This window comes from Archocentrus centrarchus, chromosome 21 (genome assembly GCF_007364275.1).
Source record: "Archocentrus centrarchus isolate MPI-CPG fArcCen1 chromosome 21, fArcCen1, whole genome shotgun sequence".
NCBI lineage: Eukaryota > Metazoa > Chordata > Actinopteri > Cichliformes > Cichlidae > Archocentrus > Archocentrus centrarchus.
Window position 1 is genome coordinate 475,992 of NC_044366.1, and position 144,179 is coordinate 620,170.

Consider the following 144,179-nt stretch of genomic DNA (forward strand, 5'->3'; position numbering starts at 1 on the left):
CGTGCAGTCACTCAGTGGTCAGATGTTTCTGAAGGACACCTCCCTGGGATGGAGGGATACACTTTGGAAACTTCTCCAGTTCCTGATGCCTCCAATATCAGAGGCTAGAGAGGACACACCCGCACAGCTGCGACTGTGAGGTCTGAGCCTAGCAGCGAGTTCAAACTCGTCCTGCTACGAGGTGATGCATTCTCCTCACCTCAGAGAGTTCTGGGTTACCATGGGCGATGGCGCTGACCTCACAGGGTTAAACATGAAGAACAGGAAGTACTTCAGAGGTCATTTCCTTTACGGCCCGACACACAGAGTCAGGACGTGCAGTGAAACCCCGGCCCTTATTTCCCATCATGTCTCTGATGGACTGTGTAATGCTGATGGCTGCTTTGTGTTACTCATTGTAACCTTTGACCTTTAGTGAGCTGCCTGTGTGTGAGGAGGTTCATGTTTAGAAATGAGGAATTCTGGGATATCAGGAAGTTTGACTTCACTTGCAGGCCAAATGAAACCTCACTGAGGGCTTCCAGGGGCCCGCGGCCTCACTTTAAGAACCCTGAGTTTAAATGAAGCTGCAAACACAGCCCTGACCCCTTAAAAGGTTACCTGATGTTCACCTGTGCAGCGCTGCACAGCTGCAAGCAATAACTGAAGCCAGATGTTGCCCCCCCAAACACTTACACTGTGATTAGTGTAACTCCCCCATAATACCCCCACCCCACTACTGACTGACAGCAAGGTGATCCAGATGTCTCATCACAGATTATCATTCACCTGTGTGCCATCACATGACTGCCTGAGACTCAAAAGGTCAAAGGGCATCCCATCTACAGGAAGAGGCAGACAGATCAGCCTGAGACCAAAGAGAGGGGGCGTGTGTATGTGTGTGTGTGTGTGTGTGTATGTGTGTGTGTGTGTCTGTGTGCACACGTGTGTGTGTGTCTTTGTGTCTGTGCGTGTGTGTGTGTAAGTGTGTGTCTGTGTGCACACGTGTGTGTGTCGTTGTGCGTGCGTGTGTGTGTGTGGGCGTGTGTGTGTGAGTGTCTGTGTGTGTCTGTGTGCGTACATTTGTATGGGTGTGTGTGTGAGTGTGCGTGTGTCTGTATGTGCACGTGTGTGTCTGTGTGTGCACGTGTGTGTGAGTGTGTGTCTTTGTGCGTGCGTGTGTATGGGTGTGAATGTGTCTGTGTGAGTGTGTTTGTGTCTGTGTGCACACGTACGTGTCTGTCTGTGAGTGTGTGTGTGCACATGTGTGTGTGTGTGTGTGTGTGTGTGTGTGTGTGTGTGTGTGTGTGTGTGTGTGTGTGTGCGCGTCTGTGAGTGTGCGTGTGTCTGTGTGCGCACGTGTGTGAGTGTGTGTGCACGTGTATGTGTGCATGTGCGTGTGTGTCCATGTGTCTGTATGTGTCTGCTGAGCGCCTCCTCTGAACTTTCTGATCACTTTTCAAACATCGATGGATTTCCTGCAGTTCTGTTTTTATTTATTTTCTATTTTTGTGTTTATTTTTTTATTGATTTGTTGTATTTTATTACTGTTGTGAAATAAATATGATGACTTTAACAGTGATCAACATGAGTATTTATTGTTTTTATTTAGAATCTGCTCACCTTTTAAATTTGTATTTGACCTTTTAGAATAAAGTTATTAATGTGTTTGTACTTTAGTAACAAAAATATTTTAAATTAGGAATTTTAATTATTATTATTATTATTGTTATTATTGTTTATTATTGTTTGAATTTAAAAATGTGTCTACAAATGATTTTATTTGTAAATGTTTTTATTCTTCAAGATTTTTATATTTTGTCATAAATATTTGAGTCATAATAACCTGTAATTATTATAAATATTTTTAAGTCATTTAAATTAAAATAAATTCTCTGAAATTTTTATCATTTGATAGATAGATCTCTTTATTGTCATTGTTACAAGATTTACTTGTGTTTCATTTTCAATATTTTTAAACATGTTTTACTTTTTCATCATGGTTAGCGACGTCATTTCTTTCACCTGTCACTCGAACTGAAAAAAGTAACGTGACCTCTGTGACAGGTGAGAAACACGTGTAATCACCTGCGGCGCTCAAAGCAGTCTGCGCATGCTTGTGATGTGCAGCGATCGGAGCACAGCGCGTGCCTCCGCTCAGAGGTTTCACCTGCTCAGGTAATTTACCTGTGAGCCAATCAGGTACAGTGTCAGGTGAGCGCGTGAGTCGGCAGGACCCTCCGAATTAGGGGGGGGGGGGGCATTATCCCGCCTCATGCAGATAGGTGGCGCGTGCTGCTGAGCCTCTCGCGCCTGTTTATGATGCAGAAAGGAAAAAAAAACGGTGACAGGCGGCGGGAGGCGGCACACACACACCGGATCAGCCCGACCTGCATCCCGGACCGACGCTTTGCTCTCGGATTGTCTGCTGCTCCGACACACCGGAAACCACCGGAACCGACCTGGACTCACCGGGACCGAGAGTCCGCGGCCTCCGGGGCCCTTAAGCATTTCTGGGGGAGTTTTCTCTCTGATCGCTGCTTCTCCTCCAGCAGGAGGCACGAAGCCTCCCGGTAGGTACCCTCTCCTCCTCCTCTCCTTCTCCTCTCCGCCACCTCTCCTCCAATTAAAGCGCGCCGCTTACCTGCCTGCACTACCTGCGCGGACAGGTGAGCGGAGAGAGATGCGCGCTCCCGCCTCCAGGTGTTGGATAGATGAATGTTGGTGTTTAGTTTTTTCTCCGGGTCTGATGGCGGGTGGATGGAGGCAGACTGGCCGGGGAGGGGGAGGTCTGTCCCGCATGCCTGCGCTCCGCTGCCCGCTTTTTCTCTGCGGAGCCTCGCGCAGGAGCGCAGCGGGGCTGCGGCACCGGCAGCGGGCAGGCTGCGGACACGCGCCGCCGGATCCCCCTTTAGATGGGTAATGTTGACCTGCGCGCGCACGCTTATACAACTACAGGCCTGAATGTTGAGCTTATATAAGCGCGCTCCCGATCTGATATTCTGATTTTGATGTATTGATGAGTGATTGGTGATTTTTTTTTTTGTTTGTTTGGTTGCTTTTTTTACAGCCAAAAATCAACAAGTTTACTGACGACGAGGAGGAGGAACAGTGTGTGTGTGTGTGTGTGTGTGTGTGTGTGTGTGTGTGTGTGTGTGTGTCCCTCCTCCTCCCTTGTCACAGCAGCACACACTCCTCTCAGATCAGGCGGACGGGCACGCGGGGCGGAGGTGCGCTCGGTGCACAAACTCCCTGAAAGTGAGCGCAAAGTGTGCACACTTTTGTCTGCGCGCAGGTCTGAGTGCGGGGGTCCGGCGGAGGAGTTGCTGGCTCCGGGATTTACTGAGTGTGTGTGCTGCCTGTTAGGGAGGAGCAGGAGGAACCGCGGAGCGAGGAGCCCATGCGGACCGGAGTGACTTATCAATGAAGCAGGAGATCATGGCGGAGGGTCCCCGCTGCAAGAGGCGAAAACAGGCCAACCCCCGGAGGAAGAACGGTAATAGCACACACATACACACCGACACTCACACCGACCCACGGCCCTAGACAAAGTGTGCGCGCCGCGGAGTCTCAAACTTTTATAACGGGACTGTGAGGCGCTCTGAAGGGTGGGGGGAGCGAGAGGAGGCCGGTGTGTGATGGAGCGGAGCCGGGACCCGCCGGGCCCCATCGGGCGGAGGTCTGAGCTCAGTGAGGAGGGGAGAAGGGCCGTTATCCGCACGTAGACCTGTGGATCCGCGCGGGGCCGGAGGAGCAGCGGGGCGGCGGAGCCTCAGTGTCCGAACAAAGTGACACTAACCCGCTGGGAGAAAATAGAAACACGCCGTTAAACGGAGCCGAACCAGCTTCAGACTTCCTAAACTCTAAATTCTATTTAAATGATTTTTTTTCGGCCGCCCACAAACAAACATGAGCTCTGCTTTTAATTTAAAGTTTAAAATGATCCAGTTTCAGCAGCTCTGACTCGTTTGTCTTCATTTTCATTTTTCTGTATTAGAATAAAAATGTGAAGGTCTCATTTAAAACCGTGTTAAAGGCACAATTCATCATTTAAACTCTGAGCTTTAATATTTTCTCATCAATAAAAATCATTTAAAATTTTTTTACTTCAGAAACAGGAAAATATTTTTAATTTGAATTAAATGCAAATAAATTTGTAGCTAAAAATCTTCAAACTGTAATTTCTGCGACGTGTTTGTGTTGTTCCCGTGAGTCTTCACATCACCAGTTTTTCCTCGTCTCAGGATGCAGCTCCGTCTCCTCCTCTGAGGTCCTGGGGGGGGGGGGGGTCCTTAATGGGTGGAGGTCGTGGCGGTGGTTCAGGGTGGGGGGGTGTAACAAGATCTGAACAGCCTCCTCCACCTCTGGCAGTCCCGTCCAGCTGTGAGGCTGCAGCTGTTTTCTTAAAATCAGTTTGTCCTGTTGGTTTTTGTCTGGTGGCTTTTTCGTGGAGTCGCCGTGGTTTCTTCTTCTTCTTTGGGTTTAGGAGGCGGTCACGTCATAAAACTACAGCTTTGTGTAGACGGGTTTGTTTCTGGGACACATTTAAATTTAAACAAAGCTGATGTGGTGAATAAATCACAGGTTTGAGTCTTTGAATCAGTTTGTGTCTGAGTCGAGGATCAGGATTCCTGCAGTTTCTTCCTGCTCGCAGAGGCAGCTCTGTCTGTAGCTCTGTCTGCGTGTGTGTCTGTAGCTCTGTCTGTGTGTGTCAGTGTGCTGGTGCAGAGCACCCCCCACCCCACCCCCCACAGCCGTGTCAGGATGCCTGCTGCACCATTCATGCCACATGTCTCACAGCCGTGTCATTGTCCCTGGATGGTGCAGGACTGCTTTAAAGCAGCATCTGTGACCTCTGAGTCACAAAACAGAGTCTGGACCAGAACCAGCACCAGGCTCTGAAATTTATGTGAAACGGGCCCGGGCCGAGTGGAGCTCAGGCCCTCCTGGGTCTGAGAAAAATGATGATCCTGTTGTGAGATTCAGGCTTGTGAAGCTGTGTCTTGTTTTTAGGTTTGTTTCTGTGTTGTATTCACGGCCTGGCTCACACAGATGTGGACGCCCCGCTGGAGGTTGTGTGTCGTCTGTGATGGTGTTCAGTGTTGGGCTCGGTGCACGGGCAGCAGCGGTCTGAGGTTCACGGCTGATGGAGGTTTTTGAGGATTGTGTAGTGCCTGAAAGCTCAGGGACTCCGAACGCTCTGCAGATCTCTGCTCTGATAAAGCTCGCCTCCACGTGTGGAACATCAGCAGAGTTCATATAAGATAAACCTGCTTTATGTCACGTTACAGTGATGAAGAGGCTTCCTCTCATGGTTCTCTGGCTGCTGAAAGCTTCAAACATCATTTTAAGGAGTTTGTTCGGCCTTAAAGGCAGAATCAACCCGTTTGAGTCTGCAGCCTCCACCGCAGCAGATCTCAGGGCTTTCACTCTTTGTCTGGGGTGCAGTTTGGGATTTTTATATTTGATCAAGGTTTTAATTTACAGGCTGAAAGTGTGATGGAAGCACAGAGGCACCGAGAGCTGCCTGATCAGGCTGAAACTCGGGAAAATGTGGAACGTCTCCTTTCTAATGAACGTCTGTAGAGCTGCTTTGTGCCGGCACAAACAGGAAGCTCACCTCTGCGATTGTTTCTGATGCTGTCACCAGAAGAGCTTTTAAAATCCATGAAACTGAGTCACAGTCACACAATAAAAACACACTATCAGCACAGACACTGCAGGTTGGCTTCACCTGTATCACCTGGACTCTGATTATTCCAGCATTTACAGGCTGATCATAAATCAGCTGCTCATCCACCTGAGAGCAGGTGACTCCTGACAGGTGTTTGATCTGTTGCCCTGCAGCAGTCGGACATGTAGTGTGTGTGTGTGTGTGTGTGTGTGTGTGTGTTTGTGTGTGTGTGCGTGCGCGTGTGTGTATGTGTGTGTGTGCGCATGTGTGTGTGCACGCGCGCGTGTGTGTGGGTCCTGCAGCACTTTGATGATCTGCTGTTTGTTTGCTCTCTCCTCCATCATCACTGAGCGCGCTCAGTATAACATCTGCGTGACTCGACACTTTGGGGGGATTTTACTGTGGGCTCTGATTTTTGTAGCTTCATCATCTTCATCATCCTCCTGGTCCAGATGTGGCTGTGAGAATTTTATGATTGTTAGATCAAGTCTTGCATTTAAAGTGTTTTACAGGTGTGTGTGTGTGTGTGTGTGTGTGTGTGTGGTCTTTTTCAGATGTAAACTTTCTCATGTAACCCCCCACCCCCACCCCCCACCCTGTGAGGACCTGCTGTGCCCGTCTGTTGGTGATGGTCCAGGTTTATGTCCCCGTAATGCTCCCTGGGCCCTCGCCGCGCCACCACTGTCCTCCTCCTCCTCCTCCTCCTCCTCCTCCTCTCTGACCTGAATGTCTTTCATATCTGCCCCCTCCTTAGTAAACACCCCCCTGGGGGCAGAACAAAGAAAGCAGCTCCTCTCTTCGTCCTTAATCACCATTCAGAGGCTCTCAGTGCCGCGGGAGATGCTCGCTACGCCGCCGTCCCACATGAAAAGAAAGATGGAGGCAGGGAAAAGGAGTGAGGTTAATGAAAGAAAGGAGGAAGGTGGAGGAAGGTGGATGGAGGTGCGCAGCCTGCATTAAGTCCGTCCCCCACTGACTCACACTCGGCTTCCTCTTCCTCGCCCTGACTCATCCTCTGAACTTTGTGGCAACCTTTAAAGCAAAAAGTCATCAGCTGACTAGAAACATTTGTTTCTCTGAACTTTTTCAATAAAGATTTTTAGGCCTGATGTCAGAGCTGTTGGAGTTTTAGCTTCGTTGTTTTCTCTATGCTACAAAATTTATTTCTTTTTAAAATAAATCTTGTTTGAATCTTTAATTTTTTTTTTTTTTTTTTGGTTTTCTCAATTGAATCAGGTGGTTTTTAATTTTTTTCTAATGTTCTGGATTTACATTTTTATCAGATTTGAATGATTTCAGGAGTTTTTGTTCAGTAATTTTTCAGGTTATAATTTAATTTTGAGACAGCTCTCAGGGTTTAGAGATCATTTCCTGAATGTTCTGTGGGAGTTTGAGTCTGGAGGTTTTTGTGGATGTAAGCAGGGTCCTTTATTATTTATTTTATAGCATTTGTGGTTCAGCTTGGTTCTCTTCAGCTGGGACTGAAACAATTTCTGCTCTTTACCGATGAACCCGAGTCTCTTAAAGCTGTTGGAAAACTCGTTTTAACAAACTTTCAAGAATAAACTGTTGTTCTCTGGGGGCTTGTAGGGGCCCATCAGCCCTCCGTCAGCTCCTCCTGTTGTACCATCAGCAGCTTTGTGTGGAGCTCAGCTGCTTCCTCACAGGTCAGGAATCAAGTTTAAAATGCAGCATGTGATATGAATTCCTAATTTTTGAGCCCCTGCCCTCCCAGTGCGCTTTTATTGTGAAGGAAAGCAGATTACCCCCCCCCCCCCCCCCCCCCCCAACCCTCCTCACCCCCCTGCAGGATTTAGGCAGATTTACTTCAGCAAACACCTCTGGTGGGACAGAGAGGAGGAGTCCGGCCCCGCTCGCCCAAGAACGGGCCCTTTGTTCACTTTGTATTAATAACAGGAAGTCTGCATAATGCTATCCTACCAAAATAAAGCTTCACATCACAGTGACATCACAGTGCAATTACAGTCATGTGACCAGCAGAAACTGAGTCCAGATTTCTGTGTTGATCATGGTGGTCAATCAGATTAGTGATCAAAGTCCAGTAAAAATAGAAAGCAGCTGATTTCTGTTTCTGTTGCTTCTGCTGTTTCACATTTTCATTTTCTAGATTTTTATTCTATTTCGGATTCTACTATTTTTCCAGACATGCTTTCAGCATCATTTCTGCTCATCGTGTGTTTGTAGCTGGACATCAGGAACAGGAGCTTTTTTCTCCTGACCCTGGATCAGCCGGTCGGGTTTTAAAGGCCGTTTCTGTGTGACGAGCTGCACTCTGAGCAGCTTATTCCCGTCTGCGGTCGAATGAAATCATTTCTCATTCTCAGTTTCTGAGATTTTCTTTTATTTCTATGAAGTTTGGTGTTGCTGTTTTGAAGCTGATTTCTAGAAAAGGAACAAGTGGGCAGAGCTGTGACTCGGGGTGAGTTTGGTGCTGGATGGAAACGATTCGGGGATCAGAGGAAACATTCGGTTTGTTTCTCGTCTTCTTCAGAAGTTTCAGTTTTTCTGTACCGAACAGTCGTGATGTCACGTCGCTCTCACTGTTTTCCTTCTCACAACCCCCCTGGCCCCCGTGTATAATAAACCTACTCCCCCACCCCATCCCCGTCCCCTCCACCTCCACAGCTTTATTCCTCTAATATCATCTCTGACCGGGGGGTCACTCTTCTTCTGCTCACACAAAGATGGTCTCTGTACTGCCTCCTACACCTCCCATCATGCATCTGTGCAGTGGAATGGTGTTGGTGGAAAACTCCTCCGGTATTTGTTGTGTTTCAAGGTGACTACACACGTGTATTATCTCACACACACAGAGTTCTCACACACAGAGTGCCAGAGTTCCAGAACAAACACACACACACACACACACACACACACACACACACACACACACACACACACACACACACATCCATGTGTAGCCATGTGCACATTTTCTTCATGAGTGAGCGACGTTCTGTCGCCGTTAGCCTAAACACACGATTCACCGTCAAGGTCACAGCCTAGGTCACTGCGCAGACAACACACACACACACACACACACACACACACTATGCAATAATATAAATACAAATGAAAGCTGATAAAAATTAATTTTCATATTTGTAACATATGAAGACAAAAATCTGTTCACAAAAACTTTATTAAACTTTATTATTCTAGTAATGCTGTGTGTGAGAGTGTGTGTGAGTGTGTGTGTATGAATGTGTGTGTGAGTGTGTGTGAGTGTGTGTGTATGAATGTGTGTGTGAGTGTGTGTGAATGTGTGTGTATGAATGTGTGTGTGAGTGTGTGTGAGTGTGTGTGAATATGTGTGTGTGTGAGTGTGTGTGAGTGTATATTATTTGAAAAATTATAAATCTTTTTCTAAAACTGTAATTTGTATTATTTATAAATAACATGTTTACTAAACTCTACATTGAAATTTTAGTTTAAATATTATATTTTTACATTTCACTGCTTTTGGTATTTTCTTGACTTTTTTTCTGGATGTAATTATTTATTTATTTATTTATTTGCTTGGATTTTTTTACTCCTATTACCATTTTTTCTAATTTTACAGTAATGTTACAGTTATGTATCCAACATTTGTAGTTGAAAAATATATTTTTACATTTCTTTTTTACCTTTTTGTATTTCCCAGTTTGTATTTTTCATTTTTTTTCTTCATCTCGTTGTTTTAAACCTGTTCGCTCTGCTGCACTCACACTCGCTGTCATTGGCCCCTCCCTCCCAGCAAAGGTTTGTTTGATTGGCTGAGCTCCTGCGGCAAGGTCACACACACACACACACACACACACACACACACACACACACACACACACACACACACACAGAGGGAACAATCAATAACGGATGGCTGGATTAAGGTGTCAGGACATCTGTGTGTCCAGCCAGACCGCCAGCATATGGCTGAATAACCCCCCGCCACACACACACGCACACACACACACACCTCTGTCCATCTTTTGGCCCCACCCACCTCTGCAGGGCAGTTGCTAGTTTCAGCTCAGAGTCCTGAGTCAGCCAGAACCCCTCAGCTCGGGCTGATCCGGGGCCATTCTGTGTGAAGATTGAGCTGGTTCAGACTGACTGAAGCTGAAGTGAGTTCATTCTGGGCCACACTGATGCTGATCTTTAGCCCACTGAGACAGAAGCATCGATGTGCAGACTGCCGGCCCTTTAGAGCCTCAATCAGAGAGAGAGGAGAGTCAGAAGAAGCGTGCTCTTGTTAAAGATGATGATCTGTCATTCCTGAGAAACACTGAAATATCTTCAAACTGACTGTAAATATGAACCAGCTGATCCTGACATAACTTACAGGGCACACCTTTTTGCACCTGTATTGATGAAAACAGGGAATGACTTTATTTTTCTTCACTGACCCTGATGGCACATTTTTGAGTCATCAAAGAAACATGAAGTTTGTTGTAAAGTGGCCGATAAAGGCCCTGAGCTTGCTCTCCTGTCTGTCTCTCTGAGTTTGCATCTCACTCACTTTCACCTCCAGAGTTCAGGAGGATTTTCCGTCCACTCGGACAAACCTCCTCAGGCCAGAGCGATCAGCAGGGACTTTTTGTCCTGGTCACTGATCTGCCAATTAAAGTAATGAGGCAGAGGAGCGTTGCTCGGTGCGACCCGGCCGCCTCGGGCCGAGTCCTGCCGGACTGACCTCAGAGTCTGAGGTATTGGAGCTGACACTCCTGTCAAAGCTGCTTGCAGAATCTGGTCTGAAGGAAACTTCTCCACCTCCGCAGCCTCGGTGAGACCGCGACACTGTGAAGACCCTGAAAGCAGCGAGTCACGAGAGGCGAGACCACTCATTTAGAAATGACGTGAGGAACTCCGAGCCCAAAGTCAGCGAAACAAATTGATAGATGATTCTGCAGGTTCATTTCAAACCCTCCGAACGAGCTTCCAGCTGTCCCTGAGAGTCTTCCTCAGACTGGAGGACGAGATGAAGGTTATCTTCTAAAGCAGAATAATAATTATCTGAGATTCTACAGGAAACACAATAATTCAGCCTAACCATGAAAAGAATTACAGTGATAAATATGTAGTCTCTAATAAAAACTAAATAATGTTTTAGAAATGCTTTGAAAACCTTGAGTTTTGCATTAAACATAAAACATCAAATGCACAAAAAAGTCACAATTTTAAGTCTTTAAACAGCTGAGTCCTTACAGTTCTCACCATCATGAGATCTTAAAGTTTGCCTCCTCTGCTGACCCCATACTATGACTGGCTGCACGAGGGGGTGTGGCAGTATGTGTAGGCGGAGCCCCGAATGGGGTGTGTGTGTGTGTGTGTGTGTGTGTGTGTGTGTGTGTGTGTGTGTGTGTGTGTGTGTGTGTGTGTGTGTGTGTGTCTCATTGTCCCACTGTGACAGCTGGAGGCTGATGAAGGCTTCTTCGTCCTTTGTGGAGCTAAGCGGGCGTGACGGTGAGTTTTGTTAAACTGAGAATAAAGAAGACGACGACACGGAGGGTGTCTGAGTTCATACCGCCACAGGTCACTCTGACGCTCACCGAGCTAACATTCATCATCGCCATCACCGCCTAAACAGGCTGAATTTCAGGTTTTATTGAACCAATCAGAAGCAGTGATCAGAGTGAGATCAGCAACTTCCTGTTTAAATAAAGTTTAAAACAGAAACTCATCATCCGACACGTATTTGACTTTTTTAAAAGTTCAGGTTGGTTTTTCTCTGAGCGTTAGCCGACTTCACGCCACCTCTCCTCTGCACCTTCAGACCAATCCCACAATCCCTCGGTTCCCACGGTGACGGGCTTCATCAGTCGTCCACCTTTGAGCCGAGCGGCTGTGAGAAGTCTCGTGCACGGCCTCTGTTTGCTGTGGGATTACCAGACTTTGGTGTGGGTGGGGGGCGTAAAGGTAGCCATGGGGAGGACCCCCTGTTGGCCAGGAATGCTGGGCAGGTCAAGGGAGGAGAGGCGGGGGAGGCGGGGGACACTCGGGGATGGGGCAGGTGCCTTTGTGAGTCCGTCAGCCATCAAAGGAGCAGGCAGAGCTGAAAAGGTTAGCAGAGGAGAATAATCCCCCCCCCCCCCCCCCCCCCCCTGCCTAAACCAGCACCCCCCCCAGCTGTGAAAGTCCTCCAGCCTGACAGACGCTTCATTCTCCTTCAGCCTTTGTCCACGCCGCTTCATCACAGTTCAACACCGATGAGTCAGAATGCACCGCGAGATACACAGCGGACTCAAAGTCATCGGGACGACTCAACATGCAAAGTCCCAAAGAATCAAACAGACTGAGTCTGAGTTTAAAACGCTCAAACAGCCTCTGAAGGAGTCATTATGTTCTAAAAGGACTCCACGTGTTCCTCTCTGGTCCTGATGAACCCTGAGCTGTCTGTCTCCTGGATAAGGTTAATATATCTCAGCCCAAACACGCTGCAGCCAGCAGCAGACTGAGGCTCGCTGATCCTGAGCAGCAGAGTGGATCTCTGAGGTCTGTTGGTCTCCAATATCTGCAGTTTCTAGAAAATCCAGATCAGCACCTTTAATGAGAGAAACAAACAGTTCAGCAGGAAGTTTGGCTGCTGATGATGGAGGGGTACCTCTCTAGGATGGGGCGGGGGGTTACAGGTTGCGTCATGGGACCCGAGGTGTCCCCTTTTGTGCAGCCTGTCAAACGTGGTTAACATGCAGCCATTTATCTCCTGAATCCCACCACCAAACACACACACACACACACACACACACACACACACTGTGTGTACAATGGTCAGGGTGAGCCGGGGCCGCTGGCGGGGGAGGAGGGTGAATCAGGGGCTGTACATGTCCCCTCCTCTTCTGTCCCCCCCCCGGTTGCACACAACCTCTCTGTCATTGTTGGGTTCAGTTTTGCACCCCCCTCCCCACAAACACACACACACACACACACACACACACACACACACACACCCCACTGTGGTTCAGGCGTTTTCCAACAAGGTGCTTCAGAATGTCGCCCGCTGCTGCCAGACATGTTGGACCTTGTGAATGTGTCGGCGCTGAACACGCCCGGGAGCGCCGTCTCCCAAACAATGAGATGGATTGTTGCCCCCCCCCTCCCCGCAAACTACAGGCTCCCCTCTGAACCCTCACCCCTCTGCTGCTCTGTGTCCTCCATCAGTGGTACCTGACAATGAGAAGTCTCAGTGATGCTTTTCAAGTCCAAAATCTGCAGTTTAAAGTTAAAAAGCTGTCCTAAAACTCATCAATCAATACATCAATAATCAGGCTGACGAATGTAACCACAGACCAAAACTGAAATATGAGTTTTTTGTTTTACTTGGAAAAATGACTGAGGCATGAAAATGATCTGATTTCATGTAAAAAGTCACAATCAGCTGGTCCTTTATTAATGTATGTTCATTTTAGTATACTTAATGAAGAGGTATGAGTGCAGAAGGAAATTTGAAATTTAGTTCTTAATTCCAGCATTTTGATTACTCATAACTGCTGAAGTCCAGCAGATCTCCACTTGAAACTTTCAGGGCTGAAAAGCACATTTAAGCTCCTGATGTGTTTCACACACTGCAGGAGTCACAGTCTCTGAGCAGCTGTGATCCATCAGGCTGAATGACCTGCAGCAGTTTGATGTCTGTGACAGAGCAGGAACCAGCGGTGGGACCTGCATCATTCACTGCAGGAAACCTCACAAAGTGCATTCTGGGTAAACTCACCCTTTGGGACAGGTGTCTGCTAGAACAAGTGAGAGCATCTCATGTTTTGCCTACATGTGACACATATTCTAGCCCTGAATTCTTCATGGCTTCATTACAGAAAGTTATTGCATGTGTGAAAATCAGCTGATTCTGAGGTCACTGGGAATTTTGTGGAATATTTTTACTCTCTCATCTGAAACAAACCTCAGGAACAATTCAGAAAGCTTGAATTCTGATTTTCTGATTATTTACTTTGATATTTGAGACTTATTCCTGAGTAAAGAATGACCCGCGTGCTGTAAGCCGAGCTCGCAGCAGCAGGTTCAGGCTGTAGTCCTGCTTCAGTCATGTGCAGATTCTCTGCAGCAGGAAGAAGACCTGAAGATGGATGGATGAGTGAGAGGAAAACTGACGAGCCACCTTCACATCAACACTTGAACCCTGTTTGTTTGGAAGGTTTGGGACAGTGTCTCATTGTGTCGGCGCTGAGCGCAGGCGCGGCGGTCGTCCTCAGCGGCTCGCCGTGGATCTAATGTGGCAGATAAACCCCCAGCTTTGATATCGCCTGCTCCAATAAGCCCCTTCAGCCTGCCAGCACCTGCCAGCGGGGAGGTATGCATTCATCCCCCCTAACAGGATTATGCTGCTCTGTAATTGATTCATTTGCAGTGAGGGGAGGTGACAGCGCTTTGGAAAGGAGAGTTTAGGTAACAGGCGCCCCAGAATTCAGCCGACTCCATGTGTCAATTTTATTACATCAGTCCAGATGAACTTGAAAGGCCGGCTTTGTGCGCACTCATTGGCTGTTTGTGCCTGGCTCAGTCAATAGAGGTCATTGATGTGAGCGCGCCTCTTTCTTCTCTCGCTGCTCGCTGTGTGTCGGTGTTTGTGATCGATCGCTGTGACACACATGAAGCATGTTATGGGCTGGATCGCTTCACACATGGATGGAGGTGCAACAGCGATGATGTGACAGGACGACAGGCGTAACCGGGTCAATCGATGAGGGGCTGTGATAGCGCCCAGATCCGGTCACACATGTAGGTTAAAGCAACACGCTGTGACAAACATCTTCATACAGACAGAGCACGCTCAGGTCCCGCCCACACTGCACAGAAGGCGTTCACAACGCTATGATGACTCTGAAGTCACCTGGTCATCAGTGCGTCTGCTGAAACATGACTGACACGTCAGCGTGGTGGGAGGAGCTCCAATCAGCACGCAGGTGTTGAAGGCCAAACACCTGAGTTGAGCTGAAGGAAACACATAAAGCTTCTCACAGCATAGCAAACTAGCACGCAGCTACCTTTGACATGATGAAGTCGAATGATTTTAGCCAGCTAAGGCGTTTCGTTATCCTGGTGCTGCAGCACCATCGCCATCCCCCCTCTGGGCGTGGTTTCAGACTAAGACGCAGTTTGTCTCTGACGTGTGTTTGCAGACATGTTTCAGCTGGATCTGCGACAGGAAGCAGTTTAACAGAAACTTGGTGCAGTGATGGAACACTGACACCAAAGAGTGGCACCATCGAGTATCAGTGACCTTCACCCAAATAACCACTGGGAACAGGAAGTGGGCATGTCCCAAGTTACGTGAGGGTTTAAAGAGAAGGATTGATACATCAGTGGGTGGTAAATACATTATAGAGGGTTACCTAGGCAACCGAAACCTGACTAACCCTTAACAGTCATCCGTGAGCCAGGAAGCGTCGCATGGTGTGTCTCACGTTACATGTGGACAGATGTTCAGCCTGTTATATGTATATATGTATTTTTAACTTTTATATTTATAGGTGTGTGAGTGTGCTTTAAGCGCCTTGATGTTGTGATCTGGTGCTATATGAAAAAAACTGAAGTGAAATTTGCGTATGAGTCTATTAAAATTGTGTATAATTTTACAGTTGGCATATATGTATATGGCATACTTTTATACAGGTGTCGGCACTGCTTTATCCCAGAGGGACAGTAAAGAAAGCTCCAACCTGATCCTACCAGCTCTGCAGGGACCGTCCTGGACTGATGTGAGCCAGATGCTGAGCCGGTCGTGGTGCTCAGCTTCAGCTCTGATGTTGGAGGTATTCAGGACCTGCATCTGGAAGCAGCTGGATCTGGTAGAAGGCGTGTAGCTCTTAGTTGTTATACCGGGAGACTGTCCAGTCGTTGTGTAAACCAGTTCACCTGAAATGAATGGTCCCACCAGGCTGGCCTCCCCCCACTCTCCTACTCCTCTCCTCCACCACCCTAATGAGCCTGGGAAAAGAGCCCCCACCCCCCCATGGGGCAGAACTAGGTGACCCAGTGGACACAGGCTGCCCCGGGGTATCGGTGGTTGGTGGTGGGGGGGTTGTCCCAGGAGCCTCTTTTGTCCTGGACGTCTGGCCCGTTGAATGTGAAGACAGTGATTTATGTCTGAGCTGAATGGAGCTGCAGCTGAGCTGAAACCAGCAGAGATGAAGCGGGGACAAAGACGGCGATAAGACAGCTTCCTGTCCCCGTTTCTCTGCCGTCTCCCGGCGGCTTGACGCGCCACAATCCTCTTTGGTCCCAAAATCTGGGTTAAATGCAAATTGATCCAAGCGATAGCAGACAATAATTACCATCGGACTTATGTATCCGTGCAGCAGACCAGAAGAGAATTCAATGAGAGCTGGATGTGTGTGGTGCAGCCCCCGCTCGAGTCAATCAGCTGCAGCCAACAGCAACACAAACAAAGGATGGCGAGTCGGTGTATAACCTCTCCAAAGCCTTCCTCGGAGCAGCCTGGGAGCTTTCTGCTGCGACGAGTAAGATGAGGAGGATGGTGCTGAATTCTTCATGGAGTAGTGAACATGAGGGACGCTGCCTGTGTTTGAACCTGCTTTCAGACAGAATCACAGATGGTTCTGTTTCAGCCTCGTGTCGAGTCACCGCAGCATTAACCAGTTAGCACAGCTGGGCCTAATCTGGGCTAATGTTGGCTCAGTTATGGCACATGTTGTGTGGTCCAGAAGTCCAGAGGTGGGCAGTGAGGAGGGTGTTTGTGAGCTAGGAGTCGTAAAGCAGGCTCAACAGACGTTCTAGCGTTTACTGAGCTTGCCCTAAAAGTCAGGGCACATCTGACTTTTGGTCTGTTAAAGGTGAACCTGTGGCTGAGCTGAGTCACCCTGAGTCATGCCTGCACTCACGTCTGTCTGGGTATAAAGTCACTGCGATGCTGTCTGCAAGAAAGGGAACTCCTATTCATTTTCTTAGCTCGTAACCTGTGCAGGCTCTGGTTCAGAGCCCGTTTAATCAGCAGAGAGATGGAAAGAGCTGTAACTCTGATGTGGTGCAAACATTTTATATCAGGGTCCATAAAAACAGTCATGCAGAGAAATGTCAGACTCAAAACTTGAATAAATAAAATGTAATTTTTAAATTCTGAGGAGAGTGAAAGGCTCGGTGGCAGCTTTCAGTCTGCTTGGCGACTCCTTCAGTTTGAGACTTTGTCACTGAGCAGGAGGTTTGAGGGTGCAGGTGTGCTGGAGACAGCAGGTATCTTCCACCTGAAGTATGTCAGAAACCACTTCGACCAGGAGACATCACTGATTTACCGTCTGTGTTTAAAAGCAGGAATCAGGAGCGGTTTGAATGCTTTTATTCTGAAAGAGCCCTGCACACAGGAAATAAAAACTTGTCACATCCTAATATCCTCATGAACTCCCATCAACTCGTTACAGCTGAAATCAATTCATGAATATTTGTTCTATTGCTGCATATTTGCAGTATTTTTAAAAGTATTTCTGAATTTTGCAGTATTTCTAAAAGTATCTCTGCTTATCTGCAGTAGTTTTGAAGTATTTCTGGATATTTAACCTCTAATATATTTGCAGTTAGCAGTCTGTGGGTATTTGCCATATCTCTGAATATTTGTTGGAGCCACATGTTTGAAATATTTAGATGTTTGCTGGATCTTTTAAATATATTAGGAAATCCATGCAGTACTGTTGGAGGTATCTCTGGATATTTGCAGTACTGTTGGAGGTATCTCTGGGTATTTGCAGTACTCTTGGAGGTATCTCTGGATATTTGCAGTACTGTTGGAGGTATCTCTGGGTATTTGCAGTACTGTTGGAGGTATCTCTGGATATTTGCAGTACTGTTGGAGGTATCTCTGGGTATTTGCAGTACTGTTGGAGGTATCTCTGGGTATTTGCAGTACTGTTTGGGGTATCTCTGGGTATTTGCAGTACTGTTGGAGGTATCTCTGGGTATTTGCAGTACTGTTGGAGGTATCTCTGGGTATTTGCAGTACTGTTGGGGGTATCTCTGGGTATTTGCAGTACTGTTGGAGGTATCTCTGGGTATTTGCAGTACTGTTGGAGGTATCTCTGGGTATTTGCAGTACTGTTGGAGGTATCTCTGGGTATTTGCAGTACTGTTTGGGGTATCTCTGGGTATTTGCAGTACTGTTGGGGTATCTCTGGGTATTTGCAGTACTGTTGGAGGTATCTCTGGGTATTTGCAGTACTGTTGGAGGTATCTCTGGGTATTTGCAGTACTGTTTGGGGTATCTCTGGGTATTTGCAGTACTGTTGGAGGTATCTCTGGGTATTTGCAGTACTGTTTGAGGTATCTCTGGGTATTTGCAGTACTGTTGGAGGTATCTCTGGGTATTTGCAGTACTGTTGGGGGTATCTCTCTGTATTTGCAGTACTGTTGGAGGTATCTCTGGGTATTTGCAGTACTGTTTGGGGTATCTCTGGGTATTTGCAGTACTGTTGGAGGTATCTCTGGGTATTTGCAGTACTGTTGGAGGTATCTCTGGGTATTTGCAGTACTGTTGGAGGTATGTCTGGGTATTTGCAGTACTGTTTGGGGTATCTCTGGGATTTGGGATGTTTTGAGGTTATTTGCTGGTCTGAGCTCAGCCTGCATTGGTGTTTTCAGTGTTATTCTCTGCTGAAAGTCTAATTCTGCTCCTTCTTCTTCTGCTTTTGTTTTTCCGGTGCGTTAGCGGCGCGCGGACGTGTGAAAGCAGGTAAAGAACGAGTGCAGATGAAACAGTCACACAGCCAGCTTCCTCTTTTTCGTGTCGACACTCGGCTCGCCGTCCCTCACTTCCCTTTGCTGCGATGTGCTGACACGTCGTTTCTCTGGGCTACGGCGACCTCGTCACCGCACTGTTGCTTCTTCTATTTCTGAGAACACACTCTTTAAACACACGCACACACACCTTCCCGTTATGCCCTTCACACTCTTCTGTTTCCTTTTCTTCTTTCGCACTTCCCACTTTTGCACCGCCGTCGCCGTTCACCTCCACCCTGATGCTGAGGGTTCAGCTGTTTGAGCTGGTTCGAAGCTCCAGTGTTGAGCAGACACTGAAGGCTGTTTCTTAGAGAGCGCGCTCAGTGGAATATTACAGAGAACAGTTTAGCTAAAACAGACTGATCTGATTGATACAGAAGCTGGAGAAACATCTGGTTTGAAGTTTCTGCTCAGTGATCAGAAGCCTCGCTTTGGTTCCTCACTTTGGTTCCTCGGTGGTGTCGGCTGTGATTCAGACCTCAGTGTGTCCCTGCCTGTTTTCTCTGGTTTGCTGCAGCCAGTTTTCAGACAATAGTGTTCCTCCAGCTCTGAATCAACAGTTCGTGTTTGTCTCTTTCCTGTTTTAACAGGACAATGAAGTCCTGACCTCAGCTCCATCCAGCAGCAGCCAGACCACTGAGCTGGGCTCACGTCCCTGAAATCAGGGTTCAGAAAGAGGGACGGTCAGATTTTGTGAAGGACGTTCAGGTGTTTGCAGCCCAGGAACACGTGGCAGCTCACACACACACACAGAAACACACCAAACATCATGTGTGCTCTCAGACAAAGAAATTAGCCTTCAGTCTGCGAGTGTCTGTTTAATGAGAAAACTCATTTAAACACAAGATTTCAGAAAAGTAGCTGAAGTCTGTGTGTGAGTAACTGAAGAAGTCTGTGAGTTTAAAGTTTCACTGAGGAAAAGTTCAAGTTTCAGAGTCTCAGTAAAATGTAAAAGGCTGGATATTTAATAAAGATCTGAAAGCTTAATGAGAGACTGCATCTGAAGTAGCTCTGCACAAGAAAACGAGTCAGGCAGCGGTTTGGAGACAACGTCTTCGCCTTCCTCTCCTGTTTAGACTAAATGGTGATGTAAACAAAGGCCATTGTAGTCAATAAGAAAAAGGTTTGTTAGAGAAGGCTGAGCGAGAATAACATTAATATTTGCAGAAGAGGACGTTCAGCAGTGTCAAATCCATGTGAGACGAAGACGTGAAAACAGTGTAGTTCTGGTGTGGGATGAAGATCGCTGTTTCCTGCACACAATAAATATCAATGACTCTGATGGAACTGCGAGCGCCACAAACATCATTAGAGCCATGAAATATGTCTTTAATCCTTTTATACATGTTTATAAAATGTATTTTACTGCAGCACGAGGAAACAGGAGTTGTCAGAGTTTAGCTTTGAGCATAAAGGCGTCTGCACAGATCAGCTGACTGTGTTTTCTTTTGCTGTCTGACCTCCAAACTTTATTGTCACATGCTGCATTCAGCAGCATGAACAGCTGTGAGGCTAAACTATCAGTCAGCTGGTTAATAAAGGCACATTTCATTTTTCTGACTTTAAACTCAGAGGTGTGGAGACATTTTGCCAGCGTGGAATCTGCTTTACTTTTTTGATTTTTGTTGTCTGTGTTGGTTTCGGTTGCCGCGTCCTGTCACCAACAGTGTGAGGATCAGACTCTACGTGAGCTCCAGGTCTGGCTGTGATTGGTCAGCTGTATCAGGTAGACAGTGTTTACAGTTGTTGACATACAGGACAGTGAAGTTATCACATGAAGTGTCATATGGAGCTCATAAACAGTGAGAAAAGGGAAGTTAATGAACTGTACCTGAGAGGCCCCAGAATAGAGCTCTGTGGGACACCACCACAAACTTTACACATTCAGATGAAGCGCTCGCACTTCGGCTGACTTCCTGTAAATTAGCTCAGTGGTTCTCATCAGGAGAAGAGCTGGAAATAGATCAGTGATATTAATATTAGAGTTTCAGTGACAGGCTCAGGGTTTCCCCTGCTGTCAGAGAGCTGAGGTGGTTTCTGGGCTCGGAAAGAAAATTTTCAGTTATTTTAAGTTTTGTTGACATTTGTCTTTCTCATATTCAGGCTCAGAGTTTCTGTTCTTCATGGTGCAGTGTGAACTCTGTACTAAATCACTGCATCAGACACAGGGACCAGCTTACCTGTGTGAGATGAACCCACCTGTCTGCAACCTGTTTTTTCTGTGTTCTGGAAGAACACCACTGAGCAAACAGGAAGTGAGTGCGAACACAAAGACTACTGCAGCATTAGTGAGTCAAGCTGTTTGGATCTCATTTTAAATGCCTGCTGTGTCCCTGCTCGTGATTGGTGGGTTTCCTGAGGACTGATCAGATTCAGGTTCTCCTGAGAGGATCCTCTCTGTGTTTGGGAACTGTTTTCGGTGAACAGAGCTCCTTTTGTGTGTGAACGACCTCTCAGAGCCTCTTCGCCTTGTTGACGCAGACAGAACCCTCCTCTTCTTCTGCCTCCTCTCTTTTAGCATGGCTCGCTCTCTCAGGAGGCAGAATTGAGCCTGATGATGCTCAACAAACGAGGCCGCTTTGCTTAAACGCTTTAATTGGTTGAGAGGCAGGAGGATAAAGAGCTTTTATTTTGAAGAGTAGTGAGAGCGTGGCTGGAGAGGATTAGAAATGTCCCCTTGCTCTGACTGTAGCGGGACGGGTTTGGTTTCAAAGTGTTTGCCCCTCCTCGCCTGAATGGACGGCAGGAGGAGCGTTCGATGTAATCTGCTCCTAATAGAAGCATTTATTGGCCTCCGACAGGCCGAGCGTTATCTGACACTGATGAAGGCTGCAGCCTCTCAGCCTCTCAGGCTTTGGAGATGTTTCACAGGCTGAGGGATCTCACAATGGTCTCTGCAGAGGCAGCTGGGATGTTTTCATGAAGTTGCTTCATGTGCTGCTGTTGGAGGAAGATGTTTCAGCCTCGGGTTGTTCAGTCATGGTCTTCACCTGTATGATATCAGTTCTAGATAATGTCTCATGTCCTTCTTCATCTCTGATTTGGCTGCCACTTTCTGTCCAGTCAGAGAAAAACTCAGCCAGTGTGGGTCTGCTTCATTAGCTCTCTGAGCTACAATGCTGCTTCCTGTTTTCCCCTTTTCCTCTTCTTGTCCAGCTGCTGTTAAGCACCAGGTGTAACCAGGTGTTTGAGTAGTTGAGTCAGAAGCTTCAGCACGTTTTCCCTCAGCAGAGGTCAAACAGGTGGAACGATAAGGACAGGAACAGAGAAATGTGTCAAACAGAGAGTTTCAGGACACAATAAAAACCTGCTGAATGTGCTGTGACTGCTGAAACTCAGACCGAAGCTTTGTTTCGATTAGGAGGACCTCTACTTTGCTGCTACTCTGCTCACCTCTGACAGGTTCATATGAAATGTTTACAGGAAGTGAGGCTTGTCTCAAGTGATGAAGAATGTCCCAGCTTTTAGGATAAATGACGTATATTGTATTCTTAGATTCATTTGGTGTCATATCTTCACAAATAAGTATCAAACTAAGGTTATAAAGATTTGGAAACATCAATGTCCTCAAGAAAAGCTGAGAAACGAATCCAGAAGTTTCTGGGTGCAGGCCGGGCTGTGGATCAGAGTTCATGGGTCACATCCAGCCCAGACTGATGTCACATGGGTCGGATCAGTGAAACCATCATAGCCTAAAAATAAGCCATCAGATCTTTTCTGTGCCTTCAGTGTGAAACTTGTTTGCCTCAGAGAAAAACAAGCGTCTCAGAGCAGCGTCTTTACCGCCGAACTGTCCACCGTAAATCATAGAATTGCTGCTCGATTTAACCTCCTGACTTCAGTGTGGTGTGGCAGACTGTGGGGAATGTCTTTGTAAGCGAAGAGGCTGTAAATCTGAAGATGAGTCAGACCTCTTCTTCACATTAAAGTCACAGTTTGGACAATGATGGGATCTCTTCTCAGAGTCTCACAGCACAGAGCAGCAAACTGAGAGATTACAGCCTCACTGTGAGCCCACCTTCAGCTCTGATCGTTTAAATGCTGCTGCTGTGACCACACGTATCAGCAGCTCGGTCACATTCCTGCTTCCTGTAGGGAGGGGCTGCTGTGTGTGTGTGTGTGTGTGTGTGTGTGTGTGTGTGTGTGTGTGTGGTGCAGTCTAAAGCTGGAGCGATGGCACCATGAGTCAAGAATGAATGGAGACAGAGACGAACTTCTATTTCAGTACACACACACACACACACACACACACACACACACACACAAAACTGAATGTTTGTTTTAAAGATTTTAAATAAAGTTTGTTGGTTTGATCTTCATCAGTTTGTACTCAGAGTTTATGAGCTGCCTCGCTGTCTGAGTGGGTGGAGTTTAAACCACACCTGTGTTGGAGCTTCCTGCTGATTGGTCTTTTTTTAACCACCTGAGCTTCAGGTGAAGTCCCTTCATTCTGGCCAAACATGGTTCAGGTGAGGTATTTTTAGGCTGCACCTATATCAGAGCCAAAGTTTCTTCCACCTGTTTAGAGTAGACTGGAGAAGCAAACATGAGGCAGGTGCATGTGAAAAACTACATTTTTTAATCACTGAATTAGAAGTCTGCTCCTCTCTCACATCTTCAAGTAGGTGTGCAGAACGCAGGTGGTTGAATCTGTCTGTGTGATTCTCATGGACACCATCAGAGGAGAGCGCGTTCCTGTAAACGCTGACCTCAGAACAGACATGGAACCCTTTGAGCCTGAACTTTCCATCCATAATCGACCTTAAGGACTCACACCTGAGTCCACTGCAGGAGCACGCTCTGTGTTAGAGATCAGGTTCAGGTTCTTCTCCTGTTCTGCAGATTCCTGCGTCAGTCTGAAGTAAATAAGACTTTAAGAAGGATTAATGTTGCAGCAATGAAGCAGATGAACTCATTAACCCCAGAAAGACATTTGTTTCTGGATATCAGAGCTGACTGCTGCTCATTGTGTGAATCAGTTACTCCCCTGAACTGTAGACTGAGCTTTAACAGCATGGATTCAGGTTTGAGGGTGTGAATGTGGGCGATTCTGTCTGTAAGGCTCTGGATTCTGTGGATTTAAAGGTGTCACTGCTGCAGTGCTGCTTTTAAAAGTCTGGACTCTGCAGATTCAGGCTTGTTGCAGTGCTCTGAGCGCCTGCTGCTACTGCTCTGTCTGAGCTCAGACCTTGAAGCCTCGGAGCAGAGAGCATTATGGGCCTTCGTATTGTTCGCAGTCCCGCTGCTGACTGTGAGCGAACAAAAGGACCAGCGTTTATGAGCGAGGCCTGCTGGGCTGAAGGAAGCCCGGGAACCTCCCCCTCCCTTCTCTGCAGGCTGATTCACAGAAGACAGAAGTGGTTGTTATTTTAGCTCTGATCAGGTAATGAAGTCCTTGTGCAATCGCATTTTTCAGGAAGTTGAGGCAGCGCTCATCCTCGCTGCTCATCATGTGAACCGAAGCACAAACTGTGTGTTCAGGATAAAGCTGCTTCATCTTTATATCTCACTGCATAATGAACCTGAGCCGGACCTAAAAACACAGCAGGAGACTGATCTGTGAACCAGTTAAAACCAGTTCATCACCATCACCTTCTACTTCATCAGAAGTCTCCAGAGAGAAGCTAGAAGCTGCTTCTGTCTGCGCTGAAAGGAAAAGTTCAGATTTGACAGCTTCTGTTTCGGTCACAGATTTGAAGGATGTTTCAGATAAAACCAGATGGAAATAAAACGTGTGCATTTGTTGGTGTGGTACTGGTAGATCAGACTCTGATTCATGGTTCAAACACAGTCATGTGATGCTGCTCTATAAACAGCTCATGAAATTCAAAGTGAGGGTTCAAAGCTCGCTGACTTCATGGTGATAAGGGTGGAATATCTTATTTTATCTTTAGAGAAATGGAAGAAAAACTCATCCAAAATACAGAAGGCAGCACATGGAGACAGAAGCAGGTTTGACTTCTGCTGGGGAAACTGCAGTTTCCTCATGTTTCTGTCAGACAGCGAACGCCTCGTCGTATTGAAGGTTGATGGGCTGATGAGAATCAACTGATAATTGAACATCAGTCCTTGATGACTTCCAGTAAAACACGTCGTCCATTTTGCAGCGCAGCCGCCTGACCGCACGCTCGCCTTTAACATCACGAAGAAGAATAAAGTGTGGCGGGGACTTAAAGGCTCTGAGTGACTCTCAGCCATTTGTGGTTTTTAAGCAGACAGACAAGAAACAGAAAGAGGGTTTGCTGCAGAGGCACTGCTGCCTTATCACCACCAGCACCACCCTCATCATCATAGTCTACATGTATAAATGTGCATACGAATTTAATTGAAGGATAAGATGAAAGTGAAGTCTGTAGTTTTGCTGTTTGCTTGTGGTTGGTGGGAGTTTAGCTGAGGTTTGATGGGTTTCTGGCGTTTCTGCCTGTTTCTCTGCAGATGCTCAGGGTTTGGTTAGACCTGTACTTTGTTCCTGTGAGTTTGATGGCAGTTCAGTCGTAGATTATTTGGGGTTAAGCTGTTGTTTCTTACAGTCGCCTCATTCCTTGTAAAGTGATGGCTGTTTTTTCTCTGAAGCGCCGAGCCGGCGGCAGGAAGTGGAGACACCTCAGAGGTCTAATGGAGACCACATCGTGGTAACACTGGGCTCATTGTTCCTCCTCCCACCTCCCTGACTCCCCCTCAGCTCCTGCCCTGTTCAGCAGCATCACACCCGGGCGGCTCGGCTCCGGGTCTCTGTGGGCACACCGGTGTCCACATTCAGGCTCTTTCAAAATAAAATGAGCAGTGACAAGGACAGCCGAGACATTATATATACTAAAATATATTTGCAGCACGGTGGCTAGCACTGCTGCCTCACAGTTAGAATACCATGTGGAAGGTCTGGGTTCGATTCCATCTTGGCCCAGGCCTCTCTCTCTCTCTCTGTGGAGTTTGCATGTTCTCCCCCTGTCTGCGTGGGTTTCCTCCCACAGTCCAAAGACATGCACTTATTGGGGTTAGGTTAACTGGAAACTCTAAATTGCCCATAGGTGTGAATGAGAGCATGAATGTGAGTGTGGATGTTGTCTGTCTTTCTGTGTTGCCCCTGCGACAGGCTGGCGACCTGTACAGGTGTACCCTGCCTTTCGCCCTATGACAGCTGAGCTAGGCTCCAGCCCCCCCGCGACCCTGAACAGGATAAGCAGAAGTGAATGGATGGAAAATATATTTGTCATCTAATTATTGTCACTTTGTATGTTTTATTTTGTGTTTTGCCAAATTGAAGCTTTAGTGATGTCACATTTTATTTTGGTATTTTATGTTTTTTTAACCTGATAAAGAGATTTTACAAAACTTAAGTGCACAGAAGAGCCAATGGTGACATCACCTCATTTTCAGGTGTCAGTCACCAAACTGCGAGTTGTCAACTGTTAGCTGATTGGTTGGCTCCTCACAGTGACTCACAGCGAGGAGCCGTGTGATGCTTCATAAGTTGTTCCTTTGATTTTGTGCCCTGGAGACGCTCGTCCACTTGAGTGGAAAGTTCAACCCCAGGGACCGAACGCCTGTCAGTTCCCGTCACCTCACTGCGCCTCGCTGCCATCGACGGCGTGCAGTGAGAGCGAGTGGGGAGGGTAGGGGGAGAGGCAGGAAGGTTGGTTGTTCCCAGGTCACATGGTGGATGAGCACATCTGTCAGTCCAAAGGTGCGACCGCAAGCAATGACCTGCCCTAATGACACCTCACTTCCTGTCTGTCCTTCACCCCAAATACACCCCCCAGCCCCGCTGTGCTGACTCACTAAGCCCTCTGATTGGCTGTTTGACTCATATGATGCAGCCAAAAACCATCTGTGACTTTTATGAGTTGTTTATCTAATCATCTCCTGATTAGTGATCATAGATTTCTGCTGAAGATTGAAAGATCAGCTCCTGGTCAACGAAGAATCAGCAGTTACACTTTAAATCTCACATATAAACAGCTACATCTGTTTGTTAATCCATGCTCTATATTTCCAATAACAAGTTACAGATGCTTTCTTTTTATTTATTCAGTAGAAACAGACCAGAAATGTGTGGAAGCAAATCAACTTATGATGCTTGCAGTATTTCTACCCACATTATATGTGTACGTATCAGTTGATGCAGACACATAAAGTAACATATAGTGTATTAGTACTGTTGTCTTTAGTATCAGTTATTTTATATATCTTAAGGGAGACAGCACCTCAAAGTGAAGGTTTTGGTAGCCATTTTGATTTCCAGTTATATCCTGCTGATGCCTTGGGGTCACTCCGGATGAGCTGGCTGGGGAGAGGGAAGCCTGGGCTTCTCTGCTTAGGCTCCTGCCCCGGCGACCCGGCCCCGGATAAGCAGAAGAGAATGGATGGATGGATGGATGGATGGATGGATGGACCCTTCTGAGAACCGAGGAAAAAAGTCTCTTTCAATTGAACTTTTTTGTGAAAGCTTCAGAGGATACGAGGTCTCAGGAAGATATGTCACTAAAAGTTTCAGAGTAGACTGGATTCTTTCAATCAAAACAGTTTGTATAGTGTAAGTAGTAAGTCAGTAAATTTTCCTTCTATAGCAAATTTAAAACGAAACGCTTTATAAATAAAATAAAATAAATATATTCCTAAAGAGGCAGGTGGTGTGGTGGTTAGCACTGTTCCCTCACAGCGAGAAGGTCTGGGTTTGAATCCACCTTGGCCCGGGCCTTTCTGTGTGGAGTTTGAATGTTCTCCCTATGTCTGCGTGGGTTTCATCCAGGCACTTCGGTTTCCTCCCGCAGTCCAATACTAGGGTTAGGTTAATTGGTTATTCTACATTGCCCTTAGGTGTGAATAGTTGTCTGTCTCTCTGTGTTAGCCCTGTGACAGGCTGGAGACCTGTACAGGTGTACCCTGCCTCTTGCCCTATGACAGCTGGTATAGGCTCCGGCCCCCCCACACCCCCACCCCCACCCCTGACCAGGATAAGCAGAAGAGAATGGATGGATATTCCTAAAGACTGATGCTACACACGTTCACAATATTTATTTTCCCAAACATTTTTAGCTTAGTTTTAAAAACAGAGACAGTTGACGCTTGCCTAAGGTCACCTGGGAAATCATTGCAGGGTCTTGGTACAGTGACAGCAAAGGCTTGACCCCTCTCTCTTGACTTTGAGAGCTCTTGGTTGTTAGCTCTTGTAAACAGTAGCCAGCTCTTTAACACAATCAGAAGACGTCCTGAATTTTGGCTCAGTGTTAGTAAATTTGGCTGCATTCTGGCTGACTGTCGGCTGCTTTCTGACTGAGTGTCAGCTGCATTCAAACTGAGCGTCATCTGAATGTCGGCTGCATTCTGGCTGCGTGTCGGCTGCGTTCTGGCTGCGTGTCGGCTGCGTTCTGGCTGATTTCTGGCTGAGTGTCGGCAGCATTCTGGCTGATTGTTGGCTGGGTTTTTGCTGAGTGTTGGCTGAAAGTCAACTGAATTCTGGCTGAATGTCGGCTGAGTTCTGGCTGAGTGTTGGCTGTGTTCAGACTGAGTGTCACATGAATGTTAGCTGCGTTCTGGCTGAATGCCGGCTGATTGTCAGCTGAGTTCTGGCTGTGTTTTGGCTTTTTCTGGTGGAATGTTGGACTTGTTTTTAGAGGATCAGATTATTTAGTGAGCCACCTAAAGTTTGCAGCAGCTTCATGTTGTGAGATTTCATCTAAAACCATAGGTGACTTACTGTGTTGCTATATACTAGGGTTTAGCTGGTTACTCAGTGCTATCTGGTAGCTAAAGGTTAACTGGTGGGTAAACATTTGCTCTTTGTTACGCGTTAGCTTTGGTGTGTGATTAAATTATCTCTTGATGTTTGTGAACCTCCGTCTGATCTGTTTTCGTGCCGCTTTAGCCTGAGTCCAGGTTTTTACAATTAACTGTCAGGAACAAAGAAAAGGCTCTGAAATGGTGACTTTGGATGAACCGTGAATGTGCTGACAGCTGCGGTTTTCTTCTTCTGCTCCTCAGTGCCAGCGGTTGTGTCCGGCGGCAGGTTGTGGTGGACGAAGGTCTTGTGAGTCAAAGCTAAAGTGACTCCATCAGCAGTTTCACTACCTCAAACTGTTCCGGGAACAAACCTAAAATACCTCCGAAGTCCAGTCAGTCTGCAGTGAAGCAATACCTGGAACAGAGATCACTGATATGAGTCATGTGGTCAATCGACTCATGAAATGGCAGATCGCGTTGTTACCGTATGCTGACTCCTGCCTGAATGCACCTGTAAACTTTATAACACGTTGATGAATCCATTAAATTTTTGTTGTTTTGTCAGGTTATTAAACATTATATCACGTCAGACTTTCTCTTTTTTTAAACTTTTTTACATTACATCAGTGGTTAGCTGGTGATTGGCCATGCGACAGACTCGCAACCTGTGTAGGATGTACCCCATCTCTCACCCATGGCAGCTGGAAGCAGAAGTGGATGGATGGATGGATGGATGGATGGAAGAGCATTACATAACTTATATTTAGTTGATTATCAGTATCATAAGCACACAGAGGCTGAATATTGTCCCTGTGTTGGTACAGTCTGCAGGATTCTATCAGCAGAATTTTGGCTGAACATTGGTTCAATATTGGCTCAGTGCTGTCTTTGTTCTGGATGCCAGATTTGTCACCGTTTTGTAGGAACAGAATTTTGACTTTAGCTGGTGATGTTGGATGAGTGTTGGATGAATGTGGATGAATTGTGCTGGTTGAGTTTTGGCTGGACTTTGGTTCAGTGTTGGTTGTATTTCGGGTTAGCGTTGGTATAATATCGCCTGTAGGATCAGATTATTCAGTGAATTGACTGTGGTTTGCAGCTGGCTGGTCCTGCTGTGGGAGGTCTGATTGTCCACCTTTCAGATGTGTGATCTCTGGAGGGAAACTCTACATACTAATGGTCCTGATTCACCAGTGAGTCGGTGAAGTGTGACAGCAGAAACTGACAGCAAGCTTTAAAAAGCGGTGGGATGGGAGTGAGGTGTCTGATGTTTCCTGAAACAGCGGGAAGTTAAAATACCTGCAGTCATGAATTATTGGCAGGAAAAGTTTTTCTAACGTTGCTGCTCGCTGCAAGAAGGTATTCATCGGAGGGATTTAATAACCCTCGTCTTCCTTCTCTTCTCCTTTTGTAAAGATTCATCTTCCACCTGGGAAGATAAATAATTCAGACATTTTGGATATTCTCCCCCCACCTGCCCCCAGAGAGGCTGCTGGGCTGTAAACTCTCAAACTTCCTCATTGCTGCCTGTATCCATTATTCACACTTAAAGTCTGACTTTCTCTTAAGGCAACCTACATTTTATTGTGGTGGGGGGGACTTGACATGCCCCCCTCCCCCCAGCATCCACAGACTGATGATTAATTGAATGCTTACACAGAAAGATGAAGTTTGATGGGCTTCAAAATGCATGTAGAACAAGATCCTGAGTTCAAAAGAGAATTTTTATGTCTGGATTGACGTGTGTGTGTGTGTGTGTGTGTGTGTGTGTGTGTGTGTGTGTGTGTGTGTGTGTGTGTGTGTGTGTGTGTTCGTTCTGGAACTCTGCAACAAAGACAGCAGAACAGAAGTGAAAAAGTGAGCTGTTCACACCTCTGACCTCCTCCTTCAGTTGGTATCGGTGCTGGGCTGTTATCAGGGCTCTGCAGCAGCAGCCTTTTTTCTGCTGCTTCTCTAATCAGACGGCACGCCGAGGCCGAGCTGCTGATAGGGTTAACGTCAACTCAGGTCGAGGCTTGGCTTCCCCTTCAGACCTCCTCGCAAACCTTCTGTGAGGCTCCTACTGACTGTGCAGCAGGGTTCAGGTGGGTTCCTAAATTGAGAACATCTGATGTCCACATCACTACACCTGCGGCTCTAGAGGCCCTGAAAAACAAGATGAGCTGTTTGTGACACTGTGAGGAGTCCCAGTGAAATGATTGTAACATACATGAAACGCTGCTCCGGCTCAGTCTGGATCCAATTATTTGACTGAAAACGGGATTCTCAGATCTGCATTTGTCCTTAAACTTTAAATATAATGAATAAATAAATCAGAGACAGAACAGTGAAGTAAAGACGTCTGAGCCGGGATCAAAATGAAGGTGACAAAAATCATTCAATTAAAAACACTTCATCTTTAAATGTTGCTACTTATTTTTATCTCAATGACAGAAACACGAGTTTGTGTTTAAAATGTGCTGACAGACAGGAAGTGACCTCAGCATGCTGGAAGTCCTGAGTTTATTCCACATGTTCCTGCATCTGTTCGACATGTTTGATATGGAACATGGAGAAGTTTAAATGTGTGTGTGTGTGTGTGTGTGTGTGTGTGTGTGTGTGTGTGTGTGTGTGTGTGTGTGTGTGTGTGTGTGTGTGTGTGTGTGTGTGTGCGTGTGTGTGTATGTGTGTTTGTTATCTGCTGGGTGGGGTCAGAGTCAGGAGGAGGCCGACGCGCTGCTTTAACCGACCTGAACGGCTCAAGGTGCCAAAACCTGATTAACTGAGTTTCAGCTTCAAAGAGGAACTCAGTTTATTTCTGCTGTCACACCTTCACACTGATAAGACACACACTCACACACTCACACACACACACACACACACACACACACTCACACACACACACTCACAGACACTCACAGACACACACACACACACACACACACTCACACACACACACACACACTCACAGACACACACACACACACACACACACACACACACACACACTCACAGACACACACACACACACACACACACTCACACACTCACACACACACACACACACACTCACAGACACTCACAGACACACACACACACACACACACACTCACACACACACACACACACTCACAGACACTCACAGACACACACACACACACACACACACACACACACTCACAGACACACACACACACACACACGCACACACACTCACACACAGACACACTCACACTCACACACACACACAGACACACACACACACACTCACACACACACACACACACACACACTCACAGACACTCACACACACACACACACTCACACACAGACACACACACACTCACACACACACACAGACACACACACACACACACACACATACACACACTCACAGACACACACACAGACACACACACACTCACAGACACACACATACTCACACACACACACACACACACACTCACAGACACACTCACACTCAGAAACACACTCACACTCAGAAACACACACACATACGTGTGTGTGTGAGATGCCAGGATAATAAAATGAGTGTTTCTTTTGAGATTAAATTTTAAATATTATTTATTTTTGTTTTCTGTGTTTTGACTTTGTTTATTTGTATTTATTTTTTCTATTTTTCTTTTACTCTTCGTCTTGGTGCTCATTCATTTATCCTAGATCACGCCATCACCCCGCCCTCTTTATGTGGTGACTGTAGCTGCTCTCAGGTGTTTACGCTCATTGGCTTCAACCTGTAAAAAGTGTCAGATGAGCTGTGATCTGATTGGCTGAGAACATCAGCAGGGGAAGTCTGTTGAGTTGTCTCATTTCTTCTTCTTTGAATAAACTTCAGCTTGTGTGCAGCAGCTCAGTCTGGTTCCTGTTGGGGGGGCGGGGTCATGTGATGCGGAGTGTCGGAGGAAACCGTGGAAACAATAGAGCTCAAATATTTCCTGGAGCTTGGCTCGTCTCTATATACAGTCATTATTATTGATTACTGATTGCTAGATCAGCAGCTCCATCACTGCAGAGCACAGGGGTGCCCCTCCTCTTCCTCCTCTCCCTCATCCCAGTTTCCTTCATTCTTTCCTCAGAGGAAAGGAAACAAGGAGGTTTAGAAGGAAAAGTAGTTTTTCTTGTTTATGTCTCCGCCACAATAAAAGCCTCTGAGCAGGAAAGAGAGGGGGTAGGAGGAGACAGAGTTTCAGCCTGAGGATGACGGCCATCCACTGAAGGAGGTCAGAAAGCTTTAGGCGGCTCTGCTCCTTTGCATTTGATACATGACCTTTGACCTCATCAATGCCTGCCATCGTTATTTTTGTGGCGTCTCCTCTGGGACCTCCTGTGCTCACCGATCACCGATCGATCACACATTGGCTTACAGATGTGCAGCAGCTGTTTGAATGAAGTCAGCTGATCTGCTGGGTTTGACACCTCTGTCGCTATCAAAATAAAAGCTCAAACTGTCAGGATAGAATAAATGAATATGAACAAGAAAATAAAATCAACTAAATAAATGAAAGAAATGTGAGACAGAAAAATCGGTAAATGAATAGAATACCGCAACTAATACAGAATGAATAAAATAAAAAGTCTAAATATTCACAAATATCTAAATAAAATAAACAGAGGACAGTCATGTGACTGTGGCACATTTGGTGCTTTTATTTTTCTGGTCTTAGCTCACACGTGCTTTTCTTTCTCCTTGTGTGCAGTAGAGACAGTAGAATAGAGACAGTAGACGAAATCTTTGTGTCTCTGAGCCTCCTCTCGGTGTGGGGGGAGGAGGAGGTCTGTGAACATTTGTTGAGCAGTAATGTATTCACAAATGGTGTGTGTTACTGTGTTACAGTGTGTGTGTGGCTCTCGTGTAGTTTCCAGCCTCTTGCACTGACTCTTGTTGATAAGGAGGGTTCTAATTTCGGGCTTCCTAGTAAACATAAAATCCCAGGAGCTGAGAGGCCTTGGAGAAAAAACTACAGTTCCCAGCAAAATGATGTCACTTCCTGTTATCGTAGTTTGTGGCTTGCATTAAAAACGTGATGACGGATATTCGAGTGCTGTTGGCTGATCGATAAAACACCTGGATTATAATATTTTTGTTGTGTATGCTTTTTACATGATTTCTGCAAAACCATTAGTGGAAGGCGCTCTGGGAAATGTTACATCATGATATGTAACTGTTCTGGTTTATATGCAAAAGAATTATCAAAAATTTGTGTCACCCCCCCAAACGGTAAATGCGCCGGGCTGAAATGTTTTCTGGCTAGAACACTTTACTACACTCACAGAGACACACACGTACACCATATTGGTTTTCGTGTCCTGGAAGTGACCATATTTGGGGTTTGCTAGCTTGTGATGTTAGTAGTTAACCACAGCAGCCATATTATTGGTCAGATAACTGCATTAAAAGGCTCCAACAGCACAAACACAGTCCAGAGCTCCAGTTCAGGTGAAGCAGAGCTGACAGGTGTGGTCGGGTTAAACCTGGAGGTTTGTTTATTGAGTAAAAATACCCTTGAATTGCACAAATCAGCCTCTAGTGGATGTTAAAGGAACTGCAGGTTTTGGTGCTTTGGTTTCTGATTGGTGCGTTCAGAGGAAGTCTGAGTGTTACAGATGCGAGTGTGTAACTGCAGTAACCCCACACAGGCTGGATTAAACAGCAGCAGTAACGGTGGATGATCCTGGTGACTGTGTGGTGCCAACAGGGCTGCTACAGCTGCATCCTCAGCATCACCAGCTGTCCACATACTTTTGGCTCTTTAGTGTATCGCCAAAAAGTGTATCAACACTTTGTACCACTAAAGACTGTATATGGTACCAGGTATGTGACCAGAAGTTTATGGACGCTGTGTGAGTGTGATGTCAGGCAGTGGTCCCCAACCTTTTTTGAGCCGCGGACCGGTTTAGTGTTAGAAAATATTTCCACGGACCGGCTTTTAAGGTGTGGCGAATAAATACGTCAAAATAAATGATACGACCATAACCAAGTGTGATATTTTCTACGTATAATAATAAAAAACGGGAATCCACTTTGTATTCGTATGCAACTCTATCAGCAGCGTTCTCGTAACATCCCGCCTCAACATGAATAACAGGCTCTCTGCCCACAGCGCTCCCTGGTCAGCTGTTAGAGCCATGGTAAAACATGCCTTCAAAATAAGATACACCGCAAAAACAAATACAGTAGAAATCACCTCAGTCAGATTCAAATGGCCCAGTTTGGGGTCTATTATCGAATTTCGCTGCAATGGCTTCTGCTTCATCTATGAATTTGCTTCTGCAAATTTTATAATCTGAAATTTTACTCGTAAGTGCAAGTTTGTAGCTTACACTTGCCACGATTGTCCCCGGTGAAATGAACTGATATAAACACTAAAACAATTTCCAGGCGTTGTTAGTGTGTGTGTAGTTGTGCACGAACGAGCCGATGCATGGAAGTGGGCGGACAGGAGCTGAGGAGGGTTTTAGCGCTAAACTCATCCAGTTTATGCGATCACATTTAACTGGAAATTTATTACAATGGGACCAGATTTTTCATCCGAGGTAGGTGAATATCCGACGGATTTATGTGATGATTTTATTGGAATTAATGTTAGGAAAAATCAGGACCTGCAGATGCCATCCAACTAGAGCGAAAACCCGATTTGTGCGACTTCGACTTAGGTGATTTTTACTGTATAAAGCGCATGAAAAATACAACTCACCATAACACTGAATCAGTGTAAGCCCCCTGAGCTTGTTTCTCTGATACTCATTTTTGCTGGCTTCTGGTTTGACTGGGTTCGGCCGATTTCACATGGAGCGTGGCTGCAGAGCCGCGGTGTCAAGCGCTGGAGAGTCAGTCTGATGGCTGGGTCTACCTCACTGCTATCCCCGGTGTTGATAAATAAAAATGGTAAATGGACTAGTTCTTACATAGCGCTTTTCTACTCTTGTTGAGCACTCAAAAATTTAAAGAAGCGTTATGTAGGTCAACCAACCGATTTCGTTAGACAGGCCTGAAGCTTCTGGGTTTAATTTTAGCGGTGACGTATCATGTGAGCGGAAACGTCTTGACACGTCAAGAGGAAGTCATGGAGGGAAGTAACGGAGCGAATCCGCCCATTTTTCAAAATAAAATATAGTTTAAGCGCAGATAATAAGTAAAACGGAAATAATTTAAGTTATTTATTCTTTATGTACGGCCCGGGACCAAATGTCCCACGGCCCGGTACCGGTCCACGGCCCGGGGGTTGGGGACCTCTGATGTCAGGTATCTGGTCCAAATATAAAGGTGAGCATGTCATACGTGGCTAAAAGTTTGTGGACACCCTCACTCATAGTAGTGGCACTTAGCTGTCCACAGACTTTTGGCTCTGTGTTACTTTAAATAAGACTGAGCCAGTTATACACACACACACACACACACACACAGACACACACTCCAATACCAAAACTATGTGGACACACTGTGATGCCTCATCGTTTGAACATTATGTAATGAGTCCTCAGCTGTCCACAAACTTTAGGCTCCACAGCGTGTTTATCAGCTGAGACTGTTACAGGGAAACCTGCTGAAACTATTGCTGTGATATAATACCCAAACTATGTGGACACACTGCAGGCCTTCTCCATTTAAACCCTATGTGAGGGTACTATGAGGTGTCCACATACTTCTGCTTGTATGCACCTGCCTGTGCTCTCTGCGGTGATTCACTTCAGCTCGTAGCCGCTAGGCAGCGACCTCATTTCCTCAGCGGCGCCTGGCTCACCTACACCCCCTCCCCCCTCCCCTCCAGTTGTTGCTCAGGTGATCTGCTCTGAGAGAGAGAGAGAGGGAGAGGGAGAGGAGCAGAGAGCTGCTTCATCTCAGTACCTCGCAGCGAGCGGCAGGCTGCGGACGCAGCACCTGGACGGGGACGCCGCTCTGACTCGTCCGTGTGGATCATTGATTTGCGGGGCCTGATGGCCGCTGGATGTTATCAGAGGAGCGAAGCATGTCGCTTTGAACATGTCTGCTGGGATGAAGCCTACATGTGGAGGTCACTTTTCCACCCTGCTGAGTGCTGCTGTGGAGCCCCACCCACTCATCACACTGGATGATTGACAGCGAGCGGAGAGCTGTGATTGGCTGCTGTGATGTGAGCCTGAGATGAAGGTCAGGTGGAGATTCACATGAAGGTCACGGCATGTTTGTTTGCACACAGAGCCGTGACGATCAGTAATCAGTCTGATCAGGTGATCCAATCTGAGGTTCATTGGAAATAGGCTGAAATATATGGATGTAAACAGGAAGTAGAACCCTGTAAACATGTGAGCGCCCCCTGCAGGACATTTTTCTTATGTTTGTGTCTGATTATAAAAATGTGTTGTCGAGTTTGTTTGTTCTGTGACTTCCTGTGTGCTTTGTTGTTTGCGTTCTGTTTGTTTGTGTAGTTTGTTACTACGATGTTTTGCTTGCTCACATTTGTTTGTCCTTCTTTTGTGTTCTCTATACATTTGTCTAATCTCAATTTTTGTTGATGTTTTTCTCCTTCCTGTTTGTGTTTGTTTTTGAGTCCTTTATGTGTTGTTGTTTGTGTGTTTTTTGTTGTTTTTTAAGCTTTTATTTTTGTGCCAAAGTCTCTGTGCTGTGTCTGTTTTTGTTTCTGGTCACGTTATTATTTTGTGTGTTTGTGCTGACATTTTCTTCCCGTGTGTTTCTCTGAGTGGAGTCAAACTTTATCATCCTTGTGCGATGCTTTGTCCAGCTCACCGCTGTGACGTCACCACGAAGATGGGAGAGTCGGACCCTCTGACGTCATCTCCGCGTCATTGTGCGTTTGTGTCAACGGCGTTCTCTGAAGCTCGCCGTCGTCCTCACGGTAGAGCGTTTCCTGCTCACGGCACCTGCACCGTGCACACACGAGCCAGTGTTTGCCCCGATCCCCGTTACATACCTTCGTCACCACCTGCCCGGAAACTCACCCTCCTCCTCCTCACAAACAGCTGGAGGCGAGAAAGGAGAGAGCGAGTTCTTCCTCCCAGTCCGAGAGAGAACTGTTGGAGCAGGAGGAAGATGAAGCCGGGAGGAGGAGGGGGTTAATGTGTCTTTGGAGGAGGAGGAGGAGGAGGAGGAGGAGGAGCGCCCTGTGATGTGTCGTCTGTTTTGTCCCTGAATGGACACAAAGACGTTCAGCTCGCAGTGACGCCTCACTCTGCTCTGAAACCAGGTGTGTGTGTGTGTGTGTGTGTGTGTGTGTGTGTGTGTGTGTGTGTGTGTGTGTGTTGGAATAAAACGGTAGACGGGCTGCCTGCGTTGCCCCCGGTGACATCTGCCACTCTGCCTCGGTCATGTGACCTGGCAGGCAAACAACTCCGTGAATGGCTTTTGTTTGGGAGGTCAGTGCCTGCTGCCCACTGACACACCCACCGACCAATCAGAGAGCGGAACCCCAGCCTGCTGCAGCACACTCAGCTTTAAGGTGGAATAGTGGCAGGGAGGATTTAAGGTGGAATTCTGAGCAGTTGTGAAGGTGTTTTAATCCTTACTCCCTTCACTTTTATCCAAACTGAGACCGATGATTCCCACAGGAAGTGGTGGTTTATGGAGGAAGTGTGTGTGTTTGTATCTTTGCTGTCACTCACAGGTCACCTCACGAACGCAGTTTTAAGAAATGTTCAGATCAGCAGAAACTGCAGCAGGAACTTTAATGCAGGTTATAAAATGAACACCTGAACTCCTGCTTGTCTGCAGGTAACGCTGGCTACGTATGTGGGCGGAGCTTTTGTGTGTGTTTTTATGCTTTTCACTGAGCTGCTTCAAAGGAGAGAAAAGATGGACACAGGACCCGCCCACTCTGATGTTTGTTGATCTGCTGCTGGACACTTCCTGTTTGTATGAGTGTGTCAGGAGGTTTTCAGTATAAAAGCTTCAGTCTCAGCCATATTTGATGTACATATGTCACACAGCCTGAACTATGCGGGCAGGCTTTGGGGTCTAATCCATACAAATGTTATTAGTGGTGGCATCCAGATGTCAACATACTTTTGGCACTCCCTCTTTAAAGTGAACTTACAGGTTCACCCTGTGACACCCACACCTGTCAGCGACACCCCACAGGCTGGCTTTGTTTCCAGTCTGAATCATGTGACCTCAGAGGAACATGAAGGGAAGCTTGTCGGCGGTGACTCGGCCTTCTCCTGTTGGTGGATGAATGCCGCCCCCCATATTGATCAGATGAGACTGCTTAGGGTGTGTGTGTGTGTGTGTTTCTTTCTGCTGAAGCCACTCACACATTCTTTCAGTCAAAAGGCAGAAAACACAATAGCAGAGTCTGTGTGTGTGTGTGTGTGTGTGTGTGTGTGTGACTGGTAATCACACTCTAACGTGTACGTCGGACCACACAGCAAGCCCTGTTTGATCACAGAGGGTTAACCCCAGCCCTAAATCCGCCGCCGTCACACCTCCCATTAAAGCCCGTCCTGTCCCACGCCCTCCACCCCCCTCCACCCCCGTTCTTGGTATTCAGCCCAGGTCAGCAGATTTCGCCTGCCGTGGCTTTTCATTTGCACCTGTTGTGCAGTTGTCCGGGAGGCTGCAGACAAAGATCATATTATGAGCACGCTAATCTGCGTGTAGCTGAAGGAGCTGTGGATCTCCGCTCTGTGGGAACCCGCCGCGTCCTGCTGCAGGAAACACCATCGAGCGAGATTAACCCGTTCCCATGATGTCACCACAATGTAGCTGCTCACATCACAGCGCCGAGCACGTCCAGACCGATCGGAGAAGGCCGATCCTCCCTTTCTGTTTAACACATGTTAAAAAAACATACCAACACGGTGAGGTCATAGGTCACACCCTCTTCTTCTGTGTTTCAGTGCTGAACTATGAGAACGTGGTGGAGACGACCTCAGACACAGACGATGACGACAGCTTTGGAGGAGCGGGAGGAGGAGCTGGAGCAGAAGAGGAGGAGGTCGGCAGCCCGGCGGGCGTGCCTGTTCTGGAGGCGTCGCCCCGGGTCGGCCACGCCCTGCTGTCGCACCGTGGCCAGGAGGGCACCGAGAGCGACGGGTTCCAGGACCCCCACAGCTGGAGACATCTTGGTGAGTCGTATCACGTGGTCATGGACGTGCCACCTGTGAGGTGATGAGGTCATGATGATGTAATGATCTGAAGCAGCAGATTTCACTTTTTCTGCAGTTTGTGTATTTACATTTTTGTAGTTTGTGTTTTGTTGGGTTTTTTGTGCATTTTGTAGTTTTTCTGATGTTTGGTTTCAGTTTACTTTGTTTTTACCCTCTTTTATTCCTTCCTTTAATGTTTTCTGTGATTATTTTTTAAATATTTTTTTGGTTTGATATTCTGTTTGTTTTTGGTTTTTGTTTTGTTTTTCGGTTTTCTGGATTTTGCCCTTTTTTTAAACAGTTACTATTTTATTCTTTTTATTCTTTTATTCTTACATGTTTTTTAATTTATCTTTTATTTATTGTTTGTTGTTTTTCTTTTTTTAAGTTTGTTATTATTGTTTCGTGCGTATATGCCATGGGGGCGCATCTCCCCACCCTCCCTGATGATGGGGGGGCAGAGCTCATGATACTTATGAATCCTGTTGTGGAGGCCCAGCATGAGCAAACACAGCAGACAGTGATATGGAAACACCTTCATGAGGAGGAGGGAAGCAGCTCCATCAGAGGAGGTTAAATAACTCTGCTCCTCTGTTGTGTTTGAACAGATGGGAGGAAGGACGAGTACGAACCTCTGGGCCCAGACACGTCTCTGCACGCTGAAGAAAATAGCGCAGGTGAGGTCAATATATAATAATCACACATGATAACACAACTAATCATTACAGCCATCAGCATCATCACAGTGAGGAAGAGGAATTTTTTTATTTTTAGTTTTTTATTTTTTTTTTAGTTCTGTCCTCATATTTTTCTGTTTTGTCTTTCATGAGTTTGACTATTAATTTATTTTGTACTGCATCATTTAGGACTTTTTTTGAAGATAATATTTCTTGTCTTTCTTCATTTTTATTTATGTGTTTGGCTAATTAAAGTGAAAAATTAACTCATTAAATGTAAAATGTCTTGTTGAATTTTTGGTTTCTGTTTTACGTGATTTCCTGTGTAATTGACACAGACTAAATCAGTGGGATTGTTTATTAGTCAGGGTGTGGCCTAAAGCCCAGCGGGTCTTCCTCAGGTCAGCATTCTGCTTCCTCTTTATAATTATGACTGTAAAAGTCTTTGAGACTTGACTGAGGTATTAAAGGTCATAAAGGTCAAAAAGGCCTGTTAGTGGACACAGCAGCATTAGTTTAGGAGTCCCTCAAGGCTTGATCCTGGGTCCTCTGTGGTTCCAGTTATGATCCGCATTTCCGTGGAGATGATTGTCTGACTGAACATCTCTGCATGCTGAACTTTGTATTTCTATCTTCAGTGAGACGCCTGGAAGGCATCCCTGAGCTGGATGAGTACTTCCTGAAACGGAAACTGGAGGAAGGTGATGGTCACTCAGCAAGCATCGCCGAGTACCTGCAGCGCAGCGACACCGCCATCATCTACCCAGAAGCCCCGGAGGAGGTGACGCGCCTGGGCACGCCTGAGGCCGCTGGACAGGATGAAAGTGAGCACGGTAAGAAAACGAGTCCAGTGCTAAAACTGAAATCCAGAAAACCGATACAATAACCAACTAACAGCATTCAGACATCACAAGGAGAAAAACATGTTCAGCTTTAAAAATAAAAATGAGGAACAGAAGAAAAACTTGTGCATTACAAAGCATTTAATTTAAAAGTGAATAAAGTCTGAAAACCTTTTAAAATCAGTGTAAACATAAATATTAATGAAAGTAAACCAGAATCTGTAGGTTTTTTTTTCTTAGCCATTCTCTGACTGCTGGCAGCCAAAACACATGACTTTAAAAAATCAACAAACTGTTTCAGTAATGATCAAAGACAGGAAGTGCCGGTGAAATATGATTAAAACCACCAATAGTTCCTGAGAGTATGAAAATTAGAAAAGTTTCTCAATCATCAGATTTCACAGGAAAAATGAGAGAAGGTAAGTTGGTCTGTTCTGGTGATTCTGGTCCTTTGGACTTCACCGTTACTACTAAATCTTTATTACTAAATTTATTACTACTTTTTTTTATTATTTAAGGGTCTCGGTGAACTTGGTATGCTCTATTTAACAATCCAAATAAAACCGTGTGTGGTTTGTTTGACCTTTTAAGAATATTGTACATTTCCTGACCTCTGACCTGCAGACCTGGCGCCCGGCACGCCGGACGACTTCGCCCAGCTGCTCACGTGTCCATACTGCGACCGCGGCTACAAGCGCCTGACGTCTCTGAAGGAGCACATCAAGTATCGTCACGAGAAGAATGAGGAAAGCTTCCCCTGCCCGCTGTGCGCTGAAACCTTCAGCCACCGCGCTCAGCTGGATCGTCACATGACCACACACAAGCCGGTCAGAGACCAGGTAACACACGGCTGTACCTGCAGCCTTTTCTGTATCTGCCTTAGTTGATGAGATTCATTTTATTTCTGTTCATTTAAACCTTCAAACTTTACTCAAATCGTCTGTCAAATGATTTGGAAGGTGCAAAATTGATGCTTTACATCATTCACAAAGAGACAATCTGAGATTTGATGCAAGATAAAAACAGAAAGGACGGCTGATAGTATGCGTAGACTCCAACGCAGACTCCAGGCAGGGACTGAATCTCACACTGACCATCAGGGGAAACTACAGTCCACATAAACTGCAGTCATGTACTGTACTGGTCTTTGCATCAGCTGTGAGCCTATGAATGCTGAACAGTGGAGGAATGAGGACGAAGTCTTGGTAAATTTGATAACTCAGATTAGCAGTTAATCATAAGGCTGCTGTCCCTGTAGTGGTAAAAATAGGTCAAATGTAAAGGCTGGAAATTTAACTCGCGTCACAGTTAAACATCAGAAACAGCAGAGGACCTTAGATGGAACCATGAGGAACGCCACATCATTTTGTTCATTTTGCAGAGTCGAGCTGTGGGATTCAAATGGTTTAGATCCACGAGGGTTCCTGCTGTCTAAGTGATGAGTGACCTCTGTGAGGCTGAGTTTGTCATAAACATCCTCCCAGCTCTTCCGGTCTGCCCAGTAACATGAATGCTGAGAGCTCTCCATTAACGGCCACCTTCATTCTGATGTTTTTCTCCCTGATCGGCAGCTGCAGCCTGCAGTGTATCATGCGTGGGAGGTGCGAGCATGTTGACTTCCTTGGGCCATCTGACTTTACATCAGCTGTTGGAGCTGGAGCTGGAACTGATTTGATTCATGCAGGCCTTTTCTCTCTCTGCTCAGGGAGCCTGAAGTCGCAGTGCAGGGTGTCACACAGTAATCTAATAATAAGCTGGTGTTAAATGTTTCCTGCACACGCCTGTTTGCTGCCCCTCATGATCCAAAACTCACATTAGAGTCGGTAACTAAGCACTGAGTCATTCAATTTTCCAATTACACTGTGATCATAATGAGATTTCCTGAGTTTAGCCGTCAGCCTCGAACCTCGGATCTCCTCCTAAAAGCACAAACTGCCCTTCATACCTGACCACCCCCCATCCCCCCATCCCCCGACCAGCCTTAACCAGGACCAGATGGTCTTTTCCCTGCTGGATTGAAGACTCATAATCCTCTAAGTGGCTGTTTATTTGTGTACTTCCTGATTTAAACTGTTAAAGAGAGACAACTCAGTGAAGAGAAGTCATTTATATGTCAGTAAGGAGGAAAAAATCTGTTGTTTCAGTCACAAACTTCACGGTTAAACCCTCCGACAGCACCGCCTCACTCAGTAATCACTGTTTACAGAGTTTCTAATGTGGTACTTACTGCTGCAGTAAAAACATCAAACATCTGTAAGGCCTCACATCGCACACAGCTGTTTAATCTGTGCTGTAAACTACTTCATTTCTAGAAGCAAAACACAGCAGAAACAGATACATCTGTGCTCTTTCTTATTGTGTCGAGGCTGCTTTACTAGGTGGATGCAATTAAATATGTATATATGTACATATGTACAGTTATTCTTCACTACATGACTGCATGATAAGAAATACATAAGAAGTTCCAGTCAGCACAAATTACACCAATCCAGTTTAATCCATTTTAATTTGTCCTGATTTCCTGCATCTATCAGGATGGATGGATGGATGGGTGGATGGATGATGATTGGATGGATGGTGTTGGGACTAGGTCATTAGTGATCAGTGGAAGCTAACAGGAGCTAGTGTTGCTCAGTGTTGGTGCTGGATGCAGAGGAGAGGCACTGAGGGAAAGTCTTTGCCTCATTTCTGGTCTTCTTAGGATTCACCTCGTTTAGCAGATATTGAGAAACTAGCAGACATTTCATGTCAAAGGAAGCGTGTCACAGTTTAAAACTTTTTTGTTTTGTTTTTATTCATTTGGGTCGAAACAGGTGAAAATTCCAGAAAATGGGCTGAATGTTAACGACCCAAGCCTGAGCCCTAACCATGTGGTTAAGGAGTTATATTGGCTTTAAAAAGCATGTAATTTAATTATTGTAATTTTAATTCAGTGGTAATTTAGATTTAAAAAACAGTTGCAAAGTGGCATTAAACACAGACATTTATATTTCTTTATGAGCGACTGTCAGGCTGAATTTCTTTGTAAATAGTTTAATATTTATTATAATGAGATCCTGGCAGAGTTTCCCTGCTGGATCAAAGATCTGTTGGTGTTTTCCTGCTTTTGTGGAGAGACAGCAGAACATTTAGTTGCTGCTGTAAAAGGCAGAGAGGAGTCTTCAGGTTTATGTTTCCTCCACCAATCATCTGCATGTGAGACGAAAGGATTTGAGCTCCCACTCAGCTGAGGGGGGAGGACGCTCCCCGACTCTGTTTGTGTTTGTTTATCGCTGTATTTGCATTTCAAATGTTGGGAATGCACCTCCACCAGAAAGTGTTACCTCTGCACAACGTCAGCCCACGCCATTTCTCAGAATGCCTGTCACTATCAGATCTGCTTCACTAAATACTATTAAATTCCCCGTTAGCTTGTGCTCCCTCTCTGCTCTGACTCCCACTCCTCCTCCATCACTTCAAATCTGTTTTTCTCTCTGCAGCCGCCGCTGCTTACTGAAGGAGCTGGAAACCGAAAGTTCAAATGCAGCGAGTGTGGAAAAGCCTTCAAGTACAAGCATCACCTGAAGGAGCATCTTCGTATTCACAGCGGTGAGTGGAGCTCCTGCATGGGTCTGTTCTGAAGGTTCAAGCCTGAGGACCAGATCAAAGCTGAAAACTTTCCACAGATTTAACTGGTCCTCTTGTTATTTACATAGACTCTGATAAAGTGCTGATTGTGTTTCCACATCTGATTGGCTGGCTTCTGTTTTAGCCACAATATTAATACATCTGACAGTCAACAGTTTCACTTCCTATCTTCATATTTTTTCACAACGCAAAGTTCTACTCCAAAAAAACATTTTCATCCTCATGGTTCCCATTTTTATTACAATCAGATGATTATTTTTCCAACTAATTTGATTATTAAGACCAAAATCTAAAGAGTCAGTTACTGTATATACACCATACTGCCAAAAGTATTCACTCACCATCCAGATCACTGAGTTCAGGTGTTCCAGTCACTTCCATGGCCACAGGTGTATAAACCAAGCAAGCATGCAGACTGCTTCTACAGACATCAGTGAAAGAATGGGTCGCTCTCAGGAGCTCAGTGAATCCCAGCGTGGTACCGTGATAGGATGATACCTGTGCAACAAGTCCAGTCACTAGTAAATATTCCACAGTCAGCTGTTAGTGGGATTATAACAAAGTGGACGCAATTGGGAACGACAGCAACTCAGCCATGAAGTGGTAGGCCATGTAAAATCACAGAGTGGGGTCAGTGGATGCTGAGGGTCATAGTGCACAGAGATCACCAACTTTCTGCAAGAGTCAATCACTACAGACCTCCAACCTTCATGTGACCTTCAGATCAGTTTAAGAACAGTGAGAGCTTCATGAATGGGTTTCCATGGCAGCTGCATCCAAGCCTTACATCACCAAGTGGTGTAAAGCAGAGGTCCCCAACCCCCGGGCCGTGGACCGGTACCGGGCCGTGGGACATTTGGTACCGGGCCGCACATAAATCATAAATAACTTAAATTATTTCCGTTTTACTTATCTGCGCCTAAACTATATTTTATTTTGAAAAATGGGCGGATTCGCTCCGTTACTTCCCTCCATGACTTCCTCTTGACGTGTCAAGACGTTTCCGCTCACATGATACGTCACCGCTAAAATTAAACCCAGAAGCTTCAGGCCTGTCTAACGAAATCGGTTGGTTGACCTACATAACGCTTCTTTAAATTTTTGAGTGCTCAACAAGAGTAGAAAAGCGCTATGTAAGAACTAGTCCATTTACCATTTTTATTTATCAACACCGGGGATAGCAGTGAGGTAGACCCAGCCATCAAACTGACTCTCCAGCGCTTGACACCGCGGCTCTGCAGCCACGCTCCATGTGAAATCGGCCGAACCCAGTCAAACCAGAAGCCAGCAAAAATGAGTATCAGAGAAACAAGCTCAGGGGGCTTACACTGATTCAGTGTTATGGTGAGTTGTATTTTTCATGCGCTTTATACAGTAAAAATCACCTAAGTCGAAGTCGCACAAATCGGGTTTTCGCTCTAGTTGGATGGCATCTGCAGGTCCTGATTTTTCCTAACATTAATTCCAATAAAATCATCACATTAATCCGTCGGATATTCACCTACCTCGGATGAAAAATCTGGTCCCATTGTAATAAATTTCCAGTTAAATGTGATCGCATAAACTGGATGAGTTTAGCGCTAAAACCCTCCTCAGCTCCTGTCCGCCCACTTCCATGCATCGGCTCGTTCGTGCACAACTACACACACACTAACAACGCCTGGAAATTGTTTTAGTGTTTATATCAGTTCATTTCACCGGGGACAATCGTGGCAAGTGTAAGCTACAAACTTGCACTTACGAGTAAAATTTCAGATTATAAAATTTGCAGAAGCAAATTCATAGATGAAGCAGAAGCCATTGCAGCGAAATTCGATAATAGACCCCAAACTGGGCCATTTGAATCCGACTGAGGTGATTTCTACTGTATTTGTTTTTGCGGTGTATCTTATTTTGAAGGCATGTTTTACCATGGCTCTAACAGCTGACCAGGGAGCGCTGTGGGCAGAGAGCCTGTTATTCATGTTGAGGCGGGATGTTACGAGAACGCTGCTGATAGAGTTGCATACGAATACAAAGTGGATTCCCGTTTTTTATTATTATACGTAGAAAATATCACACTTGGTTATGGTCGTATCATTTATTTTGACGTATTTATTCGCCACACTTTAAAAGCCGGTCCGTGGAAATATTTTCTAACACTAAACCGGTCCGCGGCTCAAAAAAGGTTGGGGACCACTGGTGTAAAGTGTCGGATGCAGTGGTGTAAAGCACGCCGCCACTGGACTCTAGAGCAGTGGAGACGTGTTCTCTGGAGCAGAGGTCCCCAACCCCCGGGCCGTGGACCGGTACCGGGCCGTGGGACATTTGGTACCGGGCCGCACATAAAGAATAAATAACTTAAATTATTTCTGTTTTACTTGTTATCTGCGCCTAAACTATATTTTATTTTGAAAAGTGGGCGGATTCGCTCCGTTACTTCCCTCCATGACTTCCTCTTGACGTGTCAAGACGTTTCTGCTCACATGATACGTCACCGCTAAAATTAAACCCAGAAGCTTCAGGCCTGTCTAACGAAATCGGTTGGTTGACCTACATAACGCTTCTTTAAATTTTTGAGTGCTCAACAAGAGTAGAAAAGCACTATGTAAGAACTAGTCCATTTACCATTTTTATTTATCAACACCGGGGATAGCAGTGAGGTAGACCCAGCCATCAAACTGACTCTCCAGCGCTTGACACCGCGGCTCTGCAGCCACGCTCCATGTGAAATCGGCCGAACCCAGTCAAACCAGAAGCCAGCAAAAATGAGTATCAGAGAAACAAGCTCAGGGGGCTTACACTGATTCAGTGTTATGGTGAGTTGTATTTTTCATGCGCTTTATACAGTAAAAATCACCTAAGTCGAAGTCGCACAAATCGGGTTTTCGCTCTAGTTGGATGGCATCTGCAGGTCCTGATTTTTCCTAACATTAATTCCAATAAAATCATCACATAAATCCGTCGGATATTCACCTACCTCGGATGAAAAATCTGGTCCCATTGTAATAAATTTCCAGTTAAATGTGATCGCATAAACTGGATGAGTTTAGCGCTAAAACCCTCCTCAGCTCCTGTCCGCCCACTTCCATGCATCGGCTCGTTCGTGCACAACTACACACACACTAACAACGCCTGGAAATTGTTTTAGTGTTTATATCAGTTCATTTCACCGGGGACAATCGTGGCAAGTGTAAGCTACAAACTTGCACTTACGAGTAAAATTTCAGATTATAAAATTTGCAGAAACAAATTCATAGATGAAGCAGAAGCCATTGCAGCGAAATTCGATAATAGACCCCAAACTGGGCCATTTGAATCCGACTGAGGTGATTTCTACTGTATTTGTTTTTGCGGTGTATCTTATTTTGAAGGCATGTTTTACCATGGCTCTAACAGCTGACCAGGGAGCGCTGTGGGCAGAGAGCCTGTTATTCATGTTGAGGCGGGATGTTACGAGAACGCTGCTGATAGAGTTGCATACGAATACAAAGTGGATTCCCGTTTTTTATTATTATACGTAGAAAATATCACACTTGGTTATGGTCGTATCATTTATTTTGACGTATTTATTCGCCACACCTTAAAAGCCGGGCCGTGGAAATATTTTCTAACACTAAACCGGTCCGCGGCTCAAAAAAGGTTGGGGACCACTGCTCTGGAGGGATGAATCACACTTCTCCATCTGCCAATCTGATGGAGGAGTCTGGGTTTGGTGGTTGCCAGGGGAACAGTACCTGTCTGACTGCATTGTGCCAAGTGTAAAGTTTGGTGGAGGGGGGGTTATGGTGTGGGGGTGTTTGTCAGGAGTTGGGCTCGGGCCCTTAGTTCCAGTGAAAGAAACTCTTCATGCTTCAGCATACCAAGACATTTGGGATGATTTGATGCTCCCAACTCTGTGGGAACAGTTTGGGGATGGCCCCTTCCTGTTCCAACATGACTGCACACCAGTGCACAAAGCAGCTCCATAAAGACATGGATGAACCAGTTTGGTGTGGAAGAACTTGACTGGCCTGCACAGAGTCCTGACCTCAGCCTGATAGAACGCCTTTGGCATGGATTAGAGTGGAGACTGTGAGGCAGGCCTTCTCTCCAACATCAGTGTCTGACCTCACAGATGTGCTTCTGGAAGAATAGTCAGAAATTCCCATAAACACTCCTAAACCTGTGGAAAGACTTCCCAGAAAAGCTGAAGCTGTTATAGCTGCAAAGGGTGGGCCCACATCATATTAAACCCTCTGGATTAAGAATGGATGTTACTCAGGTTCATATGTGTGTGAAGGCAGACAAGTGAAAACTTTTGGCAATATAGTGTATATAATAATAATAATGATAGCATAATAATGTCAATTCTACTTTTAAAGCACCTCATAAAAACTCAAAAAGGTTAAAATATAATTATTCAAAAGAAAATGTTTCAAAAAAAAGAAAAATTCTGATCTCTGCTGATTTTTGTTCATTTAGCCTCAAATGTTTCACCATTTTCCCTGAAATATCTGTTATAATAACAAACAAACAACTATTAAAATGGTTGCTGTTTATTTTATTGAATTGTTTCAGTTAATCAACCAGTACTGTCAGGTCTGAACTAAAGTGGTGGATATGTTATCTAAAAGGTGAGTTAGAGGTTCATGTCATAGAGTTAATCCTGAACATGAACATCAGCAGCTGAGATGTTGGATGGATAACATACAGTTTGGTGTTGCTAGGGAACCTCAGAACTCAGAACTATGGTTTGTGTCAGTCAGTCCGATAGTGGTTGAGAAATTTTATTCCAGCCAAAAAGAGAAAACTACTACTACTACTACTACTACTACTACTACTACTACTACTACTACTACTACTAATAATAATAATAATAATAATAATAATAATAATAATAATAACTTAGATTTATATAGCGCCTTTCAAGAAACCCAAGGACAATTTATCATACAGGTGATTGAACATGGCAAAATGATAATGCTTTTTACAGTAAATGTCACAGGTCAAAATATAGAATAGTGCTCATGTGCTGAAAAGTAATCCTGAGACTGGGTTGTGTTTCAGGTGAGAAGCCGTATGAATGCTCCAACTGTAAGAAGCGCTTCTCCCACTCTGGATCCTACAGTTCCCACATCAGCAGCAAGAAATGCATCGGCCTGATTGCCCTCAATGGAAGAGTACGCAACGGAAATGGTGGCAAACCTTGCTCCTCCCCCAACTCTACAACCTCATCACCAGGAAGCCCTGCTCTGGCCCAGCTCCGCCACAAACTGGAAAATGTGCGGCCGCTTGGGCAGCAAGATCAGCAGGGTCAGCTGGACATCAAAGCCGAGCCGATGGACTTCAACGACTATCGGCTATTGATGGCCTCGCAGCATGCATTTGGGGGACCGGGGGTCTACCTGAATGGTCGTGGCGGAAGCCCCCTGGGTCTCCACAACTCCTCCCAGAGTCCCCTTCAACATATGGGAGGCATTGGGCTAGACCTCCAAATGCTGGGCTATGCAGGATCCCTTGGCAACAACCTGAACGAGGTGCAGAAAGTGCTTCAGATTGTGGACAACACGGTGTACAGGCAAAAAATGGATGGCAACCCAGAGGACAAGCTCAGATCCTACATGAAGGAGCTGGGTGCCCAGATGGAGGAGCCCAAGGCAACCCAGACTGGCTACCAGATAACGGGCCATGGCAGCCCCACCAAGAGCATAATTGACTATACGCTGGAGAAGGTCAATGAGGCCAAGAGTCTGATTGATGAGTCCAAGAGGCAAGAGGATGTTAAGAAAGATAAACCAAACCACTCAGTGGGTCTCAGTAGTGAAGAAAAAAAACATGAAAACCAGAACCAGTTTCTGCCATTCTCCTGCCAGTACTGCAAAGAGACCTTCCCCGGGCCCATCCCACTGCACCAACACGAGCGCTATCTGTGCAAAATGAATGAGGAAATCAAAGCCGTCCTGCAGCCAGCAGACAGTAGTCCTACTGGCCGCCGGGGAGGGATGTCCTCTGAGCTCTCCAGTAATGAGCGAACCACCAGCCCTATTAACCCTTTCAAGGACCATGTGTCATTGCTCAAGGCCTATTTTGCTATGAACACTGAGCCCAACTCAGAGGAACTGCTCAAGATCTCAGTTGCTGCTGGCCTCCCTCAAGAGTTTGTCAAGGAGTGGTTTGCCCAGTGGAAGAGCCAAAACCACCACAGGAAAAGATCACCTCCCCCTGACTGTAGTGGACCAGAAATGAATCACAGCTTGAACCGCTCTCCAACGTCACTTCTTGCCACAGATTTACATGGAGGCTTCACTAATGGCGACGCCTCCCAAAGACTCACAAAGGCCAACCACTTTACAGCCAATAGGCAGACAACAGGGGACAAACCACTAGAATCATTGGACCACTTGAGAAGCAACACTCCATCACCCCTTAACCTTTCCTCTACTTCCTCCAAAAACTCTCAGAGTAGCTCTTACACTCCAAACAGCCTCAACTCGGAGGACGCCCATGGGGACACACCACTGGATCTGTCACTGCCCAAACATATGGCACAAAAGCTTGTCTCCGTGGGAGAGAAACGACCAAGACCCAATGGTTTAATCACTGAGCGCAACGGGGAGGTTTCAGGGCGAGAGCAGGGGTCTGGGCCCTTAGACCTGGTCAACATTAAGAAGGAGGTCCTGGGTTCTGATGGTGGAGGGAACTCTATTCACCAGCTGGAGAAAAGCACCAGTCCCATATTTGGGATTAATCCCTTTGCTAGTGGACCTGTCTACACCTCCCTTCCACCTCACGGAGCATTTCCTCCACCCACCTTCATGACTTCTGCCCAGGCAACCATCCCAGGCCTCAGGCCCTACCCGGGCCTTGACCCCATGAGCTTCCTGCCTCATATGGCCTATACCTACGCCACCGGGGCAGCCACATTTGCAGAAATGCAGCAGAGGAGAAAGTACCAGCGAAAACAAGGTTTCCAGGTAAAAATCATGTACAGCGTAGACAATGTTGTTTTTTAAAGGACCTTCTAGCAGTGACTCATGGGTGTTCTCCTGTATTCCAACTCTATGGTCAGCTTAAGCCAAGGGTAGCCAGCCAGGTGCCATGGAGGGTCAGTATTCCCAGGTTTAAGACAGTTTACTGCTCAGTGTGGAGTCTTTGTGTGATTGAAAACGTGCAGAGTGCTGGCTGTCCATAGCTCATGGTTGGACAGATTTACCAGATAGCAGCAAAGACCACAGGTGGCTGGTATTGTTTTAGGCCTTTTGTCATTCAATCAATTACATTGTAGTTGGCAATCAAAAGTCACCATAATGTCCATTAGTTTTAATGATAATAAAGTTTTTGCTTCACAGAAATGTGATAAAGGGTTTATTTTGTTGGGCTTGGTGCTTAATGGGTGTCTGTATATGTTCTGTACTGAATTTCCCCATTGTGGAACTAATACAGCGATTTCTTATCTTATGTTAAATATATTGACACATTTTGAACTCTAAACAATCTATAATTTGATTATTTTGACCCAGTCAGTGCTCAGGGTGGTGAGATTTAAAGGGTTAACTACTGGTGCTGTTAGCTGTCTCTGCCAAAGAAGCCACAGATCCAGAAGTAATGGCCCTGGTATTGTTTTGCTGGGTGAATAAAGGTCATTTCACTGACCACCAATATATTTATTGCACCACAGGAACTTTCCCTATGAACTGAACTGCTTCAGTTACCTGTGGTTCCACAGGAGGGTCTAAATTTCACCCCAAACTTCTGATTGAAATGTATTTTTTTATGTATGTGAGCATGAATTTTCCCATGTTTTAATTTACAGTCAGTACAACTTTGAAATTAACGATTCACGTCTGCAGCTTGCATGTTTTGTAGAGTCCTCTGAGGGGACATGTCAGACCCAACCAAGTAGTTTTATTGGCTAATCCTAACAGAGCAGTTTCTTGCCTGAACTTAAAATGATTATGAGTATGGCCCTGAGTATGTAATGCCAAAGAAAATGCAAAAGTGCTTGGTTCCATGTAGGACTTGAACACTTCCAAATTCAGAATTTTTTGCCCTTTCACTTCCTGCACATGGACTTGATTAAATTGCGTTGTGCTGAAAAAACCCATTCATGAAAAATGGTAATAAAATTTCCTGAAAACCAATTTTTTGTGCCCCTCCTTGATTTTTTGTTGAGAGGGAAGTGGCCTTGGCCAGCGTTGCAGAAAAAATGGTCACTGCTGACTTTCAGTTGATTTGTATGAAAAAAGACACTGAAAGTGCAGAAGCAGCTGCTGTGGAGTTCTTGGGAAAGTTCCTGAAATCGAAAATAAAAGTTGGGCAAACGTCTGCATTTTCTTCTTTCTGAGCACAGTTTGGTCTCATGATAAACCTCTGACTTCAGCTCACCTGCTGTCAGCCATTATCTGTAAACACCAAGCCCACCCTTCATCCAAAAGCTCCCATATGTCCCCCTTTTTGGAGAGTCTCCTGGATGAAGGGGACTTACCCAGGTTGGGCCTTTAAGCCCTGTCCAGACTTGGGATCACAGAGGCGGTGGGGGGGTGTCTCAGAGCATGAGGCCGACAGGTGTGGGATTATCAGGATACTGAAGCTCTTTCTCTGTCTCAGGGGGAGCTGCTGGACGGGACGGCGGACTATCTGTCAGGCCTGGATGACCTGACAGACAGCGATTCGCTGCTCTCCAGGAAGAAGATTAAGAAGACTGAAAGTGGTATGTACGCGTGTGACTTGTGCGACAAAACATTCCAGAAGACCAGTTCCCTCCTAAGACACAAATATGAGCACACAGGTATATATAACACTTGGACACTTCTTTCTACCCACCCCGATGCCTCCCTTCATTTCTTATGTCCTCACTTTTTTGTTTCCCTCCCTCCTTCTGGTTTTGATCTCTCACGTAGCTCTCCACTCGTAGCTCTTCTTTTCTCTTTTGTTCTCTGCAAGCCGTGGCCTTTAACATGTTCCTTTCTTTTCAGCGGGGGGTAGGCAGCCTTTAATATGGAGAGCATTACATAAACATTCAGCGCCCCAAATATAAGCAGCATTTTCTGCAGGATCTCATTCACACTGTGATAGGAGGAGGAGGAGGAGGAGGAGGAGGAGAACATGTTTGCATGAGTGTGTGAAGATCAAAAGGAAATATTAATTACAGCAGAGAGATGGTCCATTTCTTCCATTTTAAAACTGGAAACAAACAACTTTTTAAAAAAAGCACAGTAAAGGTGAACCCTACAGGAGCAGGAAACACTAGCATCCTTATTAGACCATTTGTGACCCAGTATATGGTTTATACCTGCAGAGTATATGAGGATGAATCCAACATGCTGGGTGAAATGAGGGGGCAGGCTTCATGGACTGCTTTTTATATTTTGCTGTTTTTCTGCAGGACACTTTTGATCCAAATCAAAATACGAAATTAAAACTTCTGATCTGAGATCAGGTGTTCAAATGAAAGTCTGTGTTTTTCAGAGAAGTTTGGTGCTAAAATCAGTCATCTTACCTGCCTTCCCTCTACCTTCACGTCTTTCACTCAGTTGCATCACCGCTTGTGTCGGCCACTGTGGCTAAAGTAATCCTGTGCAGTAAAACAGTCAGCAGAGCCTAAACCCACAGAATGTGCTCAGCTGCAGCAGAACAAACCCTGTGACCTTTGAAGTTTCTTACATGACCTTCAGATTCATCGCGTTTCTCTGCGTTTTACAGCTTCTGACCTCTCTGAAGCTAAAATCAGCAGGCTTTAAATAACATTATGAGCAAGTTCTGCTTTAGAGATGCAGAAGCTGCCAGCAGGTGCAGATCATTTCCTGATTATGATTTATTAACATTTACTGCAGCATATTTACAATGTTTCATGCAATCGCTGCAGTCCTTTAAGGTATTTGTATGTATTTATTTATTTATTGTACACAAATGATCTTGTTCAGAGAAAAAAGTAATTTGTCTGCACAAAATAACTTGGTAGCCATAATTGGATCAGACAGGAAATTATCACCATTTGAAGTAGTACTAAAAACCAAACACAGGTCTCAGCCTGTGCTTTTCTCTGAGTAGTTACATTCATCTGGACTTAATTTTTTTTGTAGACAGATTATTATCTTGCTCTCTTGTCATGAATTCAATATGTAATGAAACAGCTCCATAATTTTTCATTGACAAATGCCAAACTGATGGTTTCCTGCTGTCAGATCTGAGAGTTTGCTGCTTCGTCGTTGGTGGCAGCTCGTCTGTGCAGGAAGTCAGACCTGCATGTGTTTTAATGGAGTTTGGTTGATCTCACCTGAGAGTCATCTTTTAAAGACTGAGACCTGGTCTACCTTCATCTCTTTCACCCAGTTGCATCACCCTCATGCTTTCCCTCCCACCCCCAACACTTGGAGCAGGAATTCACGGTCTCAGTTATTTCTGCTGCAGTGTGTGTGTGTGTGTGTGTGTGTGTGTGTGTGTGTGTGTGTGTGTGTGTGTGTGTGTGTGTGTGTGTGTGTGTGTGTGTGTGTGTTAGAGAATGCCAGCTATGGTGGATGTTACAGACGCTCCAGGTCTATTTGTGGCTACACTCTGCCTGCATGTGTGTTGTGAGGAGTTGTGTGTTGTGTGTGTGTCGATTGTGCATGTGTGTCGGGGTGAAGCCATGTTTTTGGTGCATGTGTGCGTGGGACGTGTGATTGGACAGCGTTCAGCCTGCCAGTTGGCAGCAGGCTGAAGCATCCTGTTCAGTCAGATGGAAGAAATTTCCACCCGTACAGTCGTAGTAAACCAGCTCTGTGTGTGTGTCTGTGTGTGTGTGTGTGTGTGGGGAGGGGGGGGGGGCTGTTACGGCTGTTAGGGTTCCTGCTCCTCCTCAGGTTTAAATCTGGAGCTGTGATGTCACTGCAGCTTGTCGTAGGCCACCAAAGGTTCACGTTACCTCGTGGCGTCTCAAGCATGTCGCCCCCACCTCACTGCCGTCATGGCAGACAGACACCGAGCCTAACGGGAAGGGTTCAAATATTAAAATTGTGATTTGAAGGTTTTAATTCAAATTTATTGTTTTTTTTCCACCAGCCAATCTGACGTCCTCTACAGAAATATCACCCAATCAGTGGACCAATTTCACAGATCTGCAGATAATTCCTTTGATTATTGATCGGTTCAGTCAAGTGTTTGTCATTTTATTTCCTTTTTTCATGTTGCCTCGGTAACGACACATTCAGCCTAGTCTGGATTACTTATTGCACTTCTTGCTCAGTTACAGTTGTTGTGTTTCGTGGGCCAGATGTGGCCCAAACGCATCTGACACCCGGTCCCTTAAAGGTGGTTTAGGCCAGACTTCACACATCTGAATGCTTGCTTCAAAATAAGCCAAAAATATTCCCTGACTTTAAATAAGAGCACGTTTTCTTTAAAATGACTCAAACAAATAATAAATGAACTGATTATTTTTAGGGGTTCAAATAGAGGTATTAAAGTGAAGGAATCAGAAAACATTTCCTAATGTGTGTCGGTGTCTTTCTCTGACATAAAGTGACCAGAAGAAAACAGGATTGGCATCCACAGAGTCTCCCACAGAGCCCAGAGAGTTTGTAGCTCTTTGTGGGGTTTGTAGGTGTTGGTAGGGTGTGTCGTTACTCATGTTGAAGCTCTCCTGTGTGTTTCCATCCTGACAGTGTCCTGCTCTCCGTTGTGTCTCTGCAGGTAAACGCCCACATCAGTGTCAGATATGCAAGAAGGCCTTCAAACACAAGCACCACCTGATCGAACACTCACGCCTGCACTCTGGAGAGAAACCCTACCAGTGCGACAAGTGCGGCAAGCGCTTCTCACACTCGGGCTCATACTCGCAGCATATGAACCACCGCTACTCCTACTGCAAGAGGGAGGCCGAGGAGCGCGAGGCGGCCGAGAGGGAGGCCAGGGACAAGGGAGGCAGAGGTGAAGGAGGAGGCGTGGTGGTCGGAGGGCTGGAGCCCACCGAGCTGCTGATGACGAGGGCCTACCTTCAGGGGCTGGGGCCCCTCGGATACTCGGACCCTGAGGACCAGCAGGAGGATGGCAGCGGTACAATCCTGAGGGTCAGCAGTGAGGGAGGAGGTGGACGGGAAGAAAAGGAAGTGGACAGCAAGACATATGAGGAGGTGACAGACAGGCAGGAGGCAAGTTTTAGGAAAGAAGAGGAGGAGGGCGACAGCAGGAGCCAGATGGACTTGATGAGGGACAAAGAGGGTAAAGACTCGATCCAGCTGATGGACGAGAGTTCACGAGAAGGGAAAACAGACGGCAAATCGGACCAGGAGGACTGATGGGAAAAACAAAAGCTTTGGGATCCTGGCTTGATCCAGTGTCTGCTTCATGAGAGGCTGAAAGGAAAGATGAGGGGACAGTGTTCATCTTCTCACACCAAATTAGTGTTTACTTCAGACTTCCTGCTGAGATTTTAGGGTCCTAATGGGTCAAAGGTGTTTATGGTCTGATTCAGCACTTAATTCAAGCCTCGTTCACATTCAGCTGAATGCCTGAAAATATAAATGATTCTTTGATGGCTCCCACGTGGAGTTACTTCAGCATTATTAACAAAAGACAAAGAAAAACTTGTGGTCTCTTTTCATCAGGTTTAGTCTGATTATTTTCTTCAAAAGTGTTTGTTGACAGTTTTCAGTTTTACTTTTTAAGTCCAGGCGTAACCTTGCTCAATCCTCAGTGCTGCCAGATAAAGACGTTCAACAGAAACTAGCTAAAACCTACTTTAAAACTTGCTAAATGTCACAAGATGAAGTCACATCCTATGATTAGCTTAGCAAGAGTATGTGTGTCCTGCTCACTGTGCTGATACATAAAGTTTCTAATAGAGCAGAACAAATGAAGATGTTCTCAGTTTGTGTTGTCAAACATCACAAAGATCAGGAAACAGTTTCAGTATGACTGCTGTAAACCTGCTGTAAGCTCTGCAGTGATCTGCATCAGCACAGCACTTCTTAATATACTCACAGAGTGCAATCTGCGAGGACTTCAGGTTTCTGGACATGAACTGAAGTCTTTCCAGGTTTAAAGTCTGAAACATTCTGAATTTGGAAGCTTGAGGCAGCAGAGCTGTGAGTCATTCTTACACTTTCTTTGGTACTGCTCTGGTTTTCATTCGTACCAAAACTACTCGGTAGCTTCAGGCAGGTTCAGGGTTGGCAGGGTGCTGCGTACCTTCAGGGGACGTTCAAAATGAAAAAGAAAAAAATGAATTTCAAAGTCATGTTGACCGTAATGAAAAGGAGCGATTCAGAGACATTTTTATGACTGTTTCATGATTTGCTGTGAGGCTGGGCTGATGTAGTAACACTGCAGGTCCTTCAAATGGATCGAGCAGATTCTCTGTTATTTTTCAAGGAATAGTTTATAAATTGAAAGGCGAAAAAAGTCCATATAACGGCTCGGGGGGGGGGTGTTATCCGGGACACTCATCTTCACCTTGTGTTTTTTTTACTACTCAATGAGAGATGTTTGGATTCAAATACGCCCAAACAGAAGCTTCTCCTTCATTATTTGCAGTTGGATATAAAGAGGTATTTGTGAAGTGCTTCAGACATAATACAAGAGAAGATATGTTTTAGCATCTCCAGCATTTCCTGGAGACATGACTAACAACCTTGGCAATTCTGAGAATGAAGGGCTCGGTCGAATGAAGGGCTCGGTCGAATGAAGGGCTCGGTCGAATGAAGGGCTCGGTCGAAGGTGTAGTTCCCTGAACAAATGATTCGCTCCTTTGGGGGATTTGATGACGTAGCATCATAGATATGCAGCCATTAAGGATCCCTGTTTGACTTTGCTAGGTTATCTTGTTTTTAATCACCAGGACACCTGCACACACATTCAGTAGAGACGCACAGTTTCAGACCAGTGGGAGGTTTTATCTGCATTAAAATAATGATGTTAGTGACATAATTTTGCATGAGGTGAAAAATTTGATGCCAAATCGATGTAATTGCAGCCTGAACCTGATGATTCAAAGGTCATGAGTGTTTCATTCATGATCATAGCAAAACAAACAGTACTTTCCAAAAACAAGGGAAAAATATGAAGTTTGGTTTGATGAGTCATAATGGAGGGGGGGCACAGGAAGTCTGAATAACACTGGGGATGTATTACTATTATTATTAATATTGTTATTATCAGTGTTAATGTTTAACTTTTAAAACATTTCTACGCCCCGTATAACCTTCGTCAGTCCTCGAGTAGAGACGCGACCCGATGAGCGTCCCCGCCATGAAGCCCGGTGGGATTGTTTAAAAATCCACATTATGCAAAAAAGTAAACAAAAGAAGAAGAAGAAGTAATAATGATTATCATTATAATGACATGAAGCTGTTTTTAATGTACAGTATTATAAAGGCCTAAAAGCTGTGTGGTGCTATAATGTTCTTAACTTCTGGTGTCTCATTGTGTTTGAACCCCAATTCAGGAAATTGCACTTGACTCCCTGAATCACTACAAAATAAAAGAGAAAAAGAGGGAATACAGCCTCAAACACCTGGCCACTTCCTGTCAGTGTTATTGTCGTATTTTGTCTCCTTTTACTGTGATTTTTTTTTTTATCCGACTGTATTATTTTGCCAACTAACCACACGACTTTGGGCCTCCTGTTTTTGTTTTGTTTTTTGTTTGTTTTATTTTTTATGTGAAGGAGCATTTAAACCTGTGTGATTTTCAAAATAAAATGTGGAGTCTTAAAGTGCAGAGGAAATGAAAAAGACAGGACAGAGCCTTTTGAGTGTGTTGAATTTTTCTCCAGAGAAAGCCTTATTATATGCAAACCTTTCACCTGTGCCATCCCTGTACAGTGTCACCTACCTGTCCTCTGCTTCAGTATTACAGTGAATATCTCACCTGCGTCAGTGTTAGCGTAGCGAGGCGGCAGTTTCTTAGTTTACATATGTTTGTGCAATTTTCTCTGTATTTCTGTTCACCACAGTATTTCTGTCAGTATTACTTTTGTTTTTGAGAATTTACCATTTTATTTATGTGACTCATTTTATATTTCCTAATTTTATTTATTTCATACTGTAGTGTACAGTATTAGAGTTCCTCACAAATAGATCTATTTTAGTAAAATGATTGACTATTGGAGCAACAACCTGAACAGGTGATATTTGGAGCTTTTTTTTTGTTGTTTTATTTGAAACTACTGGAAATTCTAAATTCGGGGAACTTTTGATAAGAAGCTTATTGTGAAAACACTGTATTTTTAAAAAATCCACTTTATTCATCCCACTGAAGAGGTGACAGAGGACTGATGAAGATGATGAAGGAATTCCTGAAATGTTTGAAGTATTATTATTTTTAATTTTTAATTTCCATGCTCGAATAAATGTAGCCAAATTAAATTTTAATAAAGCTGTGTTATTCTTCTTGTAGCACCTGTGTCTGATTCATTAACACCACAGCGATGAAGACGAGCTCCGCTTTTAGCTTCCTCATATTACCGTCACATTTCTGCTCGCTCACATCATCGCTCGGCTCAGACAGGAAGCTCCACGCAAACATTTATTATCCATATGCCTGACTAAACACGTCACGTTTGATTTAAAACGGGCTTCACTTCTGGACCATGAGCTCCGTTCTGAGGGAACTTAATAAACTTCACAGCTCAGAAAGTCAAATATTAAACAACAACACAGCTCAGTCTGTGGATGTTTGAATGCAGGTCTGCAGGATTCGACCTTTTCCACTCTATGTGGTTCAGTTTAGGTTGAAATGAACGGGTTCACCACACTAGAGCGTTCTCGGCTTTCTGCTTCAAAGTGATGAATCCGACCCACAGAAGAAAAGGAGCAACAGCATCAACATGATCGTGGAGGAAACGTCTGGACTCACAGCGCTGTTTTCAGGAGGAGCAGCAGCTTCCTGTGAGACCGAACAAAGTCTGATGTGTTTTATGGATTTTATCTGCAGACGGTTAACAGCAGATTCACGCCCAGCTGCAGAGTTAGAAGATCTTTGAAGACCCAATCACATCCTGATGTTGCTGTAGATCCTAGTGGTGCGGCTCAGTCAACTGATGTCTGTACCAGGGTTAGATTTTACATTATAGTTTAGTTTTAGTTCATTTTTACTTTTTTCCTCTAATTTAGTTTTAGTTAGTTTTCAGAGCGGTTTTGCTCATTTTTATTAGTTTTTATTTTAGTTTAGTTTTAGTTTTTTGATACCTCATCAGGTGCAAGATTCAAGGTGCAAGAGTGACTATTGTGTTATAAAAACTCGACAAAAGATACTGTTTAAAAAACTGTATTCAATAACCGTTCACAAGACAGCAGCATTAAATGTGTGTAATGTTAAGGACACACATGAACATCAACAGGGGAAACATAAAGAAAAACCAACTCCAAAACTACAAAAAACTCTACAATACAGTTCAGCATCAGTGCAGCAGATTAACAACAGCTACATGTGGTGTGTAACATCAGAACGCAGCGAATGTTTGACAAAAACAAACTGAACTCTTTGAAGGAGTCAAAGGTCAAATCCAGCTGCACCTTGATGTTGCCCACCACATTAAGATGGTCGGTGCTGCTCAGAGAGCCAGCTTGGTTAGATGCTCGCTAATTAGACTTCAGTGCTGGGTCTTTGTCTACATTCATGCTTGTATAGCTGGAATGTGTGAGTTCATTACCTTGTGGTCCTGTGCTGGTGTTTTATTTGCTGTGCCGGCCGGGACTTTTCCCCCTCGTTGGGTTTCCGTGGCCGCCTTGTGCAGGATTCTCAGGTGGACTGTTGGTGGTTTTTCCACTTGGGAAGTGTTCCTCACTTTTTTTTATCATCCACAACAAGACACTCACTTCTGTCTGTGCTATCGTACAAAAATAAACACATGGGACTCTGCTGCCAGTATGGCAGGCTGTTTTAACATAAAATCCATTAGTCTGACTATCTGTAATTACATTTCAGATATCTAAAACTCCATTTTGACTATACAGAATAGTAATTTAAGATATCTGCATTTACATTCTGACTAGTAAGAATAATAATTCAAGATATCTTCAATTACATTTTGACGAGTCAAAATTCCTTTCAAGGTATCTCAAATGATGTCACCGGATTCGTCATTTGACGGGTCACACATCCGTAATTACAATTTAAGATATCTCAAATGTAATTATGACCAGTCAAAATTACATTTTTAGATATCTGAATTAAGCGATTGCGTGTAAGCCCCCTTGTGCTGTACTGAGCTGTCCAAACAATTGCCTGTGTAGAATTTCAGGTGGCTGCAATGGCGCTGGCCGTTGTGGACAAAATTGTAAGAAAATTCAAATATATAGAAAGAGCTCTTCAGTATGGGATATGCTGAGAACGTGAAAGTCATGCACTTGAAGAAAATCTACAAAGAATTGTTGATTTTATGTCAGGCCTTTTTCACAAACTGCCTCATAAACTTTCCACCAAAATGCTCCTTAATTCAAGACATTAGTGATGTCATTCTGACTAGTCAGAATGTTAATTTAAGATATCTTAAATAGAAAAGCCGTCAAAGTTACAGATATCTCTAATTTAGTTTTGCCTAGTCATTTGCTTTCATTTAAGATATCTTGAATTACTGTCATTCAAGATGTCTTTAATTAGAATTATGACTAGTCAGAACAAAAAACAAGATATCTTGAATTAACTTTCTGACTAGCCATAAATCAATTACAGATATCTGGAATGTAAGTGTGGTGAATCAGATTTTATGTTAAAATGGCCTGCCATACTGTCATTACTTTTTGGACCCACACAGTGCACGCACGCACGCACACAGTTGTGGCACGCCCAGCTTAAACTGCTAGAGCAAAAAAAATGATTTCATATCGGTACACAAGGCTTTTAAATAAAATAACAAAAACAAAGGTCATTTTATCTGTAATTTCAGTTTGTTTTAGTTAGTTTTGTAAACCCACAACAGTTTGTTAGTTATCATTTTTTCCTTTTAATTATCGTTTTTGTTTTTTCAGTTAAAATGTTTTTTCAATTTCAGTTTTCATTTGTTTTGTTAATGATAATAATGGTCTGTACCACAGTAACAGCAATCCCCGAGATTCTAAGAGGCTACATCCATACATATACAAATATATATGCTACTTTCCTCTGTGGTAATAAACACAGAGTTGTCTCTGTGAGTGCTTTAAGTGTCTTTAATAAACTGCAGTTTTTAGCCCTGACTTTAAATCAATTTAAATGAGTTTCAATGTTAAAACTGGACATTTCCACTCAGAAGAAAAGGCGGAAAAACTTTGGGCCCCGCGGCTTGGCTACAGAAGCGACGTGATGACGTCAAGCCGTACGTGTACCGCTGTGAGCTGGGAGATGCAGTCAGAGGTGAGTGTCCCGCTGTCCGTGGACGGGCCTTTAGTGTGAGGGGCCCCGGGCCGCTGTTTGCCCCCCCGCGAGTGCTTTGCGCAGCCGCGTCCCCGCTGGAAACAGCTCGACCAGTGCTCCGGTCCTCCAGCTGGTTGTCATCTGCGGGGAGCGGGGAGGCGAGCGGCGTTTTTACCGAGGAAGAGAGCTAGCTGTTAGCGGCTCATTGTTAGCCGCTAACAGCTAGCTGAGCCCTGCGGTGTGTTTGGCTGACAGCGCTGAGCAGCAGGACCGAGAGTGTTTAGGGGGTCATAAAGCCTGGAAACAGTGCTACACCAGGAGATAGACGCAGCCTGGCCCGCGTATTTAAGTTCCCCACAAACACTGCAGCGGTGCTCTGACACACACTGACAGCACATACGGGGGTTTGCTGTGAATGAGGAGCGGTCTGAGAACAGGAGATCTGAGTTTTTAAGTCACTGAATGGACTCCAGACTTCAGGTCTGTGTGAGGTCCACATGATGATCCTTATGAAGAAATCCTGCTAATTGTGCTGAGCTGGCGCTAAGTAAGGTCTGCTCATCCACCTGTGAGGTCCAGGTGTTCTTTTTTTTAAGCCTCATCAGCGTTTGCATCACCTTCAGGTCATTCCATCTCCAGTCATTGTGGACCTTCTGCTCCACCATCTGCAGTCTGAATAAAAATGTGATGGTCCAAAGTTTGGACATGATCGTCATCGCTGTCAGACATTAGCTTCATGTACCAAATACTTTATTTTTATTTTTTAAAGGTCTGTTCCCCTTTTTTGAGATCTGAGGCCTTATTTAGACAAAAAAAATCTCAACAAACTGTCAAAGGTTGAACCTGCTGCCGGCTTTTCAGAGCCTCAGAATGATCCGGATCTGCAGCCCGGGACCGTCACATCCCAGAGTCGCTCAGTCAATGCAGGAATCACAATCCAGGCTGCACACACTCACACAAAACTCCACACTGCACAAGACTAGAGACGGTCTCTGAATGGAGCAATAACTACACACACGCACACACGTAGAATACTTTCAGCCACAGAAATGAAGAAAATGTTTTCATTCATTTTTCATGCTGGATTCAGTGTTCTACATGCTTTACTCAGCATCATTGTAAAATTCAACAAATTCAAACTCCATTCAGAAACTGTCATTAGTTTTTTTTTTTAGTCAGTGTTGTGTTTTGAATTTGTTCATGTTTTAATGAAGCGACACTCGTGTTGTGACGTCGGCCCCAGGCTGCAGATCCTGATTCATTTTGATGCTAAGAAAGGCCGGTGACACTTTTTATCTTTAACACGTATTCATGTTCAAATTTCAAAGTGCAACAAAAGGCCTGAAAGTGGGTGGATGAGCCATTTTAAAAAGTATGACACTGACATTTTTCAGAGATCACTATAAATGTCTGAACTTTGGACCATAAAATTTTCAGACACATCGGAGGAGGTCGAGCAGAAGAGGTGCTGATTGGAGATGGAGATGGTTCATTAGACCTTTACTGGCTCTCAAATAAAGCAGGTTACTTTAGATACTGCGCACTTCATTTATCAGCATGGTTATATTTACGTGTGCAGTAAACGTAGTGCCGTGCACACTGAGCTGAGAGCGGCCGTGGCTCAGGGAAGGTGTCAGTCTGGAGTCACAGATCCAGTTTGGTCCAAACAGGTGAGATTCTCTAAGAAGATGTGAACTTAAGCCAAAGTGCAGCAGTTTGGTTTTGTCCTGTCTCATGCTGATCGCTCACAGTGAGCTTTGAATGATGGAGCCAGCTCTGTTTCTTCTGCAGTGTCTGTGGAGAGCCTCAGGTTTCTGTCCCCTCACTAAATGCAGAGTCACTGTGAGCTGAGCCGGAAAAACCCGACAGCAACGTTTACTGCGTGCACGGGGGCGGTTAGAACGCTGCTGTAACACACACAGAGCTTCATCGCATCACAGCCATAGTACTGAGGAACTGTGCAAAAGCCTTGGACTGCCCCGAGCACGTGCTCTTGAGCAACAGTTCTCCTGCTTTCTGGAGGTCTTACAAAGTTCTGCTTTGGACATTGGCTGTTTTTCTCCCATTTTCAGTCCAGTCCTTGTACCTGACCAATATCTGAGGGATGTTTTTGTTTGTTCAGCCTCTGAACTCTGACCTATGAATCATTCAAGCATAAAAAGCTTCTGGCCTTTTGTTACTGGAAGCCTGTCACAGAAGCACTGCACTGAAAATCAGTGGCAGCAGGTCTGATGGAGGGATGAATCCAAACCATCATCAGTAAATATGGAGGAGGTCAGGAGAGGTGCAGCCATCTGTGAAACACGGTGGAGGCTCTGTCATGGTTTGGGCTGCATCTCAGCCAGCGGTGTTGGAGATCTCGTCAAAACTGATGGAATTACGGGCACCAGGGTGGCTCAGCGGGCAACTGCATATGCAGCGTGGCAGTGTGGTAGCCCGCTCAACCGCAGGTTTGAGTCCCGACCTAGTTGCCATTTACTGCGTCTTCCCCCATCTCTCTCTCCTCCTGCTTTCCTGTCTCTCTCCATAGCACTATCAAATAAAGCTGCAAAAAGGCCAAAAAAACAAACAAAAAAAAACTGATGGAATTATGAACTCAGAAAAGTGCCGTCAGATTTTGATCCACCGTGCAGTACTATCTGGAAAACATCTGACTGGCAACAGCTTCGTCTTTCAGTATCATCCCAAACACGCTTCCAGTGCAGTAGAAGCATCCCTGGATAGAAAAACACACAGTCATGGATCGGCCTCCCCAGAGCTCGGACCTCAACATTACTGAAGCAGTGTGGGATCATCCTGACAGAGAACAGAACAAAAGGCAGAAACATTCAAAGAAGTGCTCTGAATGTCCTTCAGGAAGCCCGGAGAACCGTTCCTGCATACTGCTTAAAGCAATGACAGGAAGCTGCCTCAGAGAGTTCAGGCTGAGCTGAAGAATAAACGAGGTCACACCAAACGGTGACTTTAAAGCTCGTTAGAACTGTACACACCCTGTTTTTGCCTTATGTGCTGTATTTCCATGTGTCTTTGCACGTTTCTCTAAATCGCTGCACATATTTCCCATTTTCCTGCAAAATATGAGGGGTGGCTCAAGACTTTTGCACAGTACTGTATGACACTGAGAGTTTAGGTTTTAATAATCAAAGGAAACAAATTAAAAACACATGAACTTGTTCTACAGTTTCCTGCAGTGCAGTTAAAGCTTTAATCCAGGGGCCTGACCTCATCAGGAGTGCACATGTTTATGCTGCGTTTGAAGACCATAGAGGAGGACGGCGCTGCAAGAAGAGGATGTGTCGGCATGTTAGACGTACAGCTGATGGTGTGGGTGGAGCTTCAAACGTGTGCTCACAGTCAGACCCACCCCTCGCCGTGATCATGATGGTGAAAACATTCATCTGGAGGCCTCATAGTGGGACTTCTGAAACCAGTGGCTGACGTCCATCTTTTATGTACAGTGTGTGGTTGTTGGTGGAGGTTATGGGAGGGTGGAGCAGAGCATCATCGGCACAGAAGAAGTTCTGTGTGTAACGGGCCGAATTGAAGCGAACGTGAGAACGAGATGACGTCTTCATCAACAGCTGTGTGTGTTCATGTCTTCCAGCATGTGTGTTTGAGTCCTCTGAGGCATACGCGGAGAACCCAGACCAGGACCTTTATCTAACCCCAACCCTAATCCCACTGATGGTACCAGCCACAGGTTCATGCATATGGGCTACATGCACTGCCTGGCCAAAAATAAAGTCGCCACCAAAAAAAAAGGTCACACTAATATTTGGTTGGACCGCCTTTAGCTTTGATTACAGCATGCATTCGCTGTGGCATTGTTTCGATAAGCTTCTACAATGTCACAAGATTTATTTCCATCCAGTGTTGCATTCATTTTTCACCAAGATAAACCGTGATGATGGCAGATTCTGACCACTGCGCAAAGCCTTCTCCAACACATCCCAAAGATTCTCAATGGGGTTGAGGTCTGGACTCTGTGGAGGCCAATCCATGTGTGAAAATGATGTCTCATGCTCCCAGAACCACTCTTTCACAATTCGAGCCCGATGAATCCTGGCATTGTCATCTTGGAATATGTCCGTGCCATCAGGGAAGAACAAATCCATTGATGGAATAACCTGGTCATTCAGTATATTCAGGTAGTCAGCTGACCTCATTCTTTGAGCACATAATGTTGCTGAACCTAGCCCTGACCACCTGCAGCAACCAGATCATAATCCAGGTGGCGACGTTTGTTTTGGCCAGGCAGTGTATTTGGACTTCACAGGCCTTCAGAGATCTCACAGAGAGCTGATGACAGTCCTCATGTAAACAGGAGAAGAATCAGTAGGTCATCTGCTGAGAAATTACCTTCAGCTCAGAGAGATGCTGATCATCAGCATGCTCTCTGTTCAGGAACAAACACCCAGAAAGTGCTGAAGCACCTGAATGTGGCGTCCCTGCAGAGACAGATGTGTCACAGATGTGTCGGAGGCCCGGGTGGCGTGTCAGGAACAGTCAGAGTGAAACCAGCAGCTCAAAGTCAGAGGGACTCTGCTGCTGACTCATTCCAAGAGATTTCAGGCTGCAGCTCAGAAATCCTCCCTGAGGGGACTCTGCTCCTCGGGTTGTCCCGGCTCCACGTCGGTCCTCTGTCCACCCAAGTCCAGCAGCTGCTGCGGTGACAGGTCTGACCGCTGTCCTTGCATGCTGAGGTCATCAGGGCTCCGCCCACGCCGCCTGCCGCGGGCGCAGGTTTCCAGAGATTCCACGGCGTGCTGTTTCCAGCCTGACTCAGGCGGCGAGCAGCTGCTGGGGGGATTCCCTGCGGGGAACGCCGCTCACATTAACCCTTTGTTTCATGTGTGTCGGCAGCTTCCAGGCTCAGTGGGAGGAAAGGTGTTTAGGTGAGATGAGTGTGAGCTGGAATCCCCCGCCGGCTGCAAGGTAGAACTATCCAGCTCACTTCTACTGATGAGCTTCCTGTCTCTGATGCCACTGTTCGTCCACGCCGTCCGGTGCTCTGGGCTCCTTTAACAGCCCCGCCCACGTGTCCTGCTTCAGGACGTCAGGGTTAGCTTTAGTTTGACGCTTCCCTTCTCAGTCAGTACTCCGTCTGTGATGATCCGGATCAGTCAGGAGCAGAGGCCGCCTCTCCTCTCTGGTTACCCCGTTCAGTTTATTATTATCATATTTATTCCTCCACCCTCACCTCCGATCTGCACCACAAACCTGATTTTATTTCCTATGATTCAAAGACTTCCTGTTTTCATTAACAGCAGAGTGTCTCTGAACACAGCGCTGTGTGTAACGTAAAGGTTTCTGACTTTTACCACCAAAATATAGTTTTACATACTGAATAACTTATTCATTTTAACAGCACTTAAAGTATTTGTACCTGCTGATTCATAGAAACACAGGAATCAGAGATTATTGACGTAAGTATGAAAAAAAATCTGATTAATTTTAATCTGCTGCAGACTGCTTCAACATAGACTTCAATACTGTAAACACAGTGTGTATCAGAGGCTTTTACTGTGAAAGATTCAGAAATATGAATCCTCAGGAAATGTTTCATCACAGCGGCTCTCATCACATGTTTCTGAGGAACGATGAACTCAGTTTTTAGCAATTTTTTAAATCGTTTTTTGATCTTTTCAGTGTTTAAATGTGTGCACTCATTATTGTTTAACATTACTGATAATTTTATATCGTAACAAAAAGCAGACATCAACTTTCTTTGGAAACAAATAAAATGACACCATCAGATTCGAACCCAGGACCTTGTCACTGTGAGGCACCGCGCTGCCCTGCTGCCATGATCAGATTCTTGTTCCAGCTGTTTATGCAGATGAATTTATTAAAATCAGAGATTAGAAACGAGTTTCAGCTGCTGGCTCGGGCCTGCTGAAGGCCCGGAGCTGACAGAAACAAACTTTATTCCTCTAACTTTGTTTTTATTAATAAGGTTTTCAGCTGTAATGATGAAAATCATAAATCTCAAGGTTTCCTTACAGCAGAAAGCTAACAAAAGGCTCATGATTCAAATCAATAATGATTTTGATGAGGAGGGGGCGGCTCTGAAAGCCTTTGATGGTCAAAGTGTGGCCCGAGGCCCTGGCAGGCCCGTCACAGGGAGTCTGGGGGCCTGCTCAGTTTCAGGTTAGTGTGAGCAAAAGGTTTCTGCTCCTGCTCAGCTTCGTGACACAGAGCGAGGAAACGCGTGGAAAGTTCAGAGAAGTTAAAGACGGAAAAAGACGAAGGTGAAGCTCTTTAACATCGTTCCTGTGTGATGGTAAACATGGAAAAACTGATAATTGTCTGATTTCTAAATGAATCACTTGTTAAATGGGACAAATAAGTGAAGAGGAAGCAGCGAGCTGATGCTTTACAGCTCTGGAGGTTCCTGCTGTGTTTGTGGGTCCGGAGTCTCAGACCGGCTCCTCTGGGTTGAAGGTCGGAGCGTCCTCTCACACGTTTGCATGTCTCACTGTATTAGGCAGGAAGTAGCTTTCAGAATAATGGCTGACATTGTGCTCAGATTTGTCTGCATTAAATTGGCTCATTTGGCCGTGCTGATTGGAACGCCGTGCCCAGCGATATGGGCTGATTGAGCGTGTGCGGGCGCCGCTGAGTGCTTTGTGGGCAGCTAATGGAGGCGGACTGGAAATCACTGGGAGGGGATTCAGAGGAAGGACGGAGCTGCTGCTCCGTAAACTCCATAATGGACTCTATCAGCACACATTGTGCTCACAGATGAGCTGCAACAATGGATCCAGGCTGCAGCCGCTGCAGGATCAGCCTCTGCCTGCAAACACTGATTACTGTGAGCTCAGGGTGGAGCTGCTGTAGGCTGCAGTTTAATCACACCAATAAAACTGCCATTTCCTGATTTTTACTTTAAAATGAGGCGTGTCTAGGTCAATATCTGTGCTTCAGTTCAGGCTGAAACATCTGGATAGCTGAAGCACATCAGGACAGACGGAGGAGCTCCTGACTGGTTGTTTATCAGCAGGATTAGTGGAAAACTTTGGGCTCGATCAGGAATTTCTGGAGCGATTCTGTGTTGTGAAGCATTTGATGTCATATCTCCATTAAAAATCAGACAGAAAGAAGCTGGAGAGAACCTCAGGTCCAGGAGCACATCTCCCACTGATCTTTAAGAAAGGTAACTGTACAGAGCTTCTTTCACCTTATCAGTGTGATCCATATGATCAGTGGGCCTCATTCACAAAAACATCAGTGCGATTGCTTCAAGCATCAATCCAGGACTTCCTGTCTGTGCTCAGAGCAGACGCAGAGCTACGTCAGGTCACATGTGGCAGTAATAATCATAATGATAATGAGTCATTTACAGCTTTCTAAACAGTGAGCACCAGTCACAGAATTAGAATATCAATCAATAAATAAATGACTTGTCTATAAAACACGGAGCAGGGTGCATAAAGTGTGAGTCTGTTCAGATATGAGTGTGTGTCAGCTGTAGGGTTTGGATGTGTTCATTTAAACAGCCTCGGCTCAGGCTGTGTTACTGTGAGCTCCTCAGTAAATATCATCTCAGACTGCAGAACAGGGGTGTGTGATATTCACAAAAAATAATATCTCAATATTTTCTATAATTTTTTCAATAACGATAATAAACAGTATTTTGCATTATTTAAAAATGTGTTTGTACAAGAAGTGCAAGCTGGTAAAATATAAGACTTGAATCAGTGTTTTTGACATGTTAACTTATTTTTATTTTATTTTATTTTATTTAACCTTTATTTAACCAGGAAAAACAGATTGAAATTAAAATCTCTTGTTCAACAGTTTCCTGGGCATCAGGACAAATGTAAATAGAAAAATTTCGTCGAGTTTTTCAAAAGAAATTGCTCAATATGGAAGACTTGACAGAATGGAAAAAATAAATAAATAAAATAAAATAAGAGGCTGTCCAGGGGGATTCCTCCTACATTATAGCAAAATAAATCACAGAATCTACACACCGTCATCTGATCAGAAACCCGCTTTTGGCAGACTGCTTCAGCGTATTATCCAAGGCTCCAAACAGGTGAGCTCCGAGAACATCGCTGGGTTATGACGCAGTGATTGTAATATACCTACTTTAACTTAAAGGATATTAACATCCATCCATCCATCATCTTCCTCTTTATCCCGCTAGTCAGGGTCATGGGTGGCTAAAGTTTGCTGAGTGTGTGTTTTGCCAGACACCTTAGCTGATTAAGTTTTTTCTTGGACAGCGGGTTCCTGAAACTTTTCGTAGTCCTCATACTCATTGATAGGGGTGTGCGATATATATCGTCTACGATAATGTCGTGCGAGCAGATGTTATTGAGTATGCTAATGAGGAAAAAAACAACAATCAAAACGCGTCAGGTTCACGCGTTCACTACTTCATGCTTTAGTACAGGCTGCTGCGCGTGCGCATTGAGAGTGCCCATACTGTGCGCTAGCATAGCTGCCTGAACAACACACCTAAAGCTGGAAATGAGTGAACACACTGCACCAGGGGAGGAAACTCAGACTCACAGTCTACCGCCTTAATTCCTAGGTGAGGAGGTGGTTTGCTGTTTGCAGACTTTGTAAGAAAGCCGATAGCTCCACAACGAACCTGTTCATCATCATCGAGTATGAGGACTATGAAAAGTTTCGGAACCCGCTGTCCAAGATAAACCTAAATCCGAAAATACACACTCAGCAAACAATAGCCACCCTTCCCCCTGACCACGACTGGCAGAATAAAGAGGAAAATAATGAAAGGATAGATGTTAATATCCTTTAAGTTAAAGTAGGTATGTTACAATCACTGCGTCATAACCCAGCGATGTTCTCGGAGCTCACCTGTTTGGAGCTGAAGCAGTCTGCCCGAAGCGGGTTTCTGATCAAATGAGGCTGTGTAGTTTCTGTGATTTATTTTGCTATAATGTAGGTGGAGTCCTCCTGGACAGCCTCTTATTTTATTTATTTTTTCTCCTTCTGTCAAGTCTTCCATATTGAGCGATTTCTTTTGAAAAACTCGCCGAAATTTTTCTATTTACATTTGTCCTGATGCCCAGGAAACTCTTGAACAAGAGATTTTAATCTCAATGTGTTTTTCCTGGTAAATAAAGGTTAAAATAAATAAGCTGCTGTCTCAAAAACATTGATTTAAGTCTTATATTTTACCAGCTTGCACTTCTTGTACAAACACATTTTTAAATAATGCAAAATATCGTTATCGTTATTGAAAAAATTATAGAAAATATCGAGATATTATTTTTTGTCAATATCACACACCTACTTGTTGATGATGGAACAGGTTAGTTGTTGAGCTATCTGCTTTCTTACAGAGTCTGCAAACTGCCGTCTTTTGATCAGTGTCAGTGTTTTCAAATCCAAACCACCTCCTCACCTAAGGAATTAAGTCTAAGGCAGTAGACTGTGAGGCTGGCAATGTCTGAGTTTCCTTCCCTGGTGCAGTGTGTTCACTCTTTTGTTCTCTGCAGACTAATGTGAGCCACTCCTCAGTCACCTGTAGCAGACTCACCTGTGTGGACAGCCTCTGTCTGCTGGGAGGCTTCAGAAAATCAGAGAGCTCCTAAATTTGTATATTCTGTCTTTGCCGGGCAAAGCTCGTGAAATTAAAATGTAAATGAAGGAGATGTTTCAGACTCAGCCTGAGGCGATTTTGGTTCGTCTGTTTATTCAGACTGAGACAGCAGCGTGGCACACCTGGACACCTGCCCTGATTCACCTTTTCTGCTTCTCCCTTCGGACACTTTTTTAAAGTTAGAGTCATAAACTGCTGTAACAGCCAAGTGAACATATTTCCTTATATGGAGAACTGTGGGCGTGGCAGACCAGGAATATGCACCTGCCGGTGTAAAATAAACCTGATTTACTAACATTCAGGTGTGTCATGAATCCAAAGTGTGTTATTGTGCTCAAAGTCAGAAACATTCTCTTCACATAAGTGAATGAGTCCATCTGTGAGTAAGTGCTCTCTCCTTTCTGCCAGGTGAGTCCGCCTCCCAGCGTTCTGCTGGTGGAGGCATTTTACGGCGGCTCGCACAAACAGCTCATTGACCTGCTCAAGGAAAACATCGACGGCTGCTCCGTCTTCACGCTGCCCGCCAAGAAATGGCACTGGAGGGCGAGAACAGCAGCGCTGTACTTCAGCCAGACCATTCCTGCCTGTCCGTCATACAGGTGAGACCCCCACAGGTGCCATTAGACAGACTAAAGCCTCATCCACATGTGGATCCTCACAGGCTCATTGTAGTTTCTGTATTTGCATCAGGGAACCTTATCATGTATTGTAACCTATAAACCAGCACCTCCTCCAAGCCTCTTTAACACTAACCAGCACCTGTCCATTAATCACGAACATCACCACATGAGCAGCTCACAGCACAGACTCCAATACAAACTCCACATGAGGACAAAAACTATGAGCTGATGTGGCTTTACGCAGGATTTCGATGGAGACATTAGAGCCCACGCTAAGGTTAGCCAGCTAACTGCTAACAGAAGTCAAAACAAAACTACAGTCAGCATAAACATGAACCAAACTGCACTCATGTACTGATACTGAGTTTTGTATCAGCTGTGAGCCGGTGAATGCTGAATGGTGGAGGAGTGAGGACGAAGGCTCGGGAAACTCCATCAGTAAATTTGATGACTCAGATTAGTAATTAATCATCAGGCTGCGGTCCCTGCATTGGTAAAAGTAGGTAATGCTGGAAACTTAAGTTGCGTCACAGTTAAAAGTCAGAAACAGCAGAGGACTGCAGACAGAGCCCTGAGGAACTCCATTTTGTCAGAGGATGTAGAGACCTCATTAATGAACAAGTTAAGATTAGCCAGTTGGATCAGTTTCATGAGTCAGACATTTTTCACGATGTAAGGTTAAGTGAGGAAGGCATTAATAACCAGCTAGTTGGGATGACCTGGCTTTACTTGGGTTAAAGTGGGATTTGGCAGGTGGAGGAACCTGAAGTTCAGGTGTCGCAGTGCAAAAAAGTAACTTAGAAATATGGCACACGATACGGTGTTTTGTGAGATCCAGCAGATTGTTCTTTGTAGATAAACTGTGATCAGCTGACCTGCTGCCCTCTGTGGCTCCAGACAGCTGAAGTCAGCAAAACACAAGCAGATGTGTCAGCAGCTGGATGGCTGATTTAACCCTCAAAATGCCGAAGGCATTGGCCGTGGCACAACGTACTTCAAAAATGCTGCTATTCGCGAACTTCCGGCAACAAATACAGTAATACCCCCATATGGCTGTGAAGTGCAATTTCTGAGCTTTCAGGAACCGTTTGAATTTTTCCGATAGGACAAACGGTCGCGGAGTTACGGTACAAAGTCAGCTGATCAAAATTCCTTTGATCAGCTGACTCGGCAGCCATAAGCTATGTCTTAACAGCTGTTCACGGCTGGTAAGGGCAGGAAACCGGAGCTTCAGCGGCAATCGCCCGGCGTTAAAGGGTTAAACCTGTCACACTGAAGTTAGTATAAAGGTCAGATTCAGTAAGTGAAGAATCATCATCATCATCAGCTTAACTTTAAAGTGATGCCTGCTGTCCTTGATGTAACCATCCCCAAACATCCACACCAGTCTCTCCTGCACTGCAACCTATAAATAAGACATTTATATACTTTAGTTAGTTTTGCAGGACATTTAAAAAACACAATTCAGCAACACATCATGTAAAGATGCAATATTCAACTCTAAACTGAATGAGGACTTTCCATGGAAGATTTACATTTCCAGTCTATCAAATACTGAGCGGCCCTTAAATCACTCTCCATCTGTCTCACATTAACGCTGTTTTCTGTCCCTCTGAGCACAGCGGTACCTTCAGCTCTGAGACACACTGAGGCCAACTTCACTCACAGTTTGTGTAACTGCTGACACATGCTGTGTTCTTTGAAATTACCTGCCACTTAAAAAGTTACCTGCAGTCTTGATGCTCACTCCTCTTCATTTTTATTTATTTATTTTGTATTCCCAGCCTTCCCAGGATTCCCTCATTGTTTTTCAAAACCAAATGAAAAAACAAACAAAAATAAACGGGTCACTCAGGGTAACCTATCAGAAACTTCTACAAAGACCCCACGCCCCCATCTCCATATTTACATTCATTTTAACTTTATTTAAATAGCACACAATCACAACAAACAGTAGCCTTTTATATATGTCTCTGCTTCAACACACCTGAGTCAAATATAGAAGTCATTAGCAGGACTCTGGAGAACTTGACTGCATACTGAGAAGGTAATTCAGCCATTTGATTCAGGTGTGTTGGATCAGGGACACATCAAAAACCTGCAGGACACTGGACCTCGAGGCCTGCATTTGAAGAGCCCTGTTGTGAGGTAAAGACAGTAATTACAGAGAAAATCCAACAGTCAAAACGACCCCCTATGAGCAGCACTTGGTGACAGTGGGAAGGAAAAACTCCCTTTAACAGGAAGAAACCTCCATCAGAACCAGGCTCAGGGAGGGGGGGTCATCTGCTGAGAGGGGGGAGAGACAGGACAAAAGACACACTGTGGAAAAGAGCCAGAGATTAATAATAACTAATGATTAAATGCAGAGTGCAGTATAAACAGAGGTGATTGAAAAGAAACCCTCAGTGCATTATGGGAACCCCCCAGCAGACTAGGCCTATTGCAGCATAACTAAGGGATGGTTCAGGGTCACCTGATCCAGCCCTAACTATAAGCTTGATCATAAAGGAAAGTTTTAAGCCTAATCTTAAAAATAGAGAGGGTGTCTGTCTCCTGAATCCAAGCTGGAAGCTGGTTCCACAGAAGAGGCGCCTGAAAGCTGAAGGCTCTGCCTCCCATTCTACTCTTAAGTATCCTAGGAACCACAAGTAAGCCAGCAGTCTGAGAGAGAAGTGCTCTGTTGGGGTGATATGGGACTATGAGGTCTTTGAGATAAGATGGGGCCTGATTATTCAAGACCTTGTATGTGAGGAGAAGAATTTTAAATTCTATTCTAGATTTAACAGGGAGCCAATGAAGAGAAGCCAATATGGGAGAAATCTGCTCTCTCTTTCTAGTCCCTGTCAGTACTCTAGCTGCAGCATTTTGGATCAGCTGAAGGCTTTTCAGGAAGCTTTTAGGACAGCCTGATAATAATGAATTACAATAATCCAGCCTAGAAGTAATAAATGCATGAATTAGCTTTTCAGCATCACTCTGAGAAAGGATGTTTCTAATTTTAGAAATATTGCACAAATGCAAAAAAGCAGTCCTACATATTTGTTTAATATGTGCATTGAAGGACATATCCTGGTCAAAAATGACTCCAAGATTTCTCACAGTGTTACTGGAGGCCAAAGTAATGCCATCCAGAGTAAGTATCTGGTTAGACACCATGTTTCTAAGATTTGTGGGGCCGAATACAAGAACTTCAGTTTGATCTGAATTTAGAAGCAGGAAATTAGAGGTCATCCAGGCCTTAATGTCTTTAAGACATTCCTGCAGTTTAATTAATTGATGTGTGTCATCTGGCTTCATTGATGGGTAAAGCTGAGTATCATCTGCATAACAATGTAAATGTATGCAATGCTTTCTAATAATACTGCCTAAGGGAAGCATGTATAATGTAAATAAAATGTGGAACTCCATAATTAACCTCAGTGTGTGAAGAAGACTCCTCATTTACATGGACAAATTGGAGACTACCACCTGGTGTCTAGGCCATGTGACTGAAGTCTAAGGTAGCTAGATATCAAACCACATTAGCAGGCAACCTAACATCAAATAAAATAATTACAGTTTTAACAACAAACCTTCAACAAATGAGCGAGATGAGGTTAGCCAGCCAGCTGCTACAGCGAGCATCACGTGATTTGTTCACAGTTCTTGTCTGAAGACTGTCTGGCCAACTTCAGCGTCTTTCTGCTAATGTTAGCTAACTATGGTTTACAAAGCAGAGAAATGCAGATCAAGATGGAAGAAGAAGAAGAAGAGGAAGAGGTTCTGAAGCAGCCACAACAAAGACGATCAGCAGCTCACACGCAGCAGGGCTCCAGTTATTGCACCAACAAAGATGCTTTTTCAGATGACTTCATCAGCTAATGTTACGAGCCGTCACTGTAGATGAAAACAGAGCTCTAATGAGATGTCCTATAGATATCTGCATGTTCATATACAGACTCTGTTAATAGATACAATCACTTCCCAAACTCTATATTTGACGTGTCTGCAGCGCATCTCGTTAACCAGGCTTTAATTACAGCGACCTGAAACGCCCTCTGAGGACCAGCATCGAGGAAAGCTGTCGTGTTTGTGTCGAATGTGGTCTGACTGAGCAGCTGCTGACTAATACCTGATCACATCAGAGAGTGGAAATCAATACGATCATTCATACAGAGATGAAGCTATGACTCATCTTCAGCTTGTGTTTTTACAAAGAGCAAAGATTCACCATCTCACTGCCCTTTGACCTCCAGGACCACGTGCCTCCTGATTTCACATGTGTACTTTAGGGCTCATCATTAACTCAGAGCTGTGGCTGTATGACGAGGACATGTCCCACCTCAGTATATACAACATGTCTGTTTGTTCCCTGCTTGAAAAATGAAAGAAGCAAGGGACTTTTATTTTGAAAACCCACTCGAGCATTACTCAGCAAAGCAACAAACCCTCACACAGAGGGCAGGCGTTTTTATTCTCTCATAGTCTCAAAGTATCAAATATAGCTTCATATGAGCCCTGAATCTCTGGTGGCTCTCTCCATGAGTGCACTGCAGCGTATTTATTTAATCAGTTTACTCCAATGAAGCAGTCCAGAATAAAAAGTGCTTCTCAGCCCTGAAACCAACCAGATTCCTGTACTAAACCGAGTCATTAAAATAAAAGCAGGAGAAAGCAGAAGGAATGGCAGGGTCAGCTCCTCTGGTTCGCTGTTGTACACAGTAACATTTCTGAATCAACTCCTCACACTGTGACTCTCACATGTGGAACCAGGCAGAAGAGCTTGTGCCTGACTGTGACTCAGCAGGTGTGCTGTTAGAGCTGAATATTAATTTAAATCAGGATAGAATAGAATAGAACTTTATTGTCATTATAAATACAATGAAATTAATCATTATACAACGAATTATGACATTTCATCATAATACAACAAAATTTTCAGAGAGACGGGTGTCCGCAGCCGCCGCCACTGCTGGCGCCGCCGGCTGAACTCCTCTGTTATATTCCACTTTATGTTCAGCTGTTGACATCCAGCGAGTGAAGAGTGTTGGGGATTCTCCTCTGGACCTCCTTCATCGTGGTGTCTTTGTCTCCTCAGAGTCCTCTTCAGCAGCTCGGTCCTGAACCTGTGTGAGCTGGTGGCTCTCAGACCGGATCTGGCCCATCTCAAGAAGGTGCTGTACTTCCACGAGAACCAGCTGGTTTATCCGGTCCGCAAGGACCAGGACAGGGACTTCCAGTATGGATACAACCAGGTGCTCTCATGGTAATGTCCCAGTCTGTTTATACTGTTGAGGGGTGGGGGGGCTTCAGGGGTGTTTAGCATGTGAAGTGTGACCTCACGTCTCAGGTATTTAATGTTGAACCTCCAGTCGGGTGACTTTCAGCATTCTACAAGCAAACACTGAGCTGCACCTGATTGGACAGGTGGCTCGTGTGGGCTGTCTGCATTCCTCTTACATAATGAAAAACCAAAGTGAAGCCTTTACTCTGTTTTTATTTAGATTCAGTGTTTTTTAGTTTTCCATAAGATAACCATAACCAGTGGGTCCAAACTGAAGCTCCAGCAGAATGCAGTGGTGGGCACAGAGGTAGTGGGGAGAGTGGGAAGTGTGGAAATGGCGGGTCCTATGAGCACGCAGCATCACAGCGTGACCGGACTGAAACATAATAATCCATAAAGAACCAGCAGAAAGCACACAGCCTGAGTGAGTCTGTGAAGGCTCTTTACAAACAGAGCTGCCAGTCACACATTCACAGGATTAAATAAATACCTGTGGTCTCACGCAGCAGCACAAAGCATGTGATCCAGTAACTACGGTAACCATGTCGGTCATTTTTAACTCAAGGTGTTGTCATAATCTTGGTGGCCATAACTCGAGCGATGTCACAGCACAGATGCATTCTGTTCAAACTGGATCCATCAAACTTGTTCACTGACTGAGCCGAGCGCTGGCTCCCGCTCAGCGGCGCGCCTGATTGAGTCAGCTGAGCTGTGATTATAAGTTTGCACCTGCAGAACTTTTTCGTCAGCGCAGATCTCGGAGCCGTGACGGTCCTCAGAGAAGATGCCGATCAGTTTCCTGTCAGCTCACTGAGTAATGGCTGTTCTGATGTTGCTGCAGCTTTGTACTAAATGAGTTGTAGCATCCAGCCTGTAAACTGATCATTGATTATTGGTTGATTGATGTGCTGTGCTGTAGTTTGTCTTCATGAGGCAGTGTGTGATTGGTTAATGAGCTGCTGGAATGTGATTGGTTAATTGTGCGGGCTGTAGTCTTCATTAATCAGCGGCGGGACAGTAACGAGCAACAGAAAACTGATTGTTGTTGATCTGCGGGGCAGCTTGTCAATAAGCTGCAGCCGCTCCATCTCCTCTAACGTGGTTACAGCACCATCAAATAACACAGCAGGGATCATTAAGAGACGTCTGATTGGCCCAAGGCCAATCAGACCTCAGCATCAGTGCAAAGCAGACAGAGCTTCAGTCTAAACAAGGGTAGGAGTATCTGATATGGATCACTGTGGAGGACGGATGATCTACATGGAGGCGTGTCTTCATGTTCCTCTGTTGTCTAAATACAGGATTTAAATGTGACCTCCATAAACCTGCAGAGAGCTGGTTTACAGTCACATCTCCTCAGTTTCAGCTGCTGTCACTGTGCAGCTCCTGTCTGCAGATGTTCAGATTAACCATCATCAAACCTAAGAACAGCTTCTCAGGGGGTTCGTGTTTTAATCTGGACATCAGGAAGTGAAGTCACTGAACCTAAACCAGCAGGAAGTTCTGATCTGAGTGATACAGTGTGTGCACAGGTCAGCACCTCAGGCTGCAGACAGATCTGACACTAATCTAAATGTTTTATCTGCTCTTGGATCTGGACGATGTCATAGTTTGTGAGGGGCAGCCAATCAGAGTTAAGATGCCTTAAAGTGGGATGGGCTAAAGCAGCTTGTTTCAGGCAGGATGAATCGAGGCTCAGTTTCAGGTAGAGAAGGATTATTTTGAAGTGAGAGTCATGCAGAGCTGCTCTGGTAGAGTCCAGGAATAAAAATATGGAGCTGAAGTGAGGAGAATATGTCAACATCATGTCGTGTCATGTTCTAGTGTATCTCCTCTGAACTGTGAGGCTCAGGATACCTTCCTGCTGCTGTCTCACCTGTGAACACCCGTCTCCTGACTGACTGTTTCTAACTGTATATTTGTCCTCAGCCTGGTGTCAGATGTGGTGGTTTTCAACTCCTCCTTTAACATGGACTCCTTCCTGTCATCCATCCCTTCCTTCATGAAGAAGATCCCAGACCACCGACCCAAAGACCTGGACCGGCTCATCAGACCCAAATGTGTGGTCCTGAGCTATCCGGTCCAGTTTCCTGATGTCAGCAGGTCAGTGTGATCCTCAGATAAGATGTTAATCTGGCCTCAGGTTGGAGGGATTGCACAGCAGATGGATTAAAGGACAGCCAGCAAACCTTCTCACTCCATGTGTGGTTAAACAGGAACATCTTGATCCACGGAGTCTGGGTTCTGGACAGGTTTACAGAGTTTTCCAGCTTCCATCAATTTTCTGCTTCAGTCTAAGCCAGGGGTCTCGAACTCCAGGCCTCGAGGTCCGGTGTCCTGCAGCTTTTAGATGTGTCTCTGCTTCAACACACCTGAGTCCAATATAGAAGTCATTAGCAGGACTCTGGAGAACTTGACTGCATACTGAGGAGGTAATTCAGCCATTTGATTCAGGTGTGTTGGATCAGGGACACATCTAAATCCTGCAGGACACCGGCCCCTGAGGACTGGAGTTTGAGACCCCTGGTCTAAGCAGAGATCCTCCATTCTTCCAGCATGTCCTGGGTTTGACTCTGGGTGACAGAATCAGAAACACTTTATTGATCTCAGAAGGAAATTTTAGTTGTTACAGCTGCAACCGTTTATCATATAGAAAGAATAGAAACAAAACTGAATTTTTTACCTTTTACCAGGAAGTCCCAGTGAGGTCAGATCTTTGTACACCAGAGATCTGAACAAGGTAGCAGCCCAGCAGACTCAGAGCATGTTACAAACAGCAGACACGAGAAAAACCAGCACACACGTGTTCACTGCGTTCTTCACAAAGCCTTTAAATTCAGCAGAAACGTGTTGGGGTTTAAATCAGGATCTCAGGCTGATCAGATACCTTCACTCCTGCCTCTCATCCCGGAAACAAAAACATGATGGCCCCCAAATGGAGACCAGTGGGTGATGTCAGTGTTTGTGTCCATCTTTGATTTACAGTCTGTGGTGGGTTCTTACTGTTTGTGATGTGTGAGTCTGTCAGAGAGAGTCATGCATGCAGAGACTTGGTCTCTGTGGGACGAGTGAGGCTGAGTGTTGGTATTTAAGCCTGTGTCTGGTGCTATCAGTGACAGCGAGCTGCAGGATGCCCCTTCTTCTCCCCTCCAGTGTTTCTCAGCTCATTTTTACATGCTAATGTGTCTGATCCATAGCAAGCTCACAGAGTGTAAGTAAGTGATTATATGCATGGCTGACAATCCCCCACACGCCCGTGGTCCTCCTGCAAACAGTCCGAATGCTGCTTTGAACGCAGGAAATGCTTGCAGAAACAACAGGAAGAGGAGGAGGAGGAGGAGGAGGAGGAGTAGTTAATGTGATGAGTTCAGACTGAGGAGCAAAAACAAACACAGCGAACATCTTCCTCCTCCGAGTCCTCACACTGTGAGACAGGCTGTGTGATCACTGCAATCGGGCTAATCACCCCACATGGATCTGTCAAACTCCACCTGAACAAAGCTCTACCCACGTACCCACCCGCTCATATTTAGCTTCAGCTGCTTTAAACTCAAATTGATCGATAATGGCTGTAGTATTGATCCTTTCTTAGAACTGCTAAAATTTAAATCTTATAGTGACCTTTGACCTTTACCCAGGTTCCTGTGGGTTGATAAAATAAACGGTGATATAAGAATCAGTCACATTTTAGTGTTTTTGATCTACTCGCACTCTGTCCGTTTCAAAATAAAAGCCCTAATGTGTCAGTGGAGAGAAACACTAAATAAAGGATTTTATTGTGAAATGTGCAGGAACATGTTGAACACCAAGAAAACCTACATACCTGCCTGTGGGTGTCTGCACCTGCGCACACCTGCCCTCTGAGACCCAATCAAAGCCCTGATTCACCTCATTAGCTGGCAGGTGATCCTCTCTGCAGGTCATTCGTTCTGCATCCTTTTCCATGGCAGAAGAAGAAAGCACGGCGCTCTTCAGTGAGCACGTGCGGTGTGGATGCAGCGGGGCCTCGCGGCCTCTCTGGGCTGTTTGCGGTCTCCATCCATCAGGCAGCTCTGAGAGGTGGACTGGTTTAATTGAATAGTGATTGATCTGCGGCGGCGCGCAGACGGAGCATCCGTCACGTCAAGGACTGTCAGAGAGGAGGCAGATCAATGAGTGTGTCACATGATCAGCAGGTGTCCTGCTGCTCGCAGCTGTTCTTCTTCTCTGCTTCATCTGCTTTTAGAGCAGCTGTTGCTTCCTGCGGGTCGTCACGGGGATGAAGGACTGCAGATGTTGGATGTAGAGACGTAATCGTGATGGAGCTGATGCAGGCCTTTGACGGTTAGTGCTCTGAAGTCTGTACAGACATCAGAGGGTTCACGGCTGACATCATGAAGATAGTGATGCAGGCTGGAGGAGCCAATCAACTTTCACCTCGTTTCCAGGGTTCCCCTCCGCTCATTAAGAATCTGAAACTTCAACTTTTAATCTCTTTAAATATCTTCAGTCCACTGATAAACAAAACATCCTTGAGCAGCCTCGGCCTCTGTGTGTGTACACCTGTTCCTTTGTCCATTTCCTTTGTCCTTTTGCTCTGTAAGTATAGTAGGTCACCTTTAATAAATGAATACAGAATGTCACTGTACGCTGATGATGTGATGTTATTCTCATGAAGGGACCGTATAAATGAGCAGGCAGTATGAAATTATGTGCATATAGCAAGTTTAACAGCGTGAATGACCTCTGACCCACAGCACGATCCTTTGATTTCAGAATGAGGACCAGAGGAACAGGTGAGGTCCAAATGGTCTGAAACATCAGTGACACACCACTCACAGCAGCTCTCATATTTACTGATGGTCCAGTGTTGAGTACACTCTCTGAATCTTTGAGCTCAGCTGTATAAATCCAGCATGAAGCCATGCAGTCTGCCTTTACAAACATCTGTGAAAGGATTGTTCTCACTGAATCTAAGCACGGCTTTCCCTTCTACATATCCACACTGTCAGTGATGTTACTGCAAAGTCACAGCATCTAGCAGCTCAGCCAGGAAGTGTACCACGTAAAATTAGAGTGCATAAAAGTCTCCAATACTCTGCTGAGGAACTGCAGAGCTCCAAACCTCCTCTGGCATTAACACCATGCACCAGCAGCTTTGTAGGTTTCCATGACTCTGGAGCATCATTCATGAAAGGACAGCAGAACTGATGTGCTGAAGAGAGTACGGAGATGTGTTTGTGGTCTATCTGCAGGACATTGTAGTTTCTTCACTGCAGACCCACAGCATGGAGCAGTCTGCTTTCACAGGTTACTGTTTAGACTGTGTGCGGACATGAAGTCGGCCCGAGTTTGGAGCTGTCTGATCTGAAGTCAGTCTGTGGTTGGAGCCCTGATTATTGGTAATAAAGTAAATGAGCCGCAGTGATTTTTGACCTTCATCCCTTCGTGTTTAATCAGACTCAGAGGTGAGGTCATCGTACTGATCGCTGCACATTTATCAATAACATAATTACCCTCCTCCCCCCTCTGTGGACACACTCATGTTTTTATTGCCTCCAGTCAAACATCTAATTTATAAAATGGATTATTGAATCAAGTTTTCCCAGAAGCCTCAGAGGCAGAAACTCCACTGAGAGGCCCGCCAGCACTGTGTGCAGCAGCAGGAGGAGGAGGAGGAGGAGGAGAGTGTCTGGAGGTCATTTCCTCCTCCACCTCCTGTCTCTGTTCACCGTTCGCAGCAGAAACTCTGCAGCAACACCGCAGGATCCAGGGCTTCACCCTTAAGAGTCCCTGCTCTGGGGTCAGTGCTTTCTGAACTCCAGACCTTTAGGGGTGGGCCTTCCAGCTCTAAATGTGTCTCATTGGTTGACAACTCGCAGTGTTTTATTTCAGCAGCTGGTTTCATAAACCTGCTGCTCTTCAGAGGAGAAGAAAACCAAAGTGGGGCGACTTTTCCTTACCTCAGAATTTACTGATCTTTACAGGTCTGTGGTGGAAATGGAGGGCAGGAACCTTTTGGTTCCTGGTACTGAAGGTTCCTGGTGCTGTGCTGTGTCTGACCTGTTTCCACTCATTTTCTCTTTCTCCTTCTTCTTTCTAAAATATTTTAAAATTGATGTATTTTTTTTTTTAGGTTCTTGCCCAAACACAAACGCGTGCAGTGTACTGCTGAGCAGTCTCATGTTGATGACATCACCACACTGCAGGGTGAACAGCAGCAGTTTAGAGCTGACGAGGAGGAGACGCCACGGTAAAAACTCGTCTTCATTTCTGCTGAAACACGAAGACTTGTTTTGTCTCACGTGAGCGTTTGTAACCTGACAGGTGTGATCCTGGTGGGTGTGCGGCCCGCGCGTCTCAGAGCGAGGGCGGCGCTGCAGACGCGGTGAAGCCGCTGCACATCGTGTGGCCTCACAGGTGGTGAGTTCAGTTTGAAGGTTTTACTTTGAAAACAGGTTAAAACAGTTCTTACAATCAGATCACAACGAAGCACTTTTAAAATAAAATACATGAATTGTATTTTTGCTCTGAAAATAAAGTCAGAACGAGACTTTTTCATAGCAGGCCTTAAAAATAAAATCTAGAAAATAACATCTAGATTTTAAAGCTGTGATTTTATTTGGTACTGTAAAATTTGGAACTTATATTTTGAAGGGAAATCTCTTATTATGAAAGTATTATAAAAAACAGCTCATTTCACACTATGCGTGGCTTTTATTTGGAAGGTTTGAGCCAGTTTCCTGCTGTCGCACTATGAGAAGGGCTTTTAGCTTCATTAAATAAAGTTTACAGCTCATAAACGTGCTGTAAAAAATAAACTTCTTCATCAGAAAGTTTGAAAGTAATCAGATTACAGTTACAGCAGATGGAAGTCAATTTTCTTCATTCAAAATGAAAACATGGCATGTTTCTGACTGAAGCTTATCCACTGATGGACGGCGGCGGCGTGTGTGCCTCACCTTGCGCTGTATCGGTGACAAAGCGGCGTGCTGTGAGCTGATGTGGCGGCACAAACACAGATGGATTACGGCTGCTGTGGCGAGGATTTCCTGTTAATCTCTGATTGAAGCTGCAGCTCATCAGGTTTTAATCTGAGGCTGGCCCCGATCCTCAGATTACAGCCTCTTACTGCTGCTGGGGGGTGGCAGTTGTTACAGGTGAAGATACTGCTGCTCTGGGGGTGGGGTGGGGGGGGATCTGTGTTCAGGGTGCTGAGCATTTACCTCCAGAGGGCCGAAGAGCTGCTGATTGGAGCAGAAAAACAAACCACTTTAAAAGCAGCAGGAAAACCAGCTCCAGAAGCAGGTGTAGCTCCATCTCTGACTTTAACCCTTAGCTGAGGGAAACTCGGGTTTTGGCTCCAGAAACTCTGTGAACCTAACCTGCTGGCAGGTTTCTCTCTGACTCCTCCCCTCATGCTGCACCTGAGCCACCTGTCTGACGCTCGTATTCATTTCCTCATTCATAAAGTTGGTTTCAGAGCATCAGAGGACCAAATTCATCTGCAGACATTCATGTTTCTACAAGCACTGAAATTCTAGTTAGACTTTAGTTCGTTATTTTAACACGAGCGGTCACTCGTCAGTAAGGGCGGAGACAGCGATGACATCACAGATTTATAATCAGAATCAAATCTATAGTCTCCATCTTCGTATCTCTGTGGCTGAGCAGTAATGCAGCTGCAGACTGTCAGTCAGTTCCTCTGAAACATTTACTGTAGTTACTGTAGCATCACTGATCTGTATGAAGAACACACTGATCAGTGATTGATCATTGGTCGTGTTGTAAAAGGTCACTGATGAAGCCGTCAGCTATTACCTGGTTTGCTTATGGTTGCTGTGTTTTTCTTCAATAATGTCTCCACTTTTCTGGTTTATGACCACCAGTTCCTTCTGAATATCAAAGTCATCGTTGACGGGTAGTTTAAACACTACCTGGCGGCCTCCCGATGGTCAATCCCAGGATTTTCTGAACAAACTTGCCCCGGACCCCAAGTGGACCATCTCCTGGTGGTTACTGGAACCCGCTTATCACAGGATTGTACCTGTGGCTCCGTGACTCACTGTCCAGCTTCCTCGGCATCCCTCGCCCCGTCTTCGTAGAGGTGGAGTGGATCACTGGAATCTTCACCCCCTGGGTCGTGCATCGCAGCCGGATAGTGACTCTGTTTTAGCCAGGCTTACCCTGGTTAATGCTAGCTCACTAACCAATAAAAATTTTATTCTGAATGACTTCTTCACCCCTCGATGCTTGGATTTTCTCCTGGTGACAGAAACTTGGCTAAACTTGGGTGAGTCGAGCCCGTTTTCTGGCCTTGTCCCTCCAGGCTGTCACTATGTCAGTTCGCCTCGGTCAACCAGCCGAGGCGGAGGGTTAGCTACTGTCTATAAAAACAGCTTCAGCTGCCGGCAGCTAACAGCTGATGTTGACTCTAGCTTTGAACTGCATTTATTTGAAATGAAGATGTCCACTCCTGTACTGTGTGCACTGGTTTACCGAAAACCGAAATATATCAAGGATTTTACCCAGGACTTCTCTGAATTTTAGGCAGGAATTATGCCGAAATATGAGAGTGTTTTAATTCTACGCGATTTTAATATTCATGCCTGCTGCTTAAATGCGCTGCTAACGATTTTTTAAATCTTGCGGACTTTTGTTTAGTCAAAGGCCTGACACATGAACGTGGACATCTTGTGCTGTCTGTGGCCTGCCTCTCTGTGACACTGAAATCTGTGAGGTTAATTTTTCTGATCACATGCCTGTGATATTTGAGATTTCACTTTCATGTCAGTCTGTCAATCAGATGTGCCTGCACACTGATTTTGCATGGTTACCTCAGTTACTGCTGATCGTTTTGTTTGTTGTTATCAACATCGTAACCATGCCTTTTTGATAGGCCCATCCATTTGAATACTGATGACTTACTTTCTCTGTTCAACTCCAGCTGCTCAGAAATCCTTGACTCCATCGCTCCTCTCACAATCAGGAGACCAAAACTTAAAACTGAGCCTTGGCTGAACAGAGTCACAGAGAACTCAGACAGATGTGTAGAAAGGCTGAACGAAAATGGAAAAAGGATAAACTTCAGGTGTACTCAGAGAATCTCTGTTGAACTATCAGAAGGCTGTAAGAGCAGCAAAAACAAAGTATCTCTGAGACTGTGTCTAACAACTGTCACAGACAGTTAATAAAGGATTGTTAATATTAGGTCTCATATTATCCCCCCTGTCACTGACGCATCTGCCTTCAGTTAAATTCTTGTAAGACTGAAACCCTGATCATTGCACCGGAACAAAAAGTTTCTTGGATCAAACAACACCTTGGTCCTCTGGGCTCCTCCTCCCAGTCCAGCCTCAGAAACCTTGGTGTTCTGTTTGACCAGTCAATGTCTCTGGACAGACATTCAAGACATCTGGTAAAAAGTTGCTTCTATCATCTGAGGAATATTTCCAAGTTGAGGTCAATTTTATCCAAATCTGACCTAGGGATGATTATTCATGCTTTTATTTCCTCTCGTTTAGATTATTGTAATTCTCTTTTTACACGTTTTAATAAATCTGCTGTAACTCGTCTGCAGCTGGTCCAGAATGCTGCAGTGAGGCTTTTGACAGGAACCAACAGAAGGGCACACATCACACCTGTTTTATCCTCTCTACAGTGGCTACCTGTAAAATTTAGAATTGATTTCAAACTTTTAGTCTTGACTTTCAGAGCTTTTAATGGACAGGCCCCCCAATACATCACCGAAATGTTGACCGTTTTTTCTTCAGGCCGCACTCTTCGGTCCTCAAGCCAGAACCTCCTGAGGGTCCCTAAGACCCGGTTTAAAACCCGGGGTGACCGGTCCTTTCAGGTAGTAGCTCCCAGGCTGTGGAATGCCCTGCCGTTGTCTCTCCGTATGGCCGAATCTGTTGATTCTTTTAAAAAGCAGCTCAAGACACTTTTATTCAGACAAGCTTTCAGTTAAATGTCTTACTTTGTCTTATCGGCTATTGTTATTTATTTTACTTGCACATTGTAAAGCACTTTGTGATTTTATCTGTGAAAGGTGCTATATAAATAAAGTTTTACTTTACTTACTTTACTATCTGCTCTCACACTAGCCTCTGTTACCTCTGACCCCTTTGAGCCCATGTCTTTTTCACTGCTGAATGAAGTAGTCAGCCAATTGAAACCCATGGGATGTCCTCTGGATATTATCCCATCAAAAACAAAACCTTGACCCAACCGTTTTATCCAACTTCAGACCGATTTCTAAACTGCCATTTCTGTCGGTAAGCACTGTTGTTTTTGCTGGGGGCCGCTGCTGATCTGAGGGCGGAGCCGCTCGGGGGCCGCTGCTGTCAGTAAACTGGGTCTGAACTGGTTCTCCATTCTGACCTGAATAATTAGATTTAAAATCAGATGTAAAGTTAGGATTCAGCTTCATCTGCAGACAGTGTAAATGAAATATCTTTGATATTAAACTTTATTCACTCTGTGATGATGACAGAGGGACCGATTCTTTCCTCCCTCCTGTTTCTACGATTAATGTCATGCTCAGCACTGACACACGTTCATGTAGACTAATATGGAGACTGTGCTCTGTATTGACCCATTGCCATGGTGAATCCTGTTATCGAAGCTCCATTGATGATGGCTTTCTTTCCTCACTCACGCATGAGCAGAACTCAGGCTGTTTATTGAAATACCAGAAAGCAGTAAAATATGCAAAGTCTGCTTATTTCTCTAACATTGTTTCAAGTAACAGTCACAGGCCTCATTTTCTTTTTAGTGTTTTTAATTCACTTGCTGATCCTCGCTGTAATGTGAACCAAGCGAAGGTCTGTCCTGCACTGTGCGAAAACTTTAAGAAATTTTTTGTGGAAAAAATTTCTGCCCTCAGGCCTTCATCACCTCAGGCTGAAACAGACTCATCTGCACCTCCTCCCAGCAGAGCTGTCTTTGAGCAGTTTGAGCCTGTCACACTCTCCACACTAAAGGAGGTGATTCAAAATATGAGACCTGTAAACTCTCCCACAGACTGTGTTCCGTCTCGCCTTTTTAAAGAGGCTTTTGATTCAGTGGGACCAACTATCCTCGCTCTGATTAACAGTGCGCTTGCATCTGGTTGTGTTCCAGCTGCCTTTAAACATGCAGTTGTACAGCCTCTAATCAAGAAGAAGAACCTTGACCCTGATGTTCTTTCAAATTACAGACCAATTTCTAAATTACCATTTTTATCCAAGGTTCTTGAAAAAGTTGTTTTTAAGCAACTTCAAGCATTTTTAAGTGAACATGGAATGTGGGAAAAGTTTCAGTCAGGTTTTAGAATGCGTCACAGCACAGAGACGGCTCTTTTAAGAGTTTTTAACGATCTGCTTTTAACTGTGGACTCTGGTAGTCCTGCAGTTTTAGTACTTCTAGACCTGTCAGCTGCCTTTGACACTGTGGACCACGAGATCCTTCTATCCCGCCTAGAACATGAAATTGGCATTAAAGGCACGGTTCTGACTTGGTTCAGATCATATCTTACTGATAGAAGTTTCTCTGTCCATCTAGGAAACTGTTTTTCTACCACAGCAAAGCTTTCTTGTGGAGTGCCTCAGGGGTCCATTCTGGGCCCAATTCTTTTCTCATTGTATATGTTGCCTCTAGGGTCGATTTTTAGGAAACATAATATTTGTTTCCACTGTTTTGCTGACGACATCCAGGTGTATATGCCCATCAAACTGAACAGCAGAGATCCATGGGAACCCCTGCTGAACTGTCTAAGTGACATCAAGTCCTGGATGAGAAACAATTTCCTAAATCTTAATGAAAGCAAAACCGAGGTCATATGCTTTGGTAAATTTGACCCCTCAAGCTACTCCTCTGGCACTCCGAGTCATTTGGCTCCTCACTGTCGTGATGCTGTGAAAAATCTGGGTGTCATTTTAGATAGTAGTTTTAAAATGGAGAAGCAAGTAAGTGCTGTTACCAAAATCAGTTTTTACCAACTCAGAGTCATTGCCAAGGTAAAACCTTATCTCCCGCAGCAGGACCTGGAAAAAGTTATTCATGCTTTTATTACTTCCCGCCTGGACTACTGTAATTCTCTGTACTTTGGCATAGATCAATCATCTGTGCGCCGCCTGCAGGTAGTCCAGAATGCGGCAGCTCGTCTTTTAACCGGTTTAAAAAAGCATGAACACATTACCCCGGTCCTGTCATCCCTTCACTGGCTCCCTGTCCGTTTTAGAATCGATTTTAAGATTTTATTGCTTACTTTTAAAGCCTTAAACGGACTGGCACCTTTGTATCTGTCTGAGCTGCTTCACTGTCACACCCCTGTAAGAGCTCTGAGGTCATCGAACCAGCTGCTCTTACAGAGGCCTAAAACTAGACTAAAACAGAGAGGTGATCGAGCTTTTGCAGCAGCAGCACCAAAACTATGGAACGATCTACCTCTCCATATCCGCACAGCTCAGACGATACACACATTTAAATCTCTATTAAAAACACATTTCTTTTCTTTGGCATTTGGCTGCAGTGCTACCTCCTTTTAGATGATTGTTTTATGGTATTTTATGGTACTTGTTTTAAACGTTTTAATTTTTAATTTTCTTATGTTATTTATTGTTCTTAATGTTTTTATTTATTTATTTTTATTTTATTATTTTATTTATTTATTTATATATTTTTATTTTTATTTAGTATAGTCCTTGGGGTTACAGATCTTGTACAGCACTTTGGTCAATGTCGTTGTTTTAAATGTGCTTTATAAATAAACTTGACTTGACTTGACTTGACTTGAACAAACTCTGTTCTGGAACACGAAACTCAGTTTGTTTTTAAAATTGAGTTTGTTGAACCTGCTTCCTGGAGCAGGGCCCTGAACATCCAGCAGACCTGCAGCTGTAACATCACCTGCTCATCTGGGAGTCCTGGCCAATCAGAATGCCTCAAGGCTGAAAAATGAAGCTGAAGCTCCAAAGCTGCAGTTCCTCTGGTGTCCAGCAGTGGCAGCAGTGAGTCAGTCCCCATGGACTCCCATGTTAAACAAACATGTTTACAGCCTGATACAAAAACTGCTTTGATCTCTGTGGATAATTTCCTCCGTCATAACAGCTGTACAGGTGAGGATGTTTCTATAACTCACCTGTTTGCATAGTAAGAGGAGCGGCTCCTGCAGACATGATGGTGTCTAAAGTCTGTACAAAGCTTCTCCACTGCTTCATGAATATTAATCAGTGCTTTGCCCTCCACTGAGCATGCTCAGTGCTCTGATTCTCTGCCATATAGTTGTAGCTAAATGGACTCCACTGAGTTTTATGGTAAATAGCTGAAAAAGGTCCAGACTTTGAAAATTTGACATCCTTTCAGCATCCTTTCAGCAAGGTCTCCCATCCCATGCATGAAACTGTTGCTGAGCTGGAGAGCTCCTTCAGTGACAGACTGCTGCATCCTAAATGCACAAAGGAGCGTTACCGCAGATCCTTCCTCCCAGCAGCTGTAAGACTTTATAACCATCACTGCTCCCAACTAAAACCACAATAACCTAAACAATGTAGGATAATATATAATATACTGTAAATAGTCCGGCCTGTTAAGGTTCAACACACAGGCACATCATGTACATTGTATATAGCGTTATTATTAGTAGTATTAAGGTTAATCTTGTTTGTTGATTTTATATATATTCTTTTCTTAATAGTGTAAATTATTATATTTTTATTTATATTTATAATAACTGCGGCTGCTGTTACACCCAAATTTCCCCTCTGTGGGACACTAAAGGCTGTTTCTTCTTCTTCTTCTTCTTCTTCTTCATAACTTCCAATAGCTAACTGGAGGTTTTATTTTGAAAGAGACACTTTAAAGCACCCCGGTAAATTCCTGTAACTAAGTAAAGGCTTTTATTGTGAAAAAAACATTCAAATTATGCTAGTAAGTTCATATAATTGTGAAATTGTGAAAATCTGTCAGCATTAGAGAGTCTTTGAATAAATTTTAATGTGAAATTTGGAGAGTTTGAATTATTTCCTGTAATTCTTTCAGTGGATCAGTGAGTGGCTGAATGATTCATGTTGATGTGGAACAGGCCGGTTCTGGTGTGTGTTTGTGATCCTTTATAGTAAAACCATAAATACTCTCTGAGGAGCTGATTGGTGACTGAAGCATTATTGATACCTGATCAGAATGTTTGCTGATCAGTTTTCTGGCTGGAGCTTCCTGTGTGGATGGATTTGAGGGTTTTGGCCGTGCTGTGACTGAGAGGTTGATCCTGTTAATTAGCACTGGTTCCTCCTCAGACGGGGGAGGGCGGGGGTGTTATCTCTTTGTCCTCGCTGCCACCGCGGCGCTCGGGAAGGAGGATTGGGGGCCCTCTGAAGGAGTTAAAGGTTTGTGGGAAATGAGGGAATTATCTGCGCGTCCACTGGGAGCCGAGCTGTGAATGAGAAGAAATAATCTCCGCAGTAATACATCACCTGAGGAAATCATTGCCGCTGCCATTTGACCTTCACACCGCCGCCCTGCTGGCAGGGAATCAGGTAGAGACGACCACCAACACCTGAATTTTACACATGAAGTCAGCTCCAGCTGCAGGAAACGGGAAGGACAGAGCAGCTGGCTCTGGATTTGGTTTCAGCTGAGTCCTCCTGACCTCTGAACCTCTGACATAGTTGTGACATCACAACTGCGACTGCCTTCGGCCTTTAAATGAATGTTTAACGACTTTCATCATCGTGTTTATTTTTCCGTCACTTCCTGTGTGAGGATAAACACTAATGATGTCATCAGATACACAGTAGTCACATCAGCAGCTGGGGTCTGTTTACATGTGAACTCAGCATCAGGAGGCCTGAGGTCAGGATGAGCTGTAACACCTCCTATTCCTCTGTGGTTAACTCTGTGTGTGTGTGTGTGTGTGTGTGTGTGTGTGTGTGTGTGTGTGTGTGTGTGTGTGTGTGTGTGTGTGTGTGTGTGTGTTTTCACACAGGGAACACGATAAAAACCCCGAGCTGTTCTTCAAAACTCTGCTCAGACTTAAGGAACGCGGACTCGACTTCCACCTGTCGGTACTCGGAGAGACCTTCACTGACGTGCCCGGTATACACACACACACACACACACACACACACACACGTAACTGCACTCATCCTTTAGAGATATTCAGGCTTTTATTTTATAGCCTTTTACGTTTTTTTGGCGGTCTGTGGAGGGCCTGTCGTTGTGGTTTTTGTTTTGAAGGTCACAGCAGAGCTTTGTGAAGAAACACTGAACACCTGATGTTTCAGGTTCAGGGCTTAAAGTAGGTCAGTCTTTGGCCCCTCCTCTTCCTGTGCCTTGGTTTGAACCAGAGCCGGCCTGAGGCACAGGCGATATATGGGGCTGCATAGGGCCCCCTGACCACTATGGGCCCCCAAGCTCACCCGCATTTGTCATGAAACTTTTTTTTTAACATGCCAGTAAAAGAAAGAAGAAATTATTCCACCTCTTCGTATTTGTACAATTATAACACTAATTTAATGAGTAGGCCTCTTGCTGACTGACTGCGTGTGTCAGCGTGCATTCAGGTAGTTTGGGCAGGCTGCACATCAGCAGTGCTCCAGGTGACCTGATGGTCCGTCGGTTATGGTCATTTGTGGATGAAGCTCCAAAACAGGAATGTGACAGAAAGGAGCTGTCCCTGTGAGGCAGAGAGGAGGGAAAGGAGAAGATTTGAGAAAAATGAGAAAGGTATGTTTCTGTGAGCAATTACAACACGTTTAGTTGATAACCAACTCCAAATGGTTGTGTAGTTAGCTATCGCTAGCTGGCTAGGTATGGTATTTATCATGTTGCTATGCCTCTATCAAAAAACAACCTGTCAGCCTGTGTCACCGTCCTGACTGTGTTTCTAGTTAATATATGTTTTGCTTGGCTCTTACTGTCATGGTTCTGGGTTTATGACCCAGCATTTTTAGTTTTAGGACTTTAATTTTCGTATTGTTTAAAGTTACTGTTTGATTCCTATTGTCCCGTGTTTTTGTAGTTTTGAATTTTTGACTTTTCCTGGTTGGTTTCATTGTTTATATTTTCAGGCTTCTTGGTTTAGTTTTCTGAGTTCTGTTCTTGGCTGTTGTTCACTTTCTATTTAATCCTTTTTCAGTTCTCTGGGTTCTCCTGTTCCCGCCTCTGTTTGGTGTTTCATTGTTTGTGTTTGTTCTCCTGTTAACTGGATTCAGCCCTGGTCTCTGTTCCTTGTGTCTCCTCCTCTTGTGTCTAGTTATGATCTTCTTCCTCTAGTGTAGGTGTTGTAGTCCCTCTGTGTGTCTGCTTCCCTGCGTTGTGTCAAGTCAGCATTTGTTTCCATGTCTACTTCCTGTTTTACTTTGTATCATATTCAGTTTTACTCCCCTTGTCTTGTTCAGTTGTGCTCCTCGTGTGTCCTATCTTAGTTTTATTCATGCATGTTCAGACATAGCTGTGCATGTGGAAGCTGTGGTGGTTTAATCTGACTGGTTTACTCACTGTTCCTGTGGTGACAGCGTTTTGTTGTTTTCACACTGTGGTCAGGTTGCATGGATAAACTAGTGGACCTCACTTTTATGCCCCATTTGTGCTCTTGGGGTGCCAACATGTCATTTTGTGGTATAGCAGAGTAATAACATATTTACAGCACTTCTTATAGCACTTCGCCCAATTGCTGACCATTTGTGTTTGATATTACTTTATTGATGCTGAGCAATTCTGTATGCTGAATAATTATTATTTATATAATTACAAATGGCTTATTTACTAGTCTGTAATTAGGTACATTTGCATAGTTATGCAAAAATATACATCTTTCGGATGAAAACAGTCCAACATGTCCAAAAGCAGGTCAGACACCCTAAATGTGATGTTTCCTAAAAATCCTATGCCCTCTACATCAGATATGGCATGCACTGGTACTTGTCCCACCCTCCTCAGTGTCATGGACATGACATAGATTTACAATGTTTATCCCACTGAAATACATTGTTTTTCAGTGGGCTTAAGCACATGAGACTGAAACAGCGATGCATCCTAAAAAATTATTATTCAACGTCAACCCTGCAGCATTAATAAGTTAGGCTCAGTGGACAATGAAGTGGTATGGGGAGGCCCCCAAATCAAATTTCGCTTAGGGCCCCTGCAAGGCTTGGGCCGGCTCTGGTTTGGGCCTGTTCAGGTGGGTCCACCACGGAGCAGAGCCAGGAGCTCATTAAGCTGCTCGTTTCCAGCACATCTTCCTCCTCTGATTGGTTCTCAGGCTGCAGGTAGCCATCTTCTGAAGGGCAAAGGTCGCTGCTGCCCTGTGAGGATGGTGTTTCTGAGATATTGAGGCGTAAAGTTTTAGAGCAGCCTTTAAATCAGCTCTTCATGAGTGCTGAATTTAATCCTATTAGGATAACTCTAATCGACTCTGATTGGCTAAGAGGGTCACAGTATTGATTATGTACACACACACACACACACACACACACACACACAGAAAACCTGCAGGCTGAGTCCTCATCCTAAACCATCGTCTACAGGTTATTTTATTCTGTTTATATCCTCCTCCTCCTCCTGCAGAGGTCTTCGCCTCCTCCAGACTCCTCCTGGACTCCCACATCCTGAACTGGGGTTTCCTACCCTCTAAGGAGGACTACCTCAGGGTTCTGTGCGAGGCAGACGTTGTCGTCTCCACCGCCAACCACGAGTTCTTCGGTGTCGCCATGTGAGTCCGTCTCCCCTCCCTCACCTGGAGTAGCTGCTCCTGATCTGACCTCATGTGCCAAAATAAAAGCTGTTTTTCTTTCTGTCCTGCAGCAGGAAGTTCCTCCTGTGCATACTTTTATTTTTTTGAGCTGGATTCTGATGCTTTTATTTTGTTGGTCTGCCCCTGATACTGTTATTAGTGGTTGTGTGATTTGATCTACAAACAAATGCACTTCTTTAATAATTTAGAGACAGGCTGGAGCTGCTGCTGTTCAGGATGTGTTTGATTCGACTGCAAGCATCACAGTGGTCGGTGGAGTCCTGATCTGAGAGTCTCTTCATCCACCTGAGGCCTCCCAGTCTTCACTCAGGTGGTCTCATCACATCAAGGACTCTTTGAAGGCCTCCAGAGTCCAGCAGAGTCCTGCAGGTGTGCACTGAGTCTCAATGAGGCCAGATCAGCCAATCAGATGGCTCGGCGCGTTCGTGTGATATTCACCTGATTCATGTCAGCTTTATTGATCTCTGTGGAGAGAAACAAACAAACGAGGGACTCTGCAGCAGCATCGAGGTGTCCCATGAGAGTCCAGCTCATGTTCACACTGTTCAGAGCATTAATGATCAGGTTATTGATCACTAATCACAAACTGAACGGTCAGACAGCGGCTCCTCTCTGCAGTCAGTCATTAATGATCAGGTTATTGATGACCGATCTGTGACAGACTGAAGAAACCCTGAAGCGAGTGGGATTCTCAGGCAGCTTCTGAATGTGTTCCTCTGCTGGATTAAAATGTGATCAGCCCCTCAGAGTGAAGTTTCTCTGCTGGTGAATCCTGCACTAATTATGGCAGAGAAGAAGAACAGCTTCACCCTGATAGGGGCGCCTGGCAAGTCCCTTTGCTCACCATGTTTCTGTGCACTTCACTGTGAAAATATTAACATAAAACACGATGTTGTCACGCGCTTCGGTCACATGACCACATCAGGAAACATCTCAGCACATCAGCGTTTCTCAGCATGCCTGTTAGCATGCTAACAGGCTAATAAGCCGTGCCACTGATTTAAAATGATTAGCATCTTTATTAATAATTATTCAGACCTGCTGATTCAATAGTCACCAAAATAAAAGCATCGGTATGGTTCAGCAGTATTGTTCAGCCTCTGAGGTTTCTCCATTGGTCAGATGAGCAGGTGATGATAGCTGCTGCAGGTGTGCAGGATGTTCTGGTCTCTGATTGGCTCTCCAGGCGAGTCACCATGTTGAACGCGTTGCAGGTTGGAAGCTGTGCACTGTGGCTGTTTCCCTCTGTGTCCGAAGTCACTCGTTTACCCGGAGATATTTCCAGGTGAGTGCACCTGTGTCTCCATAGCTGCTGCTTCTACTGTTTGTGTTGTGGCACACCTGAACTTTTTCTCTCTAATGCAGCACAGTACCTGTACTCCACACCTGAGCAGCTCTGTAAGCTACTGCAGGGACTTTGCAGGAGGCCCGACGTTGCTCGCAGACACATCATCAAGGTAACCTAATTTAACCTGAGTCACCTGTGTCATGTGACTGCATGATGATCTGTTCCTTCAGTCTGTGGTTCTGGTTATGCAGGTGGACACCTCATCCTACTCCTGGGCCGCCCTGAAGCCGCGCTTTCAGGATCTGCTATTGGATGAGTGTCCTTGAACACACCGCAGCCGCCATTTGTCTCTAAGCTGCCGTCCCCGTTTGAACCGCGACGCCGCCGGGCTCAGAATCAGAGCCGGTTTGAGCCTGAGAGTCCGGACCTGTTCTGGTCTCCTCAGACTGGGTTCTTGGAGGAGGATCCACAAAGATCTCAGGAGGACTGATGAGCATGATCCAGGTCCAGATCCCAAACCGGGTCCAGTTTCCTGTAGACATTTGTGGTCCTGGTGACACTACTGGACTGAAAGGGTTCATTTCACCGCAAAATGTTTTAATAAAATCATGTTTTTCTAATGACGCATGAAGAATTTATTGATTCAAATCAATCAGTAAACTGATACATGAAAGGAAAGAGAGACAAACATCAAATAAAATCAGTACAGGAGTGAATTTTATTTCTGAGGCACCACATCAACAGTCAGTTAAAAAGACCTACAAAAATACAGTCAAGCTTTTCTTGATTCACATGAAGATGATGTTGCAGGTATGGAGGCCCATTTATGGCAAAATACTGAGTAGAAAAATGAATTAAAAGCTTCATTAATCAAAACCTGAGTTAAAATATATAAAACCCTTTTTTTTAAAGTATGGAGGCTCATTAATGCCATGAAGAGAAAAAGATGAAAATGTTTACATGCCGTGTGCTGATCAGATTTTATATTATTTCATGAAATTGTACCTTCATCATCGCAGCAGCGCGGCCTTTAGGACAGCCGCACTTCTTGGATCGCTTTGTTTGGTGAGAGTCAGCAGACCCTTCAGGACGTGTCACACACACAGAGGATAATCCAGCAGACACACCTTTGTGCTGTGATGCAGAGCTCGAATGCGTGGCGTTCCAGGGTGAACAAATCAAACCGTTCTTCATCCAAGGTGTTCGTCAGACCTGCTGGATTATCAGCAGACATGAGTGACCTTCATTCATGCTTTGGAGCATGAAGACGCCTTCTTTCTGCTCAGCTCCGATTGTGGCAGCGACTCCTCCAGTAGCGCAGACCGCTCGCTTCCTGGTGGCGTCTCCTCATCAGACCTCAGCAGCTCTGCTCGTCCTCGTCTGAAGACCAGGCCGATCGAGGCAAAACCTCAGATCATACACGAGGCCCAAGGGCCGAACGGGTCCGCAGACCGTCTCTGACCACCCTAAACACTAAATGAGTCCTAACACACAAGTGAGAACAGGCCCGCCCACACCTTCCTAAAAACCAATGGTGGTGCTCTGCTGCCTCAGTGACGTAGCACCACGTGGTCCAGTTCTCCACCTGTTGCAGGTACAGGTCACCAAATGTCTGTGACTGGGTGATGACACATCATCCAGTCCACAAACACAAACTGATGTTACTGAACGCCTGTTTCTGTAAATATAAACTCGTCTACGTGACTTCCTGTCATCAGTCAGCTAGCGTGATAACTGGATGTCAGAATGAGAGTTTCTCATGATGGAGGGGTGGATTTAAGGGATGAGTGATGGTACAGACTAGAGCCTGGAGTGTCATTCAGTGCTGACATGTCTGACTCCAGAGCAGCTTCCAGCTTTGGATGCAGTTGGAGGCCTTCAGCCCTGTGACGTAACCACAGGCTCACCTGGTGAGCCTTTCAAAGAGCAGCCTCCACCATAAAACCCGTTAGCGGAGGCTCGGTTTGTTGCTGTCCCTGCTTATGATTCCAGCATACACCCCCCTCAGCAAAACTGCTCTTTCTACATCTAAGACTGTTCAGACCTGGCCTGAAGGTGCCTCTCAACAGCTGCAGGACTGCTTTGAAACAACTGACTGGGACGTATTCAAGCACCAGGACCTGGAGCAGTACACCTCGGCTGTTCTGGACTACATCAAGTTCTGCACCGACACTGTAACTGTGGACAAGAATATCCGGGTTTTTCCAAATAGAAAGCCATGGATGAATGGAAAGGTGCAGAGCTTACTCAGAGAAAGGAACATCGCCTTCAGAGCTGGTGATGGGGCGCTTTACAGCGCTGCCAGAGCCAACCTGAAGAGGGGCATCAGGGAGGCCAAGGCTGTGTATAAGAGGAGGATTGAGGACTGTTTCCAGAGCCACGACTTCAGGCAGGTGTGGCAAGGGGTTCGGCATATTTTGAACTACAAACCCAGCCTGTTAGTTGATCAGCGTAACATCAATCTGGCAGAGGAGCTGAACAGCTTCTTTGCACGCTTTGAGGTACAGCAACCAGAGACAGCCATCCAACATCCCTCAGCAGGCAGCAGCAGCATCCTCAGGCTGCAAGAGCAAGAGGTGAGGCGTATGCTGGAAACTGTGAACCCCAGGAAAGCTGTGGGGCCCGATGGTGTCTCTGGACGGATACTGAAGGTCTGTGCGGCTCAGCTGGCTGGTATTTTTACCAGCATTTTTAACCAGTCCCTGAGCCAGGCTGCTGTCCCTTCCTGCCTGAAGTCCTCCATTATCGTCCCCATCCCCAAGAAGAACACTATCAGAGGTTTGAATGACTACAGGCCAGTAGCACTCACACCAATTGTTATGAAGTGCTTTGAAAAGCTTGTCCGGGCTCACGTCATCTCCAGTCTCTCCCCCAGACTAGACCCCCACCAGTTTGCCTACAGAGCCAACCGGTCCACAGAGGACGCCATTGCCACGGCCCTCCACTCTGCCTTCTCTCACCTGGAGCAGGGGGGGAACTACGCTCGGCTGCTCTTTGTGGACTTCAGCTCGGCGTTTAACACCATCCTTCCTGGCAGACTGGTGACTGTCTTGGCAGTTCCAAGATGGCGCCACTGTGTACGGCCTGCCGTCAGCTGTTCTGTGTATTGTTTGCTGTCGCTCTGTTCCTGGTAGTCATCTGCCCAGATGTCTCCGCTTTGATCACCTACGATCGGCAGACACTTCTAAACCTCCAGTTTGTTTTGGTACCAGCATATACTGTAAAGAAAAACTCAACGATTTTTCCTCCACACCTATCGGATGTACCTGAGAATTTGCGCCGGCTGCCCAGTGCTCCGGTCCCCAACAAACGCCAGAGGAGACGCGGAAAGCGGGGAGGTATCGCGGTGCGGGTCAAAACTTACCTGAGACTCCTAGGTTTGTCTGTTCATTACCCCCTGGATGGTGGTCTTTGCCGCCTCAAGCCTGTTGGGCTGCCTGTGGATTTCGGGCGTCGCTGGATCAGGCCGATTGTCCCACCTGTCATCCTGGAGACTCGGCGTCCCTCGTCCTGGCGCAGGATGCGGGATCGTGGAGGCGGCGTAAACCATGCTAACCTTCGCCTGTTGAAGCGGGCCCCGGCCTCAGCTAACAAGGATCTGGTCATCCGAATGGCCCTACTAAATGCTAGATCGTTAGCCAACAAAACTTTCCTTCTCAATGACTTTTTCATCGCACAGCAGTTGGATTTTATGTTTGTGACTGAGACGTGGCTTCATGCTGGTGAGTCTGCACCTTTTTCCGAACTTTTACCTCCCGGCTGTTCTTTCTTCAGCTCCCCGCGGATCTCTGGAAAAGGTGGAGGACTTGCTTCAATATTTAAATGCAGTTTTCGCTGTCGTCAGGTCTCGGCAGACCTGTACGCCAGCTTTGAACTGCAGCTGTTGGAGATAAACTCTTCCCCCTCGGTGCTCTGCGCGGTGATTTACCGACCACCGAAGTGCACGAAGGACTTCATCGGTGACTTTGCTGACTTGCTGACGGGTCTCATACTAAAATATGACCGTATTTTAATTGTTGGCGACTTTAATATTCATGTGTGTTGTGAGAGTGGTCCACTGGTTAAAGAATTTGCCTCGCTTATTGACTCTTTTAACTTAACACAACTCGTGTGTGGTCCCACTCATGAAAAAGGTCACACACTGGATCTGGTGCTGTCTTACGGACTTAGAGTCTGCATCACAGGGATACGTGACTGTGGTATATCGGACCATTTTCCTGTTTTATTTACAGCAGCGCTCCCCAGCTCTGGGATAAATAGAGTATCCTCTACACGTCGTGTGCGCTTGGTTAACTCTTCATGCGCTGCTGATTTTGCAGCTGCTTTTAAAAACTCTGACTTAAGCAATTTGGATTTTTGCTTGAGCCTGAATACCGAGGACTTCACTAACTCTTTTATATCTACTTGCACTGCTGTACTGGACTGTATTGCCCCTTTTACAACCAAACGCACCAAACCTTCCTCCCAGCCCTGGCTGGATGAGACAACCCGCGCTCTCAGACGTGAGTGCAGACGCGCTGAGAGAAGGTGGAAAAAGGATAAGCTCCATGTCTCCTTAGAGATCCTGCATAACTGTTTATTGAAATACCAGAAAGCAGTAAAATATGCAAAGTCTGCTTATTTCTCTAACATTGTTTCAAGTAACAGTCACAGGCCTCATTTTCTTTTTAGTGTTTTTAATTCACTCGCTGATCCTCGCTGTAATGTGAACCAAGCGAAGGTCTGTCCTGCACTGTGCGAAAACTTTAAGAAATTTTTTGTGGAAAAAATTTCTGCCCTCAGGCCTTCATCACCTCAGGCTGAAACAGACTCATCTGCACCTCCTCCCAGCAGAGCTGTCTTTGAGCAGTTTGAGCCTGTCACACTCTCCACACTAAAGGAGGTGATTCAAAATATGAGACCTGTAAACTCTCCCACAGACTGTGTTCCCTCTCGCCTTTTTAAAGAGGCTTTTGATTCAGTGGGACCAACTATCCTCGCTCTGATTAACAGTGCGCTTGCATCTGGTTGTGTTCCAGCTGCCTTTAAACATGCAGTTGTACAGCCTCTAATCAAGAAGAAGAACCTTGACCCTGATGTTCTTTCAAATTACAGACCAATTTCTAAATTACCATTTTTATCCAAGGTTCTTGAAAAAGTTGTTTTTAAGCAACTTCAAGCATTTTTAAGTGAACATGGAATGTGGGAAAAGTTTCAGTCAGGTTTTAGAATGCGTCACAGCACAGAGACGGCTCTTTTAAGAGTTTTTAACGATCTGCTTTTAACTGTGGACTCTGGTAGTCCTGCAGTTTTAGTACTTCTAGACCTGTCAGCTGCCTTTGACACTGTGGACCACGAGATCCTTCTATCCCGCCTAGAACATGAAATTGGCATTAAAGGCACGGTTCTGACTTGGTTCAGATCATATCTTACTGATAGAAGTTTCTCTGTCCATCTAGGAAACTGTTTTTCTACCACAGCAAAGCTTTCTTGTGGAGTGCCTCAGGGGTCCATTCTGGGCCCAATTCTTTTCTCATTGTATATGTTGCCTCTAGGGTCGATTTTTAGGAAACATAATATTTGTTTCCACTGTTTTGCTGACGACATCCAGGTGTATATGCCCATCAAACTGAACAGCAGAGATCCATGGGAACCCCTGCTGAACTGTCTAAGTGACATCAAGTCCTGGATGAGAAACAATTTCCTAAATCTTAATGAAAGCAAAACCGAGGTCATATGCTTTGGTAAATTTGACCCCTCAAGCTACTCCTCTGGCACTCCGAGTCATTTGGCTCCTCACTGTCGTGATGCTGTGAAAAATCTGGGTGTCATTTTAGATAGTAGTTTTAAAATGGAGAAGCAAGTAAGTGCTGTTACCAAAATCAGTTTTTACCAACTCAGAGTCATTGCCAAGGTAAAACCTTATCTCCCGCAGCAGGACCTGGAAAAAGTTATTCATGCTTTTATTACTTCCCGCCTGGACTACTGTAATTCTCTGTACTTTGGCATAGATCAATCATCTGTGCGCCGCCTGCAGGTAGTCCAGAATGCGGCAGCTCGTCTTTTAACCGGTTTAAAAAAGCATGAACACATTACCCCAGGTCCTGTCATCCCTTCACTGGCTCCCTGTCCGTTTTAGAATCGATTTTAAGATTTTATTGCTTACTTTTAAAGCCTTAAACGGACCGGCACCTTTGTATCTGTCTGAGCTGCTTCACTGTCACACCCCTGTAAGAGCTCTGAGGTCATCGAACCAGCTGCTCTTACAGAGGCCTAAAACTAGACTAAAACAGAGAGGTGATCGAGCTTTTGCAGCAGCAGCACCAAAGCTATGGAACGATCTACCTCTCCATATCCGCACAGCTCAGACGATACACACATTTAAATCTCTATTAAAAACACATTTCTTTTCTTTGGCATTTGGCTGCAGTGCTACCCTCCTTTAGATGATTGTTTTATGGTATTTTATGGTACTTGTTTTAAACGTTTTAATTTTTAATTTTCTTATGTTATTTATTGTTCTTAATGTTTTTATTTATTTAATTTTTATTTTATTATTTTATTTATTTATTTATATATTTTTATTTTTATTTAGTATAGTCCTTGGGGTTACAGATCTTGTACAGCACTTTGGTCAATGTCGTTGTTTTAAATGTGCTTTATAAATAAACTTGACTTGACTTGACTTGACTTGACTAAACTGTCAGATCTGGGGATACCACGCTCCACCTGTCTTTGGATCAAGGACTTCCTGACAGACCGTTCCCAGAGGGTAAGAGTAGGTCCCCACCTCTCTTCAGCCATCAGCCTCAGCACCGGCTCTCCACAGGGCTGTGTGCTGAGTCCCCTACTCTTCACCCTCTACACACATGACTGCACCTCCATACATGCCAGTAACTGCATCATTAAGTTTGCGGATGACACCACTGTGGTGGGGCTCATATCAGGCGGGGATGAGTCAGCATACCGGGACGAGGTGCAGCGGCTGTCAAGGTGGTGCAGTGAGAATAACTTGATCCTGAACACCACTAAGACAAAGGAGATGGTAGTAGACTTTAGGAGGACAACACATGTCATTCAACCTCTGTTCATCGAGGGGGATGAAGTGGAGCTGGTTTCAGATTTTAGGTTCCTGGGAGTACATCTGCAGGATTATTTGACCTGGAGTATCAATACGACCAGCATTGTCAGGAAGGCCCAACAGAGACTGCATTTCCTGAGGGTTCTTAGGAGCAACTATCTGACCCAGAATCTGCTGGTGTCCTTCTACTGTTGCTCTGTAGAGAGCATCCTGACCTACTGTCTGTGCGTGTGGTTCAACAGCTGCACAGCAGCAGACAGGAAAACACTCCAGCGAATCATCAACACGGCTCAAAAGATCATAGGCTGTCCCCTGCCCTCCCTCCAGGAACTGTTCAATGCCCGCTGCCAGAGGAGGGCACAGAACATCCTCCAGGACCCCTCACACCCTGGACACTCCTTGTTTCAGCTACTGCCATCAGGCAGACGTTTCAGGACAATGAAGGCCAGAACAAACAGACTGAGGAACAGCTTTTATGCCAGGGCTATCATTGAACTGAACTCTGTGTGGTTTGGACAGTGATGTGGGGTGGTAGTGCTGACTGTGTGCGTGCGTTGGTGTGTGTATTGGGGCTAGATTCGTCTTAATTTACTATTGTGCACTGTATTTTAGTAATCATTTTTATCACTCATATTTTTATTATTTTATTATTTATTGTCTGAGGCACCTAGAAAGGAATGCATTTTAAATTTCGTTGTGCAACTTCTGTGTACAATGACAATAAAGATTCTGATTCTGATTCTGATTCTGATTCTGTTTGGAGTCAAACACACAGCAGCCAGGAGGTACCTGACCAGCAGGGGGTGCACCACTCAGGTTCTTCTTCTAAATCTGCCTGCATGTGAGAGCTCACATGGTCTGAGTGACGTAAATCTGCTCCTCAGACATGGAGGGGCTGCATTACATGCAGCAGCCTGCAGGAGGACGCTGCAGACTCCTCACCCGAGGTGTCTGCAGCTGATGAAGGCTGATCAGATTATAGTCAGATTATAATCCCATTGTACACTCATAAAGTGAGCCTGAAAACATCAGTATAAAGTCTCTAAGAGCAGACACAGCGAGAACTCTGTGGACACAATTAAAGCACAAAAACATCATTTAATCTTAATGAATGTGCTTTCATTAAAACATCCTAATATCTGTATAATCCCCGCCCTGGCAGACCAGGTGTTCCTCAGCATCTCTGCAGATAACAGGTGATGGTTTCCCGACGTCCTGCAGGATGTTTTTAAACTCCGTCTGCGAGTGCAGCTTCCTGTCGAACCTCAGTCTCCTCCCTAAGGAGCAGCACAGGTGGAGGCTCATCAGATAAATGGTGGTGGAAGCTTCACGCTGTGGCTCGAGGCCTCCTCCCCTGAATGGGAAGATGATATTAACTGCTGTCAGATGATCCTGCCTTTAATAAGCGATGACTCAGTTCCACCAACGCCATCTTTATCCGTGTTTGATGTGTTAACGTCCTTTAGAAGTAAATGCAGGCACCAACATGTGTCGTTTGTCAGCTGGTCTCCATTTTAACTGCAGAACTTGAAAGCAGCACGTTTAATCGGGCGAGGCTTCAGAAGAAGACGCCTCTCCAGGGATGCACGGCCCCATTAAAGGTGGCGTGATTACACAAGCTGCCAGCTCCTTGCTCACCACTGCTGTATGAGCGATGAGGCAGGAAAAGAGCGAGGCGCTGTCCTCACGTGACATCTGTCAGTATGCTGCTGCCACCATGTTTGAGAGGCCGTCCATCAACTGAGGGATGAACCAGCTGGTCAGAGTTGAAGACTGCCTCCAGCTGTAGGGTGTACCTGCATCTCTCTGACCTCTGAACCTGTTCGTAGCTCCATGAACCTTCAGGCTGCTGTCATATGAACCCTGCTGGATCTCCTGCAGTGTGTCTGAACCCTGATCCAGAGAAGGTTTGAGTTCTTGAACCTGTTCTCACGCCATACCTCAGGCCTGGTTGTGGTTGGAGTCAGTGATTCCTAAAGTGAGGGCCGTGGCCCCACAACGGGCCGCAAGACGGCATTTACTCCTTCCTGTGTCTCAGCAGTTTAAATCGTCATCATCATAAATAATAATAGTATTAGAACTGCAATGACAGTAGCAATAATACACTACTCAGAAAAATGAAAGGAACCATTTTTAATCAGAGTTCAGCATCAAGTCAGGTAAACTTGTAGGATATTGATGTAGTCAGGTAAGTATCAGAGGGGGGTGTTTCAGTTTCAGCTGCTTTGGTGTTCATGAAATTACCAACAGGTGCACTAGAGGGGCAACAATGAGACCCCCCCCCAAAACTGGAATGGTTTTACAGGTGGAGGATGCTCACATTTTTCCCTCCTCATCTTTTACAATAATAATAATAATAACTTAGATTTATATAGCACCTTTCAAGAAACCCAAGGACAGTGAACAAAGAAGAAAAAAAATAAACTCTAGGAACTGAACAGGGGATTTTTCAACAGCTTCTTGAAAGTGTCCAGTGATGGGGTACTGCAAAGCTGAGAAGGGAGAGAGTTCCAGAGAGTAGGGGCTGGCACACTGAAGGCTCTGTCCCCAAAGGTATGGAGGTTGGTGCGAGGGACAAAGAGCAGACCCGTGGCTGAGGACCGTAATGTCCGAGACTGTTTGTATGGGTGCAACAGGTCGGATAAATACTGGGGGGCCAAAGCATTGAGGGATTTGTAAGTGAGGAGAAGGATCTTGTACACAATGCGAGACTTTACTGGGAGTCAATGTAGCTTAATAAGGGTGGGGGTGATGTGTTGCCAGACTTTAGTCCAGGTTAGAAGCCTGGCAGCTGAATTCTGGACATACTGGAGCCTGTCCAGGGCTTTGCTGGAGATCCCGAACAAGACCTCATTGCAGTAGTCCAGCCGGGTGGTGACAAAGGCTCTCTGCTATAGAATCAGTAAGTAAACACTGGAGTCTAGAGATGTTCATAAGGTGGAAAAAGGTTGATATGATTCTTGAATGAAAGTGTGGAGTCTAAGACGAGGCCCAAGTCGTGAACATATGGTGAAGGTGAAATGGGGGAACCATCTATGTCAATGAGTAGGTCTCCGAATCAAGAGCTCTGTTTTATTACTATTAGCTTAAGGGACGCTTCACAAATATCGACATTTTCCAGAGCGTACAAAGTGTACGACGGGGGGAGGGGGTAACACCCAGCATATGCTTTCAAATAGTTGAGCGCTGCCATCTGACCTCCAATGGCTGCGGCATCCACACCACTGCACCATTCTGTGGTCTGCAGCGATATTTCCCCCAGTCTGGCAGACCAGTTCAAAGGCCTCATTAAATTCTCTAAAATAGTCCATCATCGATTCACAAAATGACTCTACTGACAATATTAGACAGGAACAAGCTGTGAGTGCGGTGCAGCAGGTGTGGAAAGCAGCCAAAGCTGCCGGAGATAAATTCAACGAGAAGTGGAAGCATTGTTCCAAAAATGGAAACCGTACACAGTAAACCGCAGAAAACAATGATGGACTTTATTCTACATGTTCCTGGCCTATTTTCTTTTATGCTGACCCGTATATTTGTGTGTAATCTAGCGATCAGCGGCTGGCACTGTTGCCAACTTTTGTGCAACAAAACTCACTGTCGGCTGTCTCAAAAGTTGCTAAAGGACGAATCGAGGTCCAGGGGTGTATGCTGTCCCCCTTGGTGCTGAAGAGAGGTCTGGGCAGTGCCACAGCGTATGAAGGGACTAGGACTGCATAAATCGATTATTTTAGTAATCGAGTAATCGGAAAAGAAATACATTTTTTATTAACAGTTTATCTGCATATTTTAACTTCCGTACTGCAGTTTGTCGCCATGTGAACAAACAGCGGTGGATGGAGCAGCTACAAAGTTCTCTTTTCTTCACCTTAACACTTGCTGATCAGGTGCTTGATGAAGGACCTCCAGCTGTTTCCCAGTAAAGATTTTAATGGTTACTAAAAGAAAAAGCTGCTGTTTTGGACGCTGGAAAAACGTTTCCTTTTGCACTACTTGAGCTCACCGTCACAGCTTCGCCTCTTTGCGCTTGCGCAGTTCAAACCGCTGCCTGCTATGAGTGTTCTGAAAAACTAGTGGCTGCGGGAGCCATGGCGCATGTGTGAGTAATGCTGTAATGCTTTGTATTCACAAGCATTCTCGAAAATACGTTTCTACTGCAGGTCTATATTTAGTCACTAATAAGGGATTAAAGTATAAAAAATACTTTGAAGGAGCCCCTCGGTCCTGGGGGGCGGGCCTTCCGGTACCGAATCATCGCTAGTGCTAATGGCTCGCGCTCGCTAGCAAAGCAGTTCTGGTAGCTACAGCTGAAGTAAAGACAAAAATAACAGCTGAAATTCTCAGCGAGCACAACACACACAGACACACAGAGAGCAGTGGAGGCGTGGAAATGCATGTCAGCGATAGCTGCCACCCGTCCCGTAAAGTACGGAACCCCGCATGTTACGGAGCCGCCACGGAGTCCCGTAACATACGGGCTTCTGTATTTTACGAGACAGGTGGGAACTCTAGATGATCCACTCTGTTAAAGGAAATCCATCGCAGCGACGGAGAGCTTTTTAGAATCTGTGTGTGTGCGTGTGTGCGTGTGTGTGTGTGTGTGCGTGCGTGCGTGATTCACACTCCAGTCCAGTAGGTGGGGGTAATGCAGTTCCATGTTGGTTTGCCAGCCACCAATTAACCCACAAAAAGACGACGGGGCACTAATGCTGCTAATGCTAATGAGGATATTTGAGTCGATATTTGTGATATTTGTGCATGTTCAGTTAGTAGATTAAACAGATTGAGGGGGGAGCTGAGAGGAGGGCTTGGTACTAAGATAGAGTTGAGAGTCATCAGTGCAGGAATGAAGAAAGAGACCGTGGTGACGAATGATCTGACCAAGGGGGAGCATGTAGATGGTGAAGAGAAGGGGTCCAAGCACAGAACCTTGAGGCACGCTGTGGTTAACTGGAGCAGAGGTGGAGCGGGAGCCTCCCACTGTGACAAACTGTGTACAGTTGGAGAGGTAGGACTGAAACCAGGAGAGTGCAGTGCCAGTGAAACCAAGATGGCTTGGTAGATGGGTAGGAAGGATGGTATGAGAAATGGTGTCAAAAGCTGCAGAGAGGTCCAGAAGGATAAGGATGCTGATATGAATATTTCCACTCAGTTTAAGGTCAGAGGTGAAGCTCTGCGAGTAGAGCGTCTGAGTGATTTAAGGTTTCAGGGTCGTCACATTCGTCCTGCTGGAACTCAGCAGGCACCACAAATACATTTATTCAAAGAGAAAATTACATCAAAGTGCAGCACCTGCTGCTGTGTGTGTCGGGGCAGGTGTGGTTTGCTGAGAGGCCACGGTGTGGGTCCCACCTGTGACACATTTCCACTTCATTTCTGTTATTTTAACAGTTATTAGTCATAATTAACATCCTGGACAGGTGGAGTTCTGTGTGTCGCTGTGTCAGCACAGGAAGTGAGGTCGTTAACCCGCTGCTGGCCCTGCCTGATTGGTTACTAGCAGATGTTCCAGTGTCTCGTTGTCTAGGTAACCCTCTAATCTATTTATCACCTCCTCATATCCAACGCAGCAATATCCTTCGCTCTCATTGGTCGCTTAAATTTTGCACCTTGAAGTTGATAAAAGTTTGACTCTGGGCCCGCCCACTTCACATTTCCAGCTGTTGCTTAAAGTCTCTGATGGTCTGCGGTCACCATGCTGCTGCCTGATTGGACAAAGCCTCTGCGGCATCTCGCTTTGTTATTCTTGATGTTCTGTGGACGTCTTTCCTGTGCTGTACCGCTAAAAGCATGGAAAGGTGTTCCTCTGGTCTGGTCATGTGGTCAAAAGCTAAAACCTGGTCCAGGTGTTGGTCCTGGAAAGTCCTTGAGGGTGGACCCTGGTGAAAACCTGTGAGATTCAATGAAACAGAAAAGTGCAGATTTCCTCTGAAACACGACTTCCTGTCACAGAGACGATGAACCTGAATCAGTCACAGAAGCAGCTGAGAGCTTCTGCAGCCTCATCTGTCCTCTGCCAGGAGGGAGGCCACGCCCTCCTCCTCCTCCCCTCCCCTCCCTTCCCCTCCTCTCCTCTCCTCTCCTCTCCTCGCCTCCTCCTCCTCCTCCCTCTCCTTCTCCTCTCTTCCCCTCCTCCCCTCCCCCTCTCCTCTCCTCTCCTCCTCTCCTCTCCTCTCTTCCCCTCCTCCCCTCCTCCTCTCCTCCCTCCCTTCCCCTCCTCTCCTCTCCTCTCTTCCCCTCCTCTCTTCCCCTCCTCCCCTACTCCTTTTCCTCTCCTCCTCCCCCTCCTCTCCTCCTCCCCTCCTCCTCCCTCTCCTCTCTTCCCCTCCTCCTCTTCCTCTCCTCCTCCCTCCTCCTCCTCTCCTCTCCTCTTCCTCATCTCTCTCTCCTCCTCTCCTCTCCTCTCCTCCTCCTCCCCTCCTCTCCTCCTCTCCTCTTCCCTCCTCCTCCTCCTCCTCTCCTCTCCCCCCTCCTCCTCTCCTCTCCTCTCCTCTCCTCACCTCTCCTCTCCTCACCTCTCCTCTCCTCTCCTCTCCTCTCTTCCCCTCCTCCTCCCGCTCTCCTCTCTTCCCCTCCTCCTCTTCCTCTCCTCCTCTTCCTCTCCTCCTCTCCTCACCTCTCCTCCTTCCTCTCCTCCTCTCCCTCACCTTCCTCCTCTCCTCCTCCTCCTCTCCTCCCTCTTCTCCTCCTCCCCCCTCCTCCTCCTCTCCTCTCCCTCCTCCTCCTCCTCTCCTCCCCTCCTCCCCTCCTCCTCTCCTCTCCTCTCCTCTCCGCTCCTCCTCCTCCCCTACACTCCTCTCCTCTCCTCCCTCCCCTCCCCTCCTCCTCTCCTCCCTTCCCCTCTCTCCTCTCCTCTCTTCCCCTCCTCCCCTCCTCCCCTCCTCCTCTCCTCTCCTCTCCTCGCCTCTCCTTCTTCCTCTCCTCCTCTCCTCACCTCTCCTCCTCTCCTCCTCCTCTCCTCCTCCTCCCCCTCCTCCTCCTCTCCTCTCCTCTTCTCCTCCTCCCCTCCTCCTCCTCCTCTCCTCTCCTCCTCCTCTCCTCTCCTCCCCTCCTCCCCTCCTCCTCTCCTCTCCTCTCCTCTTCCGCTCCTCCTCCTCCCCTACACTCCTCTCCTCCTCCTCCTCCCCCTCCTCCTCCTCCCCCTCCCTTCCCCTCCTCTCCTCTCCTCTCTTCCCCTCCTCCCCTCCTCCTCTCTCCTCCTCTCCTCTCTCTCCCCCTCTCCTCTTCCTCTCCTCCTCCCCCTCCTCTCCTCCTCCTCTCTCCTCCCCTCCCCTCCTTCCTCTCCTCTCCTCTCTTCCCCTCCCCTCCTCCTCTCTCTCCTCTCCTCTCCTCTTCCCCTCCTCCTCTCCCTTCCTCTCCTCACCTCTCCTCTCCTCTCTTCCCCTCCTCCCCTCCTCCTTTCCTCTCCTCCTCCCCTCCTCCTCCCCTCTCCTCTCTTCCCCTCCTCCTCTCCTCTCCTCCTCCCCCTCCTCTCCTCCTCTCCTCTTCCCTCCTCCTTCTCTCCTCCTCCCCCCCTCCTCCTCTCCTCTCCTCTCCTCTCCTCTCCTCTCTTCCTCTCCTCCTCCCCCCCCCCTCTCCTCCTCCCTCCTCCGCCCCTCTCCTCTCTTCCCCTCCTCCTCTCCTCTCCTCTCCTCTCCTCTCCCTCTCCTCTCCTCTCTTCCCATCCTCACCCCTCCTCCTCCTCTCCTCTCCTCTCCTCTCCTCTCCTCAACCTCTCCTCCTCCTCTCCCCTCTCTCCCCTCCTCCTCCCCTCCTCCTCCCCTCCCGCTCTTCCCCTCCTCCTCTTCCTCTCCTCCCTCTTCCTCTCCTCTCTCCTCTTCCTCTCCTCCTCTCCTCTCCTCCTCTCCTCACCTCTCCTCTCCTCCTCTCCTCTCCTCTCCTCCTCCTCTCCTCCTCCTCCTCCTCCTCCCTCCCCTCTCCTCTCTTCCCCTCCTCCTCTTCCTCTCCTCCTCCTCCCTCTCCTCCTCCTCCTTCTCCTCTCCTCTCCTCCTCTCCTCCTCCTCCCCTCCTCCTCCCTCTCCTCTCTTCCCCTCCTCCTCTTCCCTCTCCTCCTCTTCCTCTCCTCCTTCCTCACCTCTCCTCTCCTCCTCTCCTCTCCTCTCCTCCTCCTCTCCTCCCCTCCTCCCCTCCTCCTCCTCTCCTCTCCTCTTCTCCTCCTCCCCTCCTCCTCCCCTCCTCCTCTCTCCTCTCCTCCTCCCTCACCCCTCCTCCCTCCCCTTCCCTTTCTCCCCTCCATCCCTCCCTCATCCCTCCTCCTCCCTCCTCTCCTCTCTCCTCCTCTTCCTCCCCTCCTCCTCCTCTCTCTCCCCCTCCTCCTCCTCTCCTCTCCTCTCCTTCCTCTCCTCTCCTCACCTCTCCTCTCCTCTCCTCTCCTCACCTCTCCTCCTCTCCTCCTCCTCTCCTCCTCCTCCCCTCCTCCTCCTCTCCTCTCCTATTCTCCTCCTCTCCTCTCCTCCTCCTCTCCTCTCCTCCCCTCCTCCCTCCTCCCTCCTCTCCTCTCCTCTTCCTCTCCTCCTCCTCCCCTCACACTCCTCTCCTCCTCTCCCTCCTCTCCTCCCCTCCCTTCCCCTCCTCTCCTCTCCGCCTCTTTCCCCTCCTCCCCTCCTCCTCTCCTCCCCTCCTCTCCCGCCTCTTCCTCTCCTCCTCCCCTCCTCTCCTCCTCCTCTCTCCTCCCCTCCCCTCCCTCTCCTCTCCTCTCCTCTCTTCCCCCCTCCTCCTCTCCTCTCCTCTCCTCTTCCCCTCCTCCTCTCCCTTCCTCTCCTCACCTCTCCTCTCCTCTCTTCCCCTCCTCCCCTCCCTCCTTTTCCTCTCCTCCTCCTCCCCTCCTCCTCCCCTCTCCTCCTCTCTTCCCCCGCTTCCTCCCTCTCCTCCTCCCCTCCCTCTCCTCCTCTCTTCCCTCCTCCTCCTCTCTATCTCTCCCCCCCTCCTCCTCTCCTCTCCATCCCCTCTCCTCCTCCTCTCCTCTCTCCTCTCTTCCTCTCCTCCTCCCCCCCTCTCCTCCTCCCCCTCCTCCCCCCTCTCCGCTCTCTTCCCCTTCCCCCTCCTCTCCCTCTCCTCCTCCTCCTCCTCTCCTCTCCCTCCTCTCCTCTCCTCTCCTCTCCCTCTCCTCTCCTCCACCTCTCCTCTCCTCTCTTCCCCATCCTCCCCTCCTCCTCCCTCTCCTCCTCTCTCTCCTCACCTCTCCCTCTCCTCTCTTCCCCTCCTCCCCTCCCCTCCTCCCCTCTCCTCTCTTCCCCTCCTCCTCTTCCTCTCCTCTCCTCTCCTTCCTCTCCTCTCCTCTCCTCCTCTTCCTCTCCCTCCCTCTCCTCACCTCCTCTCCTCACTCTCCTCTCCTCTCCTCCTCCCTCCTCCTCCTCTCTCCTCCTCCCCCTCCTCCTCCCCTCTCCTCTCTCCTCTCTTCCCTCCCCTCCTCTTCCTCTCCTCCTCTCCTCTTCCTCTCCTCCTCTTCCTCTCCTCCTCCTCCTCACCTCGCCTCTCCTCCTCTTCCTCTCCTCCTCCTCTCCTCCTCCTCCCCTCCTCCTCCTCTCCTCGTCCTCTTTCTCCTCCGCCCCTCCCTCCCTCCTCCTCCTCTCCTCTCCTCCTCCTCTCCTCTCCTCTCCTCTCTTCCCCTCCTCCCCCTCCTCCCTCTCCTCCTCCTCCCCTCCTCCTCCCTCTCTCTCTTTCCCCCCTCCTCCTCTTCCCTCCTCCTCTTCCTCTCCTCCTCTCCTCTTCCTCTCCTCCTCTTCCTCCTCCTCCTCTCCTCACCTCTCCTCTCCCTCCTCTCCTCTCCTCTCCTCCTCCTCTCCTCCTCCTCCCCCCCTCCTCCTCCCCTCTCCTCTCTTCCCCTCCTCCTCTTTCCTCTCCTCCTCTTCTCTCCTCCTCTCCTCTTCCTCTCCTCCTCTTCCTCTCCTCCTCTCCTCACCTCTCCTCTCCTCCTCCTCTCCTCCTCCTCCCCTCCTCCTCCTCTCCTCTCCTCTTCTCCTCCTCCTCCCCTCCTCCTCCCCTCCTCCTCCTCTCCTCTCCTCCTTCCTCCGCTCCTCTCCTCTCCTCGCCTCCCTCGTCCCCTCCTCCCCTTCCTCCTCCCCTCCCTCTCTTCCCCTCCTCCTCTCTCTCTCCTCTCCTCCTCCTCTCCTCTCCTCCTCTCCCTCTCCTCCTCTCTTTCCCTCTCCTCCTCCCCACCTCCTCCTTCCTTCTTTCCCCTCCTCTCCTCTCCTCTCCTCCTCCTCTCCCTCTCCTCTCTCTCCTCTCCTCTCCCTCCTCTCCTCTCCCACCTCTCCTCTCCTCTCTTCCCCATCCTCCCCTCCTCCTCCCTCCTCGCTCCTCTCCTCTCCTCTCCTCACCTCTCCTCGCCCTCTCTTCCCCCTCCTCCCCTCCTCCCCCCCTCTCCTCCTCTTCCCCCTCCTCCTCTTCCTCTCCTCCTCTTCCTCTCCCTCCTCTCCTCTTCCTCTCCTCCCCTCCTCTCCTCTCCTCCTCCCACCTCTCCTCTCCTCCTCTCCTCCTCCTCTCCTCCTCCTCCCCTTCCTCCTCCCCTCTCCTCTCTTTCCCCTCCTCCTCTCCTCTCCTCCTCTTCCTCTCCTCCTCTCCTCTTCCTCTCCTCCTCTTCCTCTCCTCCTCTCCTCACCTCTCCTCTCCTCCTCTCCTCTCCTCTCCTCCTCCTCTCTCCCTCCTCCCCTCCTCCTCCTCCCTCTCCTCTTCTCCTCCTCCCCTCCCCTCCCTCCTCCTCCTCCCTCTCCTCTCCTCTCTTCCCCTCCTCCCCTCTCCTCCCCTCCTCCTCTGCAGAGATTTAGTGGAACGCTTGACCACAAAAGCCCATTTAAGTCGGTCACTTTCCCATCGTTCCCAGTCGCGCTGCCAAGCCCGAGACATCTGATTTAGGGAATAATAAAGCACAGAGAAAGGTTTTCCCATAATTACAGAGAGCGTTATCTCTGAGCAGATTCCTCAGCGCCGCGCTCCGACTTGGCCTTTAAATGGAAATAAGGAGCTGCACAGGCTTTCTGCGTGATTTCATCCCTGATGTCTGGTCTGAGCGCTGACAGAGCAACACTTCAGACTCTAAACTTTCTGACTGTGAACATGGTATTTGGTAATACAGAATCACTAATAATCAAATTTCATGTACGTAACATGTCTTATTGTGGTGATGAAAGCACAGCTGTGTGAAGCATTTAGGCTCTGCTGTGAGACGGGGAACAGAAATGAATGCAGCAGTTAAAGTATTATTGTCAGGGGGAGGAGCTAAAGCAGCTCGTTACAGGCAGGATGAAGTGTGGAGCTGCAGAGGCTGGGGTCAGGCCCGGTCAGGTACAGGAGGATCATTGTGAGCCATGCAGAGCTCTTTAAACCCGGACATGTTCATGTGGTGTTGCTGTTTCTGAGCCTGGCTGTCAGGACTGAAGGAGCCCTTTAAACGGGACTTCCAGGATCAGGTCGTGTTTCAGGCCAGCGTTTGGTATTTGGGATCCGCCTCCAGCACCGCCCCTCGCCGCAGCAGTCGCACTTCAAACGGCGCTGTGGGCGGAGGCTGAACGCAGTCTGGCAGCAGAAGCTAGGATCCAGAGCGGAGTCCTGGAGCACGGCTGTGGTGAGGTGTCGGCTCTGAAGGTGGATGTGAACCCTGCATTTATCCCGTTTGGAACAATGGCTCAGCAGCTCCTACCTCGAAGAGGCCTCTGCAGGAAGGTGGAAGCCGGATGGAGGAGGACCGAGGCCTGGCAGGCGTTCCGCTTTCCAGTTGCTGTGGATCCAGGCCTGGAACGGGATGTTAGAGCTGCGGTGCGGGGCAGCGCTCCAAGCTGTCAGCGGGCTGTTGACGGAGCGCTCGGAGTGGAGAGCCCTCACGGGACCTCTCAGTACATAATTGCATCCAAAAGGTGCTGTCAGGGTGCCAGGTGGGCGGAGTGCTGCGGAGCTGCATGTAGAACAGCTGGAGGAGAAGCAGCGTGTGGAGCTGCTGCTCTCAGACCTCCGCCTCCACTCTGCGGTCAGACTCACTCATGAAAAAGCTCAGTTCAGTCAGAGTAAAGGAGGCTGACGGCTCTCTCTCCTGTGTTTGATTCAGTTTGATCCGACCAGAAAGTTTCAGAGTTTTCAGATCAGTCTTTGCTTCCTGTTAGTGTTTATCAGGTGGTGTTTGTCAGGGTCTGATCTGATGTTCCCATCATGGTGAACAGATCTGCTGCTGATGGAGACGTTACAGCATGTTAGACATCAGTCTGTGACAGATGCAGCTCAGAATGGAGGTTAAAGTGTTGGTGTGTGTGAAGCAGCAGCTGTGGCTCCTTTAAAGCCTTACAGTCACATTTTCTGCTGACTGAAATGTCTTCACTCAGAGAATTTCAGTTTCTGCTTGTTAACCTTCTGATCTGCAGGCTGTGGCCACATGGTTCCTGTGCTGATCAGCTCCTCAGCTCTTCATTCCTAACACACCAGAGGAAGTCCATAAATGCCACCTGAGTGCAGACAGTGAATGCATCATCTGTGAACAATTGAAGCTCTTCTTCTTCTGAGGTGTAAATTTACAGTGTGACTCGTGGTTAGAGATGTGTGGTCTGCTGGCTCTGTTCTGGGTTCACGCTGCTAACCAAGTCGGCACGAATCTGTCACCTTCGAGGACTCGTATCGTAAACGGTTAATGGCGAGCGATGGCCGACATCTTGGCCTGCCACATGTCATCAGCTGCTGCATCGAGGCGAGCGTGCCATGAATATTCCCGCAACTCATTACGGAGCCACTTCCTGACGTTCATCTGCTCTGACACCATCAGCACCGATCACCATCAGGACGCCACGCCACTGTTTGTCTGATGGTGGAGGAGAAGAGTCTGAAGTCGCAGAAACCTGACCTCTGAACAGGGTCTGAGCCTCCTGACTGGACAGAGCACACAGAGCCACAGTCTTCATGCAGAGAACCATGAAAGCTCCTCGCTGACGTTCATGCTGTGTAGTGTTCTGATGGGAGCTGTCGACTCCTGTGATCCTTAATTATAGAAGCAGAACTGGAGTAAAGCCTGTACAGCTGCACTGACTGTGAGGTTCTGCTTTATATTCACACAAATGCACATCATCTTCATCAGTATCGAACATCTGCTTCTGCTACAAGAATCTTCTGCTTTGGATGAGGGCCTCCAACTTGAAGCTTTACTGAGAACAGTTTAACCCTCGTCCTCCATCTTTGTGCTGATGTGTTTATATCAGCCTGACCACAGCTGTGGAGCTACAACCAGCTTCACCAACCCTCCAAAAACACTGCTGTTTATGTCCAAAGACAGAATTAAAGATGGATTTAGCTTTTTATTGACCACCAGGGGGCGACAGCTGCAGTTGCAAAAAGACTTCCAGTCCTAATGCAGTCTGTGGGAAACCCTTTCCTTACAATGGTATGCAAAAGTTTGAGCACCCCTGATAATTTCCATGATCTTCCTTTATAAATCACTGGTTGTTCAGATCAGCAGTTTCAGTTCAATCTATCATACAGCAGATGAACACAGTGATATTTGAGAAGGGAAATGAAGATTATAGGATTTACAGAAAGTGTGCAATACTGAGATGGCCGTTCCAGAACGTTGTACTTGTTCCTCTGCATGAACGCCTCAGTAGATTCTGAGCAGTGTTTAGGGTCGTTGTCTTGTTGAAGTATCCAGCCTCGGAGCAACTTCAACTTTGTCACTGATATTGACTGGAATCCATGCGACCCTCAACTTTAACAAGATGTGACACCATCTGCAGCAAGATGATGTTGTAGGTCTTTGGAGCTGCTCTGTGGGTTGACTCTGACTGTTCTCACCATCCTTCTCCTCTGCCTATCTGAGGTTTTTCTTGACCTGCCACTTCGGGCCTTAACTAGAACTGAGCCTGTGGTCTTCCATTTCCTCACTATGTTCCTCACAGTGGAAACTGACAGCTGAAATCTCTGAGAGAGCTTTTTGGATCCTTCCTCTAAACTATGATGTTGAACAGTCTGTGTTTTCAGCTCATCTGAGAGTTGTTTTGAGGCTCCCATGTTGCCACTCTTCAGTGAGGATGCAAAGAGGAGAAACACTTGCAGTTGGCCACCTTAACCCTTTCTCATAATTGGATTCACCTGTGTATGTAGGTCAAGGGTCAATGAGCTTACAAAACAAATTTAGTGTTCCAACAATTAGTGCTAAAGGTATTCAAATCAATAAAACGACAAGGGTGCCCAAACTTATGTACCTGCCTAATTTTGTTTAAATAATTATTGCACACTTTCTGTAAATCCTATAAACTTCACTTCACTCCTCTAATATCACTGTGTTCATCTGCTGTATGATAGATTTAACTGAAACTGCTGATCTGAACAACCAATGATTTATAAAGGAAGATCATGGAAATTATCAGGGGTGCCCAAACTTTTGCATACCACTGAATATTTGCTCAGCCGCTCATTTCGACAGTGTATCAAATATTAAGTTCATTTTGTACATTTTGGTCTATCTGATGTCAGAAAGAGTTGTCCAGGGTAGGTCTCAGGGAGCGTCGAGGTGTGGATTTTTGGGGACTGAAGGATGGTTTGGACTGGAAGTGGATGATGATGTGGGCTGTTAACCAGCGTGCTCGTCCAGGACCGTCTGCCTGTCACACACAGGGCTGCTTTGTCTGTTGGTGCGCCGGCTGTCACCTACTTTCACTCCATGAAATCAGGGTTTGGGTTAGAAAGTACACACTTTCTACTTCTCACATTTCCAAACAGACTCGTTACTTTAGGTTTAATATCTGAGGGAAGTTTTTATTTCCCATCACTGCCTTCAAACATCAAATCATCTGAGCCTAAATGGAGGAACAGTAACACAGTGCTGGTGTATCCTCAATCTTCGAGGATCATCCCATACAAAGAATGAACATATAATTCATTTCATATAATGAAATGAGACGTCATTAAAAGCCTGACTCTACTGTTTCTAATCACTCTACTGTGTCAACAGGCTGGATGAATCATTTTAACCTTTATCAGATATTCATACCTGTAAACAGACATGTTATCACCCATATATGGTCAACACTTCCCATATCCAGCCTTAGACGGAGCACTGAGAGCAGGTGAGTGAGGACAGGAAAAAAAAGCTGGTTCAGCTGATCAGGTAAACGGAGCTCCTCCCTCTCCTCATTTCTCTCAAATCTGATGTTTAACATGATGCTGATGCTGATGAAGAATCCCTCTGAGCGCGGCAGGGTTCGTGTGCACAGTTGAATGGGCGATAAATGATGCCTCGGGTCTGTGGTGTGAGGAGCAGTGGGACTGAGCGCGCTCAGTGCCGGCAGCAGGGTTGATGTGATCTGGATCACTGTCGTCCCTGCACAGGCTGACGAATGGATGAAGATGCCAGCGTACATTAATTAGCAGCTGATTTTCCTGAGCGGGATGAGGAGGATGGGGGGGCCTGACAGGAAATGGGAGCTGGACCATGACGCTCCCCCTCTGGCTGCAGGGCTCCCACTAATTGGATCAGGATCATTGGGTCCTGAAGGATCAGGGGACAGATAGATGAAGGAGGAGGCGGCGGCTCGGGGCTAACAGCATGTCCCTGAATGCTTCAGAGTTTCTGTGTCTCACATCATCAGGAAGCAGCAGCGAGCTGCTGGAAGCTCTGCGTCGCTCCGGATGGCACTTCACATCCTGACCTCCAAACCTGCTCCATCCTGTTCTCCACGGGAACTCTCTCCTGGAGTTCCCGTGAGCAGCTCATTCAGCTCCTGAAACAGGAGAGCAGAGTGAGCTGGGAGCTTATCTGGGCAGCCTTATACAAAGTACTGACTGTAGTAGCAGACTGATGTCTCACAGTGCTGTGGAAGGAAGAAGCTTCAAGTAGATAAAGTGGTGTTTCCTGCAGAGCTTCAGGAGTCCACGTTAGAGCATCAGCGAGCGAGGAGCCGGTGCTGCTGTTTAAATCGTGATGTTAAAGTTCAGCTCGCAGTGTAGCGATGAGTGACCGAGAGCAGGGAACAGCGTGAGGAAGTGAAATGAGCAGCAGAGTGATTTTCATTCATTTCTGTGCTGCTGGACTGGAGGAAACGCAGGGAGGACTTCCTCCTCTCTGCTGAGCTTATTCAGTTTTACAGGATCGCTCCACACGCTTACGTAACCTTAGTTCTTCTCTGAGGCCGCAGTTAATGGGCTATTAATATCTGAATGGGTCAGCGGGCCTTTTACTCTGATTAGTTCTACTGTTTTTCAAAATAAATCTCATTTCCTGCTGCAGACAGTTTTTAATGGCGGGCGAGCAGAATGAGAATCAGCTTCAAGCTGCGAATAAAAACGGGAGAAATTCATTAAATTTTTTTATTTTTCCACAGAGACGACAGAAACATGTGAAGGAGCAGCACTGACCTCTGACCTCTGAGCTGCCTCAGCAGAGGGCGGACCTCAAATCAAACTCAGAGAAGGTAAAAAAAACACGGTGTGATTGGATCACAGGGAGAAAATCTTTCAGTGACTTGGTGACTGATTCAGGTCCTTTTGGTTTTTAGGTGTGATCATCAGCATGATCAAAGATCATGGTGAGAGTGAAGAATTATTTTTACTGTATTTGGCCATTACAGCATTTTAAAAACAATAATTTGCAGACGTTGCAGTGATACTAATGCCGCGTTTCCATTAGTACCTACTCAGTGCAGCTCGACTCGATTCGGCACAGTTTGTAGGCATTTCCAGTAGTACCAGGTACTTTTTAGTATCCACTCAGCCGGCGTTCCAAGTGATCCGACGTGATCTGAAAATGTGACGTCGAGGAACAACATGCCACTGATTGGCCAGGGAGTGTCATCACTAGCGGAGTCATGAGAGCGACTCCTTCACCAGAATCAACCGCGCCATTTTTAAAACCCGACAGCGAGAAACTGGAGAGACGCAAACCAACACTGTGGTCGAATGAGGAGGAGCAGACATTTCTGTGCTTGGTGGGAGATGAGATGAGGAATGAGAGAGTCTATCATGAGGTCTCCGAGCTAATGGCTGCTCACAGGTACATCACACACCACAGCAGTGTACACAAAAGCTAATAAACTTTGAGTCGCATACAAATTACGTCATGAGACTTCTGCCTGCGTTGCTGTATCGACTCCACCCACACTGAGATGGTCCTCAATTATAATGGAAACAAACAAAACCGAGTGGAGTCGACCCGCGCTGAGTAGGTACTAATGGAAACGCAGCACGTGTCGCCTCCACACAATGAAAACTAATGACTAATGACTCCGATACAAATAAAGACTGATTGATCTGATTGATCAGACCTTCTGTTTGCTGCTGTCTGCTCATCGTTCTGTTTTTGTATTTGTGCTTCTTGGCCCCTTGTTTTTGTGTAATAATAATAATAATAATAATACATTTAATTTATAAAGCACTTTTTTGCTCTTTTTTTGTTTTACTTTTTAATCATAAAATTTTATTGTATGCAATAAAACATGGATCTATAATATTAGCATACAGTTTAATTGCTTAAAGAAAATGAAGTAGATCAGTGTCTGTTGCACTTTATTTTATGCGTTGCCCACAGAGGCTCATGGGCACTCTGACTGACGGCAGCAGAGGCTCATGGGTACTGTAGTGCTCAGACTGAAGCGAGGCCGGATCCCGGGCTCGACTCTGCGGTCCGATAATCTCCTGATGAAAGCTCCACATGTGGAAGATCAGAAAGTTTCTCGCGGCGGTCGGGACGAGGATTTCACATCTCATCAGACGTGCTCCACACTTCATCGCAGAGTGCGACTCTGCAATCTTCAAGCTGGAGATTAAAAGGGGAATTACAACATAATCTTAAATAATCCAAACAGCACGGACACTCGACAGCAGAGTTATTCTGAGGTCTGACAACACTGTCGATCAACACCCGGATTACCGATAAAATTAGCACGAGAGCTCGCCATTAATTCGCAGTCGAGCTGATTAATCTGCCACGAAGCTCCGACAGATCAAACTGATTAAACACATAACAGCTTTAATATTCCCACATTCGCGCTTCCTCTGAACTCGGCGTCTTCCTGTCGTCAGGACGTCCTTTAGGTTTGGCACAGATTAGAAATAAAAGTCTTTCTCTAACATGGAGGCCTGCTGCTTTTTCATCCTGTCACATTCAGTCAGATTAACCAGCTGAATGCTGCAGTGCTGAGGGTCAGATTATCTGACAGGCTGAAGGAAACCTGAGAGCAGGCAGATTCTGCTGCATGTGAGCTGCCGTTTAAAAGCTCACGGTGGGATTTAATAAAACCACGTTCACAGGTGACCTTTGGCTCTAATTTTACGTCTCTTCCCGGTGAAACCTCCTGACTTCCTGCTAATCTGTTCGCTGTGCTCAGTCTGAAACAGGATCAAACTGAGACCAAACGTCTTCTGGGGCTCTGTGCAAGTTGAAAGTCGGAGGGTTTGAATCGATATCTGAGGGATTAGCGGTAGATGTTCGGGCCGCTGCCGGCGGCCAGGAGCTGCACAAATATCCAGCTGTGGCCTCGAAGGGCTCGACCATCAAAACACAATCGATGGTCTAATTTCCAGCTCCATATTTTCATTCTTGGACTCCACTAGAACAGCTTTGCATTCATAATGCTTCTTTCTTATTGGTGCAGCCATCAGTTCAACCTGAATGAAAAAAGCTGTTAGAAAAGGAGGAGACCTCCATCAACACGTGAGGTGTCTCGAGGTTTAAGAAGGTCCACTTTCAGGTTAGTTTCACTCTCCGGCTACGTTCAGATGCCAAACCTAATCGGTCAGGTCTTAGATTATCCACCAGGTCACAGGGGTCTGTTTAAGGTGCATTCAGAATCCACACAAAGACTTTAATCAAAGAAAATTCACACTGGACAAAGCAGCAGAGGAAAATCTCTCTGGGCAGAGGAATCGAGATGTTCCTGATAATTTGATCATAAAGGAAAGTTTTAAGCCTAATCTTAAAAATAGAGAGGGTGTCTGTCTCCTGAATCCAAGCTGGGAGCTGGTTCCACAGAAGAGGGGCCTGAAAGCTGAAGGCTCTGCCTCCCATTCTACTCTTAAATATCCTGGCATACTAATATGAGAGAAATAACTGGTTATTAAATTCTCTTATGACATTATTTTACGTCTTTGATGTGCCAGTGACTGAAGTCATTAATCTCCCCGCTGTATACAGAGTGTGGTGTAAAGGTCATCGGATAAAACTGCAGGAATGATATTTGACCCGGGATGATGCTGCGCTAACTGATGGATGCAGCAGAGCAGGTTAGCTGTCTGAGTGTTTGGGTGTCTATATGGACACATTTGAACATGCTGAATTTTTATATGAAAAATGAGGCTCAGATCGTTTGCAGAGCTCTGAGGCTCTGGGTACTTTTTATTACACAGTGCTGCAAAGTTTGATTAGATATGGGATGGCTCAGCCGGTTCAGCTCGTTCACAGTAAAGTCAGAATCAAGGATCAAGAATCTGGTAAAAATTGCCATGAAAATCGTAGGAAACAAAAAGTACCAGTCACTCTAATCAAACTGTCGTCCATCCCAGATCTTTTTCCCAGAGAACGATTTATTACCCTCAGGGAGACGTTACAGAGCAAGCAGCTGTAAAACAAACTGCTACGAGCTCTCATTCCTCCCAACATCCACCACACGCTCAGATAAATGTCTGCAGCCACATCACAACGTTTGTGTATGCAGGAAACACAATTTTATTTATTGTATTTTTACTTTGAATGTGAGTTTTGTAGCTTTGTTTTGCAAAGACAAATTTCCCATGTGGGACAATAAAGTTCATTTAATTCAATCAAAATCTGCTCTCTCTTTCTAGTCCCTGTCACTACTCTAGTTGCAGCATTTTGGATCAGCTGAAGGCTTTTCAGGGAGCTTTTAGGACAGCCTGATAATAATGAATTACAATAGTCCAGCCTAGAAGTAATAAATGCATGAATGAGCTTTTCAGCATCACTCTGAGAAAGGATGTTTCTGGGGCCGAGTACAAGAACTTCAGTTTGATCTGAGTTTAGAAGCAGGAAATTAGAGGTCATCCAGGCCTTAATGTCTTTAAGCTGCACTAAGAAGCAGCTCAGTGTCGCTGGTTTTCTCTGTATTTGTGTTTGAGTGTCAGAGTGAAGCTGTTTTCTCCTGTTTGTTCAGTTCAGAGTCATATCTGTTACAGACACTACGTTGATAACTGACATCAGATCTGATCAGGCTTTATCACAGTGGCTGCAGAGGTGGCTGCTGGGAAGAAGAGGAGATGGCCATGTTTACTCAGCTGCCATCCTTCCTCTGTTCTTCTCCTCCTCCTCTTCCTAAAACAATGCAGAGTTCCTGTGGTGCTCAGATATCTCCACTCTCACTCAGTCTCACCTTTCACTGTGATACCTGAGGGCCTCGGGGCCTCAGGGCCTCCGTCATCGCTGTGGGCACCAACACAAACACCAACAGAAACAGGACACTCGGACCTGCTGCCTGACCTCAGACTGGGTCCTGGTTTTCCCTCAAACTCTCAGGTTAATGGGCAGAAAAATGTTCCAGTGGAGGTAACGAGGGCAGAGTTTAGGGGCAGCTGCTCGATTTTTGGATACATGCTGATGACTGAGAGACCAGAAGGGTCCATGCTGGAAGCATGAGGTCCATTGATTGTCTCTATAGAAGTATTTCCCTGGCAGCTGAGCACCATGACTGATCTTCATGACTCTGAGGTCCCTCAGATCAAAACCTCTGAAATGAAACTGTTCTCAGCTAAAGCTGAAATTTGGGCTCTTTTCAGTGAAGCTCTGAGTGCTCAGAGCTTATTCAGCCCTCTGAGAGCATTAAGGCTTTATTTTCATGAAACTGCTCCCCATGTCTTGAGTCCTGTTTTTATCAGCTCCTGGTGACTTTGAGGTCCGAGTGGAGTCTCCATCTTTAAAATGAGGCAGCACACACAGATCACGGATCTCTGCAGGCTCCTGCCATCATTGGATGGCTCTCGGTGGCTTTAAGTCTTCCCTGGAGACTCGTGAAACGTCTTTGACATTGTTGAAATAATGAAGAGAAGCAGAAGTTTGATTAAGAGTTGATGAATTTTTCATGCTCGTCTGAATATCTGAGCGAGCGTCTGTTTGGTCTCAGTTAAAAGGCGTCCGGCCTGCAGCCTCTGCAGAGGAAACAAAGACAGGCTCTGGTGCAGAGGCAGCGTGTGTTATCAGCGTTGCTGCGACAAAGACTTCATTCCTCTCTCATCATTAATTGATTGTTACAACTCGCCGCTCTCCGACAAACAAGCTGCAAAAATAGACGCCACAACAACGGCGAAACGACCGCAGGATGATGAAACACAGCCAGAGGCCACAAAATAATGAGTCCACTGCAGCGTAAGCACCCACTAACCTGCAAAACACCCCGGATCAGGCAGGGGTCGAGGCCGGTTCCTCTAAAGCAGGGGTGTCCAAACTTGTGGCCCCGCCCACTTCCAGTCCGCGGATTGATGTCAAAAATAACATACAATTTGGCACTTTTAAGTTACTTTTTTAACATTTTGCTTAACTCTCTTAATTGGAGGGGAAGGCGAAATGTGGACGTGGCTGGAAGCGGCCCTCGGGCTGCAAGTTTGGACACCCCTGCTCTAAAGGTTGAGAGTTGTTTCCCTGTAAGACAACAAACAGGGACCAAAAACCCATCAATATCAGTTATTAGTATATTTAAGAATCAAAGATCCTTCATATCAACATCAGACCACACACTTTCATCTTGACTGAAAACAGGACCCAAAGATTCTACAACCCCAGGTCCTACGACGATGAACGTCTGGACTTCCAAACCCACAGAACCCTTCAAATTGTTCCTGCAGAACTTCTGGACAGTAGAATAACTGTTGGACTCTGTGGCGGTTCAGTCCGGTCTCTGAGACTCTGCTGTTGTCCACTAAGGCTACACAAACACACAAAAGTGATGCAAGTGCAGGCGACCTGTCCAATGGATTCCAGCAGAACGTGATGTTCAGTCCGGATTCTGTGTTACTGCCCCCAAAGGTCTTTTTCTAAGAACTGGTTCTGTAGGTCTGGAGGTTCTGAAGGGCTCATATAAAATCTGGTGTCAGAGGTCTAGCGGTCAAAAAGGGTTCTTGTGGGTCCAGGTTCTGTAGAGGTTCTGAGGGTATCTGAGGTGTTTTGGAACCTCTCTGATAGTGCTGCTGAGGCCTGTTCCGGTGTTTTTGTGGAATAAAGCTTGCCGTTGTGAGGCGATTTGAGCTGTTGACGTGGATCTAACCGGGTTCTGGGTTCCTGTAAGTCACGCTGGAACACATTTGTGTTTTGGGCGATTTGCTGCTGATCAGCTGCTGCTGTGATGAAACTCTTTGTCTTGACCTCTGTGACTTCCAGCCTGGAGCTCGTCCCCAGCCCGACCCCTCGTTACCTTTGTTCCATCCAGATGAGATGAAATCCGCCGAGGCTCCGACAGGAAGTTAATCTCCCGGCTTTAGCCGCTGATCTTCGTCCACAGCAGAGAAAAGGTATTTTGTGCTTCACTCTTCAAAGCTGCTTACAGACTGAAGTGACTTTAATTTGGTTCTTGAGTGAAACAGTGAGAGCTGAACGTGGAGGATTTACACTCAGATTACAAGTCTTTTATTCTGAAGGATCCTCCCAAACATCTGTTTAACACTTCATCGGAGAGTCGCTCTTTTAGTTTGTAATAATGTGTGTGCTGCAGCAGAGATGATGCTAAACTTTCCTGATGCAGCAGTGCCGACACTGTGAGGGATAAAAATCCTTCTTTAATGATTATGATGAGCAAATCAGTTCATCACGTATAAAAACACAAACAGTCACAGGAGCGTTTCCTATAACCCAATGAAGCCTCTCCGTGTGAGTCTGTGTGGGTTTATTCTATGGTTGGATCTGCTGCTGTATTAATCTCAGTGTATAATAAAGCTGCCAGTAAAAGACTCAGAGCTTGATTTCTTTGTCTCATCCATCTGAACTCTGCTCTTCTCTCTTTGAAGGACGTCTGCAGCTCTTCTTCCTCTCTGGGCATGACGAGGATTTCTGATATAGAACGGCTCTTAGTATTATTGGAGTCACTGAGGCTGAATCTGATCTTTCATCAGCTGTGACTGTGGGATACCTGTGCACATCCACCGGCTCTTCACCAGCTCAGGGTCACAGCTACACCTTTATATGAATTCCACATACAGTGGTATGCAAAAGTTTGGCCACCCCTGATAATTTTCATGATTTTCCTTTATAAATCACTGGTTGTTCAGATCAGCAGTTTCAGTTAAATCTATCATACAGCAGATGAACACAGTGATATTAGAGGAGTGAAATGAAGTTTATAGGATTTACAGAAAGTGTGCAATAATTATTTAAACAAAATTAGGCAGGTGCATAAGTTTGGACATCCCAACAGAAAAATGACATCAATATTTAGTAGATCCTCCTTGTGCAGAAATAACAGCCTCTAAATGCTTCCTATAGCTTCCAATGAGAGTCTGGATTCTGGTTGAAGGTATTTTGGACTGTTCTTCTTTCCAAAACATCTCCAGTTCAGTCAGGTTTGATGGTTTCCAAGCATGGACAGCCTGCTTTAAATCCCACCACAGATCTTCAATAATATTCAGGTCTGGGACTGAGATGGCCGTTCCAGAACGTTGTACTTGTTCCTCTGCATGAACGCCTCAGTAGATTCTGAGCAGTGTTTAGGGTCGTTGTCTTGTTGAAGTATCCAGCCCCGGAGCAACTTCAACTTTGTCACTGATATTAACTGGAATAGATGCGACCCTCAACTTTAACAAGATTCCCAGTACCTGCACTGGCCCCACAGCCCCACAGCATGATGGAACCACCACTAAATGTTACTGTGGGTACCAAGTGTTTGTCTTGGAGTGCTGTGTTCTTTTTCCACCATGCATACCGCCCCTTGTTATGTCCAAATAACTCAGTTTTAGCTTCATCAGTCCCCAGCACCTTATTCCAAAATGAAGCTGCTTGTCCAAATATGCTTTAGCGACTCTGTTTGTGGTGTGTGTGCAGAAAAGGCTTCTTCTGCATTGCTCTCCCATACAGCCGCTCCTTGTGCAAAGTGCGCTGAATAGTTGAACGATGCACAGCGACACCATCTGCAGCAAGATGATGTTGTAGGTCTTTGGAGCTGCTCTGTGGGTTGGCTATGACTGTTCTCACCATCCTTCTCCTCTGCCTATCTGAGAGTTTTTCTTGTCCTGCCACTTCGGGCCTTAACTAGAACTGTGCCTGTGCTCTTCCAATTCCTCACTATGTTCCTCACAACCCTTTCTCATAATTGGATTCACCTGTGTATGTAGGTCAAGGGTCAATGAGCTTACAAAACAAATTTTGTGTTCCAATAATTCAAATCAATAAAATGACAAGGGTGCCCAAACTTATGCACCTGCCTAATTTTGTTTAAATAATTATTGCACACTTTCTGTAAATCCTATAGACTTCATTTCACTTCTCTAATATCACTGTGTTCATCTGCTGTATGATAGATTTAACTGAAACTGCTGATCTGAACAACCAATGATTTATAAAGGAAGATCAAGAAAATTATCAGGGGTGCCCAAACCTTTGCATACCCAAATGGAAATCTGGGGACTAACATCTTCTGCTTGTGTAGCATGTGTCCTCACTGGCTCAGCAGTGACCTGCTGGATGTTCAGAGGGCCATCAAACCCAAGTCAGAGGAGGAGCAACTAGACCTGCAGGTTTGTGTGCTCTGCTTGAGCTCTGAAATCCACACCAGAGCTCAGACAGCAGCCGCTGGTTTCTGCTTCCTGTTTGTTTAGTGCAGCTGTGACTGTGATGGAGGTGGAGAAGGTAACATAGCAGCTGAGCAATAAACCGACGACAGCTGAGGCACCTCGCCCGCCGTCCTGTCGGGTCAAAGTTCAAACAGATGTTTTTAATGGCCGGTGAAGCTGCACCCTTCGCTCCATCATCTCGCTGACTTTGAGCTGACTTCATGATGGTGCTGTGCTGCTTCCACAGGTGAACCTTCTGATATGTTCAGAGTGAAGCTTGTGATTGGTCCTGAGTACCTGCACATGTGCGATTAAGCTGCTGCGTCAGTGTTTGTGGGTTTTCTTCGTCCCACAGCAGAAATAAGGAGCTGTAACGTCCTTTGAGGGCAGACCTGATGAAACTCTTCACTTCAAACTGCACTTTGACACATTCACACTTATTTTGCTGCAAATTGGAAATAATTAACTTGTTGAAGGCGGAAAGCTTCAGTGCTGTATTGTTCTTTTATGAAGAAATGTAATTAATGTTTAATTTACGAGGCGACTGCAGATGTAGAAAAGGCCCGACGCTCTGTAGCTGCTCGCCTTGTTAAATATTCATGACTTCAGTCAAAATAAGACACTCAACAGCCTCTTTATGGAGGAAAACTCATTTATTTCTTATTCTTTTTCATTCTCTAAACACTCACACTGACTTCAGCTACTCTGCTCTCTGCTCTTTGTATTCAGTCCATGAAACTCAGTGACCATGGCTGGAAAATACTGACGGAGCTGCTCTCCGCCGAGGGCATTTCAGGCTCTTCCTCTGCTTGTTGTTTTGTGGTCATTTTTGTGTCTTCTTTATATTTTCACAGCTCAAGGAAAACTTAAAATATAACAGATCAAATTGTCTAACTGCAGCTTTTTGGCTTCTTGTAGTAAAATTATACCTCAGTTCTTGCTGTGAACGACTTAATGAGCATGTTTTTATTCACAGAATATTTCCATTGTTTTCCCTGCAGTTCCTCTGACCAATGATACGGCTGCTGGCAGCATGGTGGTGCCAGCACTGTTGGCTCAGAAAGTCTGGGTTCAAAAGCACCTTGGCCCAGGCCTTTCTGTGTGGAGTTTGCATGTTCTCCCCGTGTCTGTGTGGGTTTCCTCCCACAGTCCAAAGATGTGCAGTTAGTGGGGTTTAGGGTTTAATTCCGGGATCCGGGATTCCCGGGAAATGCGATCAGAACCATTTCCCGTTTCCCGGGAAACGTTAGACGGGAAACCGGGAAAAAAGTCGCGCGCGTCGATTTGACTTTCAGAAAGAAAAGAAAGCTTCAGAATGTTAAATTTAAGGAAATATTGAGAGAAGGGTTCGTTTAATGCGAAAAGCATTACTCTTCATTTCAGGCACGTTCAGCCTCCGTTTAAGGCTTCAGCCTTCATCTCAAGCGTTTTAATAGAGGTATTACACAGTTGTACTTTTTTCCTCTTTAATTTGTTGAAATCGTAGGCAATCGAGTGTTTCTTTTCCTCGTTTGCAGCCGCTTACTAACAATCATGAATTAGGATACGGGCCTAATGTGTGAAGAAATTATCATGAAATAGATTGCTTTAACATATTTCGCTTTTAAAATGGAGTTGAGTAAAATGTATATTTTTTAGGCTATAAGGATTGGCCAGTTTTTCAAAAGACGATTCACAGCGAACCTACTTTAACCCTCAGACACGGTGTTATAAATTTGCTGTTGCCAGAATGGCAATGACCAAGTCGTAGTGCATTACTCAAGGCCCTGTGTTATGTCATATTATAGTGTAGTACGGTAGTTAACTTTTCAATGACTATTACAGCGTTCCACTGGTGGAGATATAGCGCAACAGATGTCGCCACGACAGCGTGGCTGAGCCTTTATCAATGCTGTGTGGAGATTAACCGTATTGTTTTGCACCAGCAGTTGTAAAATATCTTGGTATAATTCCATGTACAATGGAGGAATATTCGAATTATATTTGTTAAGGGAGTGTTGAGGAACGATACAACACCGCATAGTTCGAGCACTCGAATGTCGAGATGTAGGTTTTATTGCGTTAATCAAGCCGACGTTGCCCCCTACTGGGCATAATAGGACATAGCTGGAAAGCTAACCTCTACAATATCACAATAGGTTAAGGCGACACAGCTACAGAAGGCCTAATGAAAATAATAAATAAATAAACTTTTTCCCGGGATTCCCGGGAAATGGGCTCGTCATTTCCCGGGATTTAATCATGTCATTTCGGGAAAAATATTAAACCCTAGTGGGGTTAGGTAACTGTGATTATCTAAATTGCCCGTAGGTGTGAATGGTGTGTATCTCTCCTGTGACAGGCTGGAGACCTGTAAGGTAAACCCTTGCCTCTCGCCCTGTGACAGCTGGGATAGGATCCAGCCCCCCCCCCCCCCCACGACCACGCCTGAACAGGATAAGTGGAGGAGAATGGATGGATGGATGAATATGGCTTTGGTGCACTACACTGGACTAACAAGCCGTGGTGTGTGTGTGTGATGATCCCTACAGTCTGTTGATGTTTTCTACTGTTCCACCTGTTTTGGCGTTTTCATGTATTTTTTATAATGTGTCTTTTACTTTGGTGAGTCCTGAACATTATTTTTCAGCATGCAGCCTAATTTTCCAGAGCTCACATGAACACAAATGTGTGAAGCCTCCAAATATTCAGCTGTGAGAGTTTTTATCAGCAGGTGCTGTTGCAGATTAAGCCGAGAGAGTTGGTGGGTGTTGGTGACCTTGCTGACCTTTTGTCAGCAAGGTCAATTAAAAGCACTTAGCTTAGTATAACATGGAAGTGCTGTATGAATGTGAGTGCATGGGTAAATGTAAACATGTTTGTGTAAGCGCTTTGAGTGCTCTGACGAGTAGAAAAGCGCTATATAAGAGCTAGTCCATTTACCATTTAGCCTGTTGTCGGGGTGGTGTTGGCAAGTTGTTGGCATGGTGTTGTCCTGTTGTTTGCCTGTTGTTGTCATGTTGTTGGCCTGTTGTTTGCCTGTTGTTGTCATGTTGTTGGCCTGTTGTCGGTGTGTTAAACAGCACCTGTGTCCCTGATGAGATCAGGCCATGTGTCCCGTGGCCTTGATGTGATGCAGGAGCTTATCTCTGGTTTTGATTAGGAGCTGAATAAAGGAGCAGAGTCTCTAATCTTTAATACATCTTGGAGTGAAGGAAGTGCGATCTGTTGTTGGAGCGATTAAGGCGGAGGCTCGGCGCCGTGTTTGTGTGACGGCGGCAGAAAAGAAGCAGCGCTGCAGTTTAATCATCCTACGGCATGAATCTGCAGCTGCTGCTTTCTTTAAGATTTAAGAGGATTTAAAGATGAATCCAAAGTGAACATCACTGACGTTAAACTCGCCTCGCGCAGCTGTTCCTGTTGTTCTGCTGCTCCTGGCTCAGATCTGAGGCCCACAAGGTGACAGTTTATCAGATAATCCAGCTCTGAGCCCGTGTGACCCAGACTCTCCACCAACATCCCACACTCAGGTCCTGCCTCAAACCGCTCTGGATGCAAAGGTTGGATCCAAACCTCCAGCAGGAGTTCAGGGAGGCACTATTTTAGCCTCATAAACACAAAAAAAACCCAGCCCATTCTCACAATCTAGTGAAAGAAACACAGTGAAGTGCTTCATGTGTTCATTGACAGTTTCAGCTGTGAAACACTTCCCACTGCTTTCTGTGCTGATCGTTATGGAGGTGGAGACCTAAAAACAGCAGCAGAAACTCAGTCACGCACACGTTCATATGTCAGAGATATTAGTTGTCCTTTGTAAACCAGAGTTAATAAATGGTAGTTAAGCAGAGTGTAGGTAATGGTTCAGTGATGTTACTGATTGGTTAGATCTGAATGTTCATAATAAAACTGAACCCTGTGATTTCAGCTCAGTGTAGGTTGGTTTAAATGCAGTGACTCACAACATGAACACAACATGCTGAAAAATGATGCTTGAGGCGAGGCAGCGAGAGGAGCTTCTAACTTCTTGTTCTTCCAGCAGCTCCCTTTAGGGGGCGCCATAGCAAATCATCTGCCTTCATCTTTCTCCAGCATCCTCCTCATCCAACCCTCTGCATGTCCTTCACTGCATCCATGAACCTCCTCTGAGGTCTTCCTCTGTCCTCCTGCCTGGCAGCTCCATCTTCATCATCCACCCTCCGTTCTCTGCTCATTCATCAGGGAGTTGTTACATAAAGTTTGATCAAATTTTTGAATATGAGCTGCTGTCCATGTTAGAGTGCAGGAGTCACAAAGCTCCAGTTCTGTATTATATTGTAATGATCCATGATGGACGTTATTGCTAAATGTGTGTCACAGTTATTGTTCTCTTTAAGTTAGGTTGTTTTGGGGTTGAACCGGAAGGAGATGTGGGGGGTCGCTCTTGGGAGGGAGGTCTCTTTTTTTCTTGTGTGAGTTAGAGTTGGCTGTATCCGGCGAGCTGTTCTGTGTGTCCGGCCTGATTAAATGGTGTTAGTAACGAAACCTCTGCCTGGTGCTTGGGTGACATAACGGAACGTTACACTGGTGTCAGAAGCTTAAACTACGAACTACCACGCCTGGATCTATTACCAGCGGCTCTGCTCACGGCTCAGGGACACAACTCCCGATTATGCGGAGGAACACTGTTAAGAAGGAGCAGGAGATGGATATCCGACCCGCTCGCAGCGTGAGGGAAGCGGCGCTCCAGCTGGCTGCTGAGGCTGGGTTCTCCCCAGGTTTGTCTCGGCTGGAGGGCCGTTCGCGCCATGATCGCCATTTCGGCGGGACGGAGCGGAGGTCATGTGATGTAAACAATGATGGCAGCGCCCATGCACAGCCGGCTACGGTAAACATAAAGACACCCAAGTTCAGCGGTAAGACGCCGTGGGAAGAGTTTATTGCTCAGTTTGAACTATTAGCTGCTGCAGCTGGCTGGTCTGTCGAACATAAAGCATTGCAATTAGCTCTGTGCCTGTGTGAGGATGCAGCAGCATGCCTGCTGCTGCTGAGTGAGAGAGAGAGGGGAGACTATACTGCTCTAGTTGGGGCACTCCAAAGACGGTTTGGGCAGTATAACCAGCCTGTGCTACTGAGGTCAGAGTTTCACAACAGACGGAGACTGCCTGGAGAACCGCTGCGTATCCTGGCCCATGACATTGAGTGCCTCTGCAGGCGGGCCTATGACAACATGCCCCTTGCAGTGCAGACAGAGCTCGCCCGTGATCAGTTCCTACAGGCCCTCAGTCCCAAAGAGCTCCGTATTCAGACACAGCTTGCTCGTCCAACCACACTCAGTGCAGCTCTGGAGTTGGCGTTGGAGAGGGAGATGCTGACAGGACCTCCTGGAGGGGCGGAGGATTCACCAGTGGTCAGAGCAACATCTGCACCTGCTGAGCGGACGGAGAGGCAGGGGGGACCACACAGCATGACCCAGGCGGCTGCTCTTCAGTCACCTTCTCCCCGTGCTGGCACACACCGCCGACCACAAAGCTGCTGGGGATGTGGACAAGCTGGACATCTCATCAGGCAGTGCCCCAGGTTTGCATGCAGCGCGCAGGGAAACGGTCAGGGGCCCGTGTAGGTGGGAGTACACGGGCCGTCGTGACCAACACCCCCACACCACCCACATTGTCACCTGGCATGGTCATTACTGTAGGCTGGACCCAAGTTGGTGACTTTTGCCACATTCCGGTGGTGGTTGATGGGGTATCCTGCACAGCACTCCTCGACACAGGGTCCAACACAACACTGGTCCGACCTGACATCATTCCAGCTGGGACTGCCATGCAAACAACCAATGTGCAGCTTAAGACAGTGACTGGTGACCTGGCCCCCATAAAAGGGAGGGGATGTTTCAGTTTAAGGTTGGAGACCTAACCATGCCTTTTGCTGCCTGGGTGGCTGACGTCCAGGATGCCTGCATCCTGGGGCTGGACTTTTTACGAGCCATTGATGGTGTGCTGGCCCTCGGGGAAGGCTGTCTGTTACTCCCGGAGGAGAGAGGGTGCAGCTTAAACCCCCACCTTTAAACCCATCCCCTGCTGTAATAGCGGCTTGCACCTCGGACTCCCCTGTATTACCACTAGTTGAACAGCGAACTGATGAAGAGGAGAGGCTGTCAGCAGTGAGAAACGTCTGGTCCAGGAACTGTGAGGGCCTGACTCAGCAGCAGCAAGGAAGTCTATGGCAGGTGCTCTTGGACTTTAAAGACATTTTTGCCCTCACAGAGTGTGATGTAGGCCTGACACACTTGGTGGAACACGTTATTGACACTGGGGATGCTCGTCCTGTTAAAATGCGTCCTCGTCGCCTTCCTCTGGCTCATCAGGAGGCGGCTGACCAAGAACTGCGTGAGATGCTAAAGATGGGCATCATAGAGCCATCTGAAAGTCCCTGGGCATCTGCTGTGGTGATGGTGCCCAAGAAGAACAGTCCACGAATGCGCTTCTGCGTGGACTACAGGCCACTTAATAAAGTTACTAAAAAGGACTCTTATCCCCTTCCCAGAATCGATGAGTCTCTCGACCTGGTGGCAGGGTCTTCTTGGTTCTCCACCCTGGACCTGCGAAGTGGTTACTGGCAGGTGCCTCTGTCCCCAGATTCTAGACCAAAGACGGCCTTTTGCACGAACAGGGGACTGTGGCAGTTCAGAGTCCTGAGCTTTGGCCTGTGCAACGCCCCAGCCACCTTTGAGAGACTTATGGACGGTGTGCTGGCTGGTGTCCCAAGACAGCAGTGTCTGGTCTACCTGGACGACCTCCTGGTGCATGGGACCTCTTTTGAAACCACCATGGATACCCTGAGACAGGTAATGGAGAGAGTAAGGGCCGCAGGCCTTAAGCTGCACCCGGACAAGTGTCACTTCATGAGGAGGGAGGTGGAGTTCCTTGGTCACAAGGTGGGTCGGGAGGGCATCAGCACTTTGGAGGAAAAAGTGCAGACCATTAGGGACTGGCCCACTCCCGCAGACCAGGTGCAACTAAAAAGCTTCCTGGGACTGGCGTCATATTACAGGAGGTTTGTAAAAGGCTTCTCCTCCATAGCTGCACCACTCTTTCGCCTGCTGCAGAAGGATCACGACTTCAGCTGGACCCAAGACTGTCAGCAGGCATTCGACACCCTGCGCAGATCCCTGACGGAGTCTCCGATCCTTGCCCCACCTGACCCCGCACTACCATTTGTCCTGGACACAGATGCAAGTAGTGTGGGACTGGGAGCCGTGCTGTCGCAGGTCGGACCTGAAGGTGAGAAGATGGTGGCATACTTCAGCCGGGTCCTGAATAAGAGTGAGCGACGCTATTGTGTCACACGGCGAGAGCTCCTGGCTGTGGTGATGGCAGTGAGACACTTTAAGTACTACCTATGTGGCACGCCTTTTATCATCAGGACTGATCATGCCGCCCTCCAGTGGCTTATGTCTTTCAGAGAACCAGAGGGGCAGGTGGCTCGTTGGCTGGAGGAGCTCCAGGCCTTTAATTTCACTGTGGAGCACAGAGCAGGGGCACACCACTCCAATGCGGATGCACTATCCCGCCGCCCATGTGCCGCGACAGGCTGCCGCTATTGTGGGAAGCGGAGAGGAGAGGGAACTCACAGCAACAGATAATCCTGCACAGCTCTCCTGCAGGGCACTCCTAGTGGTGGACATGGCAGAATGGAGGGCCCAGCAGGAGCAAGACACCGACCTGCTACCAGTACTACGATGGCTTGAGAACGAGCAGCGACCTAACTGGGATGAGGTTACCGGGCTCTCTATCGCCACCAAAGGGCTGTGGGCCAAGTTCAATGCTCTAAGGTTGGACAAGGGAGTGCTGCAGCGCGGCTGGAAAGATCCTGCTACAGGTGAGGAAAGGTGGCAAGTTGTGGTACCCAAGTCGCTAAGGCCAGCGGTGCTGGAAGCCTGCCATGGGAGTAGAGGCGCTGGCCACTTTGGCGTGTCAAAGACCCTTCGCCGCCTGCGCCAGGGTTACTATTGGGGCCAGCAGCGTAGAGATGTGGAGGGCTTCTGCCGAAGCTGTGACTCCTGTGCCGCCCACAAAGGTCCGCTGGACCAGTCCCGTGCTCAACTTCAACAGCAACCGGCAGGTGCACCGATGGAGCGAGTGGCTGTGGACATCATGGGGCCATTTCCCCGGACTGATAGGGGAAACCGCTATGTGGTTGCTGCTATGGACTATTTTACCAAATGGCCGGAAGCATACGCCATCCCGGACCAGGAGGCGGAGACAGTGGCTGACACATTAGTGGAGGGAATGCTCAGCAGATTTGGAACGGCAGGGGTTCTTCACAGTGACCAAGGCCGTAACTTTGAGTCCAGGGTGTTTGCTGCCATGTGCGAACGCCTTGGAATTCAGAAGACCCCACCACGCCACTCCACCCCCAGAGTGATGGCCTGGTGGAAAGGTTTAATAGGACACTGGCCCAGCAGTTAGCCATCATCACGTCAGAACACCAGCGTGACTGGGACACTCACCTCCGACTCATCCTAATGGCCTACAGGTCGGCCGTCCAGGACTCCACCCAGTGCACACCCGCCCTGCTCATGTTAGGGAGAGAACTAAGGACCCCTGCTGAACTGGCTTTTGGGAAACCTCCTGATGCTCCGGATGCGCCACCGGGTCAAAGCTATGCCAGGAAGCTGCAGGACCGACTGGAGTCGGCGCATTCCTATGCTCGGGACCAGCTGGCAAAGGCGGGACTGCGGCAAAAGAGAAACTACGACCCTGACTACTAAAGGGAGGCACTTCCGTGCTGGAGAGCTGGTGTGGGTCTACAGCCCGAATAGAAAAAAAGGACGGTGTCCTAAACTGGACAGCAACTGGGTTGGACCCTGCAGTGTCCTGGAAACGAGTTGGGGAAGTGGTTTATAGAGTACAGTTACCACCTAGAGGCAGGAAAGTGGTCCTGCACAGAGACAGGATGGCCCCTTATAAGGGTCGTTCTCCTTCCCCTTTCTCTGAGGGATGCGTGCAAATCCCCCACACTCCAGCTCAGCTGGACTCCCAGCTGGACATGGCTCCCTCCCCATCCCCTTGTTCTCTCTCCCCTCAGTTTCCTGTAGTTCAGCCACCCCTCGGAAGCCAAGGAGGCGACGTCACTGCCTCCCCGCCTCAGAGACTGTGTTTTTCCCTCGAGGACGAGGAACTTTTTGTTGGGGGAGCAGTGTAATGATCCATGATGGACGTTATTGCTAATGTGTGTCACAGTTATTGTTCTCTTTAAGTTAGTTGTTTTGGGGGTTGAACCGGAAGGAGATGTGGGGGGGGTCGCTCTTGGGTGGGAGGTCTCTTTTTTCTTGTGTGAGTTAGAGTTGGCTGTATCCGGCGAGAGCTGTTCTCTGTGTGTCCGGCCTGATTAAATGGTGTTAGTAACGAAACCTCTTGCCTGGTGCTTGGGTGACATAACGGAAACGTTACAATATAAACTGATGGAGAAACATTTATTAGAACATTGCTGATTAGAAAATATTGTTATTGGTGTTTTCTTGAAGCTGGAGGAGCTCCCAGATGATGGCCCGTATCAGAGTCCCTCAGAGCAACTCTCTGTCACTGACGTGACCCGAACACCACACGAGGCGTTTGGGCTCACGCGCTGAAGTGATGCACTGTGACATCTTCTTTTGATGTTTTTGGGCACTTCCTCTGTTTCTGTGATAAAGGCCGAAAACTGCTGATTCCAATTATTCACTGGGCGGCACGAGATCATGCTAATTAGCATCATGTCAGCGTATGTCAGGCTCCAATTATGTTAATCCCTGTGAGGGAGTGTCCTGTCACCTTCAGCTCGGAGAGACGGGCACTCACATTAACGTCTTCATCACAGAGACACGAGGCGCTCTCTGCATCTCTGCCGGCTTTCATCATCAGTCTGTGAGCGCAGCCACAGCGAACCGAAAAACACGGAAACATGTTTGAACCTCGGAAATGAACTCTGCTGCGTTTGGTCACTCTTCAGGTTTATTTACTCTCATCTTTATTCTTTTGTTCCTTTATTTTGAAAACTGTTCCTTCTACTGTGCTCTTCCTGTAACATTCACCTGTTCTAGTCTGGCAGTGCACAGGTGTGATACCAAAAGTTTCTAATAATGAGCTCAGTGTATGTGCAGGAATCCCTGTGTGATGTCACAGAGAGGGGACAAAGCCCCACCCACCTGCGGTTTGTGAAGGACAGCCAATCAGAACAAAGTTGTCTTAAAGGGGGAGAAGCTAAACAGCTTGTTTCGGCTAGAGGATAAGCTGTGAATCATAGTCCAATATGGAGGGGCAACTGGGCAGAGTGGTTCCAGTTTAACATGGTCACCGTGGAAACCACTGTCATAACCATGACTGACCATCGCTACAGCGCGGTGACGAGTACAGCGACCCGGGGTCAGGTTCTCCTTCACATTCAGGTGAGTCTGGTATCATTCAGTCCCTGAACAACGCTGGGTAACAGCTGGGGGCGTGGCCCTCGGTGAGCTGGGGGCGTGACCCTCGGTGAGCTGGGGGCGTGGCCCTCGGTGAGCTGGGGGCGTGGCCCTCGGTGCATCAACCCAGAGTGTCAAACGGAGCTCTGTGTCTCAGATTAAAGGAGCATGTCTGTGATTTAAAAAGAAGAAGAAACAGCAGCCACAGATATAAAAAAATTACATTGTTGAAAAAAATATATATGAGAAACAGGACAATATTAACAATAATAATAATATATACAGTACAGAAATATACCAGTTTTGGGTTCACTTGAAAAATGTACATGTTGTGTGTTGAACCTTGATTTCAGCTCCTAGAATAGAATAGAATAGAATAGAATAGAATAGAATAGAATAGAATAGAATAGAATGCAATGCCTTTATTGTCATTATACAGGATGTACAATGAGATTGGAGGGCCACTCCTGTTCAGTGCCATGTAACAGAAAATCAAACTCTCTAAAATGAAAATAGAAGTATTATAAAAATATTATAATCTAGTATAATCAATATGATCAAGAGATATACAGAAAATAAACAATGTGTAAAATATACAAAAAATAGAATGTATAAAAATATATACATACATACCTACATTGGTGCATCTGTACATTGTAAGAAAGTAAATGCGTGTATACATATAATAATGAAGATGATGAATATTGCACTTGGTGAATGAATATTGCACTTGGTGAATGAATACTGGATATTACACAATATAGGAGTGATAGATATTGTTCAGTATGAATAATATAATATTGCACAGAGATGTGGGTGTTGCACAGTTACAGTGGGTGAGTGTGTGAGTTCAGGGTGGTGATTGCTCTGGCGAAGAAACTAACGCCATCAGTCAGATAAGGTGTGATGTGAGGATTCTCACTGAACTTTGGGAACAGACGACTGAAACCTAAACGAGCAGAAAAAGTCAGAAACCAAAGTAAATGAAAAAAAAAACCTCCAGCTGTCATCTGGTTGGAGGTCATGTGACCCTTATTGTTTCCTTTCTGTGAGCCTGTGGACGTAAAGTGAGCTGGTTTTCAGCAGCTGATGATGAACTGAGCTCTTCCTCTCCACCTCTCCTCTGTCACATGAACCTCAAAGAACAACAGATAAATGAAGCCGTGCTCCTCAGCGGCCAATCGGAGCCGCCGAGCGCCGAGGCCTCTCCTCACAGGGGGAACTAATTTATTGAGCTCACGGTTGGAGCAAAATACACCATTAAAGGGCATATTTAAGCACATTTGCAATCCTTAGAAGAAGGTAACGGTATTTGAATTTGCCCCAGCTTGAAGGAGAGTCTTTAATGTTGTGTCCACGGGACAAACGCACATCAAAGGCAGAGGACGTTCCTGACGCTCTAAATGAAATACTTGTGGATTAAAGCGAGGGGCAGGTGGCCCCCAGACTGTCCTCTCTGGCAGAGCTGCCGGGCACACCGCCTCACTGAGCGCGCTCCAACCGCCGCCTCGCGCTGCACTATCATTCCCCCAAATGCAAATTAAATCCAGGCGATGGAGCTGCTTTGAATTCCTGCAGGAGGGGGATTCTCCTCCCTCCGCTCCCTTCTCTTATCAGCCCAGCGCCCGGGGAGGCAGGGGGGTATTTATATGAATAGGTGCCCTGCTCCCAGTCATTTATGTATCTGGTACACCCCCCCCCCCCCCTCCTCCTCTTCTTCACTGTATAAACAAGAGGAGGCCATCTTTGATGTTCCACAGGCTGCAGGAGGAGATCAGCGGGTCTGCTGACCTCAGATGTGCCTGACAGACGCAGCGTGGGTTTAACGTCACTGCCGAGCAGGCCTGAAAAATGAGTTTGTGATCGTTGAAGCCTGAGGTGGTTAGACGTGCTTACCTCCTCCTCCTCGTACGTTTCCACGTCTCCACGGGAAGGAAAACCTAGAATCAGTTCAGCGCATGCTCAACAGCTCAGCTCTGCAGGCTGCAGGATTTTATTCTCAGATTTCATTAGAAACAAAGTCTGATGTTTGTCCCTCAGACTCAGTGACAGAAGAGGCGACCGCCGCCCTTTAAACCTGCACTCCTGCATCCACCTCCTCCATCCTGCTGCACTGGGAGGGATTAAATCAGTGGTTCAGTAAAGAAGTCCAGACTGTGTGTGTGTGTGTGTGTGTGTGTGTGTGTGTGTGTGTGTGTGTGTGTGTGTGTGTGTGTGTGTGTGTGTGTGTGTGTTTGGAGCTGTGACTCAGATGAAGATCTGAACACATTCGTCCTCATAACTGTGAAACTTCCCCAGTGCTTTCTGCAAACTGTTGCTGGATGCTCAGAGCTGCTGCTTCTGCTGCTGCTTCTGCTGCTGCTGCTGCTGATGATGATGTGTGTGAAGAGTTTCCTCCTCTCTGTTGATTCCCATGGCCCCTCCCCTCGGTCTGGTCCTGGTCCAGATCTGATCCGGTTTGTTTTGGTGTGTTTACAGGCGGTGTGAACGTCACGCTGGTGGTTTGGGCCGAGCGTTGATGGTGGTGAGAAAGTAGCAGCGATTTACGGCCTCGGTCTGTTTATTGATCCTCGATGGAGGGCGGGAGCGTCAGTTTCCCATGCCATGGTGTGTTTGTGTGCTAATGAGCCAAAAACGTTCGTTTGCACTGATCCAGGACCAGATTCTGATCAGACAAACAAACATCTCAGAGCTTTTCTCTTCCCGTCACTCTGAGTTTTTCTCAGGCAGACTTCATGTCCGCATAAAAACACCAGCATTCCTGCAGCATTCCTGCTCCGTCCTCCCAAAGAGTGCAAGAACCCTGAGCCTGCAGAGGACTGCAGCACATTATAAAACCCATTCACCCCTCTCCTGACCTCCTCCAGCTCTTCTGGTGGGACAGCTGAGAGACATCATTTCTGCAGTGTCCTGGATCCTCACCTCACCCTCAGACTCCTGGTCAGATGAACTACCTCGCCTGTCTTCTTTAGATGTGGAGGGGTAGCGGCGCTACTCTGAGGAAGAGCCCGCACACCAGCAGTGATGCAGTCATGTCTCCTTTTGTTAGCCTTGCTGTCCACCTGTCCAGGTGGGATCACCTCCAGGACCCAGGTCTGGATTAGTGGAAGACAGCAAGACATTTCTATGTTTACTTTCCTTTTTTGTCTTGCAGCTGGAAGAGAAGAAGAAACAGAAACACGATCGCATCAGCTCAGCAGGGCTATCCACACAGATCCATGCAGATGCCCCTGCAGCCCACTAAAAGCACCCCTAAACTGCCCACAGTGCCTGTGGGAGCTTCACTCGGGGAATCATAATGAACCTGCCGTCCAGATTAAAGTGCTGTGGTCCCACAGTGTGGATGGATGGATGGATGGATGGATGGATGGACGGACAGATGGACGGGTGGATGGGTGGGTGGATCCAAATTCCGTCTTGGTGTTTCTTTGGACTGTCATTTTTCTGATGTACAGTGAATGCATCGTCAGATCTCCTGTTTGTGAGCCGCTGCTGCTGAAAGTGTGACGTCAGCCACATTTTTGGGATGCTGATCATTTCACGGCGGTGACCTCAGTGAGCCCTCGGCCTCCTCCTCCTCCTCCTCGGTCCTCCTCACACAGGAAGCGTATTGTCCGTCTCACAACGACACTTCATCGGCATGCCGGAGGCCTCCACGGGCAGCAGCTCTGCCACGCATTCACACAGCAAACACATCTGCAGACACACAATGCCACAATGAGACACGTCTGATCAGAGCTGTCTGACACCTCACAGTGAAAATATCACGCGTGGCTTGAAGTCACTGTGATGTGTTTTCATTTTCCAGATAAAAACCATCCTTTCAGCCTCACAGAGCATCTCAGAGTTTCTTTGGAGCAAGAAAACCAACAAACAGCTTCAGATGAACCCATCAGTCCAAAACACTGAAACACTCCGTACATGTGTGCAGCACTCCAGAAAACTCTGAACGATCATCAGCTTCATCCACCTTTCCTCCTGAGTCCAGCTTCAGCTTCTCGTTGGTCTCGTCCTGCAGCTTTAATTCTCAGTCAGGTGATCGAGGTTCATTTCCACAGTTAAAACTTTAAACTGGCCTCAGTCGAGACTGAAAGTGTGTTAGCTTCAGGAATGCTAACACCGTCAGACACTGGAAACAGCAAGACGTGAACACCTCCTCCTCATCTTCATCAGCCTCAGGCTCATCTTCACCTGCGGAGCTGCAGCTCCTCCCCCTTCCTGCAACAATAAGCCACCAGACAAACGCCTGTATCAGCACTGCCCCATCAGGTGACACTGTGAATTACACCTTTGTGACGCTGCTTTATTTAAAGTGATGAAACCATCTCTGAGACAGTCTGAGCAGCCTCACTGAATCACATGAATGCAGCCTGTTATTGGGTCTCTCTGTATGTCAGAGCCTGAGTATTTCCCATGATGCCGTGTGTGATTGAGCCGGTTTGTCTCAGCAGGTGGAGGTGGCTCTTTTCCAGCGCAGCTTTTTGTTTGCTGGGCGGGGGTCTCTCTCTGGTCTCAGATCTATTAATCCAGATTGATCTGAGCTGCCTCATCACAAACACCCGGCGCTCCGGGCGGCCCCGGGGTCCACGCCGCCTCCACCAGGTAAACATTAGCATAGTAATTAGCTTCTGTTAATTCAGCCAATTAACGACATGATGTTGTTTCCTGAGTGGCCCTCAGTGGAGCAGCCGGGCCCGGAGCCGAGCCAGCAGCTGATGGTTGCAGAGGAGATTCTATTGTTTTCTATTGTTCCTGCGAATCAGCCTGAATGCAGCGGGAGAAGCCGGGTCTCCTCCGGCTCAGGAAGTCCTCTGAAGGGTCGGTTGCTTCACAGCAGAAGTGAAAGTAGAAGAATGAAATACTCAGTGACTGAGGAGGAGAAACCAGTGTGACTGCAGCTGTTTCCAGCACATCACCAGTATAAACCAGTGTGACCTCCACATGTCTGACAGGAGGAGGAGCCCACTCAAACACA

General features: G+C 46.4%; 2 protein-coding genes across 3 annotated transcripts; both read left to right on the forward strand.

The window, feature by feature from the left end:
• The first annotated feature begins 2,391 nt into the window (after nt 1–2,391).
• On the forward strand, nt 2,392–59,671 carry zeb2a (zinc finger E-box binding homeobox 2a). Of its 2 annotated transcripts, none has more exons than XM_030757518.1 (10): nt 2,392–2,552; nt 3,346–3,475; nt 38,942–39,169; nt 39,799–39,867; nt 40,506–40,700; nt 41,334–41,548; nt 44,189–44,297; nt 49,365–51,271; nt 52,905–53,085; nt 55,968–59,671. In XM_030757518.1, exons 2-10 carry the CDS (start codon nt 3,403–3,405, stop codon nt 56,570–56,572), a joined length of 3,582 nt encoding a protein of 1,193 aa, XP_030613378.1. In that variant the 5' UTR covers nt 2,392–2,552; nt 3,346–3,402; the 3' UTR covers nt 56,573–59,671. The 2 variants fall into 2 exon arrangements, with proteins under 2 accessions (XP_030613378.1, XP_030613379.1); XM_030757519.1 differs by having other exon boundaries at nt 52,905–53,007.
• A 2,915-nt stretch (nt 59,672–62,586) lies between these two features.
• Nucleotides 62,587–97,683, forward strand: gtdc1 (glycosyltransferase-like domain containing 1). The gene is made up of 11 exons (XM_030757350.1): nt 62,587–62,609; nt 72,598–72,788; nt 77,890–78,057; nt 80,005–80,178; nt 84,191–84,307; nt 84,382–84,477; nt 93,020–93,129; nt 95,602–95,746; nt 97,003–97,073; nt 97,154–97,245; nt 97,328–97,683. Exons 1-11 carry the CDS (start codon nt 62,598–62,600, stop codon nt 97,400–97,402), a joined length of 1,251 nt encoding a protein of 416 aa, XP_030613210.1. The 5' UTR covers nt 62,587–62,597; the 3' UTR covers nt 97,403–97,683.
• Nucleotides 97,684–144,179: the final 46,496 nt, after the last annotated feature.

Bases quoted from the DNA above. Each gene is read 5' to 3' on its own strand.
- zeb2a (XM_030757518.1), top strand. From the start codon at position 3,403: ATGAAGCAGGAGATCATGGCGGAGGGTCCCCGCTGCAAGAGGCGAAAA. The intron at 39,868-40,505 runs GTGAGGTCAATA...TTCTATCTTCAG, and splicing joins CGCTGAAGAAAATAGCGCAG to TGAGACGCCTGGAAGGCATC. The intron at 44,298-49,364 runs GTGAGTGGAGCT...GTTGTGTTTCAG, and splicing joins GCATCTTCGTATTCACAGCG to GTGAGAAGCCGTATGAATGC.
- gtdc1 (XM_030757350.1), top strand. The intron at 84,478-93,019 runs GTGAGTTCAGTT...GTTTTCACACAG, and splicing joins ATCGTGTGGCCTCACAGGTG to GGAACACGATAAAAACCCCG. The intron at 93,130-95,601 runs GTATACACACAC...CTCCTCCTGCAG, and splicing joins GACCTTCACTGACGTGCCCG to AGGTCTTCGCCTCCTCCAGA.